Source organism: Rhipicephalus microplus, chromosome 2, assembly GCF_043290135.1.
Source record: "Rhipicephalus microplus isolate Deutch F79 chromosome 2, USDA_Rmic, whole genome shotgun sequence".
NCBI classification, from domain to species: domain Eukaryota; kingdom Metazoa; phylum Arthropoda; class Arachnida; order Ixodida; family Ixodidae; genus Rhipicephalus; species Rhipicephalus microplus.
The window spans coordinates 179,664,096-179,794,239 of record NC_134701.1 but is presented as its reverse complement, the minus strand read 5'-3'; the positions used below and the strand labels follow the sequence as shown (position 1 = coordinate 179,794,239).

The window sequence follows — 130,144 nt, the reverse complement described above, 5'->3', positions numbered from 1 at the left end:
GGAAGATACATTTTGGGTTGCAGCGCGAAATCGGCGCGATTATGCATTCGTACCAACTATCCCGACTTTCACTACTATTTCAATAAAATAAAAGAGGCGTGACTGCGTGGCAGAACACCTGCTTGCCACGCAAACGGCTTAGATTCGATCATCACTCTGCCCAGAAAGGTTTGATTATTCACTTTGTTAACATCGTTCTCAATTTTGCGGTCACGAACAAGATGACTTTTAGCTCACAACCAACGGCGCTGACACCGACGCCATAACTTCTGCCAAACGAGCTCTTTAATGCCGTCGTGTTAATACAGAACTTAGTGGTGTAAACCACCACTTATATACAGCGTAAGGACGTGCGGAGATAGTGCGGTCACTTCAGGCGATATGTCTCCGGACTTCCCAGCATTCTAGTGGCTCGCATCTAGTACTTTCAGTTTGGTCAAGGACAACACGTGGAGCATGCGTGCAGTGACAAAAACGTACCTAGCAGTGTACGTACGTATCCATCTATTTCGTGCTTCAACCTCACGAGTATATGTTTCAAAACTACCCGGGCTTCTATGTTTATTAAAACTGGCATATAGGGTATTTTTATGCTTGATCATATTCATTCATTCATAAGTAACGCAAGGTTTGCAAGCTTTGGAAGGCTTTCTTGATTTTTTAATAGGAAACGCTCACGGTACATCTTTTTAAATGCCACTATGAAAGAGGAATATGCCATGTCGCTACTGTTTGAACTAAAAACTTTGTTCCACTGTTACAAACTAATAAAGTTACAAAATTCATCTAATGAGCGTGGGTTGATGTCCCGAAGGTAGCGTACCGGTGCCTTATTTTTAAATGCGAAGCATTTCCTAGCGAACTTCGGCGACCGGAGCGTATCTATCTACCTAGCCACTTCCATTTGGGTGCTCTCGTGGTCACCCCATTTACTTGGCGTGAACCAAAATTAGCATGAGAGGGTAAGATGGTTTGACGAATACGAGGCGCTTGTCAAGAAATGAATAATGTCATAATCCCGTTTCGTACGTCGTCAAACACTTACCGCGAGACAGTGGCACATACCCATAGGCGGGTATGTGCCGCTGGTATGCGGGTATGTGCCACAGGTGATTGACACTTGGTATCTGCTCAGGAACGACGAGAACACACATGGACAATTTTAACGCGCGAGTGTTAAGAAATACCCGACGTCGCTATAGAGTCGACCCGACGAGTCCCAGCTGGAATCGAACCCGTGCAGTCTGGGTTCCAATGAGGCATTTTACCACAGAGCTACGCCAGGTCCCGGACCTCCTTTTCAAATAGAAGCTAATCATCGTAAAACGTTAACAGTGGTTTCCGTGCTGCCTACCCAATTTTATAAACATTACATATGTACTGTTTTGATACAGCCGTCACGTCGGGGTAACGTCAGATGTGGTTAGTTGTCATGCGCTGAAGTTGATTTATGTAGCAGTGTCCAGGGCTTCATATCACCTTCTGTTGTTGCTAATACGCATGTTCCAGTTGGTATCGTTTCAATGTGCAAACAAACATCTGCAGCTCTTCAACATATGTCTGTGTGTGCAACATTTGAAGATTAATTTATCATCATTTCATGACGTGTTGCTCAATCGAAAAATTGCAACATGGTCATATTTCCTCCGCATGCTTCGCATAACGTGGATTCTCAGGTACGTGGGGTCTGCCGAATTTTTTATCGAACGACGGTTAGTGGTGATCTACGTAAATATACCTAAATGGTCGCTAATATCTGTATAAATAACGTCTGATATTCCATCATCAAAGTAAACATTTGTTATACAAAGGTCTATCAGCGTTGCAGTTTCCTCAGTGACTCGTGTTGGTTCTGTAATTACATTGCTCAAACTGTTCGCGATCAACAGATCTTGTTTTTCCTGCCTGTATTGCGTGTGCACAAGCATGGCCACATTGCTGTCACCACCGCCAGAAAAGTTCAAATTTTCTTCTGCAACATGACTGAAAATTTTGCTGATGAATTTAAGAAACAGATTAAAAACACCAGTGGATGGGTGGTAGATAACAAAAAAAAAAAGTTTTCGCGGCTGCGCAGCGTGAGGGCTCCAATATCTGGACTGATAATGCAGAGCTCACCCGGAGCTTCACAGGTGATGGCCTCCGTTACAAAGATCACTACACCACCCCGACCTTTAATTTCACAATTGCATTAAAGGGACTGATATCCGGGAATGGAAAACGTTTGAGATGTATTAGTGTACCACGTTTCTGTTAGCATTATTGCTGTGAAAGATACATTCATGCTTTCTAGCAAAATTTCCAAATCATCTGTTTTATGTACCAAAAAACGAACGTCTGGTGAAAAAATGACAGCGCTGGTCGTTTCTTTCAGACTAAGGCAATAATTTCATGTGTGAAGAAGAAAGAGCATCGTTGGCAAGCAACATCGCCACCGCTTGGGTACTGGGTGCTGGGCTTCGCTCGCTCGGCTCGTGCTGATCATCGCCGGCATCTGCTTGACCGTTGCTCTTGCACGATCGTGTTTCTTCGTTAGGACCACCGTCGCAACAGTCGCCAAAAAACCCTTTATCAATTGGTGGAGGGTGCTGACATTCCCCGTCGCCTGAACATGGGTGCTGCCATTCGCCGTCGCCTGAACCTGGAGCTGCGCAACCGAACGCTACCTCCCATCATGACTACCAACAACGCGCAACCTGGCTCTTCCACTCCATCCCCCAGCAACCCCGGCGTTCTTCGTTTGCGAGAGCCCAAGGTCTTTAGCGGAGCTGATGAGACCGACGTGGAAGACTGGTTCGCTAACTACGAACTGGTGAGCGCAAACAATAAGTGGGATGACGCGGACAAATTGACTAACCTCATCTTTTACCTAACTGACGTGACTGAAATGTGGTATAAAAACCACAAAAACGACATTACGACGTGGTCCATCTTTAAAACCTTGTTTGCTGACGTTTTTGGCCGACCCGCAGTCCGCAAGTCCAGAGCCGAACAACACTTGCGGACTCGCGCACAAAAGCCAACGGAATCTTTCACCAGCTACATCGAAGACATTATTGGTCTTTGCAACCGTGTGAACACCACCATGCCCGAGTCGGAGAAGATTCAACACATCCTCAAAGGGATAAATGACGGTGCATATCAGCTTCTCCTGGCCAGTAATCCTACCACCGTTGCGGAACTTGTCACTTTGTGTCAAAGTTTCGACGAGTTGAGCAAGCAGCGCGCCCTGACTCGGCCATTTTCCTCACACGCCGACTCGCTCTCCAGTCTCACTCCTGTTCCCGACCACTCACCAACCCTGCAAGAGATTAAAGACTTCGTGCGTGAAGAAGTAGCTCGGCAACTGTCGTTGATTCCCTTCACGCAGCAGCCGCCGTCCTCTCGTCTGCCCTCACCACTCCGCGACGTTATTGCCGAAGAGGTAGCTTAGACTGTTCCCGTCGCTGCCCACCAGCAGCCTGTGGCCATGCCTGTTGCCCATGCGCCGGCTATGCAGCCCGTGGCCGCGCCTCTTACGTATGCCCAGGTGGTACGTAGCAGACCCCGACAGCAGCATTTGCCACCCATGTCTTCAGTCGCTCCCCACTCCGCCCCTTTTTCGACACCTTGGGCCGCACCACGAGTCAGCAATTCCTGGCGCACTCCTGACAATCGACCGATCTGCTAAGCCTGCGGTACTCCAGGACACGTGGCACGATATTGTTGCCGTTGCTTCCAACCACTCCACGACGCTACTCGGCCGTTACCGTATGACCCACAGCCAATGCACATACCTGCTCCCTATCCCTCACCGCAGTATGGATACACTAACCTTCCTGAGTCTCGGTCACCCCAGCCTCAAACTCACTCTCCCCGCTCCCTATCTCCTCGCAGGCGATCGCTGTCCCCAATGCGTCCTAGACCCGCTTCCTCCAACCGGGAAAACTGAACGCCGCAGTTCCAGAGGCAAGAACTGCGCCGTCGTCGAAATGCTCAAGTCCTCGCACTTCACCAGCTAACGTCGTCGCTATATCTGTCGATGGTGTTTCTACCTTTGCCCTCGTCGACACAGGTGCTGCCGTTTCTGTTATAGCCGCCTAGCTCTGCCGCTCTCTACGCAAAGTGACCACGCCGCTCTCTGGACTATCGCTTCGTACAGCTAGCGCACAACAAGTTCGACCTCTCAGCACCTGTACGGCCCCCATATTCATCCAAGGCTCTATGTACGTTGTCGAGTTCATCGTCCTTTCGGTGTGCTCGCATGACGTTATCCTCGGGTGGGACTTTCTGTCAAATCATCATGCCATCATCGACTGCGCACGCGCTGAAGTTCAATTTTCGCACCTGTGTGACGAACCTTTGCACGAAACCCTTGAGCGGTCGCCAAAACTTGTCGTGCGTGAGGACACTGAAATTCCGCCAGCCTCTCTTGCCGTTGTCCCGGTTGGCTGCGATGACTATAATGACGCTACAGTAATGTTTACACCTTCCGACATTTTCATGAGCCGCAGAGCCGTTTCCTTGCCTTTCGCTACACTCGACGTCACTGCGGGACGAAGCAATATTTTCGTCCACAACCCCCTTTCTGCACCGCTTACGCTACTTGCCGGCGAATGTCTCGGTCGAGTGGAGTACCTCGATTCCTCTTTATTCCTTAACATGCCAGACGAATCGTGCAGTAGCGCCTCGACCGAACTTCATGCCCTTTCCCCACTGGAATGCTCATCGAGTGACACCTTCTCGAGTTCCATCGCCGACACCTTAAGTGCCCATGAACGCGCCGAGCTTCTTAATCTCCTCCAGCACTTCGCGAATTCATTCGACGTTTCTCAGCCGCAATTGGGTCGGACTTCCGCAGTGCACCACTACATTGACACCGGTTCGCACCAGCCATTGCGTCAAAGACCGTACCGTGTCTCTGCTGCAGAACGTCACGTCATCAACGACCAGGTCGAGGAGATGCTACGCCGTCGTGTTATTCAACCATCGCACAGTCCTTGGGCATCTCCAGTCGTTCTAGTTCTAAAGAAAGATGGATCGATTCGATTTTGCGTCGACTACCGGCGATTAAACAAGGTGACGCGGAAAGACGTCTATCCATTACCGCGCATAGACGACGCCCTTGACAGCCTCCAAGGAGCCGAATTCTTCTCCTCCTTAGACTTACGATCTGGATACTGGCAGGTTCCTATGGCAGAAGCTGATCGCCAGAAAACTGCGTTCATTACACCAGATGGCCTGTACGAATTTAACGTAATGCCATTTGGTCTTTGTAATGCTCCTGCCACGTTTGAACGACTCATGGACAACACACTGCGTGGACTGAAGTGGTCTGTGTGTCTATGCTACCTCGACGACATTGTCGTTTTCTCTCCCGATTTTCCTACGCATCTGCTTCGGCTCCAACTGGTTCTGACGTGTTTAACCAACGCTGGGCTCCAACTGAACCTTAAAAAGTGCCGCTTCGCCGCGCGAGAGCTGTGCATCTTAGGGCACATCGTCTCCAAGCATGGTGTTCGACCCGACCCTGCAAAACTGCGAGCAGTTGCTGAGTTCCCGAAACCTACTACACTGAAAGAATTACGCAGTTTAGTCGGACTATGCTCGTACTTCCGGCGCTTCGTGCGAAATTTTGCATCGATCATGTCACCACTGACCAACCTCCTACGCGGTGATGCAGACCTTTCATCCTGGTCTTCTGACTGCGACGTCGCGTTTGGCACGCTCCGTAGGCTGCTAACATCTCCTCCAATTCTTCGGCATTTCGACCCAACAGCTGCAACGGAAGTTCACACAGACGCTAGTGGGGTTGGTCTAGGTGCCGTCCTCGCCCAACGCAAGCCGGGCTACTCCGAATACGTCGTCGCTTATGCGAGTCGCACACTTACTAAAGCTGAGGCCAATTACAGCGTCACTGAAAAAGAGTGCTTGGCGCTAGTGTGGGCGCTTCGCAAGTTCCGCCCTTTTTTGTACGGTCGCCCATTCAACCTGGTAACGGACCACCATGCACTTTGTTGGCTCGCCACATTGAAAGACCCTTCTGGCCGCCTAGCTCGGTGGGCACTGCAAATCCAGGAGTACGACATTCGTGTCATCTATCGCAGCGGACGCAAGCATTCTGACGCCGACGCCCTGTCGCGTTCGCCTTTACCTCCCGACTCGGCCTGCGGAGCCACTGGTACCAACTCCATCGCATTTCTCGACCTCGACTCCTTTACCAGTGAACAACACAAGGACCCGTGGATCGCTTCCCTTTTTAACTGTCTTTCTGGATCGTCAACCACTGCGGTACCACGATCTCTCCGACGTCAAGCTGCTCATTTCGCCATTCGTGATCAGCTGCTACACCGACGCAACTACGCCCCCGAAGGTCGTAAGTGGCTCTTCGTTGTCCCGCGCAGCTTGCGATCACAAATCTTCGCCTCCTTTCACGACGATCCCCAATGTGGTCATGCCGGAGTTTTAAAAACTTACGAACGCATTCGCCATCGCTTCTACTGGCGCGGAATGTATAATTTCGTTCGAAAATTTGTTATGGGCTGCCCTGACTGTCAACGCCGCAAATCACCGCCTTTCCACTCGTCCGGTGCGCTTCAACCGCTTCCGTGCCAGGCCAAACCTTTCGATCGGATCGGAATCGATCTCTATGGCCCTCTACCGACAACATCAGATGAAAATCGGTGGATCATAGTCGCTGTGGACCATTTAACACGCTACGCTGAGACCGCCGCCCTTCCAAGTGCCACTGCGCGGGACGTAGCATCCTTCATCCTTCATCGCTTCATACTACGACATGGTGCACCTCGACAACTACTAAGCGACCGAGGTCGAGCCTTCCTATCAGAAGTAGTCACGTCTCTGCTTTCTGAATGCCATGTTGTTCATCGCAAGACCACGGCATATCACCCGCAGACTAACGGGCTCACGGAAAGATTTAACCGCACCCTTGGCGATATGCTCACCATGTATGTGACATCCGATCATACTAACTGGGATCGCATTCTTCCATTCATCACGTTCGCATATAACACCGCGGCACAGTCTACCACTGGATTTTCACCGTTCTTTCTTCTTTATGGACGCGAACTATCCCACACCATCGATACTCTCCTTCCATACCGTCCTGACGCATCCGAATTCCCATCTGTGTCCGAAGCGGCCCGAAATGCGGAAGAGTGCCGTGAACTCGCACGCACCTTTACGTCACAAGAACAACAGCGCCAGAAAGAAAACAACGCCGACTCTTCACAAAGCCCCAGCTATTCCCCGGGATCACTTGTATGGCTGGCTGTTCTTTACCAAACCCCCGGCATTTCCTCAAAACTCGTTCCAAAGTACGAGGGCCCATACCGCGTTTTGGAGCAAACCTCGCCGGTGAATTTTCTTATCGAGCCACTTTCCCCATCTGACGACATGCGCCGGCGTGGACGTGACATCGTCCACGTCGCCCGCCTTAAGCCATATCATAGCCATCTGCCTCCAGACTCTTAGGTCGCCAGGATGGCTCTTTTTCGGCGGGGGCAAATTGTGAAAAAGAAAGAGCATCGTTGGCAAGCAACATCGCCACCGCTTGGGTACTGGGTGCTGGGCTTCGCTCGCTCGGCTCGTGCTGATCATTGCCGGCATCTGCTTGACCGTTGCTCTTGCACGATCGTGTTTCTTCGTAGGACCACCGTCGCAACAGTCGCCAAAAAACCCTTTATCACATGTAATAAAAAGCCCATAAGTGTAACAAAAACAAGAACAAAGCAACAAACACAAAATTACCTATTCCTGACGACACAGAATGTGTACAGCGTCATCTAGTATATCATCACGCAACTGTAGTTTGCATGCATATCTTTTGGACAGCGCCATCTATTGTATGATAAGAGAGTTACTATACTGGTTACGCCGGATGAACGGGGGATCGCCCTAGGCGATAACGAGCTTCGCCCTTAAAATGTATTGTTTCACTTAGTGATGCGCTGCTTGGTGTGCGCACGTAATTTTATAGTGGCGAGACTTCACATATTTGCGAGTTCACTAAAAAGCTAGTTATTTTATGGCGCACCGGCATTTTTCAACGAATACTGAAGAACCTATGCCAACATTATGCCTAATTCAAAATGGTTTATTCTCTTGTTTTCTACGTATTTGTGTACAGGTGGTCATTACGGCATTGTTCATTTTCGCGTCATATTTTGCACAGCATTACGATATGGTGCTTTAAACATCCAGCTGCTGTAAACAGCGTCCAAACTATACGCAGTAGATGGTAATCGAAAGAACGATAAAGGAGGTGAACCATAACTTCAAAAAGCATCAACTGCGAATTACTCGAGGTAATCACGCGAGATTGAGCGCAGTTAGAGTCAATCGCCGCCGCGACACAGCCCTCTAGGACATTCTAGCGAATTCTGTCAACAAGTTCAAGGCATCGCAAAAGGTCCAGACTTTTCAAAGTGGTTTTTGAATATATAACCGTGGTTAAACGAGCAAAGATAGACGTTCATTCCTTCCTTGGGAAGATGAAATATTGGGTACAAAGCGTTTTGAGTGCTGGAGAGGTAAAATGTGGCGGGAAAGGAAAAAACAAGAACACTTTGCCGGATTTCCGAGATTCAGCGGCTCATTTTCCTCTCGCGAGGTCGCGAGGTCGGCTGCTTTTCCGACATTCGGGACGAGCACGAATACCACTCCGGATCTGGCGAGGCGATGGCGCCGTATGTCACGCACCTCGCTGGGGAAGGGTTACGCCACCTCTGGTCGTCCCTGCGCTCGCGTCTAAAGGCGTTGCACTCCAGAACCCGAGCGTGGACGCAGGAGTCATCCTCGATGACTGACTCCACATCGCTGGTCTCCACCACCGAGAAAGATGTCGATGGCTCGGGCCACACGCGGGGCAGCACCACCGTACTGGACACGCCGGTACTGATGGTGGCTGGCTGCGACAACGCTTGATCAGCGTCGTTGCTGAAGTGGCATCGGCAGTCGCCAGCACAGTGGCGCGAAGGCACCACCGTCTCTCGAGACGATCCACCTTTGTCCGTCGGAGTCGTGAATGACGAGAAGAAACGGCGCGGTGGCAGGATACCAAGCTTGGTCATGATCACCGACAGTCCGAAGCCGTCGGGAGTTCCGCTGGACTCCGACCTGACGCTGGAGGCATCGTCACCACTCTCGCTGTTACCGTGTCGGCCGAGAAAGAAGTGCGGCAAAGAAGCGTTCTTGCCAGTCACCTTCTTTTCTTTCCTCTTGGCCACTTTCGACTTGCTCCCCGAGAAAGACGCTTCGGCGACGGACGTGGTACCTATTGTCGTCTCTCCCGTAGCCTGGTTGTCGCACTCGCGCGAAGTTGGCGTATAGCGCTGCCGCCTTACGAAAATGGTGCCGCTCACGCGTGTCTTGTCCGTGGACTCCATGAGCGTTGGTGACACCGGGAAGGACGTGCTCGGCGAGATGCGAGGTGTCGGCGATGTCGTTCTGACCGTGAGCGTCTCGTCCGAGGTGGCGCGATCTGTCACCATCGTGTTATTCCGTGACGTGCGCAAGACGCTGCTGATGTTGCTTGACAGAATGTCCTTTATCCTTCGAGGCAGAGGCACTGGTCGCGGTGGGCCGGCAGCTTCTGCTGACAAGTTGGCTTTGGACTTGCGACTCTTGCGCTCCTGCGGAGGAACCGCGTTGTCTCCCACAGCAGTGTCCGGCTCCTTCATAGCTTCACTCCATTGCTCGACGCGTGGTACAGCTCGTGGTGCCATTGCCACTTGCTCGGTTTTGCAGGCGATCACATGCTGTGAAGAAATGTCGGTCGTTACCACCGAGTGGTGAACGTCTGTCTCACCGGTGGTGCCTGCGGCATCCAGGGAACTGTCTGCGGGTGACAGTAGAGCGTAAGCGGGAATATGGTGGCGGCTGTGCGAGTGGCAGAGACTAGAAGACAACGTCGGATCATTGCACGTGGTCCTTTCGCCCTGTCTGCTGGTGACGGTTAGCGTCGGTATGGAAATCGGCATCAAAGCGTCGGTGTCGTAGGTGCCCTCCTCCGTGGCCGCGCAAGCACTGCCGATCACCGACGAGGAGCGCGTGTTGACCGAGTCTAACTCACTCGACCTGAAGGGCGAGTAAAAGCTCCAGTCATCGCCTCGATTGCTGATCTTGTGGGAGGTAGCCGAGGAGACTCTTTTCTGAAGTGGCTCCGAGAAGTGCTTGCGCATCGCGAACGGGCTCCGTTTTCTCAGCGGCTCGGAGCGGACGTTGGCCGCTCGCACGCGGGGCTGTGTGGCCTGCATGGGTTTCTCCGACGTGTCTTTGTTATTTGTGACGGCATCCAGTGCGACTGCGATCTGCAATAAGAGAGCAGCACTAGAGTTAAAACAACCGTGCATGCTGAACATGTTTAACTTCTCTGTGTCTAATGTGTTAAGGAAGGAAGGAGCACGAGAGAGTGGAAAAGCAGGGAGGTGGGGTAAAGCGAGGGAGGTGGAGTACGCATGTACAGAGTCACACACCTCCCTGTCACGATATCGGCATTGGCCTAAAAACGCCTGTACAGGTCGAACATTTGAGCACTGCCTTCGTCGCATTCATGCGCGATGACCTCTCCAGAAGATATTACAAAATGTTTCTGCCGTCTTCAGTCTGTGGTTTATGCAACCCAGAATGATCTCTGGGTGTTAGTTGTGATATATTCCTCATACAAAGTTACATTTCCGATAGTTTGCCTTTAGCACATGCATACCGGTATAACTCAAAATTGGTCTTGCACCCCTGAATACGAGCACACCATACAAGCTTGAGTCGAATGCAATATTTAGATTAGAATATAGTCTGGATGCATGAGTGATGCTGCTAAGTCCAACAAGCCAGGTGTGGCCAAAAACACCGTGCTGGGTCGGATGAGTTTCGACGCTGAAACGACTTACTTATGATAGATGTAACATGGGGGCAAGGAAAGCTGGACACCATCGATATAAAGAGCGTAAAACGTTCAACCACCCATTTCCGCGAGAACGACTTGTAAGTAATGTCATGAACACAAAATTCTCTGCCATTAAAAGATATGGCATACACAAAGATTCCAGTAGCACCTAGGTGCAGTGCCGCCTCAACAAAGTCTACAAAAAGCAACTGCCTGAATGCAAGCCTCAGCTAATAAGAAGGAAGCCATACAGACAGCGGCACTGGTGACGTACTACAATCGCTGCAGCTATGTGAATTAACCGATAAAGACTTCAGCTTTTTGTTGACAAGCTTCACAAACGTATCTATTCGTTGTGTAGCCATCTCAAAGCGGTAATTACGGCAAAGACACTGCTACATGTCCACAAACAACAGCACTCACTCAGCTGACATGTGAAATCATAGACGCCATATTGTGACGTAATGGCGACATCATGATGTCAGCATTTCGACACCTTGTGACGTCGTACGGTGACGTCACTTGTTACGTTTGATGGCTCATTTAGGGCTCTTGCCTTAATAACCAAGCGTGGCTGGCACACAAAAGAAATTATCCTGATAGGTCTAACAAGGGTCATCACATCGAAATTGGTGACACGTATATGACATACTGTACTAGATCGCCTGTAAACTTCTTTTGCCATGCGTCACCGAGTCATCCCTCGGAAAAAGACAGGCTCACCAAAATGGCTCCCGCTCACTCACTTCATTGTCTGGACGGGGTTCTGTACCGTCGTTCTTAGCGTCACCATAAGTCCTCGCTTTCGGCTTGGAAAGATCTTTTCCTTCCAGCTCGACGTTGCACTCGACACCGGCTGGTGAGAGAACTACGGCTTTTCCCGGTGAAGCTTCACCGTGCACCTCGCCTTCTCCGAGCACGGGCGGCTTACGCGTCAGGGGTGTCGGCGACAACAATCGCACGCCGTGAAACACTTCGGCGATGACCTGCAGGAAAAACGATATGCCTCTGAGGTGCGAGAATGGCCATGTGACGCAATGTCTCTCCAAGACTCGCATATGTTTTTCTAAGTAATGTGTCTGTTTTATTGACATTAAAATGAAAAGCGACTTCACCTTTACGAGAAAAAACCAGTTTACAGCACTCAAAACAAAAATATGGCCGCGATATGACGCTCGTTAAGTCGCGCAAGGCAGAAGAAAAAACATTGGCCCTGTATCTGCATGTTACACTGCAAATGTCGTCGAAAAACGGCAGTCTTACGTCGGGAGACGGTGAACAAAAGGTTTACTTGATGTTCTGCGCAAGAAAATCGGTCAGTGGCACTTAGGAGGCACTGCGTCAGAGTACCTCGAGCGTGCTGTGGAGGCAAACGAGCGCATCAAGTAACGTCACACGTCAGATGTGAGCGCCATCTGGCAGTTATCTTAGAAAACGAAGCTGGCGTACTGCGTGCGCGCCCGTCTCGGAGGTGATAAGGTGTAGAACGCAAGGCTACAGTAGGTGCCACCACAGTGTCGTCTTAGCAAAGCGTTGGAAACACTTGCATTTCGTGCAAGCGTTGCTTGGTCAGCGCAACGTGATAAACGATATGGTCCTTAGAATTGCTTATGTATGCCTTGTCTAGTAAAATATATACATAAAAATACTGACGTGCTGTTATGGTGCCTCAGATACGCGCAATAATTGCTTTTTAATTGACAATCGCACAAGTATGAACGCTGAACCTTGAGCGATACTGGTGGGCGCTGCGTATGGGGTCGGTCATTTAGGGTATCGGCTGCTTACTCCGATGCCTTTTAGGATGCCGTTAAGGGTGGACAAACAGACAAATAGACACATAGACAGACCAAATTTTTTGCGTCGAAGGTCCCCAAGAAGGTCTGTCGTCTTTAAGAGACCGGGAACGACGCAGCTGTAATGTTCCCGCAGTTGCTCGCCGGGACGTCTCAGATTTACTCCCGTATTCCAGAACGTCCTTTCACTCAACGCTCCACCTTCACTTGATGGATGAATGGATGTATGTGGCTGTACCCTTTAGATCGGGTGGTGGCTAACGCCACCTAGCCGCAATACTTAGTGAACTAACCACTAGATTTATCTTTTTTTTTCTTTAAATAGTGAAGGTCTGGTACTTTGCAGTGAAGGGTTTAATTTTCACTCGTACCTTGGCTTTAGCCACCAATCAGATAACCTTCTTCAAGTTAATTCGCCCCGCTAAAAGTCTATTTTGCCCTCCCTGTCCCTAAACCCCAGTGCTTTGAAAAACTCGGCGCCATCATCCTGAACTATAGGGTGAAGCCCTTTACAGAACATTATCAAGTGTTCGAATGTTTCCTCCTCCGCTCCACATGCACTGCATACCATGTCTACCCCTTCGTATTTGGCCCGATATGTCTTGGTTCGATATACTCTCGTCCTGGCCTCAAACACTAAAGAACTACCCCGGGTATTATCATAAATCCTTTCCTTTCGTAGAGAAAGCAGGTGAAATCGCCATCTCTAGGTGGAAATTATCACTGCATATCATTATAATTTGCTGCTATTCTTGAGTAGCGCAGCGTTATTTTCATCCGAGCAGCGACGAAGTGCACAGCTCTGTCAAGAGAAGGGTGAAACTCGAGTCGAGGAGCATTTGTGAATACGGGGCCTAAGCAAATTCTTCAAGGGGACCTATATAGCTCCTTACTGGTCAAAATTCGTTCAATCTAGTCCCAGGTTAGAAAGCCAGATACTTAACATCACAAGTTTTGGGTTCATATGTACAATCAATGAGGCTCTAGAAATCCTTTTCAAATACTGTAAAGTCACAGCAGATGTATAGTGGCGTCGGACACAAACCATGTGTCGTTGGAAATGAACAAAAAAGTTCTTATATAAAATCAGTTGTCATTTTCTCTACTGCCAAAGAACCTAGGACGGCAAAGTTGACGGAAAAAATTGTTGTGAAACAATCTTTCACCCGATTAAACTTTTAAAAGCGGAGCATTTCTTAGCGAACTTCGGCGACCTTGAGCATATCTATCTATCTATCCATCTAGCCACCCACGACTTTTAGCTCTCCTGACCAATTCGATAATGTTTTCGACACTAAACTTTGTACGGCATAACATGATTTTATGAAAAACATATGTGGCTAGTCATAACATGAAAATCGTGACATAGTTGTCATGAATGTCATGATTTGCATTTCATTTTCCTGCAGCTCTTGCGGTGGTATCGTTCACATGACATGTTGCAAAACTGGCGTAGTATGACGTGATTGCATGGCAAATACAAGTGGCACACCCTAACATGAAATTCATGACACGCGTGTAATGTAACAACATGACTACATGCCAAGGTCATGATGCGCTCTCGGGTGTTTCGCTAGCGTCACATATACCAAATTTGGTATTACGGTACGTGAATAGATGACGAAGGTATGTGATGGGTGCAAACATGATAATTATGATATGCGTGTCATGTAACAACATGACTACAAGCCACGCTAGTGATGCGCTGGCAGACGTTTCGCCGCTATTAGCTTCGCTTATACCAATTATGGTACTACGGTACGTGAATCGATGACGAAGGTATGATACTGGTGCAAACATAACAAACATGAGATGCGTGGCCTGCAACAACATGACTACATGCTACGCTCATGGTGCATTCGCGGCCGTTTCGTTAGCTTTACATGTACTAAACTCGGTATTACGTGACCCGAATGGACTACACAGGTAAATGACACATACAAACAAGATAATTGTGACATGCGTGCCATGTTACATGACTGCATGCCATACTCACGATGCGCTCTCGGCCGTTTTGCTAGCTTCACACATGCCAAATTTGGTAGTACGTCACGTCAATGGATGAGAAAGGTATGTGACTTGTGCAAACATGATAGTCAAGAGATTTTTGTCATGTGAGAACATGACTACAGGCGCCAATACAGTTTGACGTGGCGCGGTGCGCGTGTTCACCGACGTTCAATTCGACGCGTCACGCCGGCGTTGCGGCGCCAGGTGACAGTCCTGCAATATACTCGCAGACGCGCGCCACACTGCGTCGTTTTGACACATGTGCGTTTCAGCGCGTCCGGCGTCCCTCCGTCACAAAAAGAGGGAGACGCAGTGTTGTCAGGGTAACGAATCGGCACGAAGTGCAGTATGTCGCATTTCGCACCGGTTGCCGTCGGGACACGCCGATGGACGCCAGATGGCGTCAGACTATAGAGTGCTCGCGTTTTGCTAACGTAGCTTCGCTGTGCCCAGCGTGCGCGTGCGTCAGCGCTATATTGGAGTACACTGGGCCCTTCGAGATGCACTCGCGGCCATTTTTCTAGCTCCACATGTACCAAGTTTGGTGTCAAGTGACATCAATGGATGACAAAAATATATGACTGGTGCAAACATGATCATCCTGCCACGCGTGTCATGTAAGAACACTACAACATACCGCGCTCATAGCGTGCTCGTGGTCGTTTCACTAGCTCCACATACACTAAATTTATTATCACGTGATAAGAATAGATGACGAAGGTAAACGACTTATCCAAACAGGATAATCATGACATGGAAGTCATGTACGTCATCATTTACCTCCACCTAGTAATGTTGTGCTGATTTTAAATTGGCATGTCAACCTTTCTCATTTGTGCTACGCATATAATCGATTCCCACCGCACGTGGAATCTGGCATTTTTTTAACTTAATGTCCATTTGAAGCGAAGCTTTTCTTGTACTGCCTCTTTGCTAAAAGTTCATCCGGAGTGTTCCTTCTGGAATGGATAAGCTTAATGAAAGAATTTACTTGCAGCCCATTGTGGTCACCCTGAACGCACACCTTTGGGCAAACTTTGGCATCATTGCTTAGGTATGGCTTTTTCAGAACAAAACGTTATTTGTGAACAATGCGCTAATCAAACTGACAGCCATCATGAAATGGGTTTTGTCCATACTGGCAAGATGCCATCCAGATAACCAACCAAATATTATCCATAAATAGATCCCCCCCAAAAAATCAAGTGCGACATTTGCGAAGGAGCTCGCAAGAACCGCTGTTGAATAATTTTTTTCTTTGTTGACAACCTTTTCAATTCATAACGTATGGAATCGTTTTTTTTTTGTACGGCGTGGGATACCTGATGAAAGAAGAAGGACACACGGACAGCGCTGTACAACTCCATACGTTACGACTACCTTCCATTCTAATGTCTGCAGATTTTCATTGACCAAAAATTTACTCAAATACAAAATTATGGTAACAGAATAATCATCATTAACTCGCACAGCGAGAGCTCATGTTAACTTTTTAACAAAGTCTCTCGTGTAATCTACACTAAGTTCATTGAACATTTTCCAGTGCGTAAAAGCTCCGCCGCGTTGGTCTAGTCACAAAGGTACTCGGCTGCTGACAAGCAGGTCACGGGATCGAATCCCGGCTTCGGCGGCTGCAATTTCGATGGAGTTGGAAATGCTGTTGGCCCGTGTGCTCAGATTTGGTTGCATGTTAAAGAACCCCAGGTGCTCGAAATTTCCGGAGCCCTCTACTACGGTGTCTTCTATAATCACACGGTTGCTTTGGGACGTTAAACCCCACATATCAATCAATCAATGCATAAAAAAACGTTACTCGACAAACGTGCATAGTTCCTCCTCCAACGTGTGTTTGTTGCCGGCGCTTCCTCAAAGTCTTTGACAGACGCGATATTACTTATTGTAAGGAGCCGAGCAATAACTATTAGCTGAAAATCAAAATCGCGAAAAGTGACTGCGAAGTTCAGTCAAAAAAGAAGCCACGATCTATTTATTCAAGGTGCAACTGGCTACAATGGTTTTGCCGCAGCTTTTTTTTTCGACACGCAATCATATCATGATGGTTGACAGTTAGCCAAGTTGCTTTAAGGTCAGAAGTGTTGAATAGCGAAAACATGACAACGACTGAGGCGACGACGACACGTACTGCGCTCTGTCTGTCGTTGTCTCTTCTTTTAGACGCTGTCCCGTTTGCGGAATACATTTTCGGGCGATTTAGTTTCTCGACGACGCTTCGTCTGCAGCATGTACAACTCACCTGCAGCTGACTCGCGGTGGTCCTCCTGAAGCGAATGGATCTCTTCAGTGGCACAGGACGACACACGGAAGGCGCCGCCGGAGCCACAAGACGACGTGAAGCGGTTCGCTCCTTGTGCAGCTGCGCCAGCGACGGACGATGACGTTGGACCAATTGCTCTGCTGCCACGGTGGCCATCGTCGAGGACAACAGCCTGTCTTCAAACTTGGCTTTGTCATCGTGGCTGCTCTTGGACTGAATCTCCGCGGGTGTTTCGAAGTCACTCGACCGACACGCGTAGCCTTCACCGCTGGGTGAACACTACGGAGAGAAAATGACGCTCTTTCAAAGTGTTGGGAATCGTGCTTTATGGTTAACGAAAAAAATTGAAAGTGTGCCAAGATGAACAAGTACAAGGAAGAACAGGTTTGTTCTTCCTTGACGTCACTCTATTACGCCGTATCTGTCTACTATAATTGCTCCTCTCAAACCTCCTCGTATCTCTCCTAATGTATTGGCTGCTGCTGGTGGTTTTCGCGAACTACACGGAGCAGATAACTCGCACAAAGGACCTACCAGAGGGAAACGGCACGCATAATGTATACACGCATTGAGCCCTAATCATTATGGGGCTCAACCGCTGATCGCGGGATCTAATCTCAACTACAGCAGCCGCATTTCAATAAAGGAAGAACGCTAGCGACTTTGGTGCATGCCAAAGAAACCCACGCGGTTGAAATTTCCGGATTCTATATACTACGGCGTTTCTCTTAACCGGGTCTTGCTTTGCGACCTAAAACTCCAACATTTACCAATAATGTTACACTCCAAACACTGATTTTGATTTCGGTTTGTTCTTCCGTGGGTGGCCAATTTCTTAACTGCGTGTTGTCAACGTATACTGTAATAATTCTGCGTTCACAATACGAACACGGATCACGGTGCTGTGGAAGCACGGTAAACTTCAGTCAGCAGACACTGTGAACCTCCGTCAGTTTCGTGGATGCTAAGTCAGGTGCTTACATCAGTGGAGTATTCTTTGGATTCCCTGAGAGGCGTCAACGAGGACGTTGCCTTAAGCGCTGGCTGAGCAATCAGTGCGGACGGCAGGCTCGGTGGTGGCCATGCTCTGAACTCAGCAAGAGCCCCTGCCGTCTCCACGGCTGATCTAGTCCCCCCGAGCCCAGCTCCCGTTGCCACGGTGGGAAGCGCTGTGACTGAGGTGACGGCTGCTTTCAGCCCCCACGGACCCGCTGCGAGCCCGTGTTTGAAAGGCGCCACGAAGCCGTAGTCTCGGTGCAGGGTCCGCTCGCGTCGGTGGTGGTCGTTGCCAAGCTGAGTTATCTGTACACAGACACACTACAAGTCACTTCAATCATTCATACGAAATATTGCTAAACTTTAGGTACGAGTGTAACTTGTTTGTTTACGTGTGATGAGCCTCTGTTGCTTTTATGTATGCTTATTAGGCCAAAAGACAGGCTTTCGAAAAAAAACGCATGACTTCCTTCGAGTAACTTACTGGTAGTGACGTAAGCTGCACAGGCGCAATCTAAATTCCCATATAAGGACAGCCAAGTAAAGGGCAGTAAAAAAATTACACGAGTGAAATGTTAAAAGACTGTTTCATGATGAAGTATATTCTTGAAATCGACAGAGTACAGGCAAAAGGGCACAAATCTCAATTCCGGAAGAGGCAGCGGTGGTCTCACCTTTAACCTGTTGAGAAACTCGGCGAGGTGTTCGATATCAGTGGAGGATGACGTGCACTCATCTGATTGCCCTGACTTGCGGCAGTCCTTGAGGGTCTCTGCCGGGGGCTTCAATACAACCGCTTCGAGTTGAGTGTCGCTGCTTGCAGCAGCAGGCACCTCAATTTCCGCGGGTTCCTTCGGTGCATCGTCTACAAGGATGGCGAGACACGAAGCCAGTGAGTAGCAGCGACACAGCAATTTGGCCAATAGTTGGAGTCCTTTCATGTTTAAAAAGTTGGGGGAAACAAACTCGGGGATGAAGCGAAGAATACGCAGAGGACAGGTGCTTTCCAGCAACTGATTTTGGCTCAACTTCCTTTTAATCCCTAAAAGGTTTCTGGGCAAGAGGGCGGGGTCTTCAGTCCAAGGATCCACCGGCCCTTGCGTCTGGCTGGGTGTGGTCCAGCGAAGCAAGCTGACTTTCACACTTCTTGCTAGCAAGTCAGGCCTCAAGACTTTTTATCCAAACAGAACTGAGCAGAAGACTTCTGGCACCACACCCCCGCACACCACGAAAACACGTGAAACTACAATAACAAAGACGCACAGAGTTTGTCAACTGTGCCTCGCCGTGGTGGTCTAGTGGTTAAGGTACTCGGCTGCTGCCCCGCAGGTCGCGGGTTCGAATCGCGGCTGCAGCGGCTGCATTTCCGGTGGAGGCGGAAATGTTGTAGGCCCGTGTGCTCAGATTTGGTGCACGTTAAAGAACCCCAGGTGGTCCAAATTTCTGGAGCCCTTCATTACGGCGTGTCTTATAATCATATGATGGTTTTGGGACGTTAAACCCCACATATCAATCAGAGTTTGTCAACTGAAGGGTAATTGCTGCTGAAGAAAGCGCCTATCTGTGTGTATTATCTGCTTTGTTCCCGTTTCTTTTTTACGCTTCTCAAGCATGGACACGGAAATACAATATTTGTAGCATGCCACGTCCCATTTTACGCTTCTTAAGCATGGACACGGAAATACAATATTTGTAGCATGCCACGTCCAATTATGCCCGATAAAAGTTTGAACACCAAAGCGTGATAGAGCTCGTTTCTCAGAAGTCATGGTTTTGGCGTCTTTGCTAGCAATAAAAAATTGAGCTTTGTTCGTGAGTGAAACTCCGTGTTAAATAGAAACAAAGAATTGATAAAATTTGTTTCGCGTGGTAGTCAAACCCACAACTTTTGCGAGGCACGCATGTGTTCTAGAGACCCATGCTCAGTCTTGGTACTTTACCGGGAAAAACAAACCCAGTACGAATGTCCTGGCGAGTGAAGAGTATTCTTAAAACCTGTATTATTACGAGGCAGTAGCGCACAATTACCCCAGGCCTCAAAACATGCGAATCGCTTAACGAGTGGTTGGATTAAAGGGCAACTAATTTGAAAGCGCTTAGGCATAATTAATTATCATTACGAGCAGCGCAATCAACGAAGTGTGCAGCTGCGCAGATGCGCGTGTTGGCTTTCGCACGTGCAGCACGTAATTCGCATTATGGCCTTAGGCAATTCGCAATGGCCCTAAGCATTATGGCCTAGGACCATTCGCTACTGTACTTTCAGTAAGTATTCTAGATTTGTATGAAATGGGAATTTTACGCTCATCGACGTTCCTTTCCTTGAATGATGGTTGACATGTTCACCAGGAATTGATTAGGATGACAATAAGAATGGGGCCCAATTTCTCTATCGCGTTCTACTATTGCGGGCAAAGCTCAAACACTTTCCAAGTTTTGAACACTGGATGCGTGCTCGAACAAGGTGTCTAGAGTAAGCATAGTATCAACTCACTTAATCGCAGTTCAACTATGTTCAAAGCGCGGTAGTTTTCACTTTTGTCCGTTAAGTCGAAAGGCTTTTCAAATTAGTTTTAAGTTATCTTTAGCTCAACATGAGACTACCAGGCGACAACAACGAGGCGTATTTAGGAATGCGCAAGTAAATATGAGAGGTTGAATAACACTGGCCATAAAGTGGCTTTCAGCATTCCGCACCAACGTAGTGTTCGAGCTGTTTAGACTCTGACTCGGTATAGATTACTAGCTACCCCCGCCAGCCCAGTGGCTTCCTAGCCTGGGGAATTTCTCGTGGTACGTTGTCGCTTACAAACCTCTGGGTGCCTCTTTCACAGCAGCCGACAGAATCTGCTCCTCAACGGAAGATGACGATAGTGTCGCTGATTTGACCACTTTTTGTTCGGAAGATGAAACAGGCTGCACAGCGACAACACACGTTGCCTCCATCTCCTCATTGGCCGCACCGGCTGGGACGTCCTTCGCGTCCTCGTCGTCGCATGGTTCCGTGACACCACTGGGCGCTAAGGTGGCGCCATCGGTCGAGAAATCTCCGTGCATGATGGACGCCATGAAATCTGACACGAGGCTGGAATCATGCTGTTCCTGCGAAACGGCGTCAGTGGTAGCTTCGTTGTCTCCCGAACTCTGAAGCAGGGCTTCCGCGAACAGGCCACCGCTGATGTCAGGTTTGGGCAGCACTTCGAAGCTGGGCGAATATGACGACAGGAACGAGAGCGGGATTGATTCTGACTCGGCCAGGGAGCCCTCTTCTGGTCCCACGAAGGGGGTGCCCAGGCCGAGGCGGTTACGCTCACCCCGCGACAACTGGCCACGACGGTGCTCTACCCTGCAGCGCGAATAAGCGAGGCAGCGAATTTGTGAGCGAGACATGCCCTTATTCGCTTAGCACACTTTGGCCCTATCAGACTAGAGCATGTGTAAGCTCGAAAGACTAGAAACTAAGATATTTTGTATTTGTTGTATCATACAATACAAATGATCATAAGACTGCTTGGACCCGTAGCCAATGGCTAGTCCTGGGTCCAAGCAGATACTGAAGTATATCCCAAAATTTTACCGTACGGTGCCCCTAGAACTGCAAAATGCAATGCCTTCAGTTCGGAGAACTCGAAAACTAATCGTTTTTTAGCACAAGATACTAATTAATGAAAAAACGATACAAATGTGCCATGCACATCCCCTGTAGTGAAAAACTTTGAGCTAAGATGAAATTGTGAACTATCAATTAGTTCAATGATACACATTGCTATGTGAATCAAAATGAGGAACAAGTTCGGGGGAAGATTGGAAATGCAAGTGAAGAAAAAAAATGGCAGATCCCACGTAAAGTGGGAATTGATTATATGCGAAGCACGAATGAGAAATGTTGATATGTCCTGTTAAAATCAGCAGAACGTCATGAGGTGGAGGTAAACGATGCCGTACATGACTTCCGTGTCATGATTATCATGTTTGGATGTGTCGTTTCCCTTCGTCATCTATTCACGTCAGGTGATACCAAATTGAGTACATGTGGAGATAGAGAAACGTCTGTGAGCACGCTATGAGCATGGTATGTTGTCATGTTCTTACATGACACGCGTGTCAGAATTATCCTGCATTGCACCAGTCATATATTTCGTCATCCTTTTACGTCACGTAACACAAAATTGGGTATATGTGGAGCTAGCAAAACGGCCATGAGCACATCATGAAGGGCCCAATATACTCCAATGCAGCGTTGACGCGCACGCACGCTGGGCATAGCGACGCTACTTTAGCAAAACCAATTTTTCCGTCATTGTTTTCAAGCAAGTACTGCAATGGCTACGGAAACCAGCTTTGAAAGCATACCACATCAGTCCATGCTGTGAATCCCATGTTTGCTCTTACAGTCCTTTACTGTAATAGTTTTTCTTTTCATTTCTGTGATCAATATCAGATTGCAATGATCTACCAAGTTCCTCAATCAAGCACCCCCTGTTCGTCATTGTCTAGAAAAGTGTTTATCAATATGTGATACTAATACGTTTTTGGTGACTAACACTAAATTTATATTATTATTTATATCTGTTCAACTTGTAATCTTACCTATGACTGCTTCAATGTGATGCTGCTCGCGTATGCAAATGTTAGTAAGCTTTTTCTGTGAGTGTTTAATTTTTTGATGCGCTTGTTCATGTTAGCTTTGATATACATGTGTGCCTCTCCTGCTCAAGGAAGGCAAACTCAGTCAACATCACCGAGACTCAGCCACAGTATGATGAAATTAATAAACAAAAAAATTACAACACCTCTTCCTCTACGCACTTTTTGTTCTGAACCGGTTGGGTGAGATTATCTCGCAAATGTGGCTGCGTGGCAAAACTTTGTGACAGGGTTCCAATCGCTCTTCTCACTAAAAGCCCAGTCAATAATTAAGTTCACAGTGGTCGACTCGAGAAAGCGCTTCAAAATTTGGAAAAGCCACAGGCCTTAGAACAAACAACGCTAAGTTTTCTCGTGCTTGACTTCGCAATTTGTACAGATTTACTGTGTATAAAGAAGTATACCTGTTGTCATTCTCGTCGTTTTCGAGTGCCGTGATGGTCTGAGCTTGTTTACTGCAAGCAGGCTCCGATTTCCGAGACCACTGTTGTCCGCTGGAAAGCCTGTCTGCTGCGCTGTCGAGAAGCAACTCGTTCTGCCACAACCCACGTGTCTCCGCTTTTAACGAGCTGATCTTCATACTGTGGTTGTGCTCCGCGACGATCGGGCTACGCTTGGCCGTTAACGGTCTGGCTGTCTTCGCTTCGTCCAACTGAGAGTTGACGGCCCCAGACACTGACGATGCATCGTCCAAGAATGTGACGTTCTTGCTCTGGCGAAAGGAGGAGAACAGCTTTTTTCCCGACAGATCATCATCTTCTCCACCCTCTTTTGTGACATGGCACTTGCCCCCACTATTCCCTGCTAAACTACCTCGTCGATCCCGTTCGGACGACGTTCCCCATTCGATAGGCAGTGAAGAACATTCGCCCTCTGGACATATGTTTCTATTTCGGAACGGAAACACCTCGGGCTGCTCCGTGTCGGTCACCGTAAACGGCAGGGACGTCTTCTGAGGCAACCGCGACGACGTCGACGGCGAGGCGGGTGTGTAGTCTCTGAAAACACGCATGACAATGTTGTCCTCAACAGAACTGTCGGCGCTTGACGAGAAAATCTTGTTCTTGAGCCGCGCTCTCGACATCTTCGACAGCAGCGGCTGCGCCATAGAACGTGTGGCCGCATTTTCCAGCATCTGGGACGACTTTGCGAAGGGTACCGGAGGCGTCAAGCTCGACGTCCTCATCGCCGTAGTCGTGCTCGTGGGTCCCGGAGAAAAGGCGTCCGGTCGCGACGGGTCTGGTGGCACTCGAAACAGGCGCGTTATAGGGAACGACGGGGACGGCGCACTCGTCCTGTTGTTCGACACCGTTGAGCTCGGCTTCTTTGACCGCAATGATTTCAGAGGTCCACTACGCAACGAAATGGAAGTGGTCTGCACTCTGCTTCGCGCGGAATACGAAGAGACCATGTGCTTCTGATCTGGTCGTCGAGAAGTTACACTAGTGGTGGTTTTCTTGTCGCTAAAAGAGAGCCTGCACCAAAAAAATGCAATATAAGTTTTTTTTTCAGTCGACCTAACTATTCCATACTTTCTTGTTTTGTGTAAGTATACTACTCATGCATCTGACTGTTGCGTTCTTCATTTCAGCGACAAAACTTCAAGAATAAAGGAGTCAAAAGAGCGTCATGGAACACTGCCTCTGTCTGGATGTCCAGATGACCTATTTTAGAATGTAAATGCAAAAAATGTGAGCTTCATTTTCTTCAAGAGTGCCTTGACTTTCTTGAAGCCCGTTTCAATTGGCTTCTGCGTTCAAGACATCGCCATTTATACATACATATCACGCGACTGGCCTTTGGCACCGTTCGCATAGGTTGTGTGCCAGGGCGCCGTGTCTCGCCGACTCCTCCTCCTTTCTCTGTCTCCCTTGCCTCTTAGTGTACATTACGTGTCCTGTAGTTTTGTCATGTTCTAGAAAGCATGCGCATCTTCGGTGGCGGTTTGACAGCGTATTGTGCGCGAAGGATCCGCGCTCGAAGTGGCGCTTGGGGGGTCCATATCTGCTTCAGACATGCATTATGATGCCATTGTCAAAAACGCGTGAAATCCGCGTGGCATAATCCAAGGCACTCAGCATTACATCCCAAGAAAGAAATCGAACCGATGTGTTGTTCTTCGCGAGTATCACTAATTCAAGTGAATCAGTTTTCAACTAAATAACGAATTATTTTTCTACCAGCAAGCTTCAGTACTTGAATAAAAACAATCGACTGTTAGACCCGAAATGCATGCACAGTTAGTTGTTGTTGTTGTTGTTGTTGTTGCTGTTGCTGCTGCTGTTGTTGTTGTTGTTGTTGTTGTTGTTGTTGTTGTTGTTGTTGTTGTTGTTGTTGTTGTTTCTAACGGGGAAAAAATACTTTTTCGCGTTGGTCCGGGACCACGGCACGTCAAACGATCGTAAAACATGGTAATGTCTCCGGCACAGTGATATTGTGAAGCAATACGGAGCTCAATGAAATTAAACGACTGCTAGTCATTCACTTAGAAAGCCTGCAGGAATGTGCATGCCGAGTTTTAAGAAATTAAGAAATGGGCGGCGTGTGACACCCCTTTGAAGTTCACGTCCACCCATGTGCGCTTAAAGGGATATTCATAGAGCTGCGGACACGGACAGTGTGCGTCTGTTAAAGGCGAGTGTACTGCTTTTGTATGTTTTATACAAATTTCGCTCTGCGCCTGCAGCAACTCTCTGGAAGCAGGTCACCAAGCATTTGCAATGACAAGTTGTGTCTGTGGGTATGTTTCGGTTTTCCAACAAAAACTGTGTACTGTTGCATTTTGTTACGACCACCACCGTGCAGTCTTTTTCCCTATTTATCTGTTTGCTGTTTCCGTAGTTTGCTTGCATCCGACCGATGACGTTCGTATAGAGAAAAAATGACTTTCAGCGTTGTAAAAGAATCTGGCGAGTGTGCATAACTGTGGTTGCTATGAACGGTAATTCCAGCATACGACAATGTGACATGACCGATCTAATTGTAGACGGCGTCTGCGCGCTGGGTGTCGTCCGTACGTCGTACTCGTCTGTGTTTATCCGAGTCTTTAGAGGATAGGTTACGTGCGAAAGACATGCTGCGCTCATAGCGAGCCCCCCCCATTGCCGGAGCAGGCGCTTGGGTGTCGGAATATGCCGGCGTAAAGCAGCGCTCACCCGCGAAATAAACTTTGACGCGATTTCTCTGAGTAGAGGTGCTTTCATTCGAACGTAGCCAGCGCATATTACAAAACGAGGTTCTCACCTTCTTTTACGCGAAAATTTCTTTTCGTTGAGAAATTACTCAAAGTGTAATGGTCGTGCCATATACGTTTGTAAAATAACGGTGCGTTGTACCGAGTGCGGTTTTAAATCCAAATAATCAGTCTGCGTGTGTTGGTTATTGCCGGAATCCGGAATCGTTTCTCCCGCCTCTTTACTCCGGCTGACAGCTCCACTCCGACAAACGGAGGGGCCGTCTCGCCACTCGTAACGGGAGAGTCATCTGCGCTGTTTCGACGAGTAGCAAGGTTCTACACTCCCTTTGTTTGAACAAGGCGACCGAGAAGAAGAGGTAAGTCTCGCAAAGTGAAAAAAAAAACCACCGAGGCCTTCCTCACCTTCGGAATAGAAGTGCACCTCCAATTCCAACGATCACAATGAATAAAAGCGTGGTCGGCGTCACAGCAGTAATCAGTTTGGCCAAGTTTGGTTTTGCTGCAGAGATGTAAAAAGATGCAGCAATGAAACGCTCACCTCATGGCGAAATATGAAGCGCACGATTTGAAACTGTTCTTATGTGTATCAAAAAGGAGCGACATTATCAAGAAAACATCTGCTACTCATTTGGAATGTAAACTAATTAGAAAAAATGTCTTCACGTTCACTTTGCACTCAAAAACATATCTAGCGTACGAAGTGGGTCTACATGGAGCACAATTAAAAAATAATGGACCTTTGCAGATAGCTGGCCACTAGACAGCAAGCTACTACGAAAACTTCTATTTAAGAACGTGCGCACTGATGTCTTTATTAGTCCTAGTAGTTCTTTTAAAGTGGCCCTAAAAGAAGCGTTGTGGTAGTCATTAAACGTACGGTATTAACGAACAGTGCACAGATTAAGCGTTTTAGAACCAAAACATGTTATATCAAACGTTTAGCCCAGGATGCACGTGTGGTGCTACTACTGCTTCATTCTGGTTCTCGAAGGCAAGAGTCAGGAGACACGCCCTGCAACAATTCTATCACATCCGCCACCTTTGATTATACCCTGTGGTACACGAACGCGACACGAAAATTTTCTACTTATCTTACGCCCCTGTAGGGGAATATCCTACTAGAATTATTGGATTATTCATAAGTAGTGTAAGATGCATGCTGTCACGCTCCCTTCTAAATACACTTCAGGAGCTCAGCTTGTCATCCAACCATAGACCTCATGTGGCGTAGCCAAGCTCACAATAAAGCGCTCAACACTGGTTTAATACATGACTAGCAATGAGGTAAGGTGTGATGCCGATGCACCTTACCACATATCATATTACCGATGGTCGACACTCCGATATGTGGAAGGCAGGTACCCTGAGACTTTCGTTTCCTAGTCACACGTTAGTCCAATAAAAGAACGCCGTTTTTAATTATCCCGAGTGCCATTTTCTTCCTTGTCATGACCACAAAGCGTGAAGGAACGTTTTCTTTTCCAAACTCAGTGCACACTCTATTTAATACACCGCTGCTCTGCAGCAGAAGGCAGTTCTGTAAACTATGAAAGACTGAAGAGAGAAATAAGGCGAAGATTTAGGCTTATACAAGTTGTAACTGAGTGACCGCAATCTTAGTGTGGTCGAGGTCGTCTCACCGATGTCTTTCGTGGCTCAGCCTACAAGATGATTGGCGCTTGCTACCCACATGAAACCTCTATTAACTTCTAAAAGTGAAGCTTAGATAATCTTGCAGGCGCGATCCCTATATCCACTATCTCGAATCTTCCATATGATCCCCTATGTATGATCCCCGACACGAAAAGCGTGAATTATGTCTCACATGCGACATATATATGTGATACTTCTAAGCTATAAAGACAACCACAACCTCTCTGAATCCATGAAAGCCCATGTCGAAACTAAATGGGTTTAAAAGGCGACACTGCTTCACGCTATGCGTTCGCTTAACCTTGGCGGACAAATAACTCTGCGAAATGCAAAGGACATTACTTCCCTCGGAAACACAAACACCTACCGGGAACTCGTTTTTACTTGAACTCGTTCGTAACATTCGTTTCCAGCGCAAATACGCGCATAAGGTTTAAGCAAATGTATAGGTGAAGTAGTACACTCACGGTCCAGACATTCCGTTTTTCCTCGCAGCTCAAAAGGCAGTGGACAGTAGCAGAGAGAGTCGATGCAGCGCATGTTGGCGCTCCGGTGGCTGCACTCCTCGTTGTACTGGCACGACTCGTACAAGGCCTTGGCTGCGCTCACAGAGTGCATAAAAGAAAAAGCGGCAAATATATCCACAAGACAGCAGATCCACAGAAGACGGACGTTCAGGGGAATGCGGATGAGGAAACGTGCAACGGGGTATGTCGCTGGAGCCGAGGCTTCGACACGTGGTTTTGTCGCTGGTCTTGATGTCTTGACGAGGACGAGATCACATGTCGGAACGCTCACCCTAACGACATTCCCAAACAATTTTAACCCTGAGGCAGGGCTGCCCCACCACGGCGGACTAGTGGCTAACGTATTCGGCTGCTGACCCGCCGGTCGCGCTATTGAATCCCGGCTGCGGCGGCGGCATTTTTGATGAAGGTGAAAACGCTGTAGGCCCACGTGCTCAGATTTGGGTGCACGTTAAAGAACACCAGGTGGTCGAAAATTCCGGAGCCCTCCACTACGGCGTATCTCACAACCATACGTTTGTTTTGGACGTTAAGCCTCACATATCAAATCAATTGAGTGTCAAGATGTAAAAGTTTTAGTTCGTTCTCGCCCTATGATGTATATATATATATATATATATAGATAGATAGATAGATAGATAGATAGATAGATAGATAGATAGATAGATAGATAGATAGGTAGATATATAGATAGATAGATAGATAGATAGATAGATAGATAGATAGATAGATAGATAGATAGATAGATAGATAGATAGATATACGGCGGGCACAAGCCGAGATTGTACATATAATTGTCATCGCAATAGTAACAAGTGGTGTTTAACATTCCAAAGCCACGATATGATTGTGAGAAACGCTGTAGTGGAAGGCACTGGGAATTTTGAGCATGTAGTGCTTTCGAACGGTGGTTTGCAAGAGTGTTCCAATATTTTACAATGCCACCCGTTCTGTTTGAAGTAGGCGGTGTCTCAAGAAAGTGCATTAAACTACACGTTTTGCAGTGCGACGCTGCAATTTCCCAAATTGTTCCACAAGGCGTCCTCCCATGACTTATTTGAAAATATGCGGAAACGAAGCCTATCTCACGAACCAAGCTAATTATCAAAAAGGACTTCCGGTTTTCAAAAAGTGTTTTATTTTTTTTTTATTTGAAGTTTAACGTCCCAAAACCACCATATGTTTATGACAGACGCCGTAGTGGAGGGCTCCGGAAATTTTGACCACCTGGGGTTCTTCAACGTTCTTCGTGCCATTTTTGCGCGGTTTCACCCTGAGTATCATGTACCAAAAGACCCTTCAAGACGTCCTTTTGCACTTGTGTTGGCAGCAACGGTCAATTTTCGCGTTTCATGAAACATCTAAGGCTTTAGCCTTAACTTACTATTGCCTAGACAGGGAGCTGAGGGTAGTGATTTAACGACTCAGATAGGAGTTTTCTGAAAGACTGAAGTCCGCTTACAAGCGTCACGTCACAGAGTGCAAACAAATCTCGTCGTGCACAAGTACAAATCATCCAACGGACTGGCTGTGCAATTGGACGCAACAATTCGTTACGCTTGAACGCGGTATACGATTCATCGTATGAATCTGTCTCAAACGCTATGAATATCAGTAGAGAAAGAAACAAGTGCACTCGAGGCCGCTTAGACACGCACGCAAATATTCTAGACAGGCCCCACCTGCAATACAGATGTCGATTCCTTCTACTTGCACTTTGACCGGGGAGCTAGGCGCGCACGCGCACACCCACTCTGTGCATGACAGTCCACGCCCAGGCAAGCAGTCGGCGTCTCGCGCGCACGGAAAACCCAGGCCCCTGCGGTCGTCTGGATCTGTGGTCATGGTATAACAATTACAAGCTAAGATAACGTTTGGAGCTGCCTCCAATAGCTGCCTTCATTGAAAGCATAAAGATTTGCAGATCCCACTGTACTCTGGCCGTGGTATAAAAATTACAAACTAAGATAACGTTTGGAGCTGCCTCCAATAGCTGCCTTCATTGAAAGCAAAAAAAATTGGCAGATCTCTCTGTACTGTGGTTGTGGTATAAAAATTGCAAACTACGATAGCGTTTGGAGCTGCCTCCAATAGCTGCCTTGATCAAAAGCATAAAAATTGGCAGATGCAACAGTACTCGGGCCGTGGTATAAAAATTACAAACTAAGATAACGTTTGGAGCTGCCTCCAATAGCTGCCTTCATTGAAAGCATAAAAATTGGCAGATCCCACTGTGTTGTGGTCATGGTATCAAAATTGCAAACAAAGATAATAAGATAACGTTTGGAGCTGCCTCCAATAGCTGCCTTCTTCGAAAGCATAAAAATTTGCAGATGCCACTGTACTCTGGTCGTGGTATAAAAATTAAAAACTAAGATAACGTTTGGAGCTGCGTCCAATAGCTGCCTTCATTGAAAGCATAAAAATGGGCAGATCCCACTGTGTTGTGTTCATGGTATAAAAATTGCAAACTGAGATAACGTTTGGAGCTGCCTCCGACAGCTACCTTCATTGAAAGCATAAAAATTGGCAGATACCACTGTACTGTGGTTGTGGTATAAAAATTACAAACTAAGATAACGTTTGGAGCTGCCTCTGATAGCTGCCTTCATTGAAAGCATAAAAATTGGCAGATCCCACTGTACTGTGGTCGTGGTATAAAAATTACAAACTAAGATAATGTATGGAGCTCCCTCCAATAGCTGCCTTCATTGAAAGGATAAAGATTGGCAGATCCCACGTACAGTGGGAATCGATTATGTGCAAAGCGTAAATGGGAAAGTTTGCTATATCACTTTAAAACCAGCACAACGTTATGAGGCGGATGTAAATTATGCCGTACATGACTTTCATGTCGTGATTATCATGTTTACGCTTGCCATTTATGTTCGTCGTCGATTCATGTCACGTAATACGAAACTTGGTATATGTGAACCTAGCGAAACAGCCACGAGCGCGCTATGAGCTTAGCATGTAGTCATGTTTTTAATGACACACACATGAAGATTAACACCTTTGGCAGGTTATTCACCTTCTTCGTTCCTTCACGCCACATTGTACCAGATTTGGTGTATGTAAAGCTAGCGAAACGGCCGCGAGCGCATCATGAGCGTGGAATGTAGTCATGTTCTTACATCACATGAATGTCATGGTATGTCGTGATTATCATATTTGTACCGGTCATGTACCTTCGTCATCCATTCACGTCACGTAACACCAAATTCGGTACATGTGAAGCTAGCGCAACGACCACAAGAACGCCATGAGCATGGCGTGTAGTCATGACTCACATGACATACATGTCATGATTTCCACATTAGGGGCATGTTACGCTCGCCATACAGTCATGTCATACTATACCCGTCTTGCAATATATCGTGTTTACGAAACCACCGAAATAGCTGCAAGACAATGAAATGTATGTCGATGCCATGTCAATCATTACATTCATGACATACATGTCATGAGTTTCGTGTTATGACTAGTCCCTTATGCTCGTCATACAGTCACGTTATGCCATACCAATGTTGGTACAGATGCCATTATTGACACGGCCAGAAGATCTAAATGTCGTAGATAGATAGATAGATAGATAGATAGATAGATAGATAGATAGATAGATAGATAGACAGATAGATAGATAGATAGATAGATAGATAGATAGATAGATAGATAGATAGATAGATAGATAGATAGATAGATAGATAGATAGATAGATAGATAGATAGATAGATAGATATCAGCTTGAAATCAGTTTCTTCAGAATAGCTGGAACGTCCTACGCATGTGTCATGTGCGCTGTGTTGCGATCGAATTATTGAGGAGTGCCGTAATTCTGGCACACTGAAATATTGCATGGATATGAACGCGTGAGGGCCGATGTTGCTTGAAGCAACGGAAGCGTTGCACTGCTAAGCAGTTGGATGAAGGTTAAATATCCCAGGCACGGATGAAGGAAACAACAGGTAACATTGCGCAAAGTGAACAAAACAAATAAACAAATATCGTAAAAGCAGCGCGTCAGGTACGCAGGTGCCTTTGCTCGGCCTCATTTCCCCCGGTGGGGCAAGTACTGTTTTTTTATCGATTGTTTGATTCCTTATCGAATTCATTATGTCGAGATAGACAACTCTAACTCAGTCTACCTTCCCACGTTCTTGCAGATAAATAAAAAAAGGAAAGTTTTGACGCGAGTTTCAGAGAGGCGTGCCTTGGTCGTTAACATTGGCCGACGTCTTCGAACTGGCGTTCCTCGTAGTCCTAGCGACACCAGTGGACGTAGGTGGCACCGTTGCGCCACCGGGAACGGGCACTCTGCGAAAGAGAGAACAGCGATTGTGGCTTTCGACGTCCCGAGATAAAGCGCTTCACACGCAGATGAAAACGCAGATCTCCTCAACGCAAACGACAATCATAATAAATGGCATCCCATAGTCAAGACCCAATTGTTTAGCTAATGTATGAGTATTCCCACCAACGTTATCGAACATTACACGCGAAATTAGTGATGATTACAACAGCAGGCAACCCGATAAATGATTCATAAACTCCACCCTTTACAAGACATAAAGGGCGTACATAGTCACTTTTTTAGCAGGAAATAATCTAGATCTCACTGTTAGCTACGTTCAAGGGACCTTGAAGCGAAAAGCTAGCACCATCATTTTGCCAGTGCCGACATCGTTGCGATAACCGCAAGGGAAAGCTTTATAACGACGAAAAACTTAGAACAAATGATCCTCGGCGTCAGCGACGTTAACAAGAGTGATGCGAAAAATCTGGAGCACTTCTTTATTTGTATTCTTACGTTACATTTATGAGAACTAGCATCATGCCTATTGGTGTTCGACAGCTATAGCACCGTTTGATTTAGACGCGCGCACGTTGACGCCTACTCGTACATTTCCAACCCGAAAAATAACGTCGATGACCATGACTTAACCCATGTGGTATAGCTGAAGTGGTTAATATGTGCATGGACATAGCAAATGGTGAATCCCGTACAAGTATGGCATCGACAAACACATAACACTGGTACTCGACATGTAGGCAGCCATTCGAAGCGTCGTCATTTGAAGACGGAAACGCCAAGTTGTGCGCTCTATTGGATTAGGGTAACATAAGCCTGTGCCCTACCACGAAACGCTTCAGGAACGTGAGAGACATAGTTCGTAGCTTAAGCCGTGAACGCGGTAAAATGCCTGAATTGTGGCTTTCGTGTCACTACGCCAACTACATCAAAGTAAATGTGCGATTTTCTCCCGTCGACGTCGCGGTGTGTCTGTGCTGCTTAGACCCATTGCTTCAAAGAACGGTGTTACTAAGCCTTAGACCGTAGTGGAGAAACAACCTTGGTGCATTTCGAAACTGCCCTACTCTGGCGACAAGTCACCAAGCGCTAACACGACGCGAAAGGCAAAACATTGTGCTGCGTAGTTCCCGAACAAAATCGCCTTGCACGGCGCGTTGCACCGATCGTATTGGAGTTTCTAACAATACACCGAAAGCCTTCGTTGAGTTAAAGCGGTCCCTGTCGGCGCTCGTTCATGATGCAGCACTAACCCCCCTATTCGAAAACGCTCCTCGACTCGACTTTCACCCTTCACTTGACAAAGTTGAAGAGTGCGCCACCCCACGGCTGAAAATGACGCGGCGCTACTCAAGAATTGCAGCAGACTATTGTTGATATGCAGTGACTTGCCATGCCGAGAGAAGCGCTTCCATCGGCTTTCTCAAATGAAGGCAAAGTGTAAAGTGAAGGGAGGTTTTAGAATACGGAGGTAAGTACCTGTTTGCACATTTCAACTGTGCTAGGTACTGTGAGACACGCAGGACACGTTTGTGAAGCCCCATAAATGTGCGTCAGTATGGCAAATGTGTAGAGCACCCGAGACCTATCGTCGTTGAAAGCGCTATCGTGGATTAAACTCGCAGGTTATCAGTGGGTGGAGGAGAGTTCTTGTTAACGTCCCTCCTCCCATTTATTCAGTTTTGCTTGCGTCATTGCTTGCGTATGTGTACAGTTGTGGCCACGTCTATGTCGCTCTGCGGAGCGGCACCTTGGGGCGGATCCGGCATCTGACGTGGTCAGCCTGACTACTAGGCCACGCACGGTCCCGACACACAACCACAAAACTGCCTCAAGGTGTCGCCCCGCTGAGCAAAACCGGCTGCCCGCGCACTCTGCACATGTAGGCGTGGTCGTGGCTGTACACGCACATATCTAAACGCATGCATGAACATGCCTCTTAAAGTATATATCATTGAACCCCCTCCCCTACCCGAAGAGAAATCTTTGGGTACGCCCCTGCAGGTTGTTCATGTCACCGATGTATTTTCTGTGGGTTTTTTTCTTTGCCGTCTGTTCCTCATTTCGTCTGTTCGTTCAGTCTGATTCCGTCTGTTCCTCATAACGAAAATGACGTCAGTGAAGTTTTCGTTGACAGTGGCATAAGATTATGTCGGATTGAGAACCTACTGAGTTTGCACAGGTATCCAGATATCGAATAGTGTTGAAACATGAGTACTCCAAAAATATGCGATGAACACAGGTGCCGCGGCTTTAGGCTGTCTCATTTCTCACCTGCATGAGTTGGTTTTGTAGAGGCCGCACCACAATTTTCCTCCACAAAATATCGCGTATATATGTAAAATTTATTTAAGTTTTTGTGTTCCATACGTACTTGACTCTTTAATGGTGTAGCAGAGTACCCTCATAACATGTGTTTAGAAAAGTGTTCAACGATCTAGAGTACTTGGTATATATACTCTACTTCAGGAGAGCAAAAAGTCGTCCCAGTCTGCCAAAACTGTGTGTTCAGAATAAATTGTCAATGACTTAGAGTACTTACTCTACGCGATGTATTCTACTGCCAGTGAGCCGTAAGCTAGCCCGTTCTACATCACTTTTGTAGAGGCCAAGCTCTTTAAGCCATGAATCGTGCGTCTCCAATGTGTATAATAATAATAATAATAATAATAATAATAATAATAATAATAATAATAATAATAATAATAATACAGACGCATGAATTGACGGACAGACGGACGCACAGACAAAAGAACGGACCCACGGGCGGAAGCAAGAACGAACGGATGGGCGGAAGCACGGACGGGTAGACGCATGGATGAACTTACGGACGCTTTGCCCCACTCATCAGCGTTCACTTCACGGATATGCTGTGATTTTTTTAAGTGATCAACGATTTAGAGTACTTGGTACTCTACTATGGGAGGGTATAAAACAGTCCCGTAGGCCTGAAACTTCGTGAGACCGTGTTAATGAGAATTCCGCCGCGAACTAGATACGTGTTCTGTACGACCACCGCACCACAGTAATACTATACTCGGCGACAAATTTTCTTGGCATTGGAGCGAAGGCTACAGAGCCAAATCGTGGGCATCTTGCCACCAGTGAATGTAGTTCCCCAACACCACCCAGTTTTTCCCCTTGAAATATAGAAGTTCCCCCTTTATTTTGTACGTGGAGTTATTTGAGACAGGACGCAGCTCACATCATTAGCATAGTCATATTTTGCTTTAATTTATTCGTTCTGACATCGCGTTTTCGAACGCGCGAGAAAGTCCCGCCTTTATGCGTGCACCTCAAACGCTAAGCGGCGTCTGCGTCTACATGAAACGTTGATGGTGTGCCCCGTCCATCGCTTTCCATTGTGTATAGTGAACTAGAATATGATCTAATGACGTGACCTGGTGGGCTCTGGCGTCAGCTTGCATGCGGCTGCTGCCAAGTGGCACTGCTGCTACTTTTCGAACTCTGCGCCATCAAGATGATGGTGCAGATTTTTTCAAAGCACTGTGGTTTAGGGACAGGGAGGGCAAAATAGACTTTACGCGGATAGAATTAACTGCAAGGAGGTCATCTGATTGGTGGCTAAAGTCAAGGCACGAGTGAAAATTAAACCCTTCACTGAAAAGTACGAATCCTCAAAGTTACTATTTAAAGAAAAAAATCTAATTTTTGTTCATTAAGTATTATGGCATGGTGGCGCTAGCAACCGCCCGATCTAAAGGACACAGCCATATCCATCCATCCATCCTACCATCCATGCCAGCTTCGGCTGCGTTGTCGGGTCGCCGTTGGCTCCGGTGAAGCTGCAGCTGTGGTTACTTCATGGAACGCGCGTTTGCTCCGTAGTTCAAGCAGACGTAACATTAGAAAATTAGTTCGTGGACAACCTGAACACAGCGTTGGTATGAAAGACCCAAACGACGACGCCTTCAGAGCGCCCCGGTTACCGCATCGGGGCAAAACAGTGACAATCCGTTCTCCGCTTCGACATGTCCCAAGCTACACGTTTGTTGGTACGGGATATCTCACAGGACAGACTCTACTACGGTCCTTGTGTAGCAGAGTGCAATGGCACACGTGCAGTAGAGTACCTTGTTAGAGCTGAAAATGCAATATTCCGGCCCGCAAGGGATGCTCGTCAGCTTCTCCTACGCGACCTACAAGAGCACGGTACGAGTCCCGCAATAACACTGGGTCATAAGCGCGCACACAAACTTGGAAAATAAAAAAGCGCGTCTCGTGTACACTATAGGAGCTCCCTCTGGCCATAACTTGCCCTCTCATCTTTATCACTCGGGCTAAAAATTATTTCGAACGATTGCGAACACACACTACATGAAACGAAAGAAATATTTACTTTTTCATGTTTTGTTGGGCTAACACTATCCCTTAGGATATCCCGTATCTACCCATCGATGCCACCCGCGCGCATTGGTCCATCGAAAATTCAAATACATACACTCGCGGCCCTGGTTCACGGTTTCAACAGAAATGTGAACACAACACGTCCTTGGCACCGCACCTGCTCGCAATCAGGTCACTCACAAACGAACACGAGCAAAACCGCAAGCAGCACATATCACAACTCCTAAGAGCCCGACGGCACACAGAGAATGATGAAACACTCGTTGTTTCTCGACGAAGCGCAGTAATGCAGCCGGGACTGCAACACCGATTAGAACGCGCCGCCGAACGCCGGCGTCAGTTGCGTTGTGTGCTACCACAGCGCACAGCGCCAACCAGCGTCGTCAGCCCGTCGACATGCGGTAGAGCTTCCAGGCCTTGACGGAGTTTCTTCAAGTGGCGGTGGCTCAGCGTGCCAAAATCACACACATACTCACGCACACGCACTGATTGACTCCCGTGCTGCCCACGCTATCCAGAGCAGACACCGCCGGCGCGCGCTCGCCTCGCGCGCATGACATGAAAAGGCGCAGCGGCGCCGCGAGAAATCCTAGCGGCCGTCCGTGTCATTTTGGACCGCCCAGACAGCAGCCGCGGCCTGCCGGCCGCGCCACTAGATTCTATTCTAGTTCACTATACCATTGTGTTATGAGTCACCCGCCAAAAAGGTCTACTTCGTGTAGTGCTACCATAGAGTAACATAGTAAACATAAAGAGTGGTCAATGGCTGGCTTTCGTGGCCCAAGGCCGTAGGGCTCCTTCCGTCTGTTAGGTGGCGCACACAAAAAACTAAACGTGTACCGATCAATCACGACGTTGCTAATAAAAAACTTACGCTATCAAAGTAATATTTTGAAATAATTAGTGGGTAGAATAGTTCTTTGTAAATTAAAAAAGGCGGTTGCCTTGGCTAAGGCGAATTCACATGCATCGCTGCTATAGGCGTAATCATACCTGGACGTCCTGTTGACCCTGCATCACCACGGCGCCGTTCTCACCCACCGGCTACAGCGGTACACACGTTTTACGCATTCGACAAGAAAAGGTAAGCAAATCGAAATAATTTACATTCTAGCAATCTACTACAGTTGGCTCAAGGCCACAAATACGTGATGAAAATCGTTTTTTCAAGCGATTTGCTGTATCCTCGAGTAAACTTTCCAGCCGCGTATGACAGCGTTGCTGCTACACGTCGAGCAATCCAAAAAATCGACACCGTTCAAACCAAGGAATCAGGTTTTATTGTGCAATAACACATACAGCGTGCCGACAACTATACTGTTTCGCATAAAAACTGGTCAGAACCACCACGTATATACTAACCGGGAATCTAAATCCACCGGGAATCTAAATAACTTTCAATCTCCAAATCGTAGCGTAGTCGTTAGGGAAGTTGGTAAAGTGTACTTTCATTTATGCTTAACATGAATCCCGCATTCGGAACTAGAACCCATTAAAAATTATTATTTCACAATAGAAGTTCAGTTAGAGCTGATTCATTGCAATATACTGCTAAAGTCGAGAACAGAATCAACGAGCAGTTTTAAGATATTGTACTAAGAAGAGTAGAGCTAACATAACATGGTACACCGCTATTATCTCTGTTTTTTCCAACGTAAACAAAAAGCTGAAATACGACCTTCACATATTTCTCAATCTTGCATAGACGCACATAACTTTGGCGAGTGAGGCACAAATTTGTCTTTACACCACTGCGACTCCACCCCCACAAGGACAGCTGGTATTAGAACGCCGCAGCGCCAAGTCTAGTTCGCCGAATACATGCATTACATAATGCTGGGAGAACGGGACATAGTAAACTTGTAGAAAACTTTGATAGCTAAAATAACCGGAGTTTTTTTTCGTCCCTCTTTCAAAGCAAAGGCCACTTTCCGCAAGAATACCACAATCCAACCCCTTCCTTAAGAATGGGGAAAATACGCTTGTAGCAGGGGAGCGGTGAAATACGATCTGGGATTTTTTTCGCCATAACACCCGCATAAGTGAAAGTAAAAAAAAAACAAGCACCGTGATGGAAAAGTCGGTAGAATTTCGCAAAATTAAATGTTTGCCCCAGATCACCTATGTGAATCAGCCCCCGTGGGAGCAAGCAAGCTGGAATACTCACAAATTGGCCCGCGCTTGAATAAAAAACGGCACAGTACGCACATCAATATCACACAAGGCACCTATTATCCCGAGTACTGCGCCCCTATTTCTTGATTCATAGAGCCAATATAAATTCAAAGTAGGCCCATAATACTCACTGCAGGCGGCATCACCACTCCACCAGCGGCCAAAACAAACGCCCGAAGGCAGGCACGGAACTTTCAACAAGAACGACGCTGCAGCAGCTGTATGACAGCGCGATTGCAGTTGTAAATACACCATTCACACACTATAAACGGACGAGGGCCGCAGCGAAATAGTGCATGCCACACGGTTCTCTTGCGGAAGCACCATAGTGAAGTTGGCGACACACGGCTTGAAGTGGTGGGTGGTAGTGGTTACAATGAAGAGGAAAAAGGCACCTAATTTCTGTCTGCCTTCAGGCGACACGGCGCAGTGCCTTATAGGGGTGGCGGGGAAGGAGGGATAAAAAGAATAGAAGGAAAATAGACGGAGAAGAAGACAGCCAAGCGAGAGAAAAAAGGAGATAGGAAAGTGGGGATCCGGTCGAAGCAGTCCAAGGGCGGGGTGCCACAATGCGAGAGCTGCACGGGTTCAGGAGGCCGCGGAGGGCGAACCAGTCGGCGGGAGCTACGCTGAAGTCGGAGATCGCGAGGGCACAACCGTCCAGCTTGAAATCTTGCGAGCGAATCGCTTGAAGTAGCCACCGTGTTAGTCGTTGTCTTTTCGTCGCTTTGCGACCACTGGAGACACAACAGACATCTCACGCCTCAAGCCGGGTTCGCCGGCTCAGACGAGTTCCCAACGAGCTCCCAACGGTCACAGCTTACGTTTTCATTGGCCGCAGGTGCGTGCGATTTCGTGGCGTGATTTGTAATAGCCAATAGAGTGACATAGTAACCTCCTCCTCCTAGTATTTCTTCCTCTGCGCGCAAATTAAGAGGGGGCAGAAGAGAAGGGCAGAAGACATGGGTAGATACTCTCCTCTCCTATTCTCCTCTTATTGAATACTAACCGAACTTGTCGTCAGTAAGTCTATATAATGCCCTCTCTGCTTTGTTCTCCTCCTGCATCCGCTGGGCGCACGAAAGGCACTCTCTCTTTGGCTTCCGCTGATGGGCGATAGCTATGCGTGGTAGCGTGTTAATTGTTTAGCTATCTTGGCTCAACCATGCGCCCTAGTGTTGTAGAATATTTTGAAAAATGGTGATATCAACACCTAGAATACTGAAGGCAATCTTCCTAAGCATTATGGTTCCGTGTTCAAACCGAACGAATGAGGCATACATAAATAAGTTAAATGAGGCACATTTATAATCCCAAAATCGCAGGCTCACCACTGCTGAAAATGGCCGTGGCATCAGTAGACAGCTCCACTACGCCTCACCGTAATGAGAAGAAATGACATCAACTTCCTCCGAAGAGGCATGTAAGATCTACCGAGAAACATCCACCCTGAATTTCACCTCAATCACCCGAAACAAAGAGCCAAGGAGCTAAAGTGCACCTATGGCCAAGAAGTAGGAGTTCATTGTGTGGACGACAACGCCTACACCATCAAATATTGCTATAACCTTGCTGTCGTGGACAGTGAGAGCTAGATTGTTTTTAAGATCAATACTCGCGGGGTTTTGGTTTTCATGTAGGTTTCTTTATAGCTTGTCTGATTATTCACGCTGATTCTTGCATCAAAACCCAGTAAAGTTAAAAGCCTATTTAGCTATAGTAAGACCTCCATTATAATATGCAAGTATCATATAGGGCCCTTATCAGAACGAACTTATCAATCAAGTTGAGTGAGTTGCTGACCAGCAGGTTGCGGGATCGAATCCCGGCTGTGGTGGCTGCGTTTTCGATGGAGGCGAAAATTTTGTAGGCCCATGTGCTCAGATTTGGGTGCACATTGAAGAACCCCAGGTGGTAAAAATTTCAGGAGCTCTACTACGGTGTCTCTCATAAATATATGGTGGTTTTGGGACGTAAAGCCCCACATATCAATCAATCAAGTTGAGCGAGCACAAAGAAGAGCGGCTCGATGTATTCTTTTAAGATACTCTTGAACTATTTCTGTGACAAAGATGTCGCAACAACAAAACTTATACCCACCCTTTTGGAACACCTTCGTGTAGCCAGACTGAAATTCTTGTTTTGCTTTCTCAAAATACGTTTAACTTTGATGTAGCGCAGTACCTCGTTCCGCGACATGTCCAGAACCTACGAATTGACTACCACAGCAACTTTCAAATCCGTAAGTTTCGTATGAACACATACGCATACTCTGATTTTTCTAGTACCATAAAAGACTACGGAATTTGAAACGTTAAAAAAGTTTCATATTCAGAACTACAAAAAATTTTGTAAGTAAATCTTTGTGAATGCTAGCTTTTTTTATTTCGTTGAATGTACCGAATCACACAAATTTCGTGTGACATGTATTGTGATGCTTAATGTTCTGTAGTGGATGGTGTATGGTTATTGCAGGGGGGTGAATAAAAATGCGATAGAGATTTTTTTGTTTTTTTTTTCGCCTGTGCATCGCTTCTTTATTCTTGGCATGATAGTTATGTCAGATTTTGTTCACTGTTTACATGTGATGACACATTGTGGTTTTTATCATTTTTTGCATAAGATGTTCCTTGCTATTTCATCTAAAGAATGATTAGATTCATGTCCCACCATTGTAACGGCCAAATCTGCCAACAGCACCTGGAAATAAATAAATGAATGAAATAAATAATAATTTGTTACAAAATATAAAAATTTTACTGATGTGCTGAAATGTTCGTTTTGACGTTTGCTTGCGAATATTGTGTACCTTTTTTTACGGTTGTTTGATGCGATGGTGATTTTGCTACATAGTAATGTTATTTCTGAAAAAAAAAACACAATACACTGCAGTTTCTATAAATATGAAACGTTATGCATTCATTGCTCAAATTTTCAATGGGGAGGTAATTTGCTATTTAAAAACGACTGTTTAGCTGATTTATAATGATTTTTAGGCACTGCAGTCTGAATACACGCTATTTATCGGTAAAATGGGCGTGCATTTTTTTTTCGCAACAACTGCCAACAGATGAACGTATTTGCAATAGCCGTGACCGCAACCTATTTGACCCTAAAAAACAGCTAACAAAAGCACTCCCAAATAAGAGTAGAAGAAACACCCGACCTTCGCACGAGATTTCTCAAACCGAAACTGAAACCACTGGGGCGCGATAGCAAGGCCGGAAAAGGAACCTTGTGATAGTTTAATGCCGGCCGCTAGGAGTGCAAGGAGTCATGCGGGCCGCATGGTACAATGAGAGTTCCCGCTTTTTACGTTTACAATGTTACTCTCCGGTGCTACATGGGCGGAAGCCCATGTCGCACAATATCACCTCCGCCTCTCTAGCTTTCCCTTCAGTGCCAAGAAAAGTTGTCGACGAGTATACCGGAAAGAAAGAGGTTGAGGTGATGAAAGCCGCAACTTCTGCAGCCCTTGAACTCAGCGCCTGTGGCGGTGGGGTATTAAAAGATGTCTGTTTAGAAAAAGGGCTAACGACTTAGAGTACTTGGTACTCTACTATGGGAGAGCGTAAAGCCATCCCGAGAATGGGAGGGGGGGGGGGATCAGTAAAAGGGGGGTAACGATTTAGAGTACAGGGTACTCTACTATTAAAGCCGTCCCGAGAAGTGCTGCAAGACACAAGGAGTGCTTAAGTATTTCACCCTACGCGGTCGCTTTCCTCATAACCTGCGTACAAGACCACAATACATAAGCTGGTTCTTGGCCGAACAAGTTACAAATATATGATTTATCGAGTAGCTGTTATTCTTTAATAACGGTACCACTGAATTTCTAGTACATAATGCACTAAAGCTTTATTTCACATTCTCAATAGCGACTCTGACTGTGCTCTTTGAAACGCCAGCTATTGGTAAGTTTCGTCGCCACCGTGTTCGCGGCGCATGTTTGGCGTCTCTTTCGAGAGAGAGCAGGAAGGGAAGGTCGGAGCGGCGGAGCGGCTGAGCTCACCTCGAGGTCGTCGAGCGCGCGCTCCTCCTCCGCTTGCCGTTGCCGCATGGTGGCGCTGCGCGAGTAGACTACGGGATGCTCGCGCTGATTGGCCGCACGTATTTGGAAGGATTCGCTCGCAGGATTTCAAGCTGGACGGTTGTTCCCTCGCGATCTCCGACGCCAGCGAAGCTCCCGCCGACTGGTTCGCCCTCCGCGGTCTCCTGACGCCGTGTAGCTCTCGCATTGTGGCACCCCGCCCTTGGACTGCTTCGACCGGATCCCCACTTTCCTATCTCCTTCTTTTTCTGTCGCTTGCCTGTCTTCTTCTTCGTCTATTTTCCTTCTATTCTTTTTATCCCTCCTTCTTCCCCCCCCCCCCCATAAGGCACTGCGCCGTGTCGCCTGAAGGCAGACAGAAATTAGGTGCTTTTTTCCTCTTTCTTTTAACCACTACCACCACCGTATTTGGAAGCTTACAAACTCGTGTTTTCATGCGAGTCGATTTGCAGTCGTGCTTCTTGACGGCTTCAAGGATGCAGGGAGGATGAAAAGTAACACGAACATAGCGGCGCGCTGTTTTCACCGGGCTCTGTCTGGCCGTGCTACCGGTTCGATATAAGCGTTCGAGTTTCATAGCATTTGCGTTTTATTTTATTTTTCACGCTATTGAAGCCCAATTATTTGCAAGCCTCAGTGTAATAATACTACTGTGTATCACTCTGCATATCTGACGAACAAAAAGAAACAGATTGTCTTTTTTTTTCATTTCTCATCAAAAAGATGGCAGCATATACACGGAGTGAATGATGGAGAGTGGGGCGAAGCATTCATCCATTTGTTCGTTCTTGCTTCCGTCCATCCATGCGTCCGTCTGTGTGACCGCGCGTGCGTCCATTCGCCCGTCCGTGCGTGCGTCCATGCATCCACCCCTGCGTCCTCCGTCTGTGTGTCAGTTCGTCCACCTATTCAACACTTCAAGTACTACCATCTCGCATCTTTTCATCATATATTCCTCATATAGAAGCACCGTCATCCAGCGGACATTCCAAGGACTAAACGAGCGGTGACACACGCACACTTTCTTACGGCTCACGCTTCGGGTCTACTTCCCACCTTTAACCACCTCGAGTTCATGGTATATACTAGTTCACTGTATTCATGGCACTGCGGCCCAACGCTCGCTAAACCTTTCAAAAAACCAAGGAGGTTACACCCAGCGAGTATAACGTAGCAACCCTTTCTTGTCAGATAGTGCTCAATATATATGTCAATGGCTGCTAAGGGGTAATGAGAGACAGGAGATTTCGACTTTTAGTGAACGCGCACGCTACGATTTTTTTTATTGTTCAACAACACACAGAAAAAATCTCCCACCGGCACCACCTTTGAGGTCAAAATCTAAGACTGGTTACGCACTACGACTACGAGGGACGAACGGGTGCCGCTATAAGGAGCTTCGCCCCTACAAGTTCCAGTCCTCTTATGGATTCACCTGAGACGACTTGTTTGTTTGTTTGTTTGTTTTATTGCTTGTTTGTTTGTTTTGAAAAGGGGTTTATTGGTGCGTATTGCGACGGTGGCCCTACGATGAAAACACGATCGGGACAGTGCAACGGTCAAGCGGATGGCAGCGTCGATCAGCACGAGGCGAGCGAAAGAAGCTCAGAACCCAGTACCCAAGCGGTGGCGATGTTGCTTGCCAACGATGCCTTTTCTTCTTCACAATCTGCCCCCGCCGAAAAAGAGCCATCCTGGCGACCTAAGAGTCTGGAGACAGAGGGCTATGATATAGCTTAAGGCGGGCGACGTGGACGATGTCACGTCCACGCCGGCGCATGTCGTCAGATGGGGAAAGAGGCTCAATGAGAAAATTCACAGGCGAGGTTTGCTCCAAAACGCGGTAAGGACCCTCGTACTTCGGCACGAGTTTTACGGAAAGGCCGAGGGTTTCGTAAGGAACAGCCAGCCATACAAATGATCCCCGGGAATAGCTGTGGCTTCGTGTTCTCGTGTTCTTGAGAACTTAGTAGCTCTCGAAGAACACCATGTCGTAGTATCGATCGATGGAGGACGAAGGACGCTACGTCCCGCGCAGTAGCACTTGGAAGGGCGGCGGTCTCAGCGTAGCGTGTTAAATGGTTCACAACGACTATGATTCACCGATTTTGATCTGATGCTGTCGGTAGAGGGCCATAGAGATCAATTCCGAACCGATCAAAAGGTTTAGCAGGATACGGAAGCGGTTGAAGCGCACCGAACGAGTGGAAAGGCGGTGATTTGCGGCGCTGACAGTCGGGGCAGCCCATAACAAATTTTCGAACAAAGCTATATATTCCGCGCCAGTATACGCTATGGCGAATGCGTTCGTGGGTTTTGAAAACTCTGGCATGGCCACATTGGGGACCATCGTGAAAGGGTGCATATTTGTGATCGCAAGCTGCGGGGAACAACGAAGAGCCCCTTACGACCTTCAGGGGCGTAGTTGCGTTGAAGTATCAGCCGATCACGAATGGCGAAATGAGCAGCTTGACGTCAGAGAGATCGTGATACCGCAATGGTTGACGATCCAGAGAGACAGTCAAAAAGGGAAGCGATCCATGGGCCCTTGTGTTGTTCACTGGCAAAGGAGTCGAGGTCGAGAGATGCGACGGAGTTGATACCAGTGGTTCCGCAGGCCGAGTCGGGAGGTAAAGGCGAATGGGACAGGGCGTCGGCGTCAGAATGTTTGCGTCCGCTGCGATTGATCACGCGAATGTCGTACTCCTGGATTTGCAGCGCCCACCGAGCTAGGCCACCAGAAAGATCTTTCATTGTGGCGAGTCAACAAAGTGCATGGTGGTCTGTTACCAGGTCGAATGGGCGACCGTACAAATAAGGACTGAACTTGCGAAGCGCCCGCACTAGCGCTAAGCACTCTTTTTCAGTGACGCTGTAATTGGCCTCCGTTTCAGTGAGCGTTCGACTCGCATAAGCGACGACGTATTCGGAGTAGCCCGGCTTGCGTTGGGCGAGGACAGCACCAAGACCAACCTCGCTATAGCGTCTGTGTGAACTTCCGTTGCAGCTGTTGGGTCGAAATGCCGAAGGTGGGGAGGAGATGTTAGCAGACTACGGAGCGTGGCGAACGCGTCATCGCAGTCAGGAGACCAGGACGAAAGGTCTGCGTCACCGCGTAGGAGGTTGGTCAGTGGTGACATGATCGACGCAAAATTTCGAACGAAGCGCCGGAAGTATGAGCATAGTCCGATGAAACTACGTAATTAGTAATTCTTTCAGTGTACTAGGTTTCGGGAACTCGGCGACTGCTCGCAGTTTTGCAGGGTCGGGTAGAACACCATGCTTGGACACGATGTGCCCTAAGATGGAGAGCTCTCGCGCGGTGAAGCGGCACTTTTTAAGGTTCAGTTGGAGCCCAGCGTTTGTTAACACGTCAGAACCAGTTGGAGCCGAAGCAGATGTGATGGAAAATCGGAAGAGAAAACGACAATGTCGTCGAGGTAGCATAGACACACAGACAACTTCAGTCCACGCAGTTTGTTGTCCATGAGTGGCAGGCGCATTACAAAGCCCAAAAAGGCATTACGTTAAATTGATACAGGCCGTCTGGTGTAATGAACGCAGTTTTCTGGCGATCAGCTTCTGCCATAGGAACCTGTCAGTATCTAAATCGTAAGACTAAGGAAGAGAACAATTCGGCTCCTTGGAGGCTGTCAAGGGCGTCGTCGATGCGCGGTAATGGATAGACGTCTTTCCGCGTCACCTTGTTTAATCGCCGGTAGTCGACGCAAAATTTAATCGATCTCTCCCTCTTTCGCACTAGATTGACAGGAGATGCCCAAGTGCTGTGCGATGGTTGAATAACTGGACGACGTAGCATCTCTTCGACCTGGTCGTTGATGACGTGACGTTCTGCAGCAGAGACACGGCACGGTCTTTGACGCAATGGCTGGTGCGAACCGGTGTCAATGTAGTGGTGCACTGCGGAAGTACGACCCAATTGCGGCTGAGAAACGTCGAATGAAATCGCGAAGTGCTGGAGGAGATTAAGAAGCTCGGTGCGTTCTTGAGCACTTAAGGTGTCAGCGATGGAACTCAAGAAGGTGTCACTCGACGAGCATTCAAGTGGGGAAAGGGCATGAAGTTCGGTCGAGGCGCTACTGCACGATTTGTCTGGCATGTTAAGGAATAAAGAAGAATCAAGGTACTCCACTCGACCGAGACATTCACCGGCAAGTAGCGTAAGCGGTGCAGAAAGGGGGTTGTGGACGAAAATACTGCTTCCGCCAGCAGTGACGTCAAGTGCAGCGAAAGGCAAAGAAACGGCTCTGCGGCTCATGAAAATGTCGGAAGGTGTAAACATTACCGTAGCATCGTTATGGTCATCGCAGCAAACAGGTACAATGGCGAGAGAGGCTGGCGGAATTTCAGTGTCCTCACGCACGACGAGTTTTGGTGACCGCTCAAGGGTTTCGTGCATAGGTTCGTCACACCGGTGCGAAAATTGAACTTCAGCGTGTGCGTAGTCGATGATGGCATGATGATTTGACAGAAAGTCCCACCCGAGGATAACGTCATGCGAGCACACCGAAAGGACGATGAAATCGACAGCTTACGTAGAGCCTTGGATGAATATGCGGGCTGTACAGGTGCCGAGAGGTCGAACTGGTTGTGCGCTAGCTGTACGAAGCGATAGTTCAGAGATCGGCGTGCTCACTTGGCGTAGGGAGTGGCAGAGCTGGGCGGCTATAACAGAAACCGCAGCAGCTGTGTCAATGAGGGCAAAGGTAGAAACACAATCGACAGATATGGCGACGACGTTAGCAGGTGAAGTGCGAGGACTTGAGCATTTCGACGACGGCGCAGTTCTTGCCTCTGGAACTAATATACATCTAATAATATACTAACACTTGCCTCTAATATACTTGCCTCTAATAGTATATTCATATATTAACTATACCTTCATTTTGGGAGCCAACCAGACAGCTGATTTTGCCAAACATGAGTAATTTTGGATGTGTGTCTCTCATTTATTGACATTTCAAAAATTACCTCCCGACTCTTCTTTTTTTGAGTATTTGTTAAAATGGGCCTTATGTCGAAGTACGTTTAATGTCTGGATGAAATTGCACACGGCATCAAATACGTCTCAGTGGCAATTTCCCAAAACATAGGCACCAAAATTTAGAACAGTTTCTGTAGGTAAATTTAAACCTATAGCTTCGCAAACGGAATAGCAAGAAGTCTTTTCCTAATTACTGCATAGTTACGGCATGAAACAAAACAATGTTCAATAGTTTCCGATTCTTCGCAGAACAGACAAAGAGGGAAGATTGTCAAACCAGCTCTGTGAAAATAAAAATGTAATGGGGGAACACGGCACCGGAATATGGAGATAATAACTTAAAGTGTTTTTTCGACGGACTCCACGAAGATTTCCATATAAATTTGAGACGACTGAAAAGCAAAACCTATCCTCGTTTTTCTTCCGATTCAATGAACTAAATGTTTCCTAATATCCTCCGGGATATTTCTGCGCCCAACATGGGTTTCCTACTGCCTCAAGGATTGGAGACAAAGCTAGCTTTCTGCCCCTCAGCTGATTATGCGCTGCCCTCATTATCGGCCCATTTCAACCAAGCGGAGATGTTATATGATGCCATCAAGTTATGTGACCTTCCGATACGTGACAAACATTGATGATCTGTGACGTCATATGATGACGTTTTTAGGTAATGATTTCTTGCATCACTCGTGTTCACGCCGTCAATGCGAGAAGACGCCAGACGCCGCCGGCGATCAATTTTCGCTTTTGATGAGACATTTAAAGCTATCGCCTTAATGCTTTGTACGTCTGAATCTCCGTGAAATTGCAGCTTCCACTGGCATTTGGGGGAGCATGCTTGCATTCATCAGGTAGAGCAATTGGTCTCCTGATAAATCGTCGTACTACGCTCTAATATGTAGCCGTCCTTTACATCCTGAGTTTTTTATAGAATATGAGCAGTGGCGGCTGGTAACATGGCAATTGGAATCACTAAACGAGAGAGTGCTGCATCCGAACAGTCAATAAATGAATATATCAGTAGCAACGCTGCCTCGCGATCGCTGCCGAGTGCAACGCCAACATTACGTCCTGATGCTGAATGGTAGCCCATGGGCACCACACAACCACTCGGCGTCTACTCTGCTCACTACCGAATTGAGATGCTAGAGGGAAGCAGAGAGAGAGAGAGTAAAACTTTATTGAAGGGGAAAGGGAGAGGGGCGTTTTAGAGCCTTTATGGTTGGGGCCCTACGTCCAGGGCTCCACTGGCCTTAGCCGCCCGCCGGACTTGATCCAGTAGTGCGAGCTGCACTCCTGGGTCCGAGCTAGCGAGGTGTGCCTCCCACTGCTCCATACTAGGTGTTAAAGGTTCGCCGAGAAAATTGGTTATGTCACTTGGTTTACGATCGCACCCCCACGATATGTGGTAGAGAGTCGGTCTTCCGCCGCACCACGGACATACAGCCGGGTAAAGAGTTGGATGTATCGCGTGTAACTTCAGTAGGTGCGGAAATACATCCGTTTGAATTTTTCTAAGGTCAGTGGCCTCTTCCCCATTAAGGGATCTGTGAGGTGTTCCACATTTTTGACGCGTGAAGCGCTGGTGAGCTAGAATCTCCCTAGGTAAAATTGGCATGGTCAATGAAAGAGATGGATTCTCCGCTCGGTTACAAAACGCACGAGCTAGAGCGTCCGCCCTTTCATTGCCTTCGAGACCTGCGTGTCCCGGGCACCAGATCAAGCGATGGTGGTGAGTGAGTTTGGATCCTAGCAACCTCAGCCCCATTGCTGGAAGGCGGCCCCTTAAAAAGAGCCGGCAGGCTTCCTGGGAGTCGGATAAAATAACTGATGGCTCCCCTCTACGCTCCTGAAACCTTAAGGCTAAGGCTATGGCCATCGTCTCCGCCTTTGTAGCCGAGGTCGTGCGTACGGAGGCACTCGTTAGCAGCGTCATGTTGTTGTCGACAACAGTAATTATGTGTCTCTGCCAATCGAAACTGGCCGCATCGACGTACGCGACATTTGAAGCTGAGCCGAATTGCTTTCGAAGCCAGTTTACCCTCGCAGTACGTCGCTCAGCGTGAAAGTCGTGATGCATATTTTTGGGCACCGGTGCGATTGAGATTCGCCTGCGGACCTCTTGGGCTACGTCGACCAGCTCCTCATCAATGTGCTGTGGGTGGGGCGAAATTCCTATTCTAGTGAGTATCGCCCTGCCTGCTGAAGTTTCACTTAGACGATTCCTCTGAGACATGAGGACTGCGGCACTGAGCTCAGCATAAGTGTTATGTATACCGAGAGCTAGGAGCCGCTCGGTCGGTGTGCTGGTGGGTAGACCAAGTGCTGCCTTAAAAGCGCTTCTAATGAGCACATCCACCTGGCTCTCCTCACTTCTGTCGAGTGAGTGGTACGGTAGGCCATACGTCACTCTGCTCAAAACTAAGGCCTGGACAAGCCGGAGAGTATCCTTTTCTTTCATGCCTTTTTTATGATAAGTGATGCGACGGATCATTCTAGCTATCTGTTTAACCGTAGTCTTTAAGGTGGTTATCGTGTGACTGGCTTTGCCATTGCTTTGGACCCAGAAGCCAAGTATACGGGCCTGAGTAACCTCGGCTATGGCATGGCCGTCTACCTGTAAGTTTATGGCACCGTTACTTTTGTAATACTTACTGTGTATTCTTATGAGTTCAGATTTTTCAGGCGCACAGCTCAGCCCACTATTTCTTGCGAACTCTGCCACAGCTGTCGCAGCAGCCTGGAGGGTCTGCTCTTTCAGCGCCAGTGAACCCTTCGTAGCCCAGAGTGTGATGTCGTCCGCATACAATGTATATCCAAGGTGCGGGATTGCTTCGAGCTCGTGAGCAAGTCTGCGCATAGCTATGTTAAAGAGCAAGGGGGAGATGACTGCCCCTTGCGGTGTGCCTTTATTTGGCATCGAGAACGGCACCGACCTCGTGTCGCCTATCCCAATAGTTGCCGTCCGCCCAGAGAGGAAGGATTTAATGTAGTTAAATGTACGCTTTCCGCAGCCGATTGTGTTGAGTTCAGAGAGAATGGCCTCGTGCGAAACATTATCAAAGGCCCCTTTGAGGTCGAGGGCCAAGACCAAATGTTCGCCTCCCCTGGGTACGCAACTCATGACCTCTTCTTTTAAAAGGAGGAAGGCATCCTGGGTTGAGAGTCCGGAGCGAAAACCAATCATGGTAGCGGGAAACAGATTTTCTTTTTCAATGTAATTTTGAAGCCGTGTCTGTACTACTCGCTCGTAGAGCTTGCCCATGCACGAAGTAAGCGAAATGGGCCGCAGGGCTCCGAGCGATGGTGCTTTACCGGGCTTTGGTATAGTTATTATTTTGGCTTCCTTCCACTCCGGAGGAACGTGACCTTGGGACCAGCAGTGGTCGTTAAGAAATTGCGTTATCTGCTCAAGAACCTCAGTGCTGAGGTTTCTTATCATAGCGTTTGTTATACCATCCGACCCCGGCGCAGAGTTCCGATTGGCTGCCTGGGCTGCCGCGAAAACCTCTTCTTTCGTGATTGCGGCGTCTAATGTGGCATTCTCGCTGCCGATGTACTCTAATGTACATGGCGGAACCACATCAGTACCGATATAACGGTCTTTAAGCGCCTGGATCAACTCTCCGTCGGTGCCGGGGTAGCTGTGTACTATTCTTTGAAGAATGCGGTTCATGGAGGACTTAGATTTGTCCGGCTCCAGCATGGACCTCAGTATCGCCCACGTCTGGCTAGTCCCTAGTGTACCGCGGAGAGAACCGCAAAACTGCACCCAACCATCGGTGGCAAGTTTCGTTGCGTATTCATTCGCTTCCTCCGACAGAGCAGCGATTCGCCTGTAGAGGCAGCGGTTGAGGCGTTGTTTTTTCCATCTCTTGATCAGGCGTCGCCTACTATCCCACATGTGCAATAGGTGCCGGTCTATCGCAGGCGCCTCAACTGTGCGCGCTATTTTCTTAGAGGTGGCATCATGCGTTTCTCGAATGAAAGCAACCCACCCACTGACATCACAGGGCGTTTGCTCCGGCAGAGGGCGCTTTCGAAAGGTCACCCAGTCTGTCATCACAACGTCACCAGCGACACGACGAACTTTTGGTGATGCTATAGAGGTGCTAAGAATATAATGGTCACTACCAAGGTTTTCATCGAGGTTTGACCACGTGGCATTTTTAATGTTGAAGGTGAAGGTCAAATCAGGGTACGTGTCCCTGCTAATGCTATTACCAAGCCTGGTGGGTGCTGTTGGCAGAGTGATAAGGGTAAAACCTAATTTAGACGTGGTGTTCTCTAATAACACTCCCTTGGGTGAATCCCGGACGTAGCCCCAAGCGGTGCTCGGAGCATTAAAGTCGCCCACCACCACTAATTGATCTCTGGTGCCAACGGCTCGAACTGCCTCGTTTAGGAGTGGGCCGAAGTCGTCATTCCGGTTTTTGGGAGGACTGTATATGTTTAAAATTTTCGTTCGTACTTTTCCTCGTTTTTGTGGGAAGACATCGATAATTTGGTGATTAATGTCAGTCTGATCGTAATGGTCTAGCGCAACTGTCATGAAGTTACTCACCAGCGCTGCAACGCGGGGGTATTTTGGATCGTATAATGTGTAATATCCCTGCAATTTGACGGGACGGTTCCCAACTTCTTGCAGGCATATTACATCAGGTGGGATTAGTGCCGAATGGATGTAATTCTGCAATGCCGCCGCTCGTTTGTGGAACGTGCGACAATTCCACTGCCAGATTTCTAGGTGGTCGGAGTTTTGCGTGGAATTAGTTCGCGCCATGGTGACTACTGCCTTTATTGGGGGGTGTCTGCTTTCTCCGTGATTCGACGGTCCTTCGGTAGTGGACTGCTCGCGGAGGTAACACTGACCCGCTTGTTGATGGCACGCTGAATGCCTACAACTGAGTCATTAACGTATCGTCTTTGTTGTTCCGTTTCTGCTGCAAACTCTTTCCTGTACTCCGAAAACATTTGATGCATTTGCTGCATCATCTGCTCTCGGAGTTCAGACGCTGCTCGTTGCTGTTGTGATTGGAGTTCTCGCATTAAGTTTCGCAAGCTCTGCAACTGTTCCCCCATCTGTAACTGGCTAACGTGGGCCTCCTCGCTAAACCTCTGAGGTATGTCTACTTTCGCCGTTCCTCCCTCCAAAGAGTGGGCTACGGTTGCCCTGGAGATAGCATGAGTGGCGTTGTTGTTCGCCTCTAAGGCGTTAAGCCTGGCTTCAAGTTTGGTTTCTAAAGATGATATGATTTTGTGGAACTCCCGGCGTTCCTCCTTAATCTGGCATCGAAGTTTCTCGTTTTCTAAAGCAAGCTGCTTATTCTCGGCAACCATTTTCTGATATTCGGGATTCTCAATTAAGGGAGCAGATGGAGACACAATCCTCGTCCAGCTCACCGTGTTTGCTGGCTGGCAGGCGGCTGCCTCCGTCCCCTCTTTGGGCGGCGTCAAGATTTGTACCAGCGCTTTCTTCTTCTGCTGCTGATGCTGCTGCTGTTGCTGCTGCTGCTGTTGCTGTTGCTGTTGCTGCTGTTGCTGCTGCTGCTGCTGTTGTTGTTGCTGCTGCTGTTGCTGCTGTTGGTGCTGCTGCTGATGCGGCTGTTTGTTGAGTCGTTTTCTGGACGCAGACTGGGCTCGACCCTTTGAGGAAGCCCGTGACTTGGATCTTGAACGTGAGCGTGATTCCACTGACGAGTCCCGCTCGGAGCTGAACCAGCGTGGATGGTGCCTCCGTTTTGGCTGATCCACTCGGGACCTCCTAGGCGGAACGTGTTTAAGCTTCTTCTTGCACATTTTGTCACCTGTCATATGGTCCTCACCACATATCACGCACTTAGGGGTACACGCGTGGAAGCAGAGAGAAACAGAACTGAGCAGCTGGATATTAAAGCCACAACAATCCGTTCACGAAAACACAGACAAGTTCAAGCAACTGACCACAGGCCGCATTTTTCATGTCTGTCACCTTGGCTGAAGTTGAGAGTCGGCATTATACTTCAGACTTTAACAGCGCCTGTTCAAAACACATGCAACGATCGCAGAAATTGCGCCACGTATAGATATGTTCTTGTTTATTTCACGATTATTTCGTTGTTTAAGCTCTCCAATGGTGAAATCACCTGCAATATTTTTTTTATATTTACTGACACATGCTATTTCTCGGTGGCAACACATGTCAGGCTTTGCGAAGGGAACGGATGATGACCTATATCCCTTGAAGCAGTCTAGTGACATTTTGTGCTATTTAGTGCATGAACTCCAGGTTTGCGCAAAATGGGCTACGCCACTAGAGAGTAGCAAGCATCCGGGAACATTAGGCACCCAAGCTTTTATTATTAGCTCCTGACAAAGGCTTGCCTCAAAAATCTACTTTCACATAGTCAAAAAAGCAACTCTCAGTGTATCGAGCTCCCCGGTGATCAAATGATCTTCCGCAGATTACTTGCATGAGCTATCTGGTATCGGCCTAGCTAGCAGACGATGCGTGAGCGCATCGAACAAGCAGTCGCGAACGACTCAAGCCTTTGAAATGAGCTAAGTGCCCAAAACAACAACTGCTTCATGATTCTCGTTTCAAAGTTTCTCTTACACCTTAAACAATGCGATTACAGCCGAAAACCAAGCGGTACTGCAACTTCGAATGCATCCGGGGCATTCGCTTGCGCGAGGAACGACACGGCGCCATCTCTACTCCAGTTGCGGCGCCTGGCTGCGAAACGTCACTCCGACGGCCGCTTCCCATTGAAATTCACTCCTTCGCCCGGGCACTGAAAAAATAGAGGAGGCGCTGTCTTGGCCAAATCTATAGGATCTGGTCGGTTAAAGAGATTTTAGGTGGTAAATACGGCGCGATTTGATAAAAATTAGCTCTTTGAACGCAAGAAAAAACAAACTAGCATTTGTTCCGTGTACTAATACAACCGATGAGTAAAGCTCCATAGATATGAATGGGACTCAAATGACTATGCGGACTCGCCCGCTGGATTTCGTGCCAACCGATTGTACCACCGCGATCTCCGACGACGGGGCAGCTCTCGCTGACTGACTCACCCTTCACCATCCCCTGACGTCGACAAGAGCTCTGGCCTAGTGGTGCCTCGTCCTCGAACTCCGGCGACCATGTCCATCATTCCTATCTTCTCCTTACTTCCGTATGTTGCTGTCCCTGCACCTCGCTCTCTCCTTCCGCCTCTCTATCTCTATGCGTTTTAATCCTATCCCTTTAATCCCTCCTTATCCCCACCCCTCGTGAGCTACTGTTGAGGTGTCCTCCTCCTGAGAGACAGTTATGGGGCTCACTTTTCTCTTCTTTTCATTGAAAGTCACTCCCCCTCCCCCCCCTCCAAATGACTATGCGCCTGAACTCGCTGCTGGTTTTCGTGAAAACGCGGTAAGGTGGGGAGCGGGTGTAGAGAGTGTATTCGCCACTTACAGATACCGAGGCGCCTCTGTGTGGTGGCGGCAGGAAGCTCTGTTGAGATGATCGATGTTTTAGACCAGCTTCAAATAGCTGCAGTTGTTGTTGCTTATTTCCCGCGTTTGTGGTCGTTTTGCAATGTTGTGAATGGCCTCGATATTACCAGAACATTTTGAGTTTCTCAAGTTAAAGGGAAAGTAGAAAAAAAGAAAAAAACCCGACTGATTTCAGTCGACAAAAGCCGACTTATTTCAAGCCTCGATGCCAACAGCCCTTATACACAATGGGGAAAAGTAAAACCTCCTGTTCTAATTAGCGCCCCAAAAGGCATGAGTGGTTAATAGGGTTAAAATTAACAGGCAAATGAAGTCCGTAAATGTATGCAGCACCCATTTTGTGTGCGAGTACAGCAACTTCCAGGTTTCCATGTTTTCGAACTTAGATCGTGTGCTCGACACGGTCGCTGTGCAAACAGCAGCAAAAATAAATTGAGAATGCGTTTCGTCTCTAAAAAATAATGAAAGGACCAGTTACAAAACGTTCATCGCATCAATACACATCTGAGGTGTCTGTGAAGTGCCTCCATGACCTTCATATCTGCAGCAATTCGTGCTTGGTCTTACTTGCTGATGGCGCTGTTTTTCTTTTTTTTTGTCGTTTCTGCCTCGTACCATGCTACATTTTGTACTTCTGAAGCACCGAAACAGAATGGCAACGGGAACAACCCCTCATACAAATGCGGACTTGTTCGCTGGATTTCGTGCTGACTGGTTGTACCACCGCGATATCCGACGACGGCGTAGCTCTTGCCAACTGACTCGCCCTGCGCCATCTCCTGACGACGACAAGAGCTCTCGCTGAGTGGTGTCCCGTCCTCGGACTCTTGCGACCGTGTCTATCTTTCCTATCTTCTCCTTAGTTCTGTATGTGGGTCACTCTGCCCCGCCCCTTTCTCTATCTTATTCCCCCTATCCCTTTTAATTTCTCCTTGCCTCCATCCCTCGTGAATACCTGTTTAGGTGTCGCACCCTATGCAGACAGTTACAGGCCTTTTTTACTTTTTTTCTATCATTTCAGAATCACTTCCCCACTCATAAACGTGAAAATTGTATATTAACCACTTGTTCCGTTTGTGCTGCTTGCTGAATTCATTCTTTTGATATTCTGTTGTTTTTATTGTAGTCAAGAAAGCACCCCGAAATCATAATGCCAGTAATAAGACATGGTGCTTGTGCTTCGGAATTGAAAAACAACATATTTTGCCATCTTACTATGCTTCGCAATTTTAGGTGAGCTGTACAAGCTTTGCTCAAAGTACAATGCAAACAAAATTGTAAGAGGAAGCACGTTTCCAAAAATGTTTCTGACATTACTGAGAAATGTGTACTGAGACTCCCATTGTAACACTTTTCCAACATGACACCAGTCGTTGCGCGCAATTACGCACAACGCCTTCTGAAGAGCGTACGTGTGTGCCTTATTTACAACTTTGCGCATATTTATCTGCCCAATGTGCTACCTAGCATTTATTCAATTAAAATTATGTTACGGCTCCCCTACTTTCTCAAAAACATAAATGAAAGGGCCACAAAAGCGCGAAAACTTGCGGTCTTCGTCAGAAGTGTTTTTTTCCGGCACTGTCTCAGGCGATCATTTCAACGACAGCCATGTTGGATGTAGAGTCGCGCCATCTATATGTCGTGAAAGTGGAGAATACTGGGCTCGGTGGCGGGAACTATGCTGAGCGAGTGAGTGTGCTTCGCGCACTGTGCATCGCGAACCATGTGCCACCGCGCCTGCTCTTCCACTGCGAGTTTTGCTTGACGCGCTTGCCCGGCGCAGCGAGCTTCAACGGCGCAGTGCGGGCCTTCACTCCTTAAAAAGCATAAGTTAATCTGCAGTTGCCGGCGCGCGCTTTCCCTACCACTTCTATCAGCCGCCTCATATATGCTTCGCGATGTGTCCCTCCCTCCGTGTAGAGATGGATCAGCGTTCGGCCTGCGTCGTCATGGCAGCATACGCGAGGTAAAGCCCAACATTTATTCCATAGTCGGCGCTCATATGAAGCAGCGCACAGTATGGCATGGCAAGTTGTGCACTTGCGAACACTCAGTGTAGTATTCACATATTCAGATTGTGGCTACTATCATTTCCAGCAAGTCAGCTAGGCCGGTAGGCATTTCATTTTTTTCATCTACTCGAGATTATGGGACAGCTAACCTCATTAAAAGCGAGAGCGTTTCATCGAGACCTCGTTTCACCCAAATACCACTGTCGGTGTCAGTTTCGGCGGCGTTTATTGTAAGTTCAAAGTGGAATTGGCCATGAATGAAAAATCTAGGTACATAAAAAAATAAAGAACAAAGATCTTCAGCTCTAGTGTATAATTCGAGCCCAGGCCTGCTGCGTGGCAGACAGTTGTTTTACCACATAACTAGGCCATGGATGAAGTTTGCTTCCGGAAAAGAAAGAAAACGTTATACGCGGCCTCATTAAGTGGGAGTACTCCTGTGAGCATGTGTAACATAGTGTGGCATTTAGGTAGAACCGAACTAAGCGTCACGCATTTCGCAATGGGTGGGTCACGTAATGGCCTACCCATTATAAAGCACTCCGGCAACATCTATCCCAAGCAGCCAACGGCCCCAACAATGTGTGCAGCGTCGCAGATGTTTCAGGACTCTAAACATTGTCACACTGTGATAAATGTAACGTCAAGAAGGAAGCTGCTGCGACTGAAAGTAAACAGCGCTTTGGTCTAGTTGACTCACTATCGCTGCCTCTCGCGACATACGGAAGTGTTCGGTATTCATCCTAGCACCCGTCACTACGAGCCGTACTGCCCCGGTCCCCTACAGCCTGTGCAACCCGTTCAGGCACCTTTTGAACATGTGGAGATGAATGTGCTCGGGCTTCTTCCCACGGTGTTCCGTTAGTATATAACCACTCACTTGATGTCGCTATTACCATTCGAAAGATAGTGAGAGCTGTTCAAAGAGCTGCTGCTTTCGATGTGACCCAAAAACGTCTGTTTCCCTCGTGGTGCCCCGATGTCGTCATCACTGATTGTAGTACGACATTCCCGGCGCAGTTGCTTCGCGACATTCCGCAGCTGACTGATACCACACCCTCTGCAGGAAGTCCGTACCAGCCGTACCGAGTGCCTCAACGAAACCCGTGCACAATTGTTTCTGATTCATGTCGATAACGAAAATTGGGGCGAAATTCTCCCATTTGTCGCATTTGCCTACAAATACTGCTCTCTAGGACACCATCTGGCTTGCACATTTTAGCATGGTTTACGACTGTGACTTCACCACAATGCTCGACGTTGTGCTCCTACCAACTTCGTCTGACACGACTGCTCCAGACACACAGTTCAGCGGTCTGAAAAAGCACACAAGCTTGCGCTTTTATGCATTCTGCCCCGGAAAAGTTCGGATGCTCGCCGACACATCTATTACAGGACTGCAGCATACAAGACTAGTCACCTAGGTTGGGCTTGGACACCAATACAATCAATAGGTCGCTTAGAAAAACTGTTGTGGCTGTACTTTGGACCATATATAGTACTTTGCCTCGCTTAGGTGAAGTAAACTATACGGAGTCGTCCCAGCCGAGACACCATGCCAGCCCCTTTCATCTGACTTGGTTCACGTCGTCAGGATAAAGCAATACTATTCGCGGTGACTGCAAGTTACAAACTATGTGGTACAGAGCTTGCCCTCATGCACACCTTACTATTTTTTCCATTATCTTTTTCTAATTTTTATCCTTGTGCTGTTAAACTCGTTGCTAACAATGTACGGTTCAACTTTCACTCTTGTTTAAAGCTGCAACATCAAGACGTTGTCTTTTATTTTTCTGAAGAAAGCGTAGTGCCGCAATGTAGTGGCGGTAGAGATCGCGACGAAAAACGTTGGTGACTGCCGCGGCCGTAAGAAACAGCCGTTTTCTTTCGCGACAGTACGATGAATCCCGGTGTATGTGGACACTTTTCAAGTGCATCCCGGCAGATCGAGCTTCAAACGGCCAACTCTACGCGCCTATGGACGTTCCTTTAATCCCGGCATGGTTGAGGTTACCACTGAGAATCAGAGCCTGTAAGCGGGTGGAAAGATCATGCGGACAGTGGCCGGTCACACTGTCGCGTTCTACTCTCAACAGCGAAGCTCAAGCGTCCTCAAGTATTTTTCACCAACATATATGTGTGCGACAAACCTTGGCCTGCGAGATGAACAAGTATACATAGTTCTGTTATCGTATACCAATCGCCATTCCCGTTCAACAACGGGCACCACAGGAGTGGGAGAAAGAAAAGCTTAGGCTCGATAGAGATGTGAACCGGTGGTATATTAGTGCGAACTGCTGTTGTACTGGGGCTCAAATCAATAATTCGTTCGTCGATGTCCAAGTGGACGACTCTAGCCTCGAAACACCGTGGAGGGCGAAGCGCGTTCACGTTTTATTATTTTGTTTTATTTTGAACAAACCATTTGAACTACGGTACGAGATGTTCGCGAATGCAATGCCATTTAAGAAATTTCGACTGTTGCCGTAGCAACGAACTTACAGGAGGTCGTGGAAGTTTCTGTCCGCGCAAGTCACTTGAAAGAGGCAGAGCGCCGCTGCGAGGACGGCGCGCATCTTCTCAGTCGAGGAACCGGGCGCAGAGATTCGTAATCGTTCTTGTCTTGTCTTGTCTTGTCTCCTAGGAGATCTTGGCTCATACCCACATGGGGGATTGGCCACACTGTACCTCTTGATAGATCATTTTTTACAACGCTTGCTAAAAAAAAGAGAAATTAGATAGAAACAATAATAATGTTTCTTTGAAAAAAAACGTGAAAAAGTTGCAGAAGAATACGATAAACCAGAATATATAAAACAAATTAACAAGAATGTGGAAGGGGAAGAAAGAATTGGATATATCTGGCAGTACCACTAGCAGCGTATTCTTCCGGTTGCCTGAATGAATTTATGTAGCGCTGACAGAATAGCACTGTGGCCCACACCCAACTGACTGGCTCCAAACGATAATAGGGTGGATGTATTGACTGGCAATCCGAGCGTACCAATCGGTCTTTCAAGAATTATTCGGCGCAGTGAGGCGAAGCGGCGGCATCTCAGAAGAAAGTGATCTATTGTTTCCGGTTCATTGCAAACTACACATAGGTTAGTTAATGAAAATCCTGATTTGTTGAGATAAAAATTTAACAAAGGAACTCTACAGCGAAAGCTTGTGAGGGTCACCTCAAATTGACGGGAAAGGCATTTTGCGGTGTTCCATGTGAATTGCAAGTGCCGAAATTCTTCAGATTGTAGAAGCGACGTTTCGTTCATTTTTAAGATTAACAGGTGTTTGAATCGTTTGGCAGTAATAAAAGGAAACTGTGGAGCTGCTAGCACCACCGGGAAATATAAAGATGCCGAAGCGAGCGAATCAGCAATTTTATTTAGTTCAATTTCAGCATGCCCGGGGACCCAAATTAACCGAACTTCTGATAGGCTATGTGGTACGAGAGACCAAAATATCCTGAGAAGAGGAGACTTCTTTGCGGACGTTAGATGTGTACATACAGACAAAGCATCCGAAATAATAAAAGCTTTTGATTGCTGATAATTTAGTTTTCGAAGAGCCAATGTAATAGCCAGGAATTCTGCGAGATAAATTGGTGTGAAGTCAGGCAATTGAAGCGCAAAAGACCAATTAAGCTGATGAGAAAAAATACCTACTCCAGCCTTCTGAAGATTTTGCGTTGCGTCCGTCGAAATTACTACGTATTTAGGAAAATGACTTAGATGGTCTTGAAGGAGGCCCTCCAGAACATGCTTTGGAAGTAACTTGGCATTTTTTTGGAAAGATATCATCGAAAATTAAGTCAACTGGCACCGAGCATTGGGTTTGGGGAGTTAAATGCCGGAGGGAAACGTGAAGATTTGATAACAGAGACTCGACGAAAATGACTTGGGGTCTTTGATAACGAGACCACGGGCGCTGAAAGAAAGAAACTGGATGTTTGATGAAAACTGTCTGAGAACAGAAGAGGGGTGCATCGTAAAGTTTTAAAAATGTTTGCACAGTAAGCTGTCGAAATCTATCATCAAGTGGAATGATTCTAGCTTCCAAATAAAGCACGCTATTCGCGACACACCTAGGTAGCCCGGGACACAGCCGCAGAGCTTGCCTTTCTAGCAATATAAGTGGTCTTAATTTGTACTCAGCACTTCCAGAAAACAGAACGCAGCCAAACTCCAGAATTGGGCGTACGTAGAGTTTCTTTATCATAAGTAACGTATCCCTGCGCATCCCTGATTTCTTATTGCAAAACCGGCGGAGCAATCCTACGGCGCTTTCTGCTTTACGGGTGTTTGATTCTATTTGTTGCTGCCAATTTAAATTGTCCACGTAAACAATACCAAGATATTTTAGCGCTGTTACTTGTGGAATCGGATCATTTCGATAATGCAGTGAAAGAAATACGGGAACGGATAGAGGGAATACAAGCAGAGCACATTTACTAACATTGGGTGAAAAAGACAGCCCGCCAAGCCATACCTCAAGCTCACTCAAATATGACTGCAAGATTTGATATAAACTATTGATATCTCGAGATGACGAGAAAAAAGCAATATCATCGGCGTAGACATAAAGAGGAACATTTTAATTAACGGGAATAGATGATAATAATATATTAAAAAAAAGAGGTGACAGGACTGATCCTTGCGGAACACCTCTTGTTTGCTTATATGAGGCAGAAGTAATTCCCTCGTGGCAACAAAAGAATTGTCTCTCGAAGAGAAACTCCTGAACCCAAGATATAATGTACTTGGGCACCTCACAGTCCACTAATCTTGAAATTAATCTACTGTGTTCGACACTATCGTAGGCTTTTGCGATAGCTAACGTGACTAATGCAGAAATCTCACCAGATACTTTTGCAAGGCGAATTCGGCTTTCCAAATCAACATGAGCTGACCATATAGAGCGCTCCTGTCTAAATCTTACTCGCCTTGGTGAAAGGATGTCCTGACGAGCGATAAATTCACTGAGCCTTCTATTAAGAATTTTTTCAATTATTTTAACTAGGTTTGAAGTAAGCGAAATTGGCCGAATGTTATCGAGGACATATCCGAGGCTTGGATTTTTTCGCAGCAACACAACTTTACAATTTTCTTTAGCTTGGAATCCATGTGTGCTGTAAGGAGCAGTTAACAATATTCAAGAGCTCCTCGGGATGGGAATTAAATATCAATTTAATCATAGAGTTTGTAATGTGATCTGGACCGGGAGCTGCTTGCTTTACAGTTAGTATGACATCTGCCAGTTCAGCCATAGTGACTTCCCGAAAGTCCGAGGTTGCGCTTTTGAATGTCACAGGTCTCAAGCATGACGAAGCGAAACGCGCTTCAAGTCCTTTCGCGATGCCCTCTAACAAATCTGTTGTCTCTTTAGGAGACAGCACTACTGAATGCGAATATGCTGGTACCTTCGTCGATTTTTTGTTCCGTAGAAACCTGTAAAAGGCAGATCTTTTATCAGGTTTTGATAAACGCGAATGTAAGTCAGAATTGTGTTTATCTTTAGCTATTGCAACTGTACGTTTAAACAGCGCTGCGTGGAATTTATAGTCAACCCAATTTTTCGGAGTATGGCTGTGGCGTAAACGTTTCCAAGCAGCCTTACGTCGCCTATACGCAAGCGTACAATCTTCATTTCATCAAGCTGAATTTGACGGTGTGCTGCCGTACTTAACAGAAAACTCTGCCGGCTGGATAGAGTCACTTAGACACGCTACGACTGAAGCAGCTCGTTGCTGTCCGACGCGTCCTCTCAATGACGAGAGCGCAGAGTTTAAAACAGTTTTTTAAATCTTATAGTTGGTGAACCGTTGTTGCCGGATAGCAGAGGTAAGTTGTGGTAGCATTATTTCATAGGTAATTGGTACATGATCAATACTCGTCCCATTATCAAACGTTTCCCACGATGAAATCATAAACTGGCCACAAGAAAATGTTAGGTCTAATGTTGATGAGCTTATTCCGCGTAGAAAGGTATTTTGTCCAGAGTTATGACAGCGAAAATTATCCTGCAACCAATTCCACAATCTTTTGTCACAGCCATCTGTTTTAAGCCTCCAAGAAGTGTGATGCGAATTAAAATCCCCAGCCAATAAAATTGCATTTGACGAAGAATTCTTGATAACCCAATCTAGGTGATCTGTGCGTCTTACTCCATTTGGAAAGTACGCATTAATCACTGTAATCCTATTGGAGTTAGGTAACAAACAATCTATTCCTAACAATTCACAATCCGGACAAATATGTTCAAAAGTTACAGAAACATGATCGCAGATTTTTGAAGATATTAGAACCAATAATCCACCTCCTCTACCTGGCCGATCCAGTCTAAATGTTCGAAAATATTTCAGAGTAAATCTTTGTTTTACTGAAAGCCAAGACTCTTGAAGTAAAATTATATTAGGATTTGTTTGCTGTTTGAGATAAATAAGATCTATGTAAGCGGAAGATACGGAGCGACAATTCCACTGAAGAACTTTTACAGGCGCTATGATGGACTTATTATAGTTGACTCTACTGCAGAACACAAAACGTCCTGCTTATTGTTGGTATCAGTAATAACTTTTTTTGGTCTTGACATTAGCAAATTGGTTGGAGACAATGGAGCATTGCGTCGTTTATGAGTGATATTACCAAGCCTCATGTCACCAAACGACCCACTGGGCCCCACAGGGGTCGGCGACTGAGTGCTGACGAGCGTTTCAGGGGTAACATCTTCTTGACGCCGAATATTTTGTTCATTGTCGAGGTGCTCAGCTTCACCCTGGACCGTGACAGTGTGTGCAGCGAAGGAGAGAATAAGGCTGTTTAACCTGGCGGCGAGCATCTCGGTCAGACCTTCAGCAAAGGTGTTGAAAAGCCGTTCCATAATCATCGGCATGGCCTTATCTATCGCTGCCGACCCTGCGGAAGCGACCGTCACTTCAATTGACCCACACTGGCGTGACGTAGCAGCGGCGTACCCCACTTCGCGCTCTTTATTGAAGGAAGTTGCCTCAAACCGAGAACAACGGCGTTTCTCCATTATATCTAGAATTTGTGTTTCACGTTCTCGAGCAGGGCAGCTATTGTCCGTGGCTGTGTGTGCTCCATCACATAGGCAACACCTGCAGTTGTCTACCTGACAATTTGATGCGGCATGTGCCCCACCGCAATTCGCACATCTCAATGAGGACCTGCAAGCATTAGCTCTATGTCCAAATCGCCAGCAGTTACGGCATCGTAGTGGGCGAGGTGTCAATGCCTCTGCACGGAATAGATAAGGCCAGGCCTTCAGCTCAGAGGCGCGTGTGAGACCAGCAAAGGTAACGATGACGCTTTCAGTAGGGACTCGCGTATCACCTACAGGTTTGGTGCATCTGTAGACAGATATCACGCCGGCCGGAGAGACCATGTTTAAGAATGCTTCATGACTGATGTTGGAACACCACGAACAATGCCCTTTACGCAAGCAAGATGAGGGGGGATAAAAGCGTCAACAGCAATAACGCAAATCTTGTGGCGGCCAGTAAGTCTGTTAAAAATTGAATATTCGAAGACCTGCATAGTATGCCAGTCTTGCGGAAACGCCTCACCTCCGAGATGTCTAGAAAATGACCACTTATGATGCGAAGTTCTTCTTGAAACACCTCCGTTTCACTTAACTGAATGGCTCCACCATCAGTGGGCACAAGCGCGACAGGCCAACTGCTTACGCCGTTCTTGAGGAAACACTCCAGTGGTACCGATTCAGCAGGGAGACTGGCCCACCAGGGCGAGCCCTACCCGGGACCGGAGACCGGCATTGATGGCTTCTGAAAATTCAGCAAAATTAAATTCTACCGCTAATGAAGAACCAAAGGTGATGAGTGTGGCCAATTCCCTCTCACAGGACGTGCAATCGAAAGCGCAAGCTGATGCTGATGCTGATGCTGATGACCTTTGATGGATGGCGCTTACCCACAAAGGGGGATGGGCCAAGAACCGGGCGGCAGGATACTTAAATGAAACTAAACTGAAAATGAAGCCAATCTGAAAAAGTAGCTTAAAATAATACTACCAAAAAACAAAAATGTGTGCTGAGCAAGCGGTCAAACCATCTTTTGTTTTTGAAAGACATAACTACGAATCATAAACTAAAGATCTGAAAAGGTAGTGGCTCACTAGCATGGTAATCTTTTAGTTTCGTTGATGTAATCAAACACAGCGGAGCATACATCCCTGTGGCAGTAACCAAATGAAGTTCCGCCAAGTGATAAAATTACTGGTAAATTTACTTGTATTCCGAGCATTTGTAGTGGGTTTACTAAAAATATTTTTCTCTGATAAGAATAACGATGACAGAATAAAAAGAAATGTTCAATTGTTTCAATTTCGTTGCCCCAAATGCATAGCGGTGACGCCTTGAGCTGAGCTTTATTAAGGTAATAATTTAGTTGTGGAACTGCACAGCGCAATCTGGTATAAGTGACCTCTAACTGGCGAGATACACACCACTGTTTATTCCAGCAATAGCTCAAATGCTCGAAATCTTTAAATTTATCCAAATTACCTTTTCCCCATTGCAGGCAAGCATTTCGGAACCTTAGTGCGGTTACGTAAGCCGTATCTGGCAAAACTGGGATGGTGGGCCCACCCAGGGATACTGCTGCTAAAGAGTCCGCCATTTCGTTCAAATATAATCCGCGGTGACCTGGTACCCATAGCAAATGCAGTTTTTTTACGTTTTTCGGTACTAAATGCCGAAACGTATTCATCAGCTCTGAATTTACTGCCGTAGAAAGTGCATTACAAACTGATAACGAATCTGTAATGATAACTGCTAATGATTCGCTTGAGGGTAATTTGCGTAGGGCAAGAACAATGGCCAATAATTCTGCTATGAATACCGGGGTATAATCTGGGAGTCGAATCGAAAAAGACCAGTCCAAAGAAGGAGAGAAGATGCCAACCCCAGCCTTTTCTTTTGACACAGATGCATCAGTCGCTATGATATTGCTTATCTCTAGGTGGGCTAGATAATCTGCTAACTGGTCATTTAAATACCTATATGGCAATTGTTTCGCGTTATGAGGAAATATATCATCGAATTGTATGCTAAGCATTGACTTTAGGTTGTGTATGGGACCAATATGTCTAATTTTTACATTCAGTTGCTTTAGTAGCGCTTGTGCAAATACTATTTGCGGGGTGTGTAGTCGCGACCAATGGGTTTCGAAAAATAAAGTCGGTTCTTGAATGAAAGCGTAAAATGAGAGTCTTTGGTGTGAACTGTATATCTTTAAGAATGCTTGCACAGTAAGAATTTTAAACCTATTTAGCAGAGAAGGTAGGCGAGCTTCCATATACAACACGTTATTTGCAACAAACTTTGGTAGACCCAGACACAAACGCAACGCTTCTCTTTCAAGCAGTATCAGGGGTCTCATTTTATAGGCTGCGCTGCCAGAAAATAGTACACATCCGAATTCCATGATGGGCCGCACATAAAGTTTATATATCATTATTAGCACATCTCTTCTTAAACCCACTTTACGGTTTGCAAGCTTCCGTAGCCATCCCATGGCCCGTGTTGCCTTGGAGTACACATCATCAATGTGACTTCTCCAATTTAATGTGTCATTATATTTGATGCCCAAATATTTAAGGGAATTCGCCTGCGGAATGAGCTCATTACTGTACATTAACGAGATGTTGATAGGCTGCAGAAAAGAGAATGCAAGGAGCACACTTTTCTTCACGTTCAGGGTCATATGAATATTTTTAAGCCATCTTTCTATCATATTGAGATAATTTTGTAGACTCTCGTATAATGATTGAAGGTCGGTATTACTTGCGAAGAAAGCAATATCGTCCGCGTACACATATAACTGAATATCCTTAGTTGATGGAATGGAGCTTAAGAAAATGTTAAATAAAGCTGGCGACAGGACAGCCCCCTGTGGTACGCCACGTGTCTGCTTATATCTATTTGATGAGTACCCATCTTTAAAGCAGTAATATTCTCTCCCTCTTAAAAACTCTGACACCCACGCAGTGATGTAGTTGGGAAAGTGGTGATATGCCATGTGTTTTAATAAAATTGAATGCTCAACCCTATCGTACGCTTTAGCCAAATCTAAAGTAACTAAAGCACAGTATTGGCGCCGACGCCGAGCCAGTTGTATTCGGCTCTCTAAATCAACATGCGCACACCATATTGAGCAACCGGATCTAGAACCAATTTGACTGGGGTTTAATATTGCGTTATTATTAATATATTCCATTACCCGGGCATTCAAAACTCTTTCAATTAGCTTAACCAGATTTGACGTGATTGATATCGGCCTTACATTGTCCAAGGCGAATCCTTTTTCCTGCTTTTTAAGAAGTGAAATCACTTTAGACAGCTTCCATTCCGCAGGTATCCAAGCTTTTGTCAAAGGAAAATTCACCAGATTAAGTACTTCAGTTGGACAAATCTCGAATATTACTTTTATCATTGAATTTGTTACCCCGTCTGGTCCAGGTGCCGAAGGAGATAAGTGCCTTATTATCTCTGCCAGCTCATCTAAAGTAACCTCCTCGAAATTCTCGCCTGCCATTGGGTTCACAATGTGCAGTGGTAGACTTGACACAAATCTATCTTGGAGCCCTTTCGCAATATTTTCTACTAAATCAGAGAGCTCACGGTGGGAAAGAACAGAAGAGTCAATATTTTCAGCGGGTGGTAACATCTTTTGAGATCTTAAAAATCTGAAGAGCGCTTTTTTGTTTTCAGCCCTAGAAAGATACTCATGTCGTTTCATATTGTAACCATCTTTTGCTGTACTTACTGTGCGTTTGAAGTCTGCTGCTGCGAATTTATAATCACACCAATTTTTTAGACATTGGTTGACCAGCAGTTGTTTCCATGCAGCTTTCCGTTTTCTATAGCTCCTCGTGCACTCTTCAGTCCACCATGGACTAGAAGAACCTCTTGCGGCCGAGTCTAATTTGAACGTTGCGTCTTTTACTGATCTTTTTAACACTGCACACAGACTCATAGCCCTAATGTCACCTTGTATGTCCTTGTGGTGATCAAAAGTAGCCCTCAAGTCTTTTTCTAATTTTCTATAGTTGAGGAATGAGCGGGCCTTTTCGGCGACATGTATTCTTGGAAAGTTCAGTACAAAACTAATAGGCAAGTGGTCACTGTTAGTAGCACAGTCTAAAGTTTGCCACGAACATATATTTAGAGATGAGCTTGAAAATGTCAAGTCAATTACAGATTTAGAGAGACCTCGGACAAAAGTAGCAGATTGCGAATTTAAACAAGATAAATTCTTGTCAATAGCCCATTCCCACAATCGTTTTCCGCTTAAATCTGTTTTAAAACCCCAGGCCACATGATGTGAATTGAAGTCTCCAGTGATTAATATATCCTTTCTGCAGGCAGAGAACATATCGTCTAGACTACGTGTGTCTTGCACCCCGGCTGGGAAATACGCATTTACAAACGACAAGGGAGAAGCGTCTGGTAATATTATGTCAACTATCAAAATTTCACAATTTGGAGTCACACAACGATAAGAGATCGTAGCTTTGTGACTAAACTTAGTTGCTATCAAGACAGCAAGCCCACCACCTCTGCTAGGTCGGTCCAATCGAAATAGCCGATAATTTTTTAGGTGAAACTTCTGGCTGGTTGAAAGCCAGGTTTCTTGCAGTGATATAATATCCGGGGAAAGTTGTGAAGAAAGGTATGATAGGTCTGTGGCTGCGGAAAATATAGATCTGCAATTCCACTGTAATATGGTTAGTGAACCTATTTTGACGACAGAACCGTCGCAGAAACTGCTTGGTCCAAAATGTCCTTTCGCAAAAAGTCTTTCTTAGACATGTTCTCAAAAAATTCTTTTTTGGATAGATATTTTTTAGATTTCAAATTATGCGAAGAGTTTTTTGATTGGGGAGATCGGGTTCGCTTCAGAGCCTTATGAGAGTCCATATCCATATCTGCACATGCTTCCGAATCATCCGTAAGATCACCGTCTTCCGTTGTTTTGGAAGTCCCTGCCTCAGGAGAAACCGCTCGCTGACGTGTTGTCGCACTTTCTATTTCCGTACGCTGCGATACCAATGATGTCTGAGGAGCCCAATCGTTCGTAGATGCTACACCTAGAATTTGAGATAGTTGATTGAAAACCAATTGTGCCAAGCTTTCAAAAAGGTTGTTTGCGAGGCGTTCCATTCCCTTTTCCATAGCCTTCTCTACGGCCTCTGCGATAGATGTTGCGAGAGATGCATCCATGGCGGTGGTATTACGTGCTGCAACACTGGCATATCCTTTGGATCTCTCCTGCATTTCTGCAACGGCTTCTCTCCGAGAGCACCTCTTGCGTTCTACAATATCCAATATGGCAAGCTCCCTTTCTTTTGCTGCACAGTCTGCGGAGTCTGCAGGGTGCGCTCCATTACATAAGCAGCACCTCTCTTTCTCAGAGCTGCACTCGCGGCTGTCATGATTTTCACCACACAGACGGCATCTAAGAACTGATCGGCACCCTCTGACGCTATGTCCATATCGCCAACATTTCAAACACTGCAGGGGTTTGGGGGAAAGTGGCTCTACCTTATAGATCAGTGGCCATGCCTTAATTTCGGAAGGTCGGACTGTTCCTAAAAAGGTCACTATCACCGATTCCGTTGGTGATTTTATGTTGTCAATTGTACGGGTGCACCTGTACACTGAAATTACACCCGCCACCGAAAACAAATCGAGCACATCTGCAGGTGTCAGGCTTGTGTCTACACCGCGGACTAATCCTTTCGAGCATGCGAGGTGTGCCGGAATAAATGGGCTTACCGGATGCGCGGCGAATTCGGAACATTGCAGGAGCTCACGAATGCATTCCTGATCTGCGGAACAGCACAGGATGCCTCCGCGACCAAACTGGCGGACCTCAGTGATCTCCTGGGGATGCGAAGTGGCTTTTCGAAGCTCCACTTGAATCGCCTTTGGGTTCTTGATCGGAATACTGCCCCCATCTGTAGGTACCAGCGCCACAGGGACGCTTCTCGCTCCACTGCGTAACAAATAGTCTATCGGCCAATCCTTGGCGGGAGTGGAAGCTAACCAAGGGGAGTGCCCTTGGCCGGGGGAAGAAAATGACGTCAAAATGGAATTACTCGCTTCAGCTGAGAAAGAACAATACAGTTACCGGAAAATAAAGAACTCTCAAAGAACAATAAGGATACTGCCGCCCGATCCTGAGCCCGGGCAGCTTCTTCACAGTCGAGCCTCACAGTCGAAATGCGACGTGGCGTTCCAAGCTCGGCACGAGCAGTGTCGCGACGCGGTCTCTGAGACCGATGAACCGATGAGACGGCGCAAGCTACTGCAGGAACGTTATGATGATGATGATGATGATAATTCCACAGCCATGGCTCGTACCCACTCAGGGAGATCGGCCAAGAATCGATGACTTAAGTAAGATTTTTTTTCAATATCGAAACCACCCACCAGAAAAAAATAAAACAAAAGAAAAGACACCCTAGGCAGAATGAAAGGAGTGCAATAGTTGTTTGTCACTCGTTCAGATAAGACAATTATTCATTACCTTAAATAGGAATCAGCATGATTAAACAATGCTCTTGTGTATGTTGGAATTTTTTGCACAATAATCACGCAATTAAAAGCTGAATTCTTTTACTTTCATTAAGGTACTTGCAAACTGCATAGAAAACGTTCTCGTGGCTGAAGCCCAGATTGTAACAATTGAAGGAAAGTATGTTTTCTATAATGAAATCCAGCCCCAGGCTAGCGAATGGGAGGACTAAGAATAGGGTGTGCAGCTTCTTCTTCTTCTTCTTCTTCTTCTTCTTCTTCTTCTTCTTCTTCTTCTTCTTCTTCTTCTTCTTCTTCTTCTTCTTCTTCTTCTTCTTCTTCTTCTTCTTCTTCTTCTTCTTCTTCTTCTTCTTCTTCTTCTTCTTCTTCTTCTTCTTCTTTGATGACTCATACCGAATGCACAGAATTTATCAAGTTGTGGATGAATTAGAATTAACCAATATAACGACATCATTTACGAATAAATATTGATGAGATATTTGAAAGATGAACAATGTAGCTAGCTATTCTTCAAACTGATTGATAGATTCCTCAATAGCGAATACAACATGCCTGTTTAGCCCAGAGGGGAGGCGGTGAAAGAAAGAGCAACTGATTCAGATATTTCTAGACCTAGATTTTGAAGAGGTCGCGCTAAGAAGTTGTTTTCTCAATGGCAATGATAAGATAGAAAATAGTTGCTCACGGTTTCCTCGTCATAACACAAAAGCCAGAGACGATAAATACCCATTGTATGATATTGACCAAGACTATACTGCTCTTAAGAAATCTTGCATTTTCAAGTAATCGAGGTAATGAAAGAAAATCATTACAATATATAACAATATGCTCACTGACAACTACAAAGAAAAACCTTTTTATTAGTAATAGCTGATAAATTAAATCAACACTCTATTTTAAAAAAGAAAACAGAAATAAAGAGAAAGAATTGTTAAGCATATGTTGACAGAGTATAATGATAATATAAGTTAATATGCTAGTTTTCCGCTTTCATTCAAATATTTCCGTACAACTACGCAAACGTTAACACTGGCAAACCCAGAAATTGAGGATGCTAAAAAAGAAAAACTGGGTCACGTATAAATTCATTTCCATAGCACGTAAACAGTTTTCTAACGTAGATATTCTAGCTGTAGTAAATTGGCTGCAGGTCAAATACAAGTAATACATTGTTTTTAGCGCGCGACAGAAAGCGCATAATGAAAAAAGAGACTCACCTGACCGTGGTTGGTAGAAATTTAGTTTCGGCACCCGACAGCACAGCCTCGTAATTGCCACGTTTAGTTTGAGTGTTTCAAAAAATTACAAGCGTCAAGGACAAAGCAAGTGCTGATATACTGTGGAATTTGTCAGTGTTGTAACTGCAATGCTCTGTATAATGTTACGCCTGTGAAATCGTGCAGCCGTCGCATTAGCGGTGGTGTGAAACATGGCAGAATTGGCCGACTGGTGCTGCAGTGCATGGTTGTTGTTGTTGTTGCCCCTTCGCACTGGCACATACCCACTATGGGGGATTGGCCATGAAATCTAGAAGTTTCCTAAATGATATATATTAAAAGGTTTATCCTTAATGAAAAAACTAATGATGTAATAGAAAATAATAATTAACTAAAAAGGAATATTAAACTAAACAAATAATTAAAGATTGAATCAAGAAGAGAAAAGGTGAGGTAATACTACAGTGGAAGACAGAAATTTTGAGTAGACCAGACAATCGAGCTTATCTCACCCGGTCACAATCAAATGAATATGCAAATTTCATTCAAATTTAGACAAGTGTCGTCAGAAATATATTTAAGCAGGCATTATTATGACATGCGCTTTGATTCTCGAATGAAATTGCATACAGCATCGAATGCGCTCCTGTGGCAATGTCCCAAGCTAAAGGCACCGAAACTTAGAACATTATCTGCAGTTAAATTTAAACCTACTGCTTGAAAAGGAACAATTAAAAGTCTTTTCCTAATAAATGAATAGTTTTTACATGTTATAAAGTAATGCTCTATTGTTTCCGTTTCTTCACAGAATGGACACAGGGGGGATATCGCCAGACCAGCTCTGTGCAAGTAAAAGTTTAATGGAGGGACACGGCATCGAAATTTGGTTAAAATAACTTCTAACTTTTTAGATTGACTCCACTGAGGTTTCCAGGGGTATGTTAGGTGCTGATAGTCCGTATATTTAGTAATATTTTCCATAATATCCGTATAAATAGCCCATTTTCTATATCTGATCGACACTATGTGTTCCGATTCTGGTAGTACCGAGATCACAGGGCCATCAAGTGTGGCTCGAGATAGTGAATCGGCTATTTCATTCAACCGTATGCCACAGTGTCCCGGGACCCAGACTAACTTCAGGAACTTCACATGAGGTGGAACTAATGTTTGTAATGTCGCTAGAGCTCTTGATTGTTCTGAAGCTGTGAGAGTAGTACACAGCGAAAGAGAATCAGTAATTATCATTGCACTCTCTTCGTTTGAAGGAAGTTTTCGTAGCGCTAAAATAATAGCCAGGAGCTCAGCTTCGAAAACCGGAGTGAAGTCTGGTAGTCTTACCGAGAATGACTCAAGCTCCCGCTTCGTTCTCTTTCAACCTAGAATACAGAATGAAAGTGCGCTCAATGAGCCGCACTGTTGGGGTAAAAGCACAGTAACAAGGAGAAACAAATGAATTCAATGATTACTTGTTTTGCCTTCTCCTTTGAACATTAGCCAATGAAGTTTTTTAGGAGTGAATCTCCTTAATGGATGTGTCCGTCTCTTGTACGTTTGTAGTAGTACGTACCCACCAGTGACACATACCCGCTCTAGAGCGGGTATGAGCCACAGGGGATGCGAGATGGGAGGTGGCGGTACTTGGGTACTAGACGGCCACACGGACGGACAGATTTAGAGACTGGCACACGGATTGCGGATGGATAGACGCGAGGACGTACGGCCGGATGGATGCACAAACAGACAGATAGACAGACAGACAGACAGACAGACAGACAGACAGACAGACAGACAGACAGACAGACAGACAGAGAGATAGATGGACGGACGGACTCACAGACGGACTCACGCATGGGTGGATAGACGCATGATCGGTCACGCAGACAGACGGAAGATAGAACGAATGAACGGACAGAAGCACGGACGGGTTGACGGACGTCTCGCCTCACTCATCATCATTCGCTTCGTGGATATGCTGTGATTTTTCTTTTTTCTGTCAAATCACTATTTGGCTATTATGTGTGTTCTTGTAAGAACACACATATAATACACAAAGAATTATTCCGTTGAGAAGAAAGTGAAATTTGTCTGAAATATATTCATTGACTCATAGGCAAAAATAGGTAAAAGCACTTTGCATTCTTCTTGCTGTAGTAAATAGGCTGTTCTTCACTCAAGTTCGGGAGCTCTCAATTGCTATCTAATCGAATGATCAATGACGTAAGAACTGGTAAGGTTAACAGGTTGTGTCTTTGCAGACACCTTTGCGTATGACAGCTTTGCCTTCAGTCAAGGCACACTGCTTTGTGCTGTGTACGGCTCGCTCTCAATGGTGATTTGCTTTCTGGATGTGCCCTTGTTATTCTTACGTTGTCTAAATGTCGGTTACACAGGGTAGTCGGAAAGTTTTTTGACTACCCTAGTCAAAAAAAGCACACCCTGGGCTCCGGCGACGCTACGCTAGAAAAACGCGAACACTCTATAGTCTGAGGCCAGACGCTACCAGCGTCTGTCGGCGCAGCCCGGCGGCAACTGGCGGGAAATGCGACATGCTGAAATTCGCACCAACCACATTACCCAGAATGCAACGCTTCTGCCTAGCTTCCTGACGAAGGAATGCCGGGCGTGCTCAAACGCGCATGCGTCAAAGCAACGCTGTCCGGCGCGTGCCTGCGAGCAAATGAGAGGCAGATCGGCGCCTTGCGTGGCACCGCCGGCATGACGCGACGAAACGAACGCTTAAGCACACGCGCATCGGGTCACGTCTAAGTGCAATGGCACCTTGAGTGTGGCATGTTGTCATGCTCTTACATAACACGCATCTCATAATCATTGTGTTTGCACCAGCCAAATACCTTCGTCATCCATTCACGTGACGTAATACCAAATTTTCCATATATGAATCTAGCGATACGGCCCCAAGACATCATAATTGCGGCATGTAGTCAGGTTGTTACATGACACGCATGTCACGATTATCATGTTTGGACATGTCATTTACATATCTCGTCCGTTCACGTCACGTAATACTGAATCTGGTACATGTGAAGCTAGCGAGATGGTTGTGAGCACATCATGAGCGTAGCATGTTGTCATGTTGTTACATGGCACGCATCACTCGATTATCATGCTTGCACCAGTCACATCCCTCTGTCGTTCATTCAGGTCCCGTTCTACCAAATTTGGTGTATGTGAAGCTATACGAAACGGTTGTGAGGGCATCATGAGTGTGGCGTGTAGTCATGACTGATGACTTACATGATACGCATGTCATAATTTTTATGTTAGGGTCTGTCACTTGTTTTCGCCACGCAATCATGCCAAACCATACCAGTTTTGCAAATTATCATGAGAATGAAACCACAGCAAGAGCTGCCAAATCATAAAATGTAAATTATGAAATTCATGCCATACCTGTCATGATTCACATGCTATGACTCGTCAAATATTTTATTCATACAGTCATGTTATGCCATATGGTATCGATACCAATATCGAAATGGCCAGGAGAGTTAGAAGTGGTAAGGGGCTAGATAGATAAATAGATAGATAGATAGATAGATAGATAGATAGATAAATAGTTGGATGGATGCATAGATAGATAGATAGATAGACAGATAGATAGATAGATAGATAGATAGATAGATAGATAGATAGATAGATAGATAGATAGATAGATAGATAGATACGCTCAAAGTCTCCGAAGTTTGCTAAGAAATGCTTCGCATTTAAAACTCATCTACTGCTTCACAAAACTCAACGTACGCGCGAAAAATATCAATTTGACTCATGAAAAAGTTTACACATCTTTCTCAGTTCTGCTCGGCAGACGATAACTAACTCCTTCTTGGCATCAATGTAGAAACTATACCTAATATTTACCCATCTATAGAAAATTCACTGTTCGTATTTTAGTTAGACGCATAATTGTTGCCTAAATGCTTCTGCATGTGAATGTCGAAATTGAACACGGCTCCTTTGGGAGACATACTAGTGGACTATACGCAGGACATTGATAAAACTGGGCTTTATGCGTAGAAGATATTTGATAATGAAAACACGAAGAAAGATTATAAACACAAAATAACTTCAAAGAACTGATCAGTTAGGTATTGTCTAGCTCGTCGTAGTCATCTCCTGGCCATCCGATGGCCGTCTTGTTCCTCTCCTGCAGGACAAAGCCGAGCAAGGCCTCCCGCTGGCGCACTGCACCCGAGGCTACAGCGGGGAAGCCACCGCCGGCAGCCGATTCTGATGCGTTGATGTTGTGAAAAGAAAAGTAGGCAAGGACAAGCCCGGCCATGGCCGGGTGTTGCAGGCCTACGTTCATCTGCCGTTCCGGAAGGGGCCTTGGGGCGACTAGCACGGCCGAGATCACGACGAAGATAAGAAAGCCTGCTGCCACCTTCACGGTAATCCTCGACTTCCAGAGGTCGCGAACAGGCGACGTCCGATGCTGGCTGCATAGCAGAAGCTCTATCCCCGACAACGTGCTGAGCAGTATCGCGGCAATCGCAAGTCTGGCACAACGTCAGCTCAGTTGCCACGAGAACCCTCGTACTCCTCTTCGGCCAGGCGTCGAATGGGGTGCCCGTTCGCGCAGGCTGGAGTCTGCAACAGGCTGGAGCTCCTGTTCTTCTTTCCAGGGCAGGCTGGTGGGCAGAGCCTTCCGCACAGCTCAGTTTCCACGAGAACCCTCGTACTCCTTTCGGCCAGGCTTCGAATTGGTGCCCTTTCGCACAGGCTGGAGTCTGCAACAGGCTGGAGCTCCTGTTCTTCTTTCCAGGGCGGGCTGGTGGCCAGAGACTTACGCACAGCCCAGTTGCCACGAGAACCCTCGTACTTCTCTTCGGCCAGGCGTCGAATGGGGTGCCCTTTCGCACAGGCTGGAGCCTGCAACAGTCTGAAGCTCCTGTTCTTTCTAGGGTGGGCTGGTGGGCATAGCCTTTAGTGGAGCTACGCGACGATCCAGCTGGCGTCCGACCAAATTGAGGCGAAGGCGACGTTCAGGAACGTTAGCGTGTGCAGCTTCTTCTTCTTCTTCTTCTCCTTCTCTGATGGCTCATACCTAAAGCACATAGTTAGCCAAGTAGGTATTCTAAATCTCAACAATAACTTGTAAAACCACTCAATTCTCGGCCAATCCCTCATAGTCAGTATGCGCCATCGATAATATTTGAACAAGAACAAGAACTTGTTTCCTTGGACTCATGTCTCACACTCCTTCAGGGAATAGGCCAAGAAGGCGTAGTGCACGTTTTCTGTGAGCATCACAATTATTTGCGAAGTAGTAGGTGAGTTTTGTTTAGCATTTTCTTTTGTATACTTTTCATGAAAGCTAGTTCAAACTAAGATACCTAATCAAATTACGAAATAACATTGATGACTTATTTATAAGTGAACCCTACAGCTAAATATTCTTTTACACTGAATAATGAATTCCTCCACAGCGAAGAAAACATCCATGTTTTGCTCCGAGTAGACGTGCCGAAAAAATGAAGAATTGATTCTGATATTTCTAGACCCAAATTTTCAAGAGGTGGCGTTCTTGACTTTTTTTAACGATGACGAGAACCGGTGACAAGATAGAATTTAATGGTACGTGATTTATTTCTCATAATAGAAGAGACACAAAGACAAACTACGAAATTTAAGATATTGGCTAAGAATTGAGTGCTCTATTAAAATTAATAAAATTTTCGAGTAATGAACGAACAACTCTAAACAAAATAAAATATGGTTGAGATGTGCGCTCAAACCTGCAAAATAAGTGTGTTTTATTTTCACTATTATTAAATTGAAACAACTTTCTATTTTAAAAAAAGTAACAGAATTTAAAAAATAAAAGTTATACATATTGGTTGACAAACAAGGATTATAATTCAGGTTAGTATGTTGGTCTTTTGTTTTCATTCAGATAATTTGGATGCGCACAACAACACCAATTTTTGCGCTGGAGCTTCCAGAAATAGAGGTTCCAAAAAGTAGAATCCCCAGCCCAGATAAATTTCTTCACATAGTCCGTAAATGATTTTCGAACTTTTATCTTCTAGCTGGAGTAAATTGCGTTCAGGTAAAAAACAATCACAGCATATCAACGCATTGGATGATGACGAGCAGAGCGAAGCGTCCATTCGTGCAATCATCCGGGTTTTCATTCGTCTGTCTGTGCATCCATCTGTCCGTCTGTCTATCCATCCGTGCACTAGTCCGTCTGTGCGTGCGTGCGTCCATCCACCCGTCTGAGCGTCCATCCGTCTGTGTTTTTCAACACACTTTCACTGGTCCAACACCATCTAATAATAAGACGATAAATGGGGATGAAACAGCACCATCAGTTATACTGTGCTGGAGATACTGCTGGTTTCGCCTGACTCAGCACAAGGTTAGACTAAAAAAGATTCACCATAAAAAACTTACATGATATTCATGGTGTGAATAATGATTAGTGGAGCGAAGCGTTTATTTATCCATTTGTGCGTTCGCACGAACGAAAGCACGGGCAGAGGCACGGATGGATGGACAGAAGCTCAGACGCATGAACAGACAGACAGACAAATGGACGCATGAATGGACTCACAGATGAACTCATTGATGAACTCACAGAAGGATGGATAAACGCATGGATAGACGGAAGCATGGAGGGACTGACAGACATAAGAACGTACAGACACACGGATGAACGGACGGAAGTCGGACGGGAGGATGGGCAGAGAAACGGAAGGAAACATGAATAGACACACAGAATGACAGGAGTACGCGTGGATGAATGGACGCACAGATGAACAGAAAAAAATTGGACTTCCAGACATACTAACAGACGCATAGACATACTAATGAATGGACAGAGATAATCACACACTCACGCGCGGACTGACGGAAGCACGAATGGACGGCTGGACAGCAGCACGGATGAATGGATGGAGGGGCGAACGGACGGATGCTCGCGTAGATGAACTCCTGAACGGACAAGCGGATGCTTCGTAACACTCAACATCTTTTACTTCTTGTATATGTTGTGAAAACCACAAACGTCATCTAGTTATATTTTTTTCTAGGACATTTACACATAACACTATCTATTGAGCAACTCATAAACTAAGAGCAGCTGCATATTACTACTACGATTGCAGGAGAGGGAACGACACAGGCCTGCAGAGTTTCGCCCCTAGCAGCAACGATCTATAGTTTTTAGCTCGCGACAGAAGTCGCACATTGGAGAAAGAGCCTCACCTGACTTGGGTTGGTAGAAATTTAGTTTCGGCACCTGACAGTGCAGCCTCGTAATTGCCATTTCTAATTTACTTGTTTCACTAAATGACCGGTGCCACATATATACCAAGTGCTGATATTCTGTGGAATTTGTCAGTGCTGTACCTGCAATGCTCTGCATAGTGTTACGCCTGTGAAGTCGCGCAGCCCTCACATGAGCAGATGGTATGAAACATGATAAAACTGACCCAGTAGTGCTGAATCACGCGGCTAAGTTCCAGCTCCTTTCTCTTTCAACCTAGAGTACAGAACAAAAGTGCTCACAATGAGAGGTACTGTTGGGGCAAAACCACTGTAACAATAATTGCAATGTGCACTAGTCTGGCCCCTTACTTGAACATCGCACATAAAGTTTTTTTTTCGTCCGTCAAATCACTATCTTTACGATTTTCTTTTTGATTAAAGGTGGCTACTTTGTACGTGTTTGTAATATTTAAATAGAGTAACTATTTTGTCGAGAACAAATGAATTTTGTGTCTATTCTATTTATTAATTCCTAGACAAAAGTAAATAAAAGCACTTCTTATTCTTTTTGACATAGTAGATAGGCTCCTCTTCACTCAATTTCGGGAACAGTTAATTTCAGTGAATGACAGTGAATGTTCTATAGGGTATGAACTAAAATAGTAAACAAGGTTGTGGCTTTGCAGACACAAGTGTGTGCGAATACTTTGCGTTCAGTCAAGCCAAACTGCTTTGTACTGTGTACTGTTCGCTCTCAAAGGCAACTTGATTTCTGGGCGCATAGTCATAGTTCTTAAAATTTATAACTATGGGCAACTAGGGCACTAATGAAGTTTTCGTTACATTTGGTAATCGATGAAACTGAAGAGAACTACAGAGGGGGTTCCTCATCAATTACATGATAGCTGATAGCACAGGAAAACTCTATATAAATAGCGAAAGGGGAGCGAGTATCGTAAGTGAACTTGATGAGACGCACAAGTTTTAGTTGATAGAGGCCTACGTGGCTTAATCGAGGCATGAAAACAGTTGGTTGAATGCATTGGAGAAGGCGTGCACTTGCTCATGAATAAGAAAAAAAAGGCAGATCCCACGTAATGTGGGAATCGATGATATGCGAAGCACAAATGAGAAATATTGATATATCACTTTAAAATCACCACAACTTTACGAGATGGAAGTAAATGATGCCGCACACGACTTCCGTGTCATCATTATCATGTTTGGATGTGTCGTTTACCTTCGTGTACTATTCACGTCACGAGATACCAAATTTAGTATATGTGGAGCTAGCAAAACAGCCGCCAGCACGCTATCAGCATGGCATGTTGTAATGTTGGTACATGACACGTGTGTCAGGATTATCATGTTTACACCAGTCATACACTTCGTCATCCATTGATGGCACGTAACACCAAATTTGGTATATGTGAAGCTAGCAAAACAACCGTGAATGCATCAAGAAGGGCACAAAAAACTCCAATTTTGCATTGACGCGCGCGCACGCTGGGCACAGTGACGCCATGTCAGCAAAACGCGAACACTTATAGTCTGACGCCAGGTGCGACCAGCGTTGGTCGGCGCGGCCTGACGGCAACCAGCGTGAAAAGCTACATGCTGCATTTCGCGGCAGACAACACTGCGTCTCTCTCTTTTGGTAATTAAGAGTCGCCGATTGCGCTGACACGCGCATGCGTCAAAGCAATGCAGCGCGGCACGCGCCTGCGAGTATGTGGCAGGACCAGTACCTCGCGCGGCAACGGCGGCATGACGCAGCGAAATGAACTCCGGCGAGCACGCACACCACGTCACGTCTGAATGTATTGGTGCCTTGACTGGGGCATGAAGTCATGTTACATGACACACATATCGTGATTATCATGTTTGGATGTGTCATTTACATATATCGTTGGTTCGCGTCGCGTAATACTGAGTTTAGTACTCTTGAAGCCAGCGAAACGGCCGCAGGCGCATCATGAGCGTAGCGTGTATTCATCTTATTATATGACAGGCATGTCATGTTTATCATGTGTGCACCAGTATCATACGTTCGTCATCCATTCACGTCCCTTAATACCGTATTTTGTATTAGTGAAGCAAGCGAGACGGCCACCAGCGCTTCATGAGCGTGGCATGTAGTCGTGTTGTTACATGACACGCATCTCACTATTATCATGTTTGCGCCAGTCACATACCTTTGTCATTCATTCCCGTACCGAATTTTGTATATCTGATGCTAGTGAAACGGCCGTGAGCGTATCAGGCGCGCAGCATGTAGTCATGTTGTTACGTGAAACGCATGCCATGATATTCATAATATGGCCTGTCACTTGTGTTCGCCATTCTATCATGCCATACCATACCAGTTTCGCAACATGCCATGTGAGCGAAACCACCGCAAGAGCTGCAGGACCATGAAATGGAAATCATAACATTCATGGCATACATGTCATAATTTTCGTATTATGACTAGTCAGATATAATCTTTATGAGGTCATGTTATGCCATACCAAGTTTGGTAGCATATTCAGTGGCCGCAGGTAGTAACGTGTCTAAAGGTAGAATTGGGTCCCAGCCATATAGTAGATAGAAGGGCGAATATCCGGCAGTGTTGTGACGAGATGAGTTGTAGGCGAACGTCACATACGGCAAATGAATGTCCCAATCGTGGTGGTCTGGCACAACGTATTTGGCAAGCATATCGGTTAGGGTCCTGTTAAGGCGCTCCGTGAGGCCATTTGACTGGGGATGGTACGACGTAGTAAATTTGTGCTTGGTATGACAAGACCTCAGGATTTCATGAACGACAGCTGATAAGAACGTGCAGCCACGGTCGGTGATAAGTTGACGGGGAGCACCGTGCACTAATATTATGTCGTACAGCAGAAAGTCCGCAACGTCGGTAGCGCAGCTGGTCGGGAGTGCTCGTGTGATTGCGTACCGCGTCGCGTAGTCCGTGGCAACAGCAATCCATTTATTTCCGGCTGTGGAGAGTGGAAAAGGGCCCAACAGGTCGAGACCAACTCGAAAGAAAGGCTCGTTGGGAACGTCGATCGGCTGCAGGTAGCCGGCTGGGAGGGCAGACGGCGTTTTGTGACGCTGACAGGGCTCACAAGCGGCGACATAGCGTCGAACAGAGCGGGCAAGTCCAGGCCAAAAAAACCGACGTCGTACTCGATCGTACGTGTGAGAAACGCCCAAATGGCCCGTTATGGGAGCGTCATGGAGTTGATGCAGGACAGAGGAACGCAGGTGCGCTGGGATGACAGGAAGTAAGTCTGATCCGAAGGAATCGAGGTTTCGGCAATATAGGATCCCGTCTTTCACCAAAAACATTCGTAGGGACGGGTCGCGTGGCGTTGACTCCAGTTTGTCAATGATGGCTAGTAAAGAAGCATCCCGACGTTGCTCTTCGCCAAAGTTTAACAGCTGCGACACGGAAAAAACGTCCGTGATAGCGTCGGTATCGGTTGCTTCGTCAACAGGGTAGCGGGATAAACAATCCGCATCCTGATGTAATCGCCCTGTTTTATACATTACAGAGAACGTGTACTCTTGAAGGCGTAGAGCCCAACGAGCGAGACGTCCCGTGGGGTCCTTCAGTGAGGCTAGCCAGCAGAGCGCGTGATGATCCGTGACAACACGGAATGAGCGCCCGTACTGGTATGGGCGAAACTTGGCGACTGCCCATACAAGGGCGAGGCACTCGCGCTCCGTGATGGAATAGTTGCGCTCGGCTGGAGATAGTAGTCGACTTGCGTACGCTATAACACGGTCGTGTCCGCGTTGTTGCTGCAATAGCACAGTTCCTATGCCGTGTCCACTGGCGTCCGTGTGAACCTCGGTTGGGGATAATGGATCAAAGTGAGCCAAGATTGGTGGCGTTGTAAGCAGTGTCGTAAGTTGCGAAAACGATGACGCTTGATCATGGCCCCAGATAAACGAGGCGTCTTTCTTCAAGAGGTCCGTGAGTGGGCGTGCAATGGTCGCAAAGTCCTTAACAAAGCGTCTGAAATACGAGCACAACCCCACAAAACTGCGGACATCCTTTGTGGTCCTCGGAACGGGAAAGTTCGTGACTGCACGAATTTTCTCTGGGTCTGGACGCACGCCTTGGGCATCGACAAGGTGACCAAGCACGGAAATTTGGCGACGAGCGAAGTGGCACTTGGATGCGTTAAGCTGGAGTCGGGCTCGACGAAAAACGTCCAAAATAGCTGACAAACGATCAAGATGCGAGTCGAATGTGGGCGAAAAGACAATAACATCGTCAAGGTAACACAAGCAGGTGGACCATTTCAACCCTTGGAGCAATGAGTCCATCATTCTTTCAAATGTGGCTGGTGCATTGCAGAGTCCAAAGGGCATCACCTTAAACTGATAAAGACCATCAGGAGTGATGAATGCGGTCTTCTCGTGGTCCATCTCATCGACGGCTATCTGCCAGTACCCTGACCGAAGGTCAATAGTTGAAAAATAGGTGGCACCGTACAGGCAGTCGAGGGCGTCATCGATGCGAGGTAAAGGATAAACGTCTTTTTTGGTAATTTTGTTAAGGTGACGGTAATCGACACAAAATCGCCATGTTCCATCTTTCTTTTTAACAAGGACGACTGGAGAAGCCCAGGGGCTGCATGAAGGCTCGATAATGTTTTTCGCAAGCATTTTGCCGACTTCCTGTTGTAATATTGCACGCTCTGACGCCGACACACGGTAGGGGCGTCGGTGAATGGGGGTTGCATGGCCAGTCTTTATGCGATGGGTGACAATGGTCGTTTGGCCTAAAGAGTTGCTGGCAAAGTCTAAAATGCTACGATAGCCCTCAAGAACGTGGCAAAGCGCTCAAGCTTGCTCAGACGTCAGGTCCGATGACACCATTCGCTCAATGTCGGCACCCCAAGAACGTAATGGAGTGGAACCACTGACTGAGCTGCAGCAATCGTCAACTCTGAAGGGCTCGACATGATCATCTTGGAGAGCAGTAATTTTGGCCAGGGAGATACCCTGTGGCAGAACTTGGGTGGTGAGGGAAAAGTTGACCAGTGGAAGGAAGGTGCGGTTTCTCTTAATCGTCAGAATCATATGCGGCACAGCAACTCCATGCGTAAGCATCACTGCAGAAATCGGGGCCACCATGTAATCACCATCAGGTACTGGCGGCGTGGAGGATAAGTCGACATGTGTGACGGAGTTAGGAGGGAGACACGTGAAATCAATGCAGCAGAGGCTGGTTTGTGGTGGGCTAGGCGGGTCGGAAAAGAGGGGTAAATCGAGATGGAGAGAGCCAGCTGAACAGTCTATGAGGGCAGAGTGCGTGGCTAGAAAATCCATACCCAGAATGAGTTCATGAGGGCAATGTTCGATAACGGCGAAAAGAACGACAGTGCTTCTCTCCCCAATAGACACTCGCGCAGAGCACATGCCAAGAATTGCGGCAGTTCCTCCATCGGCGACTTGTACAGCTCGGTTGAGGGCGGGCGTGACAACTTTTCTAAGTCGGCGGCGAAGGTTAGCACTCATAATGGACACATGCGCGCCAGTATCTATCAACGCACTCACACGAACATTGTCGACAGTAACATCCAAAAGGTTCCGGTTCGTTGTTAACGTTAATCGAGGATTTCTTACGAGGGTCGTCAACGCAGCTCCACCTCCAGAAGCTGCACGGCCTACTTTTCCGGTCGGAGATGCTGCGAATAGGTCGGGGAGGCAGCACGGCGTTGTGGGGGTGACCGGGACTGACGACGAGCAGGGGACGGTGACCGGTCGTAGCGAGGTCTGCTGAGAGGTGCTGTAGGAGCGGAAAATGTGGTCGGCGTTGATGGAGAAAGTGATGGGGACGATTCGCGAGCAGAAGTGGTGTAATACTGAGGTGCATAATGGGACGGTGGAGCCCAGCGGCTGCGGCAGTGACGTGCGATGTGACCAACGCGTCGACAGTTGAAACATAGGGGCCTGTCATCAAGGGTACGCCATTCGGACGGATTGCGTTGTATGCGAGGAGCAGAAGGGGGACGAAAAGAAGGCGCAGCAGAGTATAGGGCAGGTACAGAATGTAGGCCAACATTCGATAGCTCTTGACGAACGACGTCTTGTATAAAAAAAATTGTGGTCGGCGAAGGCGTAGGCGTCGGTAGTGGCGTGGCTACCGGTTGTGCTGCCTCGACCTCTCGACGAATGATGCGTGTGAGGTTGTCACATGGAGGGGCCTGGTGGAAGACGTCGTCACACAAAGAGGTGGCCGCTGTGTTCGGAAGGCGCATGATGTTTTGGGCTACACGGCGGGCTTTAGCTTGTTCGAGACGTCGGCATTCTTTAAGGATGTTGTCGATGCTCGAGATGTTAAAAACCAGCAGGTCGAAAGCATCGTCGGCAATGCCTTTCAATACGTGGTTAACCTTTTCGTCTTCGGACATGGACTGGTCGGCCTTACAACAAAGGGCCAAAACGTCAAGAATGTAGGAGACGTACGATTCGGTAGAAGACTGGGCCCGTGTGGCAAGAGTCTTCTTCGCAGCGAGCTGACGACCAGATGAATCGCCAAACCGGTCTCGTATCTTTTCTTTGAAGAGATCCCAGCTCGTTATGTCGGCTTCGTGGCTTTCAAACCATGTTCGGGGAGAGCCGTCCAGGTAGAAAAGCACGTTGGTGAGCAAGAGCGTGGGATCCCAGCGGTGAGTTGCACTGACGCGCTCGTACCGCTTCAGCCAAGTGTCGAGATCGATCGTACCATCACCGGAGAAAGTGCCGGGATCCCGGTGGTGCGGGAGTGTGACGTAGGTGGTGGCTTGGACTGACGAGGGCGGCGAAGAGGAAGTACCAGCAGTCAAACCAGTCGAAAGCTCGCCGATGGTGCGACCGCTGCGCGTCTCCATAGAGGTACAGGGGTCGTCCACCTCCACCAATAATGTTACGAGTAACTTGTTTAATGATCTATTTACAGCGCACAGAACTCGACGAGTAAGATGGCGCCAGACCAGCATCCAACGGAAAAACCCACTTCGTCCTCCTCTTTCATGCAGCCGTGCTTAGCGGCTGTTTTGTATCAATATCATTATAAATCGGCCAGGAGAGCTAAAGGTCCTATGTGAGTAGATAGATAGATAGATAGATAGATAGATAGATAGATAGATAGATAGATAGATAGATAGATAGATAGATAGATAGATACCAACCACCTGCGATCTAAATATTTTTCGCAATAAGTAATTAAATAAACAATCATAAATAAATAAGTAAGCTCCACTAATTGGTTTGATTTCAAATACCAAGAGCGCAATAAAATAACAGAAAAAGCTGAAAGCCACAACAAAGCATGAAGTGATCGAAAGAAACGTAATCGCTGTAGGGTAGTGTAGAATCTACGACCCGCCGCGTGCCATCATTACGTTTTCGCTCTCACCGGTCACATGTTGCAACATGACATCATGAGCAAAATCTGGACTAGGAAAATAGAAAGGACAAGGAAATAGAAGGTGGACCAGGAAAATAGAACGGAGAGCTAGTCAGCTAGTCTATGAACTTCAGTGGTTTGCCCAACCGCAAATAGTGAAAAAGGAAATAGAAATGAAAACAAATCCCCAAAATAGCTCGAAGGTATTATAGCACCATTTCAATACCAATGAAGCTTATCTCAACTCTTTCAACTGCCATCTTTGATCACAGAAATGGCCCCGTCGTGGTGGCCTAGTGGCTATGGTACTCGGCTGCTGACCCGCAGGTTGCGGCATTGAATCCCGGATGTGGCAGCTGCATTTTCGATGGAGGCGGAAATGCTGTAGGCCCGTGTGCTCAGATTTGGGTGCACGTTAAAGAACCTCCGGTGGTCCGAATTTACGTAGCCCTTCACTACGGCGTCTCTCTCAATCATATGGTGATTTTGGGACGTCAAACCCCACATATCATTCAATCATAATCACGGAAATGGGGTGTGCTCACTTCACGTGTAAATATACACACCTAACCTGAACAGCAGATGAGCGGCAATGTATCTGTAGAGAACGTAACGTTATTCTGAGAAAAAAATGCAAGGCTAGCGTTTCGACCTCTCGCAGACCTTAAGCAAATATATGCCGATTTAGTCACTGTAGGCACGTGCTTCTAATTTCTTACCGAGTGGGTATTCCTGAGAATAAAAAATACTCTTCGTTTCTCCGATTCGTTCTCAATTTCATGACTTTGATTTGCTTATTATTTGCTGGTGCATTCACTACCTCCAACGTTTTCATTTGGTGGCTTAGCGAAGAAGTTTTTCAGCGTTACATCAATTAACAATGATGAGTTGACCATGCCTAATACTTAAAAAGTGGCTATAAAAGCTAAACGTTGGCGGCGCAACGTTGTAGCTGAGTGAGCCTATGCTTAATGTTCCTGGGAAATGAAGTTTTGAAGTGAGAATAGTAAACTTCCGAAAAAACAAGGCAAGTAACAATTAAATAGCATACGCATGTGTTTACGCTTGTATCCGTTTTCACTACAAGCAATACTTGCCTAAAAAGCAGCAAAAAAACAATTTGTACACGCCGCCTCTTGTTCAGCGTGCTTGGGTCACCTAAATTACACAAGCGCCTCTGGAGGCATGTCCAGAAGGCGCAATCTTCAACACAGAACGTCTGGACAGTTCAGTGTACATGAAATATTGAACCAAAAATAAGATAAAAAAGAGAGCTGCTAATTTTATTTCAGATTCTGGCGCCAAACTCACATATCTTTTTCGGTTTCATGCGCATAAACTGTGTGCGTATCAGCACGCTTAAACTTTGGGCTTGTAAGTATGTATTGTACATAAAAAATTGCGCTGAATAAACAAACACAAGAAAAGAGGAGACACAACATGGTCACTAAGTTTCAAAACAATGTTTTTTTACAAATGTGTACTATGATGGGAATACCACCGCCACTGTAGCTCAGTTTGTAGACGAACTGAGCCAACGAGCGGCAAAACATAAATTTTCTTCGCCTTTCATTTTTTCACACTAACATTACAGTAACACCAATAACATTTTGGATACGGTGTTTGGCATTATTTTTCATTAGTTCTAATTAATCTGGTTTGTAGCATTGCTGCATGCGATAGCCCTGAATTCTTCTGCTACAAAAATATAGTTAGTGAGTTACTAACCATACCACGGCAATGATATACGGAAACATTATAGTTTAAGGCAAGTTTTGGATAATCGATGAGGTATTAGATATAACATGGCACATGGCGTTTTTTTTCACCCGTGTAATCCCTCCAAGCTTAGCGTTCAGCGCTTTCATCGGTAGATCATAAAATAGAATTTAGTTTCAGCTTGTGACAGATCTTTGCGGCTTCACTTGTACTGGGCCGATTCTGACTTTTTTTTGCAGCAGTTAATAACCACACTTAGTGAATCAATTTTATTAGTACTTAGAACAGAGATGCAGGACCTTTTTGTGGAGCGTGAAATTTTCGTATGTCAAACTAAATGAGGGCACTACTTCGACCTTGCCCTCTGTTCATAAAAAAGCAATAAATAGTCACTGAACTCTGAAGTCCCCTTGTTTGCTAGAGTGGGTGTGTTGACTACTATTTACAAAACAAAATGGCACCAAAACCACTAAATTGCTGTATCTCTCATGCAATCAATTGAATCAATTTTTTTTTAATTTTCTTGGGACTTTTCGCTGCATTGTGTTCCCGATTGTTGCATGCCCCTACATTTTGGCCCCTAAAAAATCCTATATATGGACCTATATAAAAAACCCCATATATGGCTACATCAGGAATTGTGCATATCTGGCTTTATATTGAATCCCCACATATGGGCCCTATATAACCTAATATGTCCAATTCTTGATGTAGCCATATATGGGCCTATATGTCCATTCATGGGTGTTGCTGTATAGGGCCATAAATGGCTATATATATATATATATATAGAAGCATCCATATAAGGTCTTATATGGATGCTGTTATATATGGCCTTATATGGATACCTTTATATATAGCTATTCAGATTATTCATCTATATTAGTTCAGCTTGTGTCGTCGGCAAAAATTATAGCTGGTCAAATCAATCTTCAGCTAGAAATATAGCTGTTTGTTGAGAGGTCTGTGTCAGCGGCACTCGAGTTCGCACAGCTGAATTCTCCGGCAGCGTCTCATTCTCCGGCAGCGCCTCCTTCTCCGGCAGCGTCTCCGTGCTTGCTCGGGAAACGCTGCACTGCGTTAACGTGGACTCCGAGCCCTGAGCGCGTCCACTCGACGCGGTTGCCCATTGGTTCAACGAACATTCAAAAACAAAAAGTGAGCCTTCGAGCCGGTACCGCATAGCAACGCATCGCCAGAGAGGGGAGAAGGAGCCGAGATTCGAGCCGGGACCGCAGAGCAACGCACCGCAGAGCGAGCCGAGACGCGAGCGGCGTCGGACGTATCCGATCGAGCTCCTGCACCGAGTCCAGTTTCCTTATACAGGTAACCACTGCCGATTCACCTGTAACATAGCACAATACAGTTTTTCTTAAAATTTGAACCTTGCCTTGACAAAATTCATTGAGACATCGCTGACATGGCGCAGCCGACAGGATGTGAATCGACCGAGCTGCATGCGGAGGAGGAAACGACGCCACTAGAAGGAGCGACGCCACGCCGTGCATCGTCTCGGGACTCCGAAACGACCATCGTCGAAAGTGTGTTCACGACCCTCGACCACAGCAGGATGGCCAATGTAACGAAAAAGCAACTCGTCGACGAGCTGAGAGCACGAGGTCTACGGTGCTCCGGACGAAAGAACGAGCTCATCGCAAGAATCGTCCGCGACAACATCACTCGCCAAGTCCAGAGCCGACGGACTCGTCAACGAAGGACCAGGCTGCCTACGACGACGACAGGCAGGCACACCTGGAGACGCTGTCCGCCGACAACGCGAGGCTTTGCGCTGAACTGAGCATCCTGCGATCCCAGCTTAACCGTGCGACCACGAGTGAACGTGAGACATTGCACGAAGCCAATCAGAACGCTTCACTGCCAACGGAACGGATGACGACTCCAACCCTCGGGCTGCACCATTCCGTCCCTGCTGACATAACGATGTCCTCGCGTTCGACGCGGCCACTGTCACTGAACGACGGCACATACCAAGACGCGGCGCGCCCCGCCGCGCCAACCGTTTCAACGCACGAGGGAGAACCTTCCATGGCCCAGATCCTCGCCGCGCTCGTGAACACACAAGCCCTGCTCGCCAACATGCTGTCGAGAGGTCCACCGAAGACGAGCTCGATCCAGATTCATTCCACAAGCGACACGTCATCCTCAATCCCCTTGTTCGATGGGACGCCGCAACAAAGTGCTCACAAATGGATTACGCAAGTGGAGAGAATCGCAGCGCTCGCCCACTGGACGCCATCGCTGACGTTGGTGACAGCAAAAGCTGCTTGACGGGATCTGTGAAGGATTGGCACAGCGCCTACGGCTCACAGCATGACACCTGGGAGCAATGGAAGGAAGCGCTCATTCTCCGATTCAAACGAAAGCTGACAATGCAGGAGTTCGTCGAACTGCAGACCAAGCGACGCCTTCAGAGCCACGAGACCATCGTCGAGTACAAGTACTCGAAGAACGCCATTCTGAACAAGGCGCCGTACCGTTCAGCAGAGGAAGAACGTATTTCCCTCATTCTCAGCGGCATCGAGGACGACACATGGGCCAACCCACTCGCAGCGCAGCTGTGTGGCACAGTAACCGAACTCATTGACAGAGCGGCTTTGCTCGACGCGAGGCGTCGCACGACCGTGTGTGCCGAGAACGACAAGAAACCATCATCGTCTACAGCGAGCCGTGGTCAGGGTTCGAACCAGCGGGTGCCAGTTAGCAGCTCTGCCAACTTGCCGAAGGCCAACCCGCGCAGCGATTTCTCGGGAGCTCCACACCCGCGGCCCATCTCTGCTCGTTCGTGCTTCAACTGCGGCGACATCGGTCACCTGTCCCGTGATTGCAGAAAGCCGAAAACGCCAGCAACGATCAGAGCGGACGAGAAACGAGCGAAGAGGGACAATAGCAGCCACGAAACAGGCACTACGTCACCTAGGCAAGCGAACTGTTTTTTGCATTCGACGGGCGGCACATTACCAATAGTGTCCGGTACTGCTAACAACCGACCCGTCCGCGTGTGCATTGACAGTGGCACCAACTTATCCATCATCAGTGCCAATGCCTTGACGGACGACATTCCCACGCACGCATGGGTATCGCGCGAGAAGATTGAAGTTCTCAACCACAGCATATGCCCAACTCTCGCTGCAACGCTTGATGTGACACTGGGCACCACGAATGTGCGACTCGAAGACGTCGTGGTAACGGAACTGCCCAGCGGCATCGACCTGATTCTGGGATCAGACTGGCGACGAGTCGCGAACGTCGACGTAACGTTTCACACGTCAAACGATGTGACTATCGTTCCAGTCGAGCCCTCCGGAGAATTTTCATCGTCCGAAGTGCCACCCCCGAAACAAGGCTCACCACACCGCACCGGGGAAACGCTTATTGCGACGTTCTGCCGGCAATCGGACGAGAGTGTTTCCGAAGACGAAGGGTACGTGCGCCTCAACACGAAATGTCCCGCACCCGACGAAGACTTCACGAGTCTAGTCGAAGACGCCACACAGAAGATAGCGAAGGATGCCACCGAGGCAGAGGGGGAACAACTTCGCGCAATTCTGTTAAGGCATCACCAAGCGTTCACTTCCAAAGGCGACACTTTGGGAGTGTGTCCTCACACCGAGCACAGCATCGAACTCAGAGACAATATACCAGTGTCATCGAGGCCGTACAGGTGCTCACCGGCTGATCGCAAGTTCATCCGAGAACAGGTGAATGACTACCTCGCCAAGGGCATCATAAGGCCGAGCGAAAGCGAGTACGGTGCTCCAACGATAGTCGTCGACCAAGCGCACCACCCGACGACTCCACGAAGAATGGTACACGACTATCGCAAGCTCAACGAGAAAACCATCAACCCTTCTCATCCAATGCCCGTCATGGAAGACGTTATTGACGATGTCATGCGAGATGGATCGGCTTACTTCACTGTGTTGGACGTGAAGACGGCATTTCTGACTATACGAATGAAGCCGGACGACGTACACAAGACCGCATTCGTCACTCCTGACGGAAAGTACGAATACCTTCGAATGGCCTTTGGGTTTTGCAAGGCCCCTCAGACCATGCAAAGAGTCATGCGTCGCACGTTCGATGGCTTACCTAGGACAGCTACGTACATGGACGATGTCGGGCAGGGAGCCACAACAGTGAGGGAGGCTTTGGATTTGCTGAACGAAGCACTCAGGAGAGTCGTGATAAACGGCTTGAAGATGGATCTCCGGAAATGCCAGTTGATTCAAGACAAAGTATCTTTCCTGGGTTACGTGATCTTCGCCGAAGGACGAACACTGGACGAATCCAGATTTGCCGCTGTCGAGAAGTTCGAGCCGCGTCGCAACGCAAAGAAGCTGTACTCCTTCCTGCAGTTCGCTAACCACTACCGAAAGTTCATACCGGAGTTTGCAAAGGTCACGCACAAGCTACGGCACCTTCTGGAGAAGGACGTTCCTTTTGTATGAACTGACGCTCATGAAGCAACCGTCAACGCCATAAAACACACCTTGAAGAACCCGCCGATTTTGGCGAGCTTCCGCCCAGACTGCCCGACTAACGTTCATGTCGACGCTTCGCAAACCGGGCTGGGTGCGGTGCTTTCTCAAACTCAAGACGGAAAGGAGCGAATCATAGAGTACGCAAGCAGATCACTAAACGAGTACGATCGTGGTCTACACTCTAATATGCTCGAGTGCATGGCGCTCCACTGGGCGATCACTGAGAAGTTTTCGGTCTACCTGAGAGGAGGCCCTCGTTTTAAAGTGTTCACGGACAACTTCTGCTTGTCATAACTCGTCCAGAAGAGAGCCAGCAACCGCAGATTTGCGAGGTGGACGCTCGACTTTGCAGAGTACACCTTCGACGTCAAGCACAAGCCAGGACGCCAGAACTCCGCTGCTGACGCACTCTCGAGGCAGTCGGAATCTGCAGAGGCTTTCGACCAGGGCGTTTAGACCCGAGACCTCCACTGCTACGCAGTAGTGGTCGGCAAACACAGTCGCCTACGCGAGTTTCATTCAGGAGAGGGATACTGACTGCAAAAGATTTCGGGAGGAGGCCAAGCACAAATCTTCAGACTACGAGATCGAAAACGACATACTGGTGAAGAAATCTCTCGAGGGAGGACGGGTCCGTCGGAGGGTGATCATCCCCGCTGCCCTCCGAAGCAGTGTGATGATCGTTTTCCACGACAACAACGGCCACATAGGCGTCGAGAAGACAAGAGACCTGATCCAGCGAAAGTACTGGTAGCCATCGATGAGAAAGGACATACGCGAGTATGTTGACTCCTGCCACACGTGCCAGACTATCAACGCCCGCACGACACGGAATGAAGGTTGCCTCATCCTACGCGATATTCCTACTGAGCCAAATGCGGTGATATCCCTGGATCACATGGGTCCGCTAAACGAGAAGGGAGACCACATCCTCGTGTGTATCGACCACGCCACGAGATACATGGACGCCGTGACCGTACCGAGCACTTCGTCGACGCACTACCTTGACTTCATGACAAACCGGTGGATTCCGCAATTTGGAGTTCCCAGCGTCATTATTACGGACCAAGCCAAGGGATTCGTGAACAAGAAAACCAACCAATTCCATCGCAGACTGGGAATTGCTCATAAGAACTCCCCACCGTACTGGCCACAATCAAACGGACTGATCGAGCGAATGGTAGGAACATTGAAACAGGTGCTACGCAAAATGCTAAACAACAAGGACAAATGGCAGAAGGAACTACCCCGAGCAACGCTAGCAATCAACGCCACGAAGCATCGTCACAGTGGCCACAGCCCATTTCGACTCATGCACGGCTACGACCCAAAACTTCCAGGAGAGCTCAACCTCGCCTCAGTCGAGGGAGACATCGACGAGTCTCATAGACTACACGACTTGGCAAGGGGACGTGCGGACACAAGAGAGAGGCTACTGCAGAGTCAGCGCAAAACAACGGTCCGATACGACAAGAAGCGGCGAACTCCGAGGTTCATAACGGGGGACCTCGTCCTGCTTGAGTTGAGCGCTCGAGGCACATTAGACCCTCGCTATGAAGGTCCGTTCGAGATAACGGCCCTCGTCGGAGAAAACAGGGCCGAGATCCAAAGAGTACCCCACACACCGGGCATGATCAACCAAAAAATCGTCAACGTGGAGCAGCTTCGCCGATATAAGGAGCCGCTCCTAGAAGTTATGGAACCATCGCCATCTAACGACACGCACGCCTGAGGACAGGCGCAATTTTCGGGAGGGCCGTGTCAGCGGCACTCGAGTTCGCACAGCTGAATTCTCCGGTAGCGTCTCATTCTCCGGCAGCGCCTCCTTCTCCGGCAGCGTCTCCGTGCTTGCTCGGGAAACGCTGCACTGCGTTAACGTGGACTCCGAGCCCTGAGCGCGTCCACTCGACGCGTTTGCCCATTGGTTCAACGAACATTCAAAAACAAAAAGTGAGCCTTCGAGCCGGGACCGCATAGCAACGCATCGCCAGAGAGGGGAGAACGAGCCGAGATTCGAGCCGGGACCGCAGAGCAACGCACCGCAGAGCGAGCCGAGACGCGAGCGGCGTCGGACGTATTCGATCGAGCTCCTGCACCGAGTCCAGTATCCTTATACATGTAACCACTGCCTATTCACCTGTAACATAGCACAATACAGTTTTTCTTATAATTTGAACCTTGCCTTGACTACATTCATTCGGACATCGCTGACAGTCTGCATGCAGTTACCATCATCTCTAAAACAAAGGCAGTACACACCCCCTGAACATTCTTATTCACTTAAGTTATCCTCATTATATCTCGAGTTATTCTCAATCACTAATTGCTAAAAATGTAACTTGGCATCATATTTAAAGTTTGTGGTGGGCACATGTCACTGTTAGTCAACTTTTCCTGAAGAGATACATTCCTAGTGGTTAAGGTTATTGCTTATTTATCACACTTTTTTATTTATCTATTGATTTGATTACCCACAGCACCAATTGGCATTACAGTGGGGAAGCGTTTACAAAAGGTAGAATACAAAAAATGCATAGTCAGCCAAACAAATAATCAAAGTCACCTGAATCACAATCTGCAAGAGAAATACATATATAAATAAAGAAAAATGTGACACACCCCTAAAATGCAACACACTGATTCCAACACGGAATAAAACAAATATTTGAGAGTGTAGAGACAATGCTAGAGGGCACTTGGTTCCATCCTGTAACTTTTTTTTGTAGAAATCATTTTAAAATACGTCAGTCTTGCAAGCGATATTTATTATCTTGAACCTATGGTCAACACGGTCTGAGACATAGTACGGTGGAAGTAAATATTCCGCTTTATCGATTCCGACTTGACAATAATAAATAGCATAAAAGAACCCTATTTGAGTTTCGTAAAGATATTTTTCACAGTGTGTTTATTTAAAACTTTTCTGGCATGTCAATGGAGCGTCCATAGTAAGTCAAAACGAAATATTGACTTGCTGTTGACCGTATGAACTGTGTGTGCATTGAATAACCTAAATGAGTTGTTAATCAACTTTTAAGGAGTTCGGTCAAAAGTGATTGGTATGCAAGCTTGTGATGTACAAGTATTGTGACTAATGACCGATAGAACGACTGCTAAAACTGGTGTCTATAGGTCTCTGTGCGCGTTGGAACGGAGGCTTTCAGCGATATTTCTTGCCAATGGAACACTAATGTAAACGTAACCCACTTTCCGTTCTGCCAATAATGCATCATTAACGTAACAGTGGTGAGGAGCTCGTTCCGCTGAAATTCCGGCGTATGCATCGCTGGCTCTCAGTGAAAAATCGTCTTGTCTTTGATCGAAAATTGAGAAAGTGCAAATAAAGCAAATAATATAAATTTTCGGGTTTGAGTAATGATCGAAATCATGCAGGCCATTTGCATGGCAAGCAAGTGCTCTACCACTCAGCTATGCATCTGCTTGGAAATAAAGCATCTTTAACTTCCTCTTGTTGGAAATGCAAGGAAAATAACTGTCATGCTTAACAAATACACGTATTCTGCATACAGGTTTCACAGCACAACATTTATTATCGCAACTACATTGCGTGATACAAGCGTGCATTGTCATCGGGCATCACAACACTTTATTACCAACGTGACTTCACGGTCTAAAGACCGCCAACCATTACAAAAAGCACACACGTTACTGCGCATATTTCCTCACGACTGCAACTGCGTAGTGGGCGCATAAAGTTCTAAAACATTTTACACACATAATATCGAGAAGCACGTTCTGCTGGGCGATTTCGTACTTCATCTTAACTTAGTTGCGCGAAAAATTTGAAGTGCGAAAGGAAGACACCTGGACACAGCGCACACTAACAACTGAAACTTCATTGAAGAAAACAGACATATGTATGTGGTTACGAGAACACATGAGGTGGAAAAAAATGATTAGATGGGCAGACATCTAATCATTTTCTTTCACCGTGTGGACATCAGGTGGTGTACGGCACTGCGCTGTCATATGGGAAGTATTATTTAGGATTCAATAATATAATTGTAGATCACAAAGCTTCTCTAAAGGGACAACCATTCTCTAACCGATCATCACATTGTAGAGTGTGGCTGCGCGCCCTTGTTTGATGATACGGTAGATAAAGCTAGATTCAGTGACATGGTATAGCGCGGAAAATCGAAGAGGCGTATTTCATAAACAAAGCTGGGGGTTCGTGTGTCACGTAACTCTCGCTTAGGTTGCTTGCTACTGGGGTAGCTTTTCTGCAAGCACATCATTTATACAAGCTGTCTGCTCATCTAATCATTTTCTTTCACCACACGTGTTCTCGTAACCGCATATATACGTATGTCTGTTTTCTCCAGCAAAGTTTCACTTGTCAGTGTGTGCTGCGTCTAGGTGTCTTTCTTTTGTATTTAAATTTTTTTCGCGCAACTCAGTAATTACATATTATTTCTCGTTCTTTACACTATGCTACCCCTTTTTTACACAAAATGCAGCCATGTGCTAAACCTTCACTGAAACACTTTCAACATTCTCAATTACACAGTACTATTCCACAATTAAAATTGTTCAATTAGCATCATGCAATAAAGAGTACACACTGAGTGATTGAATTACGCACAAGAAACAGAATCGATACTGCTATCACGTTCAACTATGAAAAACGGAGCTTAATGGTCCCCCAGTTTTTTCACACAGTTGCAAACCCTAATGAATCAGACCAGATTATTTGTCGGCTTGCGTAAAACTATCTACAGTGCTCACGGATTGAAACGTGACATCACATTATTTTGTGTAACTATGTATGTGGGTATGCGCAATTTCTCAGTATAACCACGCGATGTTGCGACATCAGTAACGATAATGTTGCCTGTGATGTACGCATTCCAGTCAAATTTACACTTATATCACCCTGATTGTAGAAGGTGGAAACAAAGTTACGGGCTATTCTTAAATTTTTCCGTTTGTAGCCGTGACAATGCACCCTGCTTTGAAGAATCAAACTAGCAACAAAATTTTAACTGCTTGTCTTTATCAAAACACACGTAAATATAAATACAAGGAGAACGTAGAAGAAGAAAGATAAATTCAAACGCAAGACAAATTCAAACGCGGGCTCATAAATATCATCACACCCTTGGAGTTGGAGAAATTGCAACTGTTTTTATTTGTAATTGCGCAAGTTGTAATTTTCCTTGGTAATTCCTCAAGCGTTAAAATGAGAAAAATACAACAAAAGTATATTTACATCAATATATTTATGAAAAGTACAATGGCACGAAACACATATTTTCCTGGCGTAAATTTTTTGATTAAATAGAGCACTGTCTGAATCAAGTGAAAAAAGAAAGTGTTGTCGTATCGCTTGAAGAAAGCAGCCTAATGACGTAACCACGATTAGCATGAAGTTATTTACTCAGCAAGCATGCAATGCGCTATGTTTTCGAGTTATCATAATATTTATGAACAACGTGCGAAGATAATGAAAATGATGAACTTACCTTAATATTTAACCGAGACTTGTCTTTCAAGGAGCCTGTTAATCCTGATAACCTATTCACACCTTAAAGCCACTACGTCCATTTGTACTGTTTTAGGAAAAAGTTTTGAAGAAACGCTTGCCCACAAGCAAGGGTGTCCTTTTTTTTTCGCACGAAAAGTTGACGATCGCAAATCCTGCGGTGTATACACGCACACGCACACAAACACCTCCACGTCCGTCCACAATTTCGCCACGTACAGCGAAGTAGATTCCTGAGAGCTGCGCGATTATCTTGTGTAAATTGGAGCAGTAGTTGAACACGAAATAAGAGCAAGATAAATGAAAATGGACAAACTCGATCAGCACTGCACCCATGACTCCGGCGAGCAAAAAAGCAGCAATGGCGTGGATGGATACAGTGCATGCAGGCTTGACAATGAACATTACAATGAACATTACATTACTCCTTGAGATCTATGAGTTACGCACTTTCCCCTAGAACTAAATTTTCCGGAGCGTATTGGCGAACGACGTTTCATTTTTTAACAATTATTGACGCAATAATATTACCATACGACTGAATGTTTGCGCAAACTATTTTCTTCGTCGTTACTTGAAATAGGCCGCGGCACTCTCTTTGCTGCTGTGTCAACAGACTGGTGTAGGCCACGGCAGGGCTGCAGGGCGCCTACGCGCGCTTCTTCGAACAATGTTCTCCCAAATTTGCACCCCTCCGTCGGGCGCCCTTTTTTGTATTTTTTACTGTGCGCACCCCTTGCAACCTTGCCAAGAGCTGCAGTGCAGCCAGGCGACTTTTTTCGGACAATGGACTTCAACTTCCTCCCGCGGGCCCAGAAAGCTGCACGTGGAGGACCTTTGAGACAGGCATTCCGTGGAGCTAAAATCACTGCTTCATGTACTCTGGCTACCAAGACGCGTTTCAGCCAAATTTTCATCTTATTTCTCAAGCATTTATAATGATAATAATAATATTCAATCAACTAATAATTAATCAATCATTTTTTTAACGTATCCAAGAACAACCATAAAGTCTTTCGTGCTGGCGCGCGCAAAAATAAAACAAAAATAAACAATACATTACAGAATGTCCACAGAAAAGCCAATTAATAAATAGAGCAAAAACGAGCAGTCGAAAATAAATCAACGCACAATGGGAACAACAAATAAAAGACTAGATATTCATGGAATGAAACTGAAAAATAATGTGGAGTATAGACAACCCTGCCAAAGGCTTCCTGAAATACGGAAAAGAGAAGAATCTGTGCACGTGCAAATCTACGTTAGGACAGTTAGCCCTCACTGACAAAAAAAATGACTGTAGACTATGAAAAACATACGAATCAAGAAAGTTGACGTTAGAGAGACTCGGTATTCTGTAAAGGATAGAGTGTTGAAAGAAGCTGGCAGGTACATGCAACGGTCAATTCTCTCTGGATAACTTACGCGGAGTTTGAAAATTATTACAACCGAGAAGGGCAGAATATCTCACCCTGAACCAGCTTGTAAAGAAATAAAAGCTCAGCGCGATTTTGTGGGCCGTTTGGTGATGGCAAATATAATATTCTAGCAGTGTTGAAAAGATTCTAGTGAATTGATGGGGGTACATGCTTATGATATTTTTCTGGACTCACTCAGTGGCGCTACTGCAGGATTTAGCAAGGCCATTTCAAATCAGATATGCATATGTACTCAAGTTGAGCACGACATATTGCGGTGTACAATTTGTAGAAGGGTGTAGGAGAACCGGATTCTCAAGAGATGTTAAGACAACAGAGAGCGAACGAAGGCCTCGCATGACAGCACATTTATTGCAAGTAGAAAAAATTCAGCATGCTATTAAAAAGAACACCAAGATCCCTGATCTCATAAAACCTACATAACGACACAGTATTGACAGCATATAGAATTGAAACGTTGGACGTTTTCCGAGATACATCAACAACATTAATAACAATAACAATAACAAAAACAACAACAACAACAACAATAATAATAATAATAATAATAATAATGATAATACACTCATATCATTCTGACATGGCCGAACATATCTGGCCACATTGAATGAAATGCTAGTGTCTGGGTGCCCATGAATTTCTATACGCGAGTGTGCAATTGCGCAGTTTGGTGGGTATATACCAGCATACATATTGTCACGTCGCTCCAGGGGATGTCGACAAGGTCTATTGATGTCCGAGCAACAGGGCTCTAACCAAGCGCGTCGGTTGGGCTTGTTTTTTTTTAGAGCGGGGGTTCACGCGCACTTCTTTCTTCTTCGTGGTGTGAGCCTTCTTCACCTTGGCATACGACCCACTACTAGAAGTAGGTGGCAATATTCCTCCTCAACAAAAAAAGAAAGAGCATCGTCCCGATGCTGTAAAGTTATTGAAAAAAAAACCAAAACAAAGTAGGTTAAACAATGAAAAAGGGCACCAATAATCAAATGTTAGACGCGATAAGTTCACCAATGATGAGGCAATTGTCAGAGCACAAATAAAAAAAAACACAAGAAAAGTGGTCTTTTAGGAACGCGCAAAATAGGGCTTCATGCGCACCCCGTGAACTATGTCAGAGGTCGGTTGTTTTCGTTGTGCCCATCGTGACGACGTAGCGTCCGGAACCACTTCGTAGTTTACGTCGCTCACGCGGCGTATTACTTTATACGGACCGACGTATCTGCTGAGCAACTTTTCGGAGAGGCCACGGCGTCGAACAGGGGTCCAAACCCAAACTTGGTCTCCTGGACTGTAAGATACGTCATTGTGACGCTTATTGTAACGTCGTGCATCGACCTGTTGCTGCTGACCAATGTGTAGCCGGGCGAGCTGGCGAGTTTCCTCGGCACGCTCTGCAAATTCTTCTGCGTCAGTTGTTAATCGATCAGCGCCTTCATAAGGAAGCACCGCATCCAGCATCGTCTGAACTTCGCGGCCGTCGAGAAGGCGAAACGGTGTAAATCGGGTTGTTTCTTGAACGGCGGTGTTATAAGCGAACGTCACATAAGGCAAAATGCGATCCCATGTTTTGTGTTGGACGTCGATGTACATGGAGATCATGTTTGTGACTGTCTTATTTAGTCGCTCGGTTAAGCCGTTGCTCTGCGGATGGTAAGCAGTCGTCGTTCGATGCCTAGTGTTACTTAGCCGAAAAACTTCATCAATAAGTTGTGCAGTGAACGCTGTTCCTCTGTCGGTTATCACTGTAGATGGAGCACCGTGGCGCAGAACAATGTGGCACATGAAGAACTGTGCTACCTCAGAAGCCGTGGCTCGTGGTATCGCCTGTGTCTCAGCATAGCGGGTCAAATAGTCAGTTGCAACAATGACCCATTTGTTGCCGTCGGACGATAAAGGAAATGGGCCGAGAATGTCCATGCCGACTTGGTCAAATGGCTTGTGGGGTGGATCAATTGGCTGAAGTAATCCAGCCGGCTTGCTTGGTGGCGACTTTCGACGCTGGCATTCACGACAGCTTTTAACGTACTGCTTCACGCTTGCTGAAAGTCCGGGCCAGTAGTACGCCTCACTTACTCTGGCGAGCGTTCGCGAGTAACCTAGACGACCAGATGTGGGTTCATCATGGCACACGGAGAGGACTTCGTCCCGCATGTCCTTCGGAACGACGAGGAGGTAAGCGCGGCTCGTAGAACGGGCGTTTTTTTTTTGTACAGGACATTACCTCGGAGCCAGAAAGACGTCATGACACGAAATAGATGGCGAGGTATAACGGCGCTATGACCCTCCAGATAGTCGATGAGCGGTCGAATCTCTTCATCCTCTCGCTGGCGTCTGCTCAAGTCAGATGAGCTAAGGGCGCCCAGGAAACCGTCATCGTCGTCTTCTTCTTGATTGACTAAAGGTATGGGTGCACGCGACAGCGTATCAGCGTCTTCATGCTTCCGTCCAGACTCATATACGATGGTAACATCAAATTCCTGTAGACGCAAGCTCCATCGGGCCAGTCGTCCAGAGGGATCACGAATGTTTACCAACCAGCAGAGGGCATGGTGGTCCGTCACCACTTTAAATGGACGACCATAGAGGTACGGGCGAAACTTGGTGATCGCCCACACTACTGCGAGACACTCTTTTTCTGTGGTCGTGTAATTCACCTCGGTACGGGACAGTGAGCGGCTGGCATAGACAATGACTCGTTCTTTGCCGTGTTGATGCTGGACGAGCACTGCGCCGAGGCCGATGTTGCTGGCGTCAGTGTGCACCTCTGTGTCAGCATCATCGTCAAAATGCGCAAGAACAGGGGCTGACTGCATCCGCTGTCGTAGCTCGGCAAAAGCAGCCTGTTGTTCGGTAGCCCATACAAACGGTGTGTCGTCGCGTGTAAGGCGAGTCAAGGGTTCCGCTATCTTCGAAAACCCTCTAATAAATCGTCGATAGTAGGCGCACAAGCCCAGAAAGCGCCGAACAGCCTTTTTGTCTGTAGGATTCGGAAACGCGGCTACAGCGGCAAGTTTGTCGGGGTCGGGTCGAACTCCTTTCGCGTTGACTACATGGCCAAGGAATTTGAGCTCTTCATAACGAAAGTGACACTTCTGCGGTTTGAGTGTAAGATCTGCTGATCGAATAGCCTGTAGCACACTCCTGAGGCGATGAAGATGTTGCTGGAAGGTTTCAGAAAAAACGACAACATCATCAAGATATACGAGACAAGTTTGCCACTTCAGACCAGTAAGCACAGTATCCATCATTCGCTGGAAGGTTGCGGGCGCTGAGCACAAACCAAAAGGAAGGACTCGAAATTCATACAGGCCATCAGGGGTAACAAAGGCCGTTTTCTCGCGATCTCGCTCGTCAACCTCGATCTGCCAGTACCCGCTTTTTAAATCCAAAGAGGAAAAATAGTGGGCGCGGCGTAATCTGTCTAACGAGTCGTCGATGCGTGGCAGCGGGTACACGTCCTTTTTAGTCACGCTGTTCAGCTTCCGGTAATCGACGCAAAAACGTAGCGTTCCGTCTTTCTTCTTGACTAGGACGACCGGAGAGGACCACGCACTGTTGGAAGGCTCGATGATGCCGTCGTCAAGCATTTCTCGAACTTGCGTATGAATGGCTTCTCGTTCCTTCGCTGACACACGGTAATGCTGTTGGTGTACTGGGCGAGCGTCATCGTAAGTGATGATTCTGTGCCTAGTGATCGAAGTCTGGCGCACCTTAGAGGAAGCAGCAAAGCATGACTTGAATTCAAGCAAGAGTTTTCGCAGTGCTGTCTGGTTTTCTGGTGTGAGGTTAGAATTAATGTCGATATTGTTTAGAGACGTATCGGCGGCCTCCACTGCGTCCGACGAGAAGCAGATGGGAACGGTACCTAATTCATCTGCAAACGCTAACGAAGTGCCACGAAAAAGGTGTCGGTGTTCGTTGCTGAAATTTGTAACGAGCAGTTGAGATCGGCCATCACGTAGCTGTATGATACTCCTAGCCACACAAACACCTTGAGTCAGCAGGTGTTCAAAATTACTTTCTGCAATCGCTTCACCATTTTGGAATCCACAGCATGTGACGTCGACAATAACACTGGCTCTTGGAGGAAGCGTTATACTTTCAGCAGAAACACGAAGAATGTCGGCACGTTGTTGGTCGTCCTGCTTGTCGATTGCTCGGTCGGCTGAGAAGGTGATGCGATTCTCTTGAAGGTCAATGACAGCTCCATACTCCTGCAGGAAGTCAACACCAAAAATAACGTCGCGTGAACATTCACGGAGCACAAGGAAACTTGCTACAAAAGTATAACCGCAGACCCGAACTCTGCTCGTGCAGGTTCCAAGCGGAGAGATGGCGTGGCCACCAGCCGTTCGAATCACAGAGCCATGCCAGGGCGTGATTACCTTCTTTAGTAGTCTGGTCATTTTCCCGCTTAGTATAGAATAGTCAGCCCCGGTATCAACTAAAGCACCTACTGCATAGCCGTCTATCAGCACCGGTATATCCAGAGAAAGCCGCACATATCGCTCAGTCGAATCCACACCCTTTACTGTTAGCGTCGATCAGAGGTCTTCAGCACGTCGACTGCCAGCGACCTCGCCTCCAAGGGTCGCTTGCGTTAGTTTTCCCGGCGGGGACTGGGGGACCGTGCGCCAGCATGGCGCTGTGGCGAAGATGAAAAGCGCCTCGGCGACGGTGAGCGCGGCTGCCGTCCAGAAGGCGGTGGCATGCGCTGTTGAGCCAGGTAATCCTAAATGTCCCGGGGTCGCTGGCCATACCGAGGAGGCGCTGAATATACTGAAAAGCCGCGCAGCCCGAGGCGCCGGTATGGACACTGGCGGTACAAATGGTCCGCTTCACCACAGTGGAAGCACAAAGGCCGGCGATCAGGAGTGCGCCAAACATCAGATTTCCGAGGCGAAGCACGTCTGTCGTCAAGGTAGGGCGCTGGTTGTTCCGCAAGATGCACAGGGTTGGCGTAAACGAGGGGTGGGGGCGCGCGTGTGTTCTCGTAGTACCGTAGAGGCTGCGCCGACTGAAGTGAAACTGTAGGAGGTGCCTGAACAAACAGCGGAGAAGAGGAAGCTGGGCGCTTCAAGGCATCCACATAAGTCGCACGGTGGTAGTCAGCCGGGGCCGGTGCGGCGTTATCCAGACTCACAGGGTCACGCAGGGCATGATGCAGCTCGTCCTTGACGATACTTGCAATAGAACTCACCGTAGGTAGTGGTGGTGTGGCAGCCTTTTGCAGCTCCTCGCGTACTATAGAGCGGATGAGGTCGCGTAGACACTCGGTGTTGTTCCCAAAAGTCGTGGGAACTTGAGCAGTGGACGTGCTCACTTGCTGGTCATACAGGGTGGATCGATGCTGAAGCATCTTTTCCATCGTGATGGCTTCAGACAAAAACTCGGCGACCGTGCTCGGCGGGCTCCGTACAAGGCCAGCGAAAAGCTGCTCCTTAACTCCCCGCATCAGGTGACGCAACTTCTTTTCCTCTGTCATACCTGGATCAGCCCGTCGGAACAGGCGCGTCATATCTTCCACATATGTCATGACAGTTTCGTTGGGCATCTGGATGCGGGCCTGGATCGCTCGCTCCGCTCGTTCGTGGCGATCAGCATTTCTGTAAGTGTCCAACAGCCGGCGGCGGAATTTGGGCCACGATGTCATCTGTTCCTCGTGATTCATGTACCAGGTACGTGCTCCATCCTCCAAATAGAAGTACACACGCCGTAGTTTTGCCGCGTCGTTCCAGTCGTTCAAAGCAGCCACGCGTTCGAAGTCGACCAACCAGTCCTCAACGTCTTCAAGCTCGGTGCCATGAAACGGTGTCGGAACCTGTGGACTTTCGAGGGTGTACCGAGTCACCGGGGGGTTTCCCGTTCCTGTTAAAGTAGTTTGAACGGACGTGCTCATCATACTGGTGTGAAGTGTAGGGTCAGCTTCGGGTGGCAATCCCCTGATCCTGCGGCTTGTCCGATGAACGGGAGTGTGGACTCGCACTGGGCTTGTGGTGCTGCTTCCAGGAGGGGTCTGAAACATCCGTGAGGGGCTACCCCGCACCTCCACCAATTGTCACGTCACTCCAGGGGATGTCGACAAGGTCTATTGATGTCCGAGCAACAGGGCTCTAACCAAGCGCGTCGGTTGGGCTTGTTTTTTTAGAGCGGGGGTTCACGCGCACTTCTTTCTTCTTCGTGGTGTGAGCCTTCACCTTGGCATACGACCCACTACTAGAAGTAGGTGGCAATATCTTACAGGTAAATGCACTACAGTGTTGGTGTTGAAAGGATTTGTTCGCAAGCAGTTTTAATCATTACGCGCCTGCACAGCAAGGGGCTGTTTACATAATGTAGAGTTTGGCTTAGGCATCACGCCAGCCCGCAAAAATGTGTCATACTAATTGTATTTGCAAGGCAATGTTTAAGCTAATCCCAATGATGGCACGTGCGCATTAGTGACCTCGACCAAGTAATGACATACCTAAACAAAATAGAAGTTTTGTGAATTCGGCAGCCTGCATTAAATGTTGCTATAAAGCTTCAGCATTTCATTCCAAGGTCCATTAAGTTTGTATGACGTGTAAGTCAGTTGCACCTTTCTTAACGTAAATGTGTATGACGTGAGATTTATTTGACGCTTGCAAACATTACACCAAATTAATTGTTTACTAGTGCAATCATAAAATTTTCGATAAATTTAATATGTGCACAGCCAGGAACAATATACGTAGCCAAAGGAAACGCAAAATGTATTTTTGCAATAAATTAGTAAAACTTCCATCTTGAATGTAATCATAATAGTGCCTGCCAATAGCATTCACGTAAGTTCTTTTTTTCTTTTTGAAAATACTCTCTTAAACATTGCACTGCGCATGCAATTATGGTAAATGGCTGATGAAAGCAATTGCAGATGAGGGGTCAACAGGAATAATTGAAATGTTGTTATATGAAGGGAGCATATAGCCATCAAAACCTTCAAATAATCAGAAATTTTGTCCACCGTTGTGGAAGCTAAAAGTGCAATGAAAGTACTATTTCTTGCTGCCACTACAAACAATGCATTAATATGAACATTATAGGTTGCATGCATTTTGTTTTTACATATTACTATATAGGATTGCTCTATATTAATAGCGAGGTTCAGAAGCATCAATTTGACGTTTTCTGACCTAACACGATTCCTTCCTCGTGAAACAAGTCTGCTCTCGAATACATTACTTACGTTGTAATAATTGCAACTTATTGTTACAAACCTAAATGCCATGAAAACTGTACGTGGTAAATTACACGAATGCATGCATATATGCATTCAACTGAGTTGCAACTATCACGTACACAAAGCTGACCTGAAATTTCGGTTTTTTTTGCATGGCAGAAACAACATATATAATTATTACCCCTATTGCTGTAGAAAATGAGCTGGTCAGCTTTGTGTACAAATTTTTATATATTACAATCCGCATAAAAGTGTGATCATGGTGCTTAATATATACGTGGTTCACCCCATCTATATAAGTGAGCACATTCACATAAAAGAATCCACTTGATATGTTATATATGGTGTGGCCGTGCCTTAGTAAGGCGGATTTGACTGCTTATATGGGCCAACCGCATCATATATGGCTGCATATAACCCCATACATGAACCGACTCCGCCAGATATACATCCATATATGGTAAATGGAAGCCACATATGCTGACATATATGCTTATATGTGGCCACATATGCTGACATATATGCTAATAAGTGGCCACATATAACCTATATATGGGCCATGTATAGCATTTTCGTAAAGGAAAGCTCTATTTGTGACCTCGCCCCTCTTGCAACTAGAAGTTCAATTACCGAAGAATCAATGGTGTCTTTTTTGATATTTGCACTATGCAACTATTGTATGTGAATTGGAATTGTAACAAGTTATATAAAATGTGAATCAGAAATATAAAAAAATAAAAAGCATTAATCCCAAAAGACAGGAAGGTGCACAAACAGACACACTAATTGAAAACGCAACAAAGACACATGTTTCATTTGTGTTATCTTGAAGAATACGACCTTGTCTAGCCGCCTTAGCATGCTCTTATAGAGCATGCATTATAAAACTTCATATATTGTGCCCTTGAGAACCAGTTTATCTACATCTATTTGTTTATTTATTGAATAATTTATTCATCTAATTTTTCGAGATTATGGTCTATGCAGGGTGTTTAGTACAAACAACAAAAAAATAGCAATGACACAACAACAATGAAGGGCGAAGAACGTTATTTTGTAGCTTCATCACATCTAACGGTAATTCAGTTCCATTCACGAATGGTTCTCGCAACATTTGAAAGGCTGAATAGGTCAGTGTGAGCAATATATACCGTTCATGCTTTTAACAGATGCTGTCGGGTGGGCCTACTAGTTATGCAGTGCTAAATACTGGGATGAATACAGAACTAGCCTTCTGTTCCAAATTTGATAATTTAATTCTAATTTAGCGTTTTTTCCCTCGTGCCTGCGATAACAGAATATTATTTCCTTGCATTAAATCAAACAGTGAGTCCGACATGAAGGATGTGTAGAATATACTGTAAAGCTGAGGCAGAGCTTCGCAACCCAGTCAAGCGTGGTGATGATGAGCATGAAGAAATGCCTCTCTGCACGGGAGCGAGCAGCCTAACCACGTCTTATATGTAAGCGGGAGATCGAACGAATGTCAGTTGTGTGCAGTGGGCCAGCTTACTTCGCTTGCGCTACAACTAACTCAAGCACTGCCAGAACGTACTGACGCACTCACGCGTTGCGGCCTGTATAAGAGCTGGATAAGATGCTGTGGCCTCTCCCCCTTACACTATCTCAGCAGTTGTTTGATGGCGTTGGAGAACGATATTCTGCAGACGAACGATAAACCAGCGTGTTGTATCCTAGTCAGAACGCGCTTGCGCGCGCTACCATGAGCGGCTCTGCTTAAGTGGCTGTATAATAGGCTGTAGCCTGTCCCGCTAACACTCTCTCTCGATCACGTATCGGTGTCAGCAAATGAAATTATGGAAATACGGGATCAATCTACGTGCTCCCGCATGGCGGGCAATGAACCAGCATGATTGTCTACAACAAGGGTTTGTGACTAGTAACAGCAGCACAAACTACTGTGAATACACGGTGTGCTCCACATGGAAGAACGAATTGACATCGGGTTAGATGCCCGTGATGAGCGGAACTTTATTGAATCCATGCGCTACTTTGCATGCTACTCATGGTTCTCTTTATTGGAAGCTGGTGAAATTTTTTGTTCATTTTTGCCTCGTTTTTTAAACGTGCGCAGTAACTCGTGCGCTCACGCACACCTGCACACACACTCAAGAACACAGACACGCACACTCACAAGGTCTAGCAAATGCCCGCATTTCAACAATGTTTCATATGTGGTGTTTACTAAGTGTGCTGTGGTGCTTATGTCGAATAGCGATACAGCTGGTAAAGCATAGTATCATGTCATTCTTCATAGGTGGATAGTATTGCCAAATGCAAGTTCAGAAATAAGTGTGATATAAATGAATTATGCTACTCACAGAAGCGTGCTTTGGAAATGGTACATCTATGAAAAAAAGGGAGAAGTAAATCATTTTTGCAATCCAACAATACGCGTTCTCAGCCAATGTTGTCTTCAAAAAGATGCATTTGATTTGCAACGTAGTTTGAAATAACTGGAGTTCCCGGATCACCAAAAACCCACTGAGTCAACATGCGGGGATGACTTGGAACCATCCTTCAAAACTGAAGAAGGACTGCAACGAAACCCACTGGCGCCACTACCCTTTGCCTCCGCGAACACTAATAATCATGTTAGTTGCAACCTTTACGGAAAATATTTTAACAGCTATGTCGAAATATATGACATCTTAATTCAGAGATCGAAAATTTCGAGGGACATTCTTTATTCACAAGGTGGTTAGAGGAGGAAAACCGCCTGTATTTTTTCCCTTTCAGTTAATGCATTGGTGGCTTATACAGTATAGCGAAGATTGGTCCTGCCCTATCATGCCAAAATTTTTACACCTCACGTGGTTTCGCACTGCGTCGAACATCAGAGGCACTTCACATTGTTTTGCGTTGGCCGTGTGCTTTAAACACCTGACGTCATAGTCTATGGCGTCCGAGTGAAGTCATGATGATGTAAGACATTTTGGTTACGAGGAACGCCTTTTGCATTACTCACTCTTGACATTGCGAGAGGATGACGCAGATGAACCAATTTAGCCTTTGATGTATTTTTTTCGGCAACCGCATTAATGTTGCGAACTGAAGCACCGCACAATCTTTTCCATAATCATCGTGAAAGTGTGCTGAAATGACGCTGATTGATTCGTTAACAAATTTCCGTGTACTGTTACACTACTTATTTAGAAAACTTATCCGAGAAGCCAATATATTCGAGAAAAATTTTATTTTACCCATAAAGAAACTTGCCCATTCGTCTCAATTCTGCTCGGCAGACGATAACTAACTGTTTCTTGGCGTCAATGTAGAAACTATCCGTAATATTTAGCTGCCAATAGAAATGTCAGTGTCCGTGATAAAGGCCAAGCATTTTTTGCCGAAATTCGGCGACATTGAGCGCATCTATCTATCTATCTATCTATCTATCTATCTATCTATCTATCTATCTATCTATCTATCTATCTATCTATCTATCTATCTATCTATATATCTATCTATCTATCTATCTATCAATCGAGCTGCCTACGGTTCAGCTTTCTTGGCTGTTTGGATATTGGTATCGATACCAAACTTTATACGATACAACATCACCGTATGACGAACATAACTCAATAATTGCAACATAAAACTCATGACATGTGTGTAATAAATGTCATCATTTACATTTCATGACCTGCAGCTGTTGCGGTAGTTTCGTTCACATTACATGTTACAAAACTTGTATGGTATGACATGATTGCATGGCGAACACAAGCGACAGACCCTAATGTGAAAATCACGACATGTGTGTCATGTAACAGCATGACCACATGCAACACTCTTGATGTGCTCGCATTGATTTTGCTAGCTTTGCAAATACCGAATTTGGTATGACGGGACCTGAATGGATGACGAAGGTATGTGACTGTTTCAAACATGATAATCATGAGATGCGTGTCATGTATCAACATGACTACCACGCTCATGTTGCGCTTGTGGCCATTTCGCTAGCGTCTCCTCAACCTAATTTGGTATTACTGAACGTGAATGGATGACAAAGGTATGTGATTGGTACAAACATCATAATCATAAGATGCTTGTCATGTAAGAACATCACGTGCTACGCTAGTGATGCGCTCGTGGCCGTTTGGCTAGGTTTGGATGTACCAAATTTGGTATTACTTGACGCGAACGGACGACTTAGGTAAGCGGCACGTCCAAACATGATCATGACATGCATGGCATATAAGAACGTGACTACGTCCCACACTCAAGATGCGCTCACGGCGGTTTGGCTACCTGCACATATGCCGAAATTTGATATTATGTCCCGTGAATGGATAATGAAAGTATGTGTCTGGTACAAACCTAATAATGATGAAATGGGTGTCGTATAAGAACAATAACACACGCCACAATGAAGGCGCCAATACGCTTCGACGTGAGCTGGCGCACGTGCGCGTCGGAGTTCGTTTATTCGCGTCACAGCCGCGATGCCACGCCAGTCGCCGATATCCTCCTGATAGAGATCAGTGGATCTGCCCACTGACCTTCATTGTGGATCTACATTTCATATACTTGCAGGCACGTGCCATGCTGCGTCGCTCTGACACATGCGCGTTTGAGCACACATGTGTACCTCCGTCACGAAGAGAGGAAGACGCGGTGCTAAGTAACGTCGTCGGCGCGAAATGCTGCATGTCGCATTTAGTGCAGGTCGCCACCGGGCTGCGCCGGCGGACGCTGGGCACGCCAGTCGGTCCTGGCGTCACACTATAGAGGGCTGGCATTTTCCTAGCGTGACGTCGCTGCGTGCAGCCTGCGCGTGCGTCAACGTTGCGTCGGGGTATATCGGGCCTTTCATGATGCACTCGTCACCGTTGCGCTAGCTCTACGTGCACGAAATTTAGAATCACGGGAAGTGAATTTACGACCAAATTAAATGAGACGTCCAAAGGTTATAATCATAAAAAATTTCCAAGCATTTCCCCGAGGGTGAACATGGTTAAGTGCGAATGCACGGAGTGAAGCTATGAGGGGTATTTATTAATTCGCACTATTATATTTATTATTCACACTATGGTGCCTTTATGGTGTAATGGTTCCTGGTAATTGCAATTTGATCACACGGGGCAGTTTACGTTAACTCACTGGGGAATGCCAACGGATTTTAACTTTACTCCCCCTCATAGCATCACCCCGTGCATTCGCACTTAACCATGTTCACCCTCGGGGAAATTTTTGGGAGTTTTATTACTGATGATGATGATTAAAGTGTAATTAATGAATTTAGGTGTTGTTTGTCATGAAGCATTTGTACACAGATACATTGTATACGAAGTATTATTTATTTACACTGCACGACGCGTCCGGACGAGCAAAGGCGAGGGCTCGCACCCTATCCCGCGCGGCACGTTCATTGGCTCGAACGGCTTCGGAAACGTCCACTCGCCGTTGACGATTGCGAGCGGCGTCTTGACGCCGGCCTTCATCGCCCTTCTCCGCCTGACGCTTGCGTTGTCGTTCCGCTTCTTGGGCCGCGTTCGCGGCTCAATGCTGACGCCTCATCTTGGCCTCGCGAGCGCGCAGTTCACCATCCGCTGCACGCTTCGCCCGTTTGTCCTCGGCCTCGCGAGCGCGCAGTTCGGCATCCGCTGCACGCTTCGCCCGCTTGCACTCGGCCTCGCGAGCACGAAGTTCGGCATCCGCTGCACGCTTCGCCCGCTTACGTTCGGTCTCACGAGCCCTTCGCAGCGCCGCCTTGTCTTCCAACGTCGGCGAAAACACCACGGTACCGTCACCTCCAACGACGGGTGCAGTGCTGGCATTCGGTTGTTTTGCATTGGTTGTTGATGGTAGCGTTGCCTTTGGGACATTCATCGCACAACCCGCTCTCGACGGGAGACTGAAAGAGAAGGCGGGCGCGCGAGAGAGAGGGGTGCGCGCGCAGCTGCAGCGAGCGAGGAGAGCGGAGGAGCGAGCAAAGGGGGAGGAGGTATAAGGCGCGTTACTGACACCGATATCAGCGTCGCGTCCGTGGCTTATTCGGTAGAGCGTCGCGCTGCGGCCCGCCAAGTCCTCTTTCTTTTAAAGATAGAGAGAAGACTGCGGACGCCGCCGACGGCGGTGGATGGTTCGGGGTCGCTTATAAAGTGTATTCACACTTAATATGCATTTCATGTGAAACATGACTGCATGCTACGGTCATAGCGTTCGCGCGGCTGTTTCACTAGTTGCACATTTACCAAATTTGGTATTGCGTGAGATGAATAGACGATGAATGTGAATGACCCGTCTAAATATGATATTTATGACATGTATTTCATGTAAAACATGACTACATGCAACACTCACAGAACGCTCGAGGCCATTTCGCTAGCGCCTTATATACCAAAGTTGTTATCACGTAGATGAAGAAGGTAAATGAAACATTCAAACATAATAATCAAGACATGAAAGTCTTGTGCGGCATAATTTGCCTCCACCTTTTAGCGTTAGACTGATTTTAAAGTGATCTATCGCCCGTGTGCTCAGATTTGGGTGCACGATAAAGAACCCCAGGTGGTCTAAATTTCCGGAGCCCTCCACTACGGCGTCTCTCATAATCATAAAGTGGTTTCGGGACGTTAAACTCTACATATCAATCGATCAAAGTGATCTATCGCCCATTCTTATTTGTTCTTCGCGTATTATTGATTACCCCTGTACGTGGGATCTGCCAATTTTTAAGAGAAGCGTATTTGTGTCTGAAATTCTTCTTGTTGTGATTGTCATAAGTGAACGCAGCCCCTCTAGCAGAACACCCGTAGACTATACATATGACATTCCATCGGTAAAACTGCGCTTTATGTGTACAAAATAGTCGTTAATCAAATTATGAAGAATTAGTATAAACACAAAATTCAGTCCACATGCACTGACCAATCAGATATTGTCTAGCTCGTCGTAGTCGTCTCCTGGCTGTCGGTTGGCCATCTTGTTGCTCTCCCTTAGTACAAAGGCGAGCAACGCCTTCAACCGGTGCATTAAACACGAGGCCACGGTGGGGAAGCCATCACCGGAAGCCGATTTTGACTCGAAGTTGTCAAAGGAGAAGTTTATCATGAGCCCGGTCAAGGCCGAGCACTGCAGCCTTATGACCACCTGCCGTTTCCGGAGGGGCCTCAGGGCTACTAGCGTGGCCGGCATAACGTCGAGGACAAGAAGGCCTACCGGCACCTTGATGGTAATCTTGGACTTGCGGAGGTTGTGGACAGAGGACGTCCGATGCTGGCTGCGTAGCAGCAGCTCTGTCCCCAAGGATCTGCTGTGGAGAATCGGAGCCATTGCACGTTCGCGCGATGACGAGGCGACGGCACAGCTCACTTGCCACAGAAACCATCGTGCTCCTCCTCGGCTGGGCGTCGAATGGGGTGCGCTTTCGCAGAGGCTGGAGTCTAAAACAGGCTGGAACTCCAATTCTTTTCTCCAAGTGCAGGCTGGTGGGCCGGACCTTCGGTAAAACCTCGTGACGATCCGGCTGGCGTCCAAACGAAACGGGGCGCAGGCGGCCTTCAGGAACATTGTTTGTTTGTTTGTATCCTCTAATCCATGGTTCGTACCCACTCTGGGGGATTGGCCAAGAGAACATATAGTCTCATATGGACGATAACTGCACTATTGCTTACTACGAAAAAAAAGGGGGGGGGGGGGTTGGGGGACTTGTATAGTGAAGACGATATGTTAAAAAAAAGAAAGAAATCAAAGATTTAGATAGTGAGAAAAAAGAATCAACAACAATGTAGACACTAATACCTACAACTTGATTTTAGGAGCCGATCAGACAGCTGGTTTTGCCAAACCCGATTTATTTGGTATGTCAGGTATTTATCCAGAATTGAAAATTACTTTTCGACCCATTTTTTTTGGGGGGGGGGGGTTCTGTTAACGTGGGCTTTATGTTGAAAAACGTTTAGAGTCTTGAATAAAATTCTCTGTGGCAATTTCCCAAAACAGAGGCACCAAAACTTAGAACATTTTCTGTGGTTAATATTAAACCTCGCTTCGCAAATAGAATATCTAAAAGTTGTTTCCTAATTAATGCATAGTTACGACATGAGCCAAAATAATGTACAATAGTTTCTGATTATTCACAGATCGGACAAAGGGGGGAAAGTGTCAGACCAGCTCTGTGTAAATAAAAATTTAATGAGGGGACGCGGCACCGGAATCTGGAGATTATAACTTCAAGTTTTTTTGACGGACTCCACTAGGCTTTCCATGGAAATTTGAGGTGCTGATAATCTCTCCATTGTGTGACATTTTCTAAACTATCTGTAAAAATAGCGAATTTTCTATATCTAACCCCTGATAAGTATTCTAACTCGGGAAGTACTGAAATTACTGGTCCGTCGAGTGATGCTCGTGCCAAAGCATCTGCCAATTCATTTAATTGTAATCCGCAGTGACCTGGGACCCACAGTAATTCGAGGAGTTTTAAATGCGGCGGTGTTAATGTGTGGAACGCTGCTAGGACACGAGATTGTTCAGAGGTTGTCAGAGCTGCACACACCGAAAGTGAGTCTGTTAGGATGATTGCACTGGTCTCGGTCGTAGGAATTTTACGATGAGCAAAAATAATAGCTACTAGCTCGGCTTCAAATATAGGAGTGAAATCTGGAATCTACTGAAAAAGACCAGCCGAGGACATCAGACGCAATTCCTACGCCTGCCTTTTCATTGTTGACAGAAGCATCTGTAGCTATTACATTTTTTGTTTCTGCATGTACCAAGTAATCGTTTATTGTAGTGGTCAAAAATCTAAGAGATTGCAACTTGGCTTGTGGGGGGAAGATTTCATCGTACTCTATTCTAATGTTGATGGTTGAGGAATTAGTTTCAATTACTGTGCTAATGTCTACATTTATGCAATCCAGTTTCTTTTTAACGAAAATTATCTGAGGGGTATGAAATCGAGGCCAATGTGCAAGAAAGAAAGAGTCAGGGTCGCTGATAAATGCGTACTCTGATCTTCGCGCCGGTAAACTGTAGAACTTTAAGAAGGTTTGAACCGTTAGAATGTGGAATCGACAGAGGAGTGTTGGCAATCGTGCTTCTTGATACAATACATTATTCGCCATGAACCTGGGAAGTCCCAGGCATACTCGCAGGGCTTCTCGCTCTAACATTACTAGCGGTTTAATTTTATAACCAGTGGCCCTCGAGAATAATACACACCCAAATTCCAATATTGGTCGCACATACATTTTATATATCATTAACATCGTATGTCTGCGCAGCCCGTATTTTCTGTTGCTTAACCTGCGTAATAAACCTAACGCCCGTTGTGCCTTTGCTGTTATATATTCAATGTGTTGGCTCCAATTTAGCTTTTCATTATAAATCATTCCTAAGTACTTGACTGAATCAACTTGTGGAATAGGTTCCAGATTATACAATACAGAAATTGAAAATGTATCTGCTCTAGGAAACACCAAGAGCGAACTTTCACTGATGTTCAATGACAATGAAATGGATTGCAACCAAACTTCTAGTGTATTAATATATCTTTGCAGTTTTTGATGTAGTGAGTAAATATCGCTCTCTGCAGCGAAGAACGCGATATCATCTGCACAAATGTAGACACTGACATCCTGAACAATTGGAATAGAGCTCATCAGTATATTGAATAATGCTGGAGATAGGACGGACCCTTGGGGAACACCACGTTTCTGTTTGAATTTATGCGAACAACAGCCATCCTTCACGCAATACAATTCCCTTGATTTTAGGAATTCTGCTATCCACTCAGTATTATACTGAGGAAACTTTAGACTCTGCAAGGTGGTCAGTAGAATAGAGTCCTCGCCACTGTCGTACGCTTTAGCTATGTCGAGAGTTACTAAGGCGGCGTACTGTTTCCCTTTACGAGCAAGCTGTATTCGACTCTTTAAATCCGCATGGGCGCACCAAATTGAGCATCCTCAACGAAAAACAATTTTATTTGGCTTTAATATGACCTTATTCGTCATCCAGGATTTTATTCAGCCCTTTAGAACCCTCTCTATGAGTTTCACCATGTTCGAAGTTGGCGAGATGGGTCTGATATTTTCTATAGTAAAACCTGATCCTTGCTTTTTTATTAATGGGATTACCTTAGATATTTTCCAGTCATACGGTATCCAGGCATTCTTTAAAGAGTTGTTTATAAGATTGAGGACTTCGCCGGGGGATAGCTTGAATAAAATTTTAATCATAGGAACTGTGATTCCATCTGGACCAGGAGCTGACGATGGTAGATCTCGAATGACTTTTGATGCTTCAGACAGCGTTACGTTTTCGAAGTCAGTGCTTATGCTAGACTTTTGCCAGTTGAAAGCCATAATCGAAGAAAATCTAATTTCTAGACCTCTGCCAATTGACTCTAAAGAGTTATTCATTTCTTCCAACGATAGTTTTTCACAATCAGTATTTAATGTAGACGGCTGGATTTTGCGAGAACGCATATATTGAAATAAAGCTTTCTTATTTTTGGAATTCGAGAGAAAATCGAAATGTCTTTCATCATAATCTTCTTTAGCTTGGGCCAGCGTGTGTTTAAATACAGCGGCAAGAAATTTATAATCTGACCAGTTCTTAGGGGACTGATTATGTGTTAGCTTCTTCCAAGCTGCCTGTCTTCGTCTGTGATCTCGTGAACAGTTGGAATTCCACCAGGGGCTATAGGGTATTCTCTTCGCCGATTTAACAGTAAATTCAGCGTTTTTATATGCCCTTTTAATTACTGCGCTTATTTTCATAGCTTTAGTGTCATCTCCATTCTGAGAAGGAGCGTCTAAAGCAGTTTTTAGGTCGTGTTAAAATTTTGCATAATTTATATAGGTTCGGGCATGGAAGCATGATAGTTTGACGGGGCAAGCGATCTCGAACATTATTGGAAAGTGGTCACTGTTGGAGGCGCAATCAAGGGCTGTCTACGATGTACTAGCAATGGCCGAGCTTACAAAGCTTAAATTTAAGGCGGAGCGCGAATCACCTCAAATAAATGTGGGAGTTCTAGCGTTAAGGCACAATAAGTTGTTGTCTACCGACCAGTCCCACAACCGTTGTCCACACTGGTCTGTTCTAAAACCCCAGCAGGTATGGTGAGAGTTGAAGTCACCAACTATAATTTTTCCTTTGCAGCCTGAATTAGCAGCCATATCTAACAGTCTCGTGTCTTGAATGCCTACAGGAAAGTAGACGTTTATTGGCGAGAAAGGCAAATATTCTGGCAACGTAATATCTAACGCGAAAATTTCGCATTCAGAAGACATACATTTGTATGAGTTTTTGAGTTTTAAACTAATTTTATTGTTTATAAAGAAAGCTAAACCTCCACTTTTGGATGGACGATCTAGACGAAAGGTTTGGAAGTTTGGTAGGTGAAATACATGATCTGTGGATAGCCAAGTTTCTTGTAATGCAATAATAGCCGGATCAAATTTGGAAGACAGGTATAACAGATCTGTTATGGCTGATTGAAGAGATCGGCAATTCCAATGTATAATTTTAAGAGACCCTATTATTTCGTTAAAATGGTTTCGGCAATCACCTTATCTAAAATACTTTCTTTTAGAAAATCGGTTTTTGAAAGGTTGTCTTTCTGGTATTTCTTTCTTTTTACATGTTTCGGCGAGCTAGGTTTTTTCGATGCAGGAGATCTAGAACGCTTTAAGCATTTGAGATCTATGTCTATATCTTGTGTGTCCTGAGAAGCTTCCTGTGCACCTTCGCTTTGCCTCTGAACGCCTTCTCCAGAGGGCTCTACAGACTGTGCATCTGGTGGAGTTATCTTAGAGTCTGCCTCACTTGTCGGGTGTGCAGACTCAGCATTTTTTACAGCCGTGCTTATATCTATCTGTGCTCTATAGACTTGTGCAATTTGGTAATTCACAATGTGCGACAGCGACTCACATAGGTGGTAGCAAGGCGTTGCATAGCCTTATGCACAGCCTTCTCGATCGTGTCCGCAATTGATAGGGAAAAAGATGCTTCCATTGCTATGTTATGGCGGGCAGCTGCTCCGGCATATCCTTGAGTTCGGGCTTGGATTTCAGCAATGGCATCCTTTCAGGAGCATCGCCTTCTCTCTACAATTTCAAGTATTTGGATTTCACGTGCCTTGGCTGAGCAGCTTGGGTTATCAGCGCAGTGTGCTTCATGGCAAAGACAGCACTTTTCTTCATTACTTTTACAGTCGTTTGAGTTGTGCGTCTCACCACAAATTCTGCATCTAGGTACTGACCTGCACCCTTTCACTGTGTGCCCATAACGGCAACACTTAATACACTGTAGGGGACGAGGTGATAGTGGCTCCACTCTGTATATTAAAGGCCACGCGTTGATTTCGGTTGGGCGGTTCGACCCGGCAAATGTAGCAATCACGGACTCCGTTGGGACCTTGTTCTTGTCCACAACTCGACTACATCTATAGATAGCTATCACACCTGCTTCTGAAAACATATCTAATATCTCAGTTGGGGTCAAGTTGACATCGACACCCCGAACGAGGCCTTTGACGCAAGCTAGGTGAGGTGGAATGAATGCGCTCACCGGATTGGTAGCGAATACCGAGCATTTTAGTAGGTCTTGAACACAGAGCTGGTCAGACGAGAAGCGAAGAATGCCACCCTTGCCGAACTGCCTGACCTCTGTGATGCTTTGGTAGTGAGGTGTAGCAGCTCTCAACTCCGTCTGAATCATTTTTGGATTCTTCATCCGTATAATACCATCGTTGCTTGGGACCAATGCCACCGGAACGGATGAGATGCCATTGGGTAAAAACAAGTCCACTGGCAATTCCTGCGAAGGAAGAGAAGCAGACCAGAGGAAAGCCCCTGGTCCAGGTGAGGAAAACGGCATCTGCCTGGTCGTACTATCTGAAAATACACTCGCTAATCAATAAGGACACTATAGAAATGCTTACGAAAAAAAGAATAAATAAAATCAATCACAACTATTGAATTCTTGGCCAAACCCTCAGAGCAGGCAAACGTCAATCGCTGTTCCTTGGTAGCTTATACCCAACGCAGGGAATTTGCCATGTAGTGGGTGAGCTTTTTTTCAGTATTTCTATTATACTACTCATATAAGTTAGAAATATTTATTATAACTGATTTATTTAGGACATGGCGTTGATAAGCTTTCAAAAGGTGAAGAATTTGGCTAAGTTATATTTCCACACTGATTGATAAATTCCTCAGTATCAAAGGTAGCAACCCGGTGTGGCAAAATGTGGAGGCGTCGAAGGAAAGAAAAGCTATTTTCGAAATTTTCAGACCGAGATTTCGAAGAGATGGTAATATGAATTGTTTTCTCAATGACGAGAACGGACGACAGGTTAGAGAGTAATGGCTAATGGTTCCATAGTCTTGCGGTAAAGACACGCAGGCGAAAAGTCCATTGTAGGATATTGGCAAAGAATGGAATGGTCTTAAAGCAAGTTATGAAATTATTGAATACAAGGGTATTGAAAAAATCACACGATTTAGAATTACACCAGTAATGTTTAATCAGATCTGCCAAAATGATTTTATTTATAATAGATGATAACTTTAACTATCATCGTTAAAAAACAAAGAGAAATAATATAAATAAAGAGTATGCACATGTTGACGAAGAAGGATAATAATATGTTTTAGTATGTTAGTGCATTGTTTTCATTCAGGTAATCCCGCACTACCGTGCAAACTTTCGCATCAACCAGCCCAAGCCCCGGAAGAGAGGATACGAAAAAGTTTAATCCCAGGCACGCATAAATTCATATTTATAGCATGTAAAGAATTTTCTGACATAACTTCTGGCTGTAGTAAACTGCCAACAGGTCAAAAATAATCGAGCTATTTTTGTTTTCCAGCTCGCGACAGAAAGCTCCCATTGGAGAAAAAGCCACACCTGACTCTGGTTGGTAGAAGCTAAGTTTCGGCCCCCGACAGCTCTGACTAGTAATTGTCCTTTCTAGTTTACGTGTTGCACAAGGTGACTGGTGCCAGGTATTGATCAGGTGCCCATTATCTGTTGCCTTTGTCAGGGCTGTACCTGCTATGTTCTTGAAAATGTAACGCTTGATGCATAATAAGAGTGTGCACAATGAGTCATACTGTTGGGGTAAAATCACTGTAACAAGATGAATATACAAGGAATACAACGTGCATGGGTGTTTGAACAAGGGCCAGTAAGTGTTTTTGTCTGTTTAATCACTCCCTTTATGATATACTCTCTAATTAAATTGGGCTACTCTATGTGTTCTTGTAATGTAGAATGAAGAAGAATGCTTCATTCAGGAAAAAATTCAATTTTGTCTGTATTATAAATATAATAACTACAAGACAAAAGTAAATAAACGAACTTCCCATTCTTCTTGCCATAATAAATGGGCTGTTGCTCAGTCCATTTGGGAACTGTCGAATGCTATCCAATCAAGTGGCCTGTTACGTATAAACTAAAAAGGTCAGAAAGGTTTTTGCTTTGAAGGCACTTTCGCGTGCGACTGCTTTCCGTTTCGACAAGGCAAACTGCTTTGTGCTGTACATTGTTCGCACCCACGGGGACTTCTTTTCTGAACATCTACTTGAATTTTTTTCAATCAATCAATCAGTCATTTTAATTCCTTTAGAAAAGGTGGAGGACAGGACTAAAAGCTCAAGAGCTTTACCAGGTCTTGACCCCATTCACAAGTCGACAAAGCAGCAAAAATGGCAGTCAATCATGCACAACAAATTTGAAATAAACATCTAGGTATAACATCACGAAAAAGAAATACAAAAAGTTTATGAAAACAGTGCTAAGATAAAAAGAAAGTAGTTCAAATGTATGGTCATGAAGTGACATGAACATGAAAAGCAATAATAAAAAGGAAAGAATGGGCATAAATTCTGAGAGATGTATCATTGAGGAGAATGTATCAGTTGGGCGAAGTGTTCAGTCTGACAGTTTTGTTTAGCGGAAGGATCAAAATCTTCGCGGTTTAAAAAGATTAACAAAGAAGGTAGTCTGTAGGACAATGATTGTCATAAAAAGTTCTTGGGGTGGGTACAGTCCAAACTTCTTGGTGCCTGGTGAGTCCAACGCTTGTGTTCACGCAAAGTTTAGAAAGATTTATTGTGGTATTGGTACCATGTTTGACAAACTCTTTATAGCATAACATCAGCCTGTAATTGTACAAGAAGAAAACTGGAAGAATATCATATTTTAGAAAAAGAAGTTTTGTAGACGACAGATAGTGTTCAGCCGCAATATGTCGTACGGCCCTTTTCTGTAGTAAGTGCAACTTGCGCAAATTCGTCACACCGGTTGTGCACCACACTAAGCTACAGTACTTTAACAAAGATAATACCAGTGCATTGTATATCATAATTTTCACCTTAGTGGGAAGAAGTGATCGCATACGTGCAAGGACACCAATGGCCGATGACATCTTAGAGTAAAGAATATCAATGTGTACATTCCACGTAAGGTGTCGTAAAAAATATACACCAACAATACTAACAGAATCAACCATGTCTAACTGCTGAGAGCCCAGATATAAGCTCATTTTAATTATCACGGTTTTTTCTTTAGGCGTATGTAAAGTTACTTGTGTTTTTGAAGGGTTTAGGTTTAGTAAATTCACTGAAACCCAGATATCTATAGCAGACAGTGTTTCATTAGCCATTTTTCTATTTCTGTTTCCATGCTCCCAGTAATAAAAACTGTTGTGTCATCGGCGTAAGAGACGAATGTTGCGTTGTTTGTGCAGTGTACAATGTCATTATTATAGATAGAAAATAAAAGTGGCCCTAAAATACATCCTTGTGGCACACCTACAACGACCAGCTTCCTTGCAGATATTTCGTTGTTGCGTCTACAAATCGTGTCCTGTCTGAAAGGTAGGATTTTAAACGATCTTGCGCTGTCACATGCACGCTATAATTTTCTAATTTGCTGAGATGGATGGAACGATTGATTAGGTCAAATGCCTTAGAAAAATCAACGTATATGCCTAATGCCATTTTTTACGACTAAACACATCTATGATTATTTCTTTACGAGTCAAGAAGGCTGTTTCAGCAGAGCGATGCTTTCTGAACCCATGTTGAAAATCTTGAAGCAAATTGTGGTAAGTAAAAATAACATTCTGATATGCATTAATTTTTCCATTGCTTTTGAAAACGCTGGAATTATTGAAATAGGTCGATAATTGTTACTGTTCTCTTTAGCACCATGCTTGTAAACAGGAACAACAAGTGAAATTTGCACGTGTTTTGGAAATACACCTGTAGATAATATTAAATTATAAATATGGGTAAGAACGGGGCATATGATGTCAAGCACATGCTTTACGGGGCGAATCTGAATACCATCGGCGTCCAAGGAGCAGCTGTTACTAATAGTACTGAAGCAAGAAAAAATTTCCAGTGGTGTAGTTGGGGCAAGAAATAGAGTGTTACTAAACACGTTTACAGGCAGAAACTGAGCGTAGTTATTGAGGCCATCAACATTATTTATCTGAGGTTTCAATGAAAACAACTTATTAAACGCATTCTGTATCGCATTTCCCGAAAGTTTCTGGCCATTGTGACTCAGAACGTCCGGAAGTACTGAAAGGGAAGTAGGCTTTAACAAAGCATTCAGTTTGCGCCAGACCACATCACTTTTTTAATTGACTGGGTCACTAAACATTGCTACAAAATAAGCATTCTTTGCAGACCTAAGCTGACTTGTTAGACTATTTCGATATTTTTTTTAATTTCGCTTAAGAGGGCTGGATCTCTAGACTTCACAAATTGAGCATACAGGGCATGTTTGCGTTCAATCATACGAAGAAGCTCAGGCGTTAGCCAAGGTTTGCGTGCCCTGGATGCCAGTAGCACTTTTTTCTTAGAGAAATGATCATGGTAAAGTATTTGGAAAGTGCTAATAAAAGCATTGTATGCAGCGTCACTATCTTTCGATTTGTAAACGCTATGCCATGCCTCTTGGGCAATAACTTTGCGAAATTCTTCAAGATTTGATGAGGTAATAGATGGAATAAGAACTGGCTTTGTAGTTTTACTAGCTATGAAGTGCATTCGATTTAACAGTAATATAATACCTAGGTGATCACTAATGTCAGTGCACACAACATCGGCCTCCAAGAAGTCGATGTTAATGTTAGAGATGAATGCATCTAACAGGGATGCGCCGTCGATAGTCACACGTGTTGCAGAAGATATCGTGTTTGAAAAACCGTAAGTTGTGATGAGTGAATGGAAATCTTTTTGTAACGGGACGATGAAAGCATGTTTATATTGACGTCATCACGTAAGATCAGGTTGATTTTCCCTTCTAATGAATAGCTGAAAAGCTTTTCAAGGAATGCAAAGAATCTTGTTGTGTCACCAGATGGAGGTCTGTACATAACGGAAAACATGTTGTTACGGCTCTGCACTGTTAACACCTCATAATCGGGGGTTACATCAGTAAATTCGACCATGAGCTCAGTCGAGATATTTTCCTTGAGAAACAGTGCGATATCGCCCCCTCGCTTATAACGACGATTTCGGAGGAACGATTGATAGCCAGGAAGCTGAAACATGTCCGATGTGGGTGTTAACCAAGTTTCAGTTAACATTATTACTGAAAACGATGTTCCGAAAGTATTGAGTAGCAAGCTGAAATCGTCTATTTTGTTTGGCAGTGAACGAATATTCTGATGAAAAAACGTCAATTTTGGTTTTTTAGCTTTTGGAATTCAATTTTGGAATTTATCAATTTTGGAATTTTATTCCGGAAGGCACGTAACCTATTATCAAGCCAAGTCAAATTTCGTTAGGTCCCATTAGCAAATTTTGGACAGGTTCTCTGTGCTTCCAATGACACACGCCCGGCTGTCCTTCATTTCCCTCGCCTTGATACGAACCCAACAGTCCAAACTTCCACTTTTTTTCCTTTTTTAGAGCTAATGCCCGCGCAAGAAGGCGCTTGTTTTCAGGTGCCAAGTGTTTATTGATATAGATTGGAACGGCCGGGGTCTGTGGGAGGTCAAGGTCTGCCGTAGTTAACCTAGCTTTCCGAGCTTTGCTGATAAAGTCAGCTTTCTTTGTTCTCACGCAAAATTGGGCTATTATGTTTTTGTCCTTTGTCCTTCTTGGTGGGTACACGGTGAATGACGTCAATGTCTGTAGATGTCACTGGACACCCTATCTTGTTCCCAAATTTTCGCAAGATGGCTTTGCAGTCCTCCCCCTGCGCGCAGGGTATACCCTTGATTTCAATGTTGTTGATACGGGAATAATGCTCCAAATCAGCAAGTCTTCTCGCTAGGTCCTCGTTTTCTTTTATCAAAGTTTTGTTGTCCGAAGCTTGTTTCACTTTTGTTTCATTTTTTCGTTTCTGTTTCATTTTTTCGTACAGTGAGGTAAACATCTCAAGGCTTTTGTGCATTTCTGCCACCTCTTTTTGAAGTCCGTCCACCTCACGCGACAATTCAGCATTCGTGACCATGGTTCCCTACGTTGTCTTGATATTGGTCACTAGGGCACTCTTTTTTTTTCGGTCACTAGTGCAGTCAAGAAACTTTCATTACATTTGGTGCTTAGTGAAACTAAAGAGAACTATACATAGGGTTCCTCACTAATTAGAATATATCTGATAGCATAGCGAAACTATACATCAAAAACGAGAAGGAGGGGGGGGGGCGAGTATCATAAGTGAACTTATTTGGGCGCAAAAGATTTAGTTGATACAAGCATACGCACCAACATCGAGGCATGACGACTGTTGGTTGAATGCATCAGCGAAGGCGTGAACTTGTTCATGAAAATGAATAAATATGTCAGTATATTTTACTGTGAGGCAACTTCAATGTCAATATTCTGTCTTGTTCTTGCCTTGAAAAAAAAAGTCAGAATGCCTAAACGACGTCTCGACACAACGCCTGTTTACGGATTTTAAAAGATTTCTTAGCGAACTTCGGCGACTTTGAGAGTATCTATCTATCTATCTATCTATCTATCTATCTATCTATCTATCTATCTATCTATCTATCTATCTATCTATCTATCTATCTATCTATCTATCTATCTATCTATCTATCTATCTATCTATCTATCTATCTATCTATCTATCTATCTATCTATCTAGCCGCCTACAGCTTTCAGTTTTCCTGGCAGTTTCACTATTGTTATCGATACCAAACTTGGTATGGCATAACATGACTGTTTGAAGAAAATATTTGATTAGTAAAAACATGAAAATCATGATATGGATGTCAATATTGTAATGATTTACATTTCATTATCCCACTGCCCTTGCAGTGGATCCGTTCACATGGCATGGTGCAAAACTGGTATGGTATGGCATGATTGCATGGCGAAAACAAGAGACAGACCCTATTATTGATATCATGATATGCGTGTCATGTAGCAACATGAATACATGCCATGCTCATGTTGAATTCTCGGCCGTTTCGCTAGCTTCTCATGAACCTAATTCGGTATTACGGTACGTGAATGGTTGAAGAAGGTATGTGACTGATGCAAACACGATAATCATAAGACGAGTCAATTGTTTGAACATGACTACATGCTACGCTCACGATGAGCTCGTGGCCATTTCGTTAGCTTCACGTGTACCAAACTCAGTATTACGCGATGCTAACGTACGACATAGGTAAATGACACATCCAAACATAATAATCCCGACATGCGCGACATGTAATAAAATGACTACATGCCACACCAATGATCAGCTTGCGCCCATTTCCCTAGCTTCGCGTATGCCAAATTTGGTATTGCGCGACGCCAATGGATGACGAACGTATGTGGCGGGGGCAAACATGATAATCATGAGAGGCGTGTTATGTGAAAACATGACTATATGCCACAGTCAAGGCGCCAATACATTTAGCCGCGACAAGGTGCGCGTGGCCACCGGCGTTCATTTCGTCGCTTCACGCCTGCGATTCCACGCCAGGCGCCGGTCCTCCTATATACTGGCAGGCGCAGGCTGCACTGCGTTGCTTTGACACAAACCATCCAGTTCAGAACGTCACACAAGACGACATCGACAGCCGTGGAGCTCGCGGCACTCCGCAGCGCACTCCGCAGGATTGACCAAGAGACACCACAAAAATGGAGCATTTTTACTGATTCGAAACCAGCTCTCCAATGTCTACACAATGCTCTACGTCGTGGACCTCAAGACCAATTGGCGCTCGAAATACGACAACTGTACCATCACCTAATAGACGAAGGACATGACATATCTTTTCAGTGGTTACCAGGCCATTGCGGCATCATCGGTAACGAACATGCCGACAATGCAGCTAAGAATGCTCACGAAAATGGAGTGATGGAACCTATTCCACTATCAAGAAGCGACGCAGCAGCAAAGATTAATACGCTTGCGCAGGATGTCGCAAGGTCTATGCGGAATACGCCCGGTTTTCTCCACACCCGTCTTCACCGCCTGGACCCATGCCTACGACTTACTATTCCATCTGGCCTACCCCGATCCGAGACGACCCTTCTCTGCCGTATGTGGCTTGGGGTGTCTTTCACGAACGCTTTTGCCTGCCGCATCGGAATGAGAGACAGCGCTACATGTGACCATTGCGACAATGACGAAACAATTGAACATATTTTATGTCAGTGCCCCCAGTACAGCTCTCAGCGACAGTCCCTCTCAGCAGTGTTTGCTCGCCTCGACGACCAGCCATTTTCTGAGCAGTCAATCTTGGAATGTCGGAAAGATCGAGCCTCACGCCAGAAAGCAACGAAGGCGCTGATGAAGTTTCTGCGAGCGACCCGCCTCGTTGAACGATTGTGACACTACTGTGTGCGAGTGTGTGTGTGTGTGTTTGTGCTTCTCTTCCTCCCTTTCCCCCTTTTTTTTTCCCCTTACCCCTTCCCCAGTGCAGGGTAGCAAACCGGATATGTTTTCTGGTTAACCTCCCTGCCTTTCCGCATTAAATTTTCTCTCTCTCTCTTTTCACGTTTTAGCGCGTCCGGCGTCCCTCCATCACAAAAAGTGGGGGAGACGCAGTGTTGTCTGAGTAACGCATTGGCGCGAAATGCAGCATGTGGCATGTCGCGCCGGTTGCCGTCGGGCCGCGCCGACGTACGCTGGTCGCGCCTGGCATCAGCCTATAGAGTGCTCGCGATTTGCTAACTTAGCGTCGCGGTGCCCAGCGTGTGCGCGCGTCAACGCTACATTGGAGTAGATTGGGCTCGCTTCCGTTTTGCTAGCTTCACAAATACCAGATTTGTTGTTACGTGATGTCAGTGGATGACAAAGTTTATGGCTGGTGCAGACATGATTATTCTGACACGCGTGTCATGTAACAACATGACAAGATACCACGCTCATAGCGTGCTCGTGGCCGTTTCGATAGCTGCATATACTAAATTTCGTATCACGTGACCTGAATAGATGGCGAAGGTAAACGAGACATCCAAACATGATAATCTTGACACGGATGTCATGTGTGGTTATTTACCTCCACCTCGTAACGTTGCGCTGATTTTAAAGTGACATGTCAACATTTCTCATTCGTGCTTCGCATACCATCGATTCCCACTGTACGTGGAATCTGCCATTTTTTTTCATCGCAAGCTTCCATCTTCCCTTCCTACCATACGAAAAGGACCAGAGCATTACTGATAGAAATCACTTGATATGACGTGCTTTCTCAATTACGTAATGGATTAGTATAAACGTGGTCACTCTGTTGCGAAATAGTTTACATTAGTAGCCTCAAACAATGCTACAAAATGAAATAAATAAATCAGAGAGAAGTAAGATGTATGCCAGATAGGACTAAAAGTGATGAGAATAAATTTACATTATCTTCTTAAACAAATAGGAAAATATTGGTGGAAAACTATAAGAGGGTTGGCCCTTTCTGGCAGCAATTTGTGCGCTTGTCAATGTTATAGGACACAGGAGCTGCTGTTAAAAACAGTAAATAAAATGGCGATGCACTTTGCAGAAACAGCTGACGCAGCTGCGTTTTTAGTGTCGACAAATGTACGACTAGTTCAAGCGTTTAAAAAAAAAGAGAAAAGACTAGGCAGAATATCGAAACTCACGGAAGACATAAGCGTGTTCAGGAGCATGTAGGTGCGTACAAGATATGTGAGGGGATCAGAACGCGGCCTCCGCAAATAGGAATAATCAAATTTCATGCAACTTTGCAGTTGAGATTAAAAACCGCCTCCGTGAGAAACAAATTTTGCAATAAATGAGTAAATAAATAAATTAATAAAAAATAAATGAATAAGAAACAATACACATGAGCTCGTTCAAATATTTTGAATATGAATGGAAAGAGTGCAAGAAAAAAATGAAAAGCTGGAAGACACAAGAAAGTATAGAACCCTTGAACGAAACGTTATCATTGTTGGGGCAGTGTGTAATCTGCGACCAGCCCCTCTCCACCACGAGAGAATTGATAATTCAGAGAACGAAGACGATGCACTTCACTTTTAGGTCTCCTTGAAAAAAAAAACCATGCAAGTTGGTTTTTGTTTCTTCAAGTGCTTCCATTAGTGTCACTTCAGATTGTGTTATTATATCAACAATGTTTGATAATATAGAAGTTTTTCTATTTGTTTTCTCTTTCCCAATGAAGACGTTTTACCTGCAGAGTAGGCCCTGGCCTGTATAGTTTTCTTCCTTGCTTTATAAAACCATACATTTAACCAGTATTACCTTTTACCAAATCAGTATAATAATATACACATTTATAGTGAGATAAATATGTCGCGTTTTGATTATAAACACTAGTTTACAGTGTGCAGAACAGTTGTTCAAGTCCAGGTAGTGAGCGTTTAAAAACACTGAGACCATTCATTCCTTGATATAAATTATTTTGTTCTCTCTTTAAGCGAGTTGGAATGCACTGATCCGTGAGAAATCCTACCGGGAATAACCATGGTGAGAATGCATCTTAGGAATATATGTCCTTGCATATCAGTGTACATTGCAACAACAGCAGCGTGGGCGTGTTCGTTCG

General features: G+C 46.0%; 1 protein-coding gene across 1 annotated transcript; it reads right to left on the bottom strand.

Annotated features, from left to right (window-relative positions):
- Positions 1-8,585: 8,585 nt before the first annotated feature.
- Positions 8,586-64,278, bottom strand: LOC142792830 (uncharacterized). The gene is made up of 10 exons (XM_075885685.1): positions 64,032-64,278; positions 27,926-28,057; positions 26,208-26,304; positions 23,014-23,961; positions 20,776-21,308; positions 18,637-18,827; positions 17,948-18,268; positions 16,946-17,245; positions 11,632-11,871; positions 8,586-10,310 (listed from the first exon to the last, which is right to left on the bottom strand). The coding sequence occupies exons 1-10, from the start codon at positions 64,276-64,278 to the stop codon at positions 8,586-8,588; spliced, it is 4,734 nt and encodes a 1,577-aa protein (XP_075741800.1).
- Positions 64,279-130,144: the final 65,866 nt, after the last annotated feature.

What these genes read in the sequence shown, in the direction of transcription:
- LOC142792830 (XM_075885685.1), bottom strand. Translation starts at nt 64,278, where the DNA reads ATGCCGATGATTATGGAACGGCTTTTCAACACCTTTGCTGAAGGTCTG. An exon ending in CCACCGCGAGTCAGCTGCAG is followed by an intron (nt 11,872 to 16,945) that starts GTGAGTTGTACA and finishes TTTTTCCTGCAG; the next exon opens with GTCATCGCCGAAGTGTTTCA. An exon ending in AACCCCGTCCAGACAATGAA is followed by an intron (nt 10,311 to 11,631) that starts GTGAGTGAGCGG and finishes CTCTTATTGCAG; the next exon opens with ATCGCAGTCGCACTGGATGC.